The sequence below is a fragment of the Aquarana catesbeiana genome, linkage group LG09, assembly GCF_042186555.1.
Source record: "Aquarana catesbeiana isolate 2022-GZ linkage group LG09, ASM4218655v1, whole genome shotgun sequence".
Lineage (NCBI taxonomy): Eukaryota > Metazoa > Chordata > Amphibia > Anura > Ranidae > Aquarana > Aquarana catesbeiana.
Genome location: NC_133332.1, coordinates 259,335,856 through 259,480,034, shown reverse-complemented (window position 1 = coordinate 259,480,034; position 144,179 = coordinate 259,335,856). Strand labels below are relative to the sequence as shown.

The following is a 144,179-nucleotide window of genomic DNA, read 5'->3' as shown; positions in this document are numbered from 1 at the left end:
ATGTAAGGGGGGGCTCTCTAGGGACCCTGATACAAGGAGGGGCTCTCTGGGGATCCTGATGTAGAGGGGAGGCTCTCTGAGGACCCCGATGTAAGGAGGAGGCTCTCTGCGGACCTTGATGTAAGGGGGAGGCTCTCTTGGGACCCTGATGCAAGACTCAGGCTCCCTGGGGACCTTGGTGTAAGGGGAGGCTCTCTGGGGACCCTGATGCAAGACTGAGGCTCTCTGGGGACTCTGGTGTAAGGGGGGGCTCTCAGGGGACCCTGATGCAAGACTGAGGCTCTCTGAGGACTCTGATGTAAGGGGTGGGCTCTGTGGGGACCCTGATTTAAGGGGGAGGCTCTGTGGGGACCCTGATTTAAGGGGGAGGCTCTCTGGGGACCCTGATGTAAGGGGGAGGCGCCCTGAGGAGCCCGATGTAAGGAGGAGGCTCTCTGGGGACGCTGATGTAAGGGGGAGGCTCTCTGGAGACCCTGATGCAAAACTGAGGCTCTCTGGGTTCTCTGATGTAAGGGGGAGGCTCTCTGGGGACCCTGCTGTAAGGAGGGGGCTCTCTGGGGACCTTGATGTAAGGGGGGCTCTCTGGGGACCTTGTTGCAAGACTGAGGCTCTCTGGGGACTCTGATGTAAGGGGGGACTCTTTGGGGACCCTGAACTGAGGCTCTCTGGGGACTCTGATGTAAGGGGGAGGCTCTCTGGGGACCCTGATGCAAGACTGAGGCTCTCTGGGGATCCTGATGTAAGGAGGGGCTCTCTGGGGACCCCGATGTAAGGGGGATGCTCTCTGGGGACCCTAATGTAAGGGGGAGGCTCTCTGGGGACCCTGATGTAAGGGGTAGGCTCCCTGGGGACTCTGATGTAAGGGGGGCTCTCTAGGGACCCTGATATAAGGAGGGGCTCTCTGGGGACCCTGATTAAAGGGGGAGGCTCTCTGGGGACCCCGATGTAAGGAGGAGGCTCTCTGGGGACCCTGATATAAGGAGGGGCTCTCTGGGGACCCTGATTTAAGGAGGAGGCTCTCTGGGGACCCCGATGTAAGGAGGAGGCTCTCTGGGGACCCTGATGTAAAGGGGAAGATCTCTGGGGACCCTGATGCAAGATTGAGGCTCTCTGGGGACTCTGATGTAAGGGGGAGGCTCTCTGGGGACTCTGATGTAAGGGAGAGCTCTCTGGGGATCCTGATGCAAGGAGGGGCTCTCTGTGGACCCCGATGTAAGGGAGAAGCTCTCTGGGGACCCTGATGTAAGGAGAAGGCTCTCTGGGGACCCTGATGTAAGGGGGAAGCTCTCTGGGGACCCTGATGCAAGACTGAGGCTCTCTGGGGACTGTGATGTAAAGGGGGGTTCTCTGGGGACCCTGATGTAAGGGGGCTCTCTGGGGAACCTGATGTTGGGAGGGGCTCTCTGGGCACCCTAATGTAAGGGGGAGGCTCTCTGGGGGCCCTAATGTAAGGGGGATGCTCTCTGGGGACCCTAATGTAAGGGGGAGGCTCTCTGGGGACCCTGATGTAAGGGGGAGGCTCTCTGGGGACCCTGCTGTAAGGAGGGGGCTCTCTGGGGACCTTGATGTAAGGGGGGCTCTCTGGGGACCTTGTTGCAAGACTGAGGCTCTCTGGGGACTCTGATGTAAGGGGGGACTCTTTGGGGACCCTGAACTGAGGCTCTCTGGGGACTCTGATGTAAGGGGGAGGCTCTCTGGGGACCCTGATGCAAGACTGAGGCTCTCTGGGGATCCTGATGTAAGGAGGGGCTCTCTGGGGACCCCGATGTAAGGGGGATGCTCTCTGGGGACCCTAATGTAAGGGGGAGGCTCTCTGGGGACCCTGATGTAAGGGGTAGGCTCCCTGGGGACTCTGATGTAAGGGGGGCTCTCTAGGGACCCTGATATAAGGAGGGGCTCTCTGGGGACCCTGATTTAAGGGGGAGGCTCTCTGGGGACCCCGATGTAAGGAGGAGGCTCTCTGGGGACCCTGATATAAGGAGGGGCTCTCTGGGGACCCTGATTTAATGAGGAGGCTCTCTGGGGACCCCGATGTAAGGAGGAGGCTCTCTGGAGACCTTGATGTAAGGGGGGCTCTCTGGGGACCTTGTTGCAAGACTGAGGCTCTCTGGGGATCCTGATGTAAGGAGGGGCTCTCTGGGGACCCCGATGTAAGGGGGATGCTCTCTGGGGACCCCGATGTAAGGAGGCGGCTCTCTGGGGACCTTGATGTAAGGGGGGCTCTCTGGGGACCTTGTTGCAAGACTGAGGCTCTCTGGGGACTCTGATGTAAGGGGGGACTCTTTGGGGACCCTGAACTGAGGCTCTCTGGGGACTCTGATGTAAGGGGGAGGCTCTCTGGGGACCCTGATGCAAGACTGAGGCTCTCTGGGGATCCTGATGTAAGGAGGGGCTCTCTGGGGACCCCGATGTAAGGGGGATGCTCTCTGGGGACCCTAATGTAAGGGGGAGGCTCTCTGGGGACCCTGATGTAAGGGGTAGGCTCCCTGGGGACTCTGATGTAAGGGGGGCTCTCTAGGGACCCTGATATAAGGAGGGGCTCTCTGGGGACCCTGATTTAAGGGGGAGGCTCTCTGGGGACCCCGATGTAAGGAGGAGGCTCTCTGGGGACCCTGATATAAGAAGGGGCTCTCTGGGGACCCTGATTTAAGGAGGAGGCTCTCTGGGGACCCCGATGTAAGGAGGAGGCTCTCTGGGGACCCTGATGTAAAGGGGAAGATCTCTGGGGACCCTGATGCAAGATTGAGGCTCTCTGGGGACTCTGATGTAAGGGGGAGGCTCTCTGGGGACTCTGATGTAAAGGGGAGCTCTCTGGGGATCCTGATGCAAGGAGGGGCTCTCTGTGGACCCCGATGTAAGGGAGAAGCTCTCTGGGGACCCTGATGTAAGGAGAAGGCTCTCTGGGGACCCTGATGTAAGGGGGAAGCTCCCTGGGGACCCTGATGCAAGACTGAGGCTCTCTGGGGACTGTGATGTAAAGGGGGTTCTCTGGGGACCCTGATGTAAGGGGGCTCTCTGGGGAACCTGATGTTGGGAGGGGCTCTCTGGGCACCCTAATGTAAAGGGGAGGCTCTCTGGGGACCCTAATGTAAGGGGGATGCTCTCTGGGGACCCTAATGTAAGGGGGAGGCTCTCTGGGGACCCTGATGTAAGGGGGAGGCTCCCTGGGGACTCTGATGTAAGGGGGGGGCTCTCTAGGGACCTTGATATAAGGAGGGGCTCTCTGGGGACCCTGATTTAAGGGGGAGGCTCTCTGGGGACCCCGATGTAAGGAGGAGGCTCTCTGGGGACCCTGATATAAGGAGGGGCTCTCTAGGGACCCTGATTTAAGGAGGAGGCTCTCTGGGGACCCCGATGTAAGGAGGAGGCTCTCTGGGGACCCTGATGTAAAGGGGAAGATCTCTGGGGACCCTGATGCAAGATTGAGGCTCTCTGGGGACTCTGATGTAAGGGGGAGGCTCTCTGGGGACTCTGATGTAAGGGGGAGCTCTCTGGGGATCCTGATGCAAGGAGGGGCTCTCTGTGGACCCCGATGTAAGGGAGAAGCTCTCTGGGGACTCTGATGTAAGGAGAAGGCTCTCTGGGGACCCTGATGTAAGGGGGAAGCTCTCTGGGGACCCTGATACAAGACTGAGGCTCTCTGGGGACTGTGATGTAAAGGGGGGGTTCTCTGGGGACCCTGATGTAAGGGGGCTCTCTGGGGAACCTGATGTTGGGAGGGGCTCTCTGGGGACCCTAAAGTAAGGGGGAGGCTCTCTGGGGACCCTGATGTAAGGGGGAGGCTCTCTGGGGACTCTAATGTAAGGGGGGGCTCTCAAGGGACCCTGATATAAGGAGGGGCTCTCTGGGGACCCTGATTTAAGGGGGAGGCTCTCTGGGGACCCCGATGTAAGGAGGAGGCTCTCTGGGGACCCTGATGTAAGGGGGAAGGTCTCTGAGGACCCTGATGCAAGACTGAGGCTCTCTGGGGACTCTGATGTAAGGGGGAGGCTCTCTGGGAACTCTGATGTAAGGTGGGTCTCTCAATGGACCCTGATATAAGGAGGAGCTCTCTGGGGACCCTGATGTAAAGGGTAAGGTCTCTGGGGACCTGGCAAGACTGAGGCTCTCTGGGGACTCTGATGTAAGGAGGAGGCTCCCTGGGAACTCTGATGTAAGGGGGGCCTCTCAAGGGACCCTGATATAAGTAGGGGCTCTCTGGGGACCCTGATTTAAGGGGGAGGCTCTCTGGGGACCCCGATGTAAGGAGGCGGCTCTCTGGGGACCCTGATGTAAAGGGGAAGGTCTCTGGGGACCCTGATGCAAGACTGAGGCTCTCTGGGGACTCTGATGTAAGGGGGAGGCTCTCTGGGGACTCTGATGTAAGGGAGAGGCTCTCTGGGGACCCTGATGTAAGGGGGGGCTCTGTTGGGATTCTGATGTAATGAGGGGGGCTCTGGGGACCCTGATGTAAGGGGGGGCTTACTTTTTTGTGTGTGTTTGCAAATTAAAAGTGGGCCGGTCTGGATGAAGTCCAGGGCCAAATTTTTGTCCCAGTCCAGCCCTGCTTGTTGACCACTATAGTACTTGAGGTCAGCTGAAGAGTAAATGTAGACTGTAACCAGTTGCATTTTTGAATTGCACTCATATACAACTTAGGTTTTTTGAAAAGCCAGAAGTGGGAGATTTCCTTTAAGGGCCATTCAATATTTAAAGCTGAACTCCAGGCCAAATACAGAGTTGAATTACTTATTATTTAGAGTGTTTTACTATTCAAAGGGTTTGTATTTTTGCAATCTAGTCCTGAGATTTACAGAGCCCCACCAGAATGTACAGCCAGGCTTGGGACTTTTCACTGTTGCAGTTAAGCAATAAGGCTAGGTCACCTCCCTACCCCCAGCCTAGGATAGGACAGAGAAGGAGTAGCAGCAGTTTGCTGAATTACTCACACTAATCTCTCTTTCTGCAAATGCGCGTGCAGCGTGATGATTGGCTGCTAACAATGACCATCCCTCTACCGGTCCAAGGGCTGTTGTACAAGGAATTATACGATACATATAATAAGCCATATTCAGGTAATTACAGTAGCCGCATAAAGCTCTTTATAATTTTTTAATGAGTTCATAACTGCATTAATTTCTGTGTTTTCATCTACCATTAAAGGAGAAACCATTTTTTTCTGGGAAAAAAAAAGTAGAAACCATTTAAAGTAGAAACAATTACATGAAAATTGTGTTTGTTAGAATCAAAAAGGCCACAACATATTTAAAGAACTTCAATATTTTATTGAAATATTAGCACAATATAATTTAAATACTGTACATTTTTCTACAACCACTTAGAAGTATTTACTCTTCGATCTCCTTCTGCAAAAAATAAAGAGAAAAAATGTAAGGTACAACAAGTAATTTTAAGAAAATTAAGTGACATGACATGTAAAAAAATGCTGCTATACCTTTCCTCCAATGTCACGGCTCTTGGCCTTGAGCTTGTTGACCTGGGACTCAGCAATGTCAGCTCTCTCTTCAGCCTCTTCAAGCTCATGTTGGACCTTCCTGAAGCGGCCCAGGTGAGCATTGGCTTGTTCCTCCTGAAGAACAAAGTTAATTGTCAAATTGCATTGAAAATTTGGTCTAAAGTCTAACTTGCTTATAATCAGTCTTGTCTATGAAGAAAAGGCTTCTGGAAAAGTTTTTCTATAATAAATTAGGTTTGCACTTACAGATTCCTCAGCCTGTCTCTTGTAGGCCTTGACCTTCAGCTGCAGTTTGTCTACCAGGTCCTGCAACCTCAGGAGGTTTTTCCTGTCTTCCTCAGTCTGCAAAATAAAATTAATATAGAGCATTCAGAATTTAAAAGTCATGTTTGTAAAAAAAATGGTTTAATCCAAGAAATGCCTAAAAGCAAGAAGTCTTTAGGCATTTTCCATACTGAGTATGTGTACTAAGTTACTGTACCTGGTAGGTGAGTTCCTTAACCCTCCTTTCATATTTGCGAACTCCTTTAATGGACTCAACTCCACGTTTCTGTTCATTGTCCAGTTCACTCTCCAGTTCACGCACCTATGGGGAACATTTTCAGAAAAAAATATTGTTGGAATTTTTATATTTGTTCTCTAATCTTTACCACTTTTGCATTTAAAATACTTACTCTGACTTCCAGTTTCTGGAGCTGCTTCTTGCCACCCTTCATTGCCAGCTGTTCAGCTTCATCCAGACGGTGCTGCAGGTCCTTCACAGACTGTTCAAGGTTCTTCTTCATTCTCTCCAGGTGGGCACTGGTGTCCTGCTCCTTCTTCAGCTCTTCTGCCATTAGAGCAGCCTTAAGTAGTATAGAAAAACAGTCAGTGGGAATGTTGACTTGGTGTAATCTATGCTATGAGTTTGTAGAAGAATGGATACGTACATCAGTGATGGCCTTTTTAGCTTTGTCTTCAGCATTTCTGGATTCCTGAACACTTTCCTCCACTTCATTCGTCAGCTGTGCAATGTCACTTTCTAATTTCTTCTTGCTGTTCAGCAGGCTAGTGTTCTAGAAAAACAAATATGGGGGTCATTAGTTAGCATTTAATGAAAAAAGGTAACATTTATTGCTAAATCTAATGATAATTAGTAGTAGATTCTACCTGTGAGTGCAGGAGCTGCAGACGTTCACTGGCATCCAGAAGTTCCTGTTCTGCCAATTTGCGAGATCTCTCTGTTTGTTCCAGAGCGGACCTAGACTCTTCAATCTCAGCTTGCTGTAGATTGTTTCTGCGTTCAATCACAGCAACCTGTTCCTTCAGATCTTCCTGTCCTCTCAAGGCATCATCTAAATGCAGCTGGGCATCCTAGATGACAAAAAGTGTGTGATCATAAACCAACAATCTGACTACTTTCAATAGAATGAGACTAGAGCTTTGTATTTTATGTGATTATTTGCGCTTTTTTGGGATACCTTCAGCTGTCCTTGTACATTTCTGAGCTGTTTCTGTGCCTCTGAAGCCTGGCGGTTGGCATGGCTAAGTTGGATCTCAAGTTCATTCAAATCTCCTTCCATCTTCTTTTTCAGTCTCAGAGCATCATTTCTGCTTCTGATTTCAGAGTCCAGTGTGCTCTGCATGGTGTCAATGGCTCTCTGGCTATTTCTCTTCAGCTGTTCATTTTCCTCATCCTTCTCTGCAATCTTCCTGTCCACCTCAGATTTGATCTGGTTCAGCTCAAGCTGGACACGGAGGATTTTGGCTTCTTCATGTTCCAATGATCCCTTTAAAAAAGGAACACAATATTTAAAATTAGATTGGTAGTCTGGCACTCAGAAAGGTCATGCCAAAATAAAGCCAATCCATGTTATCATTGTATTTTTCTAGTTGTATACCTCAGCTTCCTCCAGAGCAGCCTGAAGGTCACTCTTCTCCTGTTCAACCTGCTTCCTGGCCTTCTCCAGTTCATTGATGGACTTTCCAGTCTCACCAATCTGTTCAGTCAGATCTGAGATCTCCTCTGGTGAAGAGATGGTCAAACAAATGTTACAAATCTATTCAGTACATGTGCCAGTCTCATCAATGAAAAATTATAGAAATACAGTAAGTAAGCAACATACGTTGCAAGTTCTTGTTCTCGCGTTTCAGGGTTTCAACTTGTTCTAGAGCCTCTTCATAAGCATTCTTCATCTTGAAGATCTCAGTGCTCAGGCTACGAGCCTCTTTCTGAGCAGCCTCCAGTTCAGCCTGACCCTCCTCATACTTCTGCTTCCATTCTGCCAGGACCTGAAATCATGGACATATATAGAATATGTACCTAAATAATTGAAAGTTATTACAGTTGTATTATGCCTGCATATCTACCTTATCAAAGTTTCTCTGTTTCTTGTCAAGAGAAGCTGCTGCACTATTTGCTCTCTCCACATCGACCATGAGGTCTTCAACCTCAGACTGCAACCTCTGCTTGGTCTTTTCCAGAGAGGCACACTTGGAGTTCACAGCCTCAACCTGTTCCTCAGCATCCTGCAAACGCTGAGCCAGCTTCTTCCTGCAAAGCAAATAAAGAACAATATTATGTAATGGTACAATAAGAGTCTGTTAAAAACAAATCTCTTTTTTTTCTATTGTAAAATCAATAAAAAATATTGAAATAAATACTAATGTCCTGAGTTTCAACTTACTTGGCCTCCTCTAGCTCCTCTGTGCGCTGAATGGCATCAGTTTCGTATTTGGTCCTCCACTGGGCAACTTCGCTATTAGCCTTGGACAGAGAACGTTGAAACTCAGCCTTGGCTTCCTGTTCCTCCTCATATTGCTCGCGGAGCAAGTCATTGTCATGGCGAGCAGACTGCAGGGCATGGGCAAGGGCATTCTTTGCCTGGAATATGCAGATAAGAATTATGTGAAATACATGTAATGGCATTGTAGGAAATGTACTGTTTCAATATTGTTTGTTTAACTTAACATCACAATGTTACCTTTGACTCCTCTTCAAGCTGTCTCTTGAGTTCCTCAACCTGCTGAGTGAAGCCCTGTTTGCCTCTGGATAGCTGAGAAATTAGAGACTCCTTCTCTTCAAGCTGGCGAGACAGCTCACCTAGAATCATATGAAAGCAATATCACATAGCATGAAAAACAATGCATTTAGTAGACACATCACAGTGCATGTAGTCAAGTATTTCTTCACTGAATACTCTTGGGATTTCATTGGTTTTGTACAACATTTTAGAGGCTTGTATTTCATCTATTAGACACTTCATTATATTGTTTTTTTGTATTACTTTTATTATATGAGTATTAACCTACCAGTCTCAGTCTGCAGACGAGCCTTCTGGGTAGTGAGGTCATTAAGTAAACGCAGATGTTCATCATCCTTAGACTTAATTTCACTCAGTTGATCCTCAAGCACACGGTTAACTTTCTCAAGGTTGGCCTACAAGAACATTAGGTAAAATCATTGTCTCTATTCCAGAATAAGGATTAAAAAGAAAAAAGAAACATGTATTTTCAAGAAATTTCTTACCTTAGACTTAGAGACACTCTCCAGGTTGCTGGCGAGGTCATCAACCTCCATCTTCAGTTCACTCTTTTCTTTCTCCAGCTTCTGCTTAACACGCTGCAGGTTGTCAATCTGTTCTCCAAGCTCAGCAACACTGTCAGCATGCTTTTTGCGCAGAGCAGAAGCAGTGGCTTCATGTTGAAGAGTAGCTTCTTCTAGGTCGCGTCTCAGTTTCTGGAATTCAGCTTCACGCTTCTTGTTCACCTCAATCTGAGAAGATGTTGCACCTCCAGCTTCCTCAAGTCTTTCACTGATTTCTTCAAGTTCTCTAGAAAGATCAGCTCTCTGTTTCTCAATCTTGGCCCGAGCTGCCCTCTCAGCTTCAATTTCCTCCTCAAGTTCTTCAATACGAGCCTAAATAGAGCAGGTTATTATTATTGTTTTTTTTATATTCATAGTTAAATAATGAGAAATTAATATAAGGATATTAGGATCCTGTAATCCATCCTTTACCTGCAGTTCCTTTATCTTCTTCTGCAGTTGAGATCCAAGGGATTGTTCATCCTCAATCTTTCCTTGGAGTTGGCTGATTTCAAAGTCTTTCCTGTGAATCAAGGTTAATACAAGTTATAAATGCTGCCTTTATTTTTCAGGTTTTTCTTTTAAAAAAAATAGAGAGCACTCCTTACTTTTTTAGCTTTTCGTCAGATTGCTGCTTTTCATTTTCAAGATCCATGACGGTTTCCTGGGACAGTTTCAGGTCACCTTCCAGCTTTCTCTTGGCCCTCTCTAGCTCAAGACGGAGTTTCTTCTCTTGTTCCAGAGAACCTTCCAGCTAAAAGTACATGCATTTATTTGAATAATTTGGCTCTTTTTTAAATAGCCAACAGATTAGAAATCTTATTTTAAGATACTCACATCATCTACTTGCTGTTCCAGCTTTGTTTTTGATTTGGTCAAGGAGCTGACTTTGTCTTCCTCAGCTTGAAGGTCATCAAGAGTTTGCTGATGGGCCTCCTGAAGAGCTTTCTTTTCCTTGGCGAGTTTGGAGACATTTTCATCAAGAGTTGCCAATTCTTCAGTAAGATTTTTAACCTATAAATAAAGGAACAAAGATTAACATACATAATTATACTGTATTAAAAACTAGAATTGCATTTATGTATTTGAATCAGAAAGTGGACTTTACGTTTCTTGTTGCGTATACCTTATTTTCTGTTGCATGTTTTTCTTTTTCTACTTTTGCCAGAGTGAGTTCTAGGTCATCAATGTCTTTCTTCAGCTCTGAGCATTCATCTTCCAGTTTTCTTTTCTTAGCTGTCAGTTCAGCATTGCTTTCTTCCTCATCTTCAAGTCTCTCATTGACCTCCTTGAGTTTTGATTCAAGTTGAATCTTGTTCTTGATGAGACTTTCACATCTCTCCTCGGCATCAGCCAGAGTCTCAGATTCCTTTTGAAAACAATTTTCTTTTAGGCAACTGGGAATTTTTGGATAACAATTTTCTTTTGGGCAACTGCGAATTTTTGGATTGATAATAACTAGATATCACTATAAATTATTTTTTAAACAGTGTTTTGCTATATAATTCTACATACCGACTGGACATGGAGCTGTAACTCATTCTTTTCCTGCAGCAAGGAAATCATTTTCTGCTCTAGTTCTTTCTTCTTGGCCTCTGACTTTGCCAGAGCTTCCTTGGTCTTTTCAAACTCCTCTTTCATATTTGCCATCTCTTTCTCAGATTCTGCACTCTTCAGGAGAGGCTTAATCTTGAAGTACAGTTTCATCCATGGCCAGTGTTTGACATTCATGAATGATCTGATATTGTACTGGATGACAAAGATGGCTTCCCTGTTTAAGAAATGTCACATATCAGGTAAATATGTCTGTTATCAAAAATGTTGTTTTGCCTCTATAGCTATCATTACTAGTATACTTTTGTGAGTAGAAAATCATTTTTACCTTCTTTCCGTCATCTTCTTGAACTCAATTCTCATCAAGAAAGCTCTGCAAAGAGCCTGAGTACGAGTTATAAGTTGTGCCAGCTTTTCATCCCTCATCTCTTCCAGTGTACCCAGGAGACCAGCTTTGAAGAATACCTTAAAAAATAAATTTAAAAAAAATAGTCATTTTAAATTTAAATATTAGAAACTATTAGAGCTATGATTTTCTGGGAGCTGCTGTCTGCCATACCTTGGTGTGGCCAAATTTGTACTGAGTGTGGTCAACATCAATAGAGCCCAATAGTTTTTCTGATGCCTTCTTGCTGTCAATAAACTGCCCATCTGGGATTGCACTGGCATTCAGAACCTTGTAACTTTAGAAAAAAGAAACAGTATGGAATAGTTAATGATCATTCTCAAAGTATATAACAAACCATACATATCTAAATAACTAAAACTTCCAAATCTAATGGCATTGTTCACCCCTAATGATCCATTTGTTTCTATAAGCTATACAAGTATTTTTAAAATGTGCATGAAAATTTACCGTTGCTTAAAGTCCGCATAAATAATTCTGCTGGGGAATCCCTTTCTGCAGATTCTGATACCCTCCAATACACCATTACATCTCAGTTGGTGAATGATCAAGTGGTTATCCATGATACCTGTGAGAAATCATAAATGTCAGTAGTGACCACAAAAACTATAGTGTCTTCCTAATGTTTAGTGTTTTCAGCATGAACAGGAAAATAAAATTGTACCTGGAGTTTTGGTCTCGTTGGGGATCAGACAACGCACAAAGTGAGGGTGAGTGCTTTTCAAGTTGGACATTAGTTTGTTCAAGTTTTCCTATAACACACACAATATAAATAAGGATTTTCTGCTATGGCAGAAATTATGTAAGTCTTTATGCAGATAGAACAGTCATACTAACTCTGAACAGGCAAGACACAGTCTGGAAAGAGGATCCCTTCTTCTTCTTTCCACCTTTGCTACCACCGGCAGCATCTGGTAATAAAACACAATGGAAGAGCCATCATAGATCTTAATCTAAATGTAAAAGTACGAAAAAAGCCTAAAATAAGAAAGGAACAGGAATGTTACTCACCATCAGTAGCATTGTAGCTGGAGTACAGGAAAGACAGCAGTTTCATTGAAGATTTCTGGTACAGCTGGATAACAGATTCATTCAATGGATCCTTATTCTTGTCAAGCCAGCCAGTGATGTTGTAATCCACAGTACCAGCATAGTGCACAAGAGAGAAGTGAGCCTCAGCCTTTCCTTTGCCAGGTTTGGGCTTCTCAAAGTTCTTGCACTTGCCAAGATGCTGCTCATACAGCTTGTTCTTGAAGGATGTGTCAGTGGCCTTGGGGAACATGCACTCCTCTTCAAGGATGGAGAAGATGCCCATAGGCTGATAATAAACGATAAGTGTTACTTTAAGTCTGTAACTACAAATAATTCTACATTTTTGGTTTCATAATATCATTTCCATATGTGAAATTACCTTCTCAATAAGCTCAATGCAGGCAGCCAAGTCCATACCAAAGTCAATGAACTCCCATTCAATACCTTCCTTCTTGTATTCCTCTTGTTCCAGGACGAACATGTGGTGGTTGAAGAACTGCTGCAACTTCTCATTGGTGAAGTTGATACAGAGCTGTTCCAAGCTGTTGTACTGTATGTCAAATAAAGAAATGAGAACAGGTCCTTTGCTTTGAAAGACATACAAACCTAAAACTGTTCAAGAACTTACATCAAAGATTTCAAATCCAGCAATATCCAGCACACCAATATAGAACTGTCTTGGCTGCTTGGTGTCGAGCTGCTGGTTGATACGAGTGACCATCCACAAGAAGAGTTTCTCAAAAACGGATTTGCTGAGGGCACCAACAGAGTTGTTGACCTAAAGAGTAGAGCAAAAATCATGTGTTAATATATTATAGAAAGCATAGTTATCTTTGAGTATGTGGTTATTTTATCTCTTGATTTTATCATACCTGAGATACAGTTTGTCCCTTGGTGACAAACTCATTGCCAACCTTTACTCTAGGGTAGCACAAAGCCTTCAGCATATCAGAAGAGTTGAAACCCATCAGATAAGCAATCTTGTCAGCAACTGGAGATAAGACATATAGTATGAAATAAATCCTAAAATGGCATAGATGGCTAAAAAATCATAAAATAAGTTGAAAAACAAAGGACAAACCCTCAGTGCCATCTGGCTCGGCCTGCTCCTCCCTCTGCTTCTGCTTGAACTTCATGTTGCCATGATGCATGACAGCACCAGTCAACTTGTAGATGCCGACCTTTTCTTCTGGGATGAATCCCAGGATGTCAATGGCAGTCTGTTGGAAAAATAGCTCTGGTTAATTAGTGCCTAGTAACACATTCTGTACATCTGTGGAAATTATACAATCTGTGGAAAACTGAAAAATGTTTTCTTGTTCCAAGATTTCAACAACTTACATCTGTGGCAATGAACTCCTCTGTATCATCAATACTCTTCACAACGATTTCACCCATGCTGATTAAGGGGTAGTCGTATGGGTTGGTGGTAATAAGAAGCATCTCTGAACACAAACGACATTAAAAAAATGATAAGTTCTTCATTCAATAACACATGCTTATGGTTTGCAGGTCTCATTTCTCTGCCTATTATCTGAAAGGAAATATGACCGTACCTACAACCTCTGGTTTATGGTTTGTCATGATCTGGTAGAAGATATGGTAGCTTCTTTCAGCTGACAGCTGGAATGTTACTCTGGACTTCTCCAGCAGATCTACAAAATTGCATAGTAGTAATTGTATGAATTTATGTGAGAAACTACAAAATGAGAAGAAATTGGAGGGTTTCGTTCTTACATGTTTCAATATCAGCTGATGACAGTTTTCCAGTGGTACCAAAGTGGATTCTGATGAATTTACCCTAAACATGACAAGAGAAGATTAGAAAGGAGTTCATGCAATATGAGGTCCTAGAGATGAGTAACCAATGAACATATAGATTTCATATGTACTTACAAAACGAGAGGAGTTGTCATTTCTTACAGTCTTGGCATTACCAAAGGCTTCCAGCAGTGGGTTAGCCTGGATGATTTGATCTTCCAGATTACCCTAAATATAAAGAGGTACAAAGTATCAGCAGACAGGTAAAAGTGATAGAAACAAGCAAAAAGGGAAAAAAGTCTGAAAAATGCAAGTCCTACCAGTGGCTACTACATGTTCTACTTTGGTGTATTGATTATACAAGTACAAGGCCCTTTAAGCTGGCCTGAGCGAGCAGCTTTTTATGTAGTAAACAACATCCCAATTACATTAGCAGTTTCACAGACAGATACCAATACAGTTTTAGCCTGTATATTTCTTGAACACTGCAAAGAATATATGAACTGTGAAGGACAGGACTGTAATCAGAGCATAGCTATATTTCTTGTCGTACTTGGGTTTCACAAATCTCTATGTGTTGACAATCAACACATCTCCCAAATTACATAACTTTGGTAACACATATTTACTATGTAATATAGTCCCTAAGAATGCAAAGAAGCACCTAGAATTTTTAATATGTATACTATGACTTTAGTTTGTTTTCCAACAAGAAGATGTAGCATGCTATTACTTAGGATCATTCAACAAGCTTAAAAAAACCTTTCCTAAACTAATAGAAAAATATTCTTTTGCTGATATGCAGCTTTTATCCCCTTTTTTTCACATTCTTTGTAGAAAATAATAATTTCACAATTTTTTTACACTGACTTTGGATATATGTATATTCATAATTAATCACCTCTAACTTGTTTTTTTTCCAAATGAGACAAGTTCAGTTTTTTTTAAACCTTTCATACAAGAGAGACCTGCAATGCTTTTTACTAAATTACTTGTTTAGACTGCCTTTGTACTCTCTCTAAATCTTTAATGGCCTTCTAATAGTACATTAGCCAAAACTGTATTCCATACTCAAGATGTGACCTTAGTGATTTACGTGGGATAATGCTATACGTATATCATGTGTTTTCATCTCATCTTTATTAATTTTAATTCATTTCTATTAAGAGTTGAAAGTTGAGTACGAACCTGTATGGCGCTGCTGGACTCCTTCTTCTTAGCACTTTCACCAATAGCTGCAATTGTTGCAAAGTACTGGATGACACGCTTGGTGTTGACAGTCTTTCCAGCACCAGATTCACCAGTAATCAGGACAGACTGATTTTCACGATCTACCAAATGCAAATGTAGATTTAAAACATGTATGTGGCTTCTGAACATATCAAACAAACATTCAGAATAAGACAAGCCCAGGTACCTGTGAGCATAAACTGATAAGCGTTATCAGAGATGGAGAAGATGTGTGGTGGGGCTTCCATACGCTTCTTGCCTCTGTAGCCAGCAACCACCTTAGGGTCATACACTGGCAGCCACTTGTAGGGGTTGACAGTGACGCAGAAAAGCCCAGAGTATGTCTGTTGTATATTATAAAGTATATGATGTTAGTTTGTGAAACAACTGTGGTTTCTTAAAACGTCCCACTCCTTAAACTGAAACTCCATATTTTACCCCAAAATATAAAATCTATTGCCAGGCTGCTCTGAAGCATGCTATTTGCAGCATTTAGGACCCTCCACCTAATAGCAACTTACAAAGGAGGTTGTGTTTTAAAGCTAAGTATCAAGATTTTTTTTTTTTTTTTTTTTTTTACATTTAGCAACCAAAGTCGGACTTTCAGGCTAAAGCTGTTATTTTACAGGGTAGGTTTAACTTTATTAAGAAGTTTGGTTGCCAGTCATCAACTAATGCATAAAAAAAATATAGGATGTATTATATGGATTGTTGCAATAGCTCTTATCTACATTTTATTTTGACTCCTGTCATTTTATCTAGATATTGGGACTTACGTAGATCATCCAGGCTGCGTAACGCTCTTTGAGGTTATACAGTACAGAAGCTTCATTCAGGTGAGTCATCATCGCCATGTCTTCAATTTTATCGTACTTGGGAGGATTCTGGGGGTAAACTTGGCTTTCTTTGACTGTTACAGTCTGAAATGGAAAACAATATGTTTAATATATGATTTTTAATCATGTTTAGTACTTGATTTATTCAGAAAAATATGCTATAATAGTTACCCTGTTATCGTCAGTCTGTACAGTGATTTTTCCATCTTCCCGAGCGGTGACCAAACCCTTTACGTAAAGTTCCTTTTGGTCATCTACGTAGCAGGTGTTCTTGGCATCAAAAGGTTTGTTCTGGGCTGCTAGTCTTTCTTTGTCACTCTTACGGAGGAACTGGGCGGCTTCGCCAAAAACCGCCATTTCACCGTCACCCATGGCTGCTGGTTTCTGTATGAAAATGTATTATTTTTAATAATGCTTTAATAAGGTGATTTGTCACCTCCTTACTGCCTGTTTTATCCCCCAAAAGCTTGCACCACCACGACGAAATGCACGCAAATACAATTGAATTGTATCACATTTGATGGGTAGTAATGCCCAATGAACACGACAGCGGGATAATTTTTGATGCAAAGCATCATTTTCGCAGCACGTGTATACTCCGTATAGCTGCCTTTGCAGCTTGGGGGGGGGGGCAGTTGAGAGGTGGTAAAATTGTGCCTCATCTGCCGTTTTTGCTGGCACCCCCCAAACTTCAAGTGTAAACTAAGCCATATTGTCATTGGTTAAGTAAATAGCAAGTGCTTCTTAGGGCTCAGCTGTGATTATTACTCCTGTACTACCGTGAAGCTATACCTTTGCCTTAAGCAAGCCATATATTGTACAATTTTCTTTCCCTCAACCGTTGAGCTGAACTGTTCCCTCTTAGGAGTACATTCCAAATATAAACCTATAAAGGTTCTACTAGAATGCCATTGAAAGTATCACCAACTATCAGCCAAGAGAGAATCCAAAGCTGGAAACACACTGTTCAATTTTCGGCTGCTTTCTAAAGCAGCTGAAATTTGAACAGTGTGTGTCCAGCTTTAGATTCTCTCTTGGCTATTATTGCTTTTTTTCTCAGTTGACTTTGCCTTCCTGGTGACATTAGGGCTTTGCATTACATAGCTACATCGTTAGTCTTGAAAAAAAGACACAAGTCCATCTAGTTCAACCAGCGTTGAGCTGAACTCTTCCCTCTTAGGAGGACATTCCAATTATAAACCTATAAAGGTTCTACTAGGATGCCATTGAAACTATCACCAGCCCTCTAAGCTAAACCTTTGCAAAGAGGGGAAGCAGAAAGTTTAGCTTATGGCAATGTCATCGGTACAGTAAACAAGGGGGATCCTCTTAGGGGAACCAACAGCATTCTTTTTCAGCTAATCTAAAGCAATCTATCTAAAGTTAGTCTAAAGTGTCAGTTAATCTACTATACAGCGTTTGACCACTTACCTGTTAACACCTCCTAGGATGAAAAAAGTACGATGGCCCCCTAAAAAGGGAAAAGAAAGACAATTCAAACAAATTAATATTTACAGCATTTTCATTTGCAGGATCCTATGTTCTACAAAATAACTAATATGTCTTTACATGTGTAATCTAACGCATATTGTGAGCCTCCAAAGTGTGAGCCTCCAGTTTTCATTTACAATGAATAGCTATATTATGATGTATAACTATTACTGATTTTGATGCACAGCCTAATTTCTTTAAACTGCTGGCATACTTTTTTTCTAAGTGTAGGAATGAGCTACAAGATCAGAGATGGTTCTTTAGAATGCACAGCCTGCTTGAAGACTACTCACCAGAACTGAGATGTAATGAGCTTAGGTCTCTGGGACTCGGCTTATATACTGTATGCCAGCCCCTGTGCCTACTCAGTTTGCTCCACATATGGACGTGGGCTTTATGTTGCCTAAGCGTTCGGACCCAGACTCATCACAAGTAAAAATAAACAACACAATTCAGCAGGGCACTCTTCAGTACTCCGTTGTTGAAAGCCACATTAGCAGTCTATAATTTAGGAAAGGGTTGTTTTACACTGAGCTAAGGAAGCTGTGAATGAAGGAAAACTTGCAACTAAAATAGAATCTCTTATCTCTTAATGTAAAGTATATGTTGACTGCTTTTGACTGTCAACAAAAATGGCATTGAAAAAAAAAATAAGATAAAAAAATAAGATAGACTTTATGTATTTTATTAATGATCCTGTAGGTGTGATGATGACTGTTATGAAAGATATAGGGATAAAAAAAATTATTGTATAATTAAAATAAAAGCAATTTTTGTATGTATATAATGGCTTTTGAAACAGACCCTATAAGGTTAAAAAATACTTTCAAGGTTTACGACCTCTTTAATGCTATAAGCTTAAAACCTGAACTTTTAATAATTGAATTTAGAAAATAGATATTTTTGCATAGTAAGACCACTTACTGTTATCTCACATATATATTATTATTCTTATTTTAGCCAAATTTACCACCCTAACTCCTCCCACAGTTTTTACACTACATAGTTCAATGTTCAAAACTAGAGTGGGAGGTGACAAAAGCTGACAACCCCACGATCATACCACCCTAACTCCTCCCACAGCTTTTCAACTACATAGACTACATAGACAGTTCCCGATTGGTGTGCTATTACTTTGTGGAACGTTTTGCCGAATTTTTCACGAAATATCGTAGTTTTTGCTGAAAATTGGTCCCGATTGGTGTGCTATTACTTTGTGGAACGTTTTGCCGAATTTTTCGCGAAATATCGTAGTTTTTGCGGAAAATTGGTCCCATAGGAATGAATGGCGAAATGTTCAATGTCATTTAATTGGTGTGCTATTACCCTGTGGAACTTTGTGAAAAGCTGAAAAATACCAGTGTGAATCCGGAATCAATGTCACTTAATTGGTGTGCTATTACTTTGTGGAACGTTTCGCCGAATGGTTCACGAAATATCGTTGTTTTTGCGGCGAAATTGGTCCCATAGGAATGAATGGCGAAATGTTCAAAACTAGAGTGGGAGGTGACAAAAGCTGACATTATGACCCCCCCCCATGATCAGCCAAAACATCCCATCAAAAAAAAAAATAATAATATTTTTTTTTTTTTTAAATCATTTTTGAAAAAAAAAATCATTTTTGAAAAAATAAAAATCATTTTTGAAAAAAAAATCATTTTTGAAAAAAAAAAATTCAATTTTGAAAAAAAAAATTTTTGAAAAAAAAATCATTTTTGAAAAAAAAAAATTCAATTTTGAAAAAAAAAATTTTTGAAAAAAAAAATCATTTTTGAAAAAAAAAAAAATCATTTTGAAAAAAAAAAAATTTTTTTTAAAAAATGATTTTTGAAAAAAACATTTTTTGAAAAAAAATTCATTTTTGAAAATAAAAATCATTTTTGAAAAAAAAATTGATTTTTGTAAAAAAATTTTTTGGAAAAAAAAATAATTTTTGAAAAAAAAAATTCATAATTTTTGAAAAAAAATTCATAATTTTTGAAAAAAATGTTTAGCTCTTTCAGCTAATGATGGGACTTCTTCAACTTTTTTACTACTATTTATACTTTTTAAAATATTCAGCTTTTTAACACTTTTCACAGTTACTCCAGCCACTCCAACCACACAACAGTTACTCCGCCCACTCCACCCAGTTACTCCGCCCACTCCAGTTGTAGAGGCAAGAACACTTCACACAATATCCCCAGAAATTGTAGCTTTTCTAGTTATTATTCTTATTTTAGCCAAATTTACCACCCTAACTCCTCCCACAGCTTTTACGTTACATAGACAGTAATATACCGAAACGTGCGGATTGTTCCTGATTGCTGTGATATTACTTTGTGGAACGTTTCGTCGAATGGTTCACGAAATATCGTCGTTTTTGCGGTGAAATTGGTCCCATAGGAATGAATGGCGAAATGTTCAAAACTAGAGTGGGAGGTGACAAAAGCTGACAACCCCATGATCAGCCAAAACATTATGACCACCCCATGATCAGCCAAAACATTATGACCGCCCCATGAAAAAAAAAAAATATTTTTGAAAAAAAAAAAAATTTTTGAAAAAAAACAATCATTCTTGAAAAAAAAATCATTTTTGAAAAAAAAAAACATCATTATTGAAAAAAAAATCTTTTTTTGAAAAAAAAAATTATTTTAGTAAAAAAAATCATTTTTGAAAAAAAAAAAAATCATTTTTGAAAAAAAAAAAAATCATTTTTGAAAAAAAAATCATTTTTGAAAAAAAAAAAAAATCTGAAGAAAAAAAATAATTTTTGAAAAATAAAATCATTTTTGAAAAAAATGTTCAGCTCTTTCAGCTAATGATGGGATGTCTTCAACTTTTTACTACTATTTATACTTTTTAAAATATTCAGCTTTTTAACACTTTTCACAGTTACTCCAGCCACTCCAACCACACAACAGTTACTCAAGCCACTCCACCCAGTTACTCCGCCCACTCCAGTTGTAGAGGCAAGAACACTTTTCACAATTTCCCCAGAAATTGTAGCTTTTCTAGTTGTTCGTGTTACCCGTCTGGTTGAGAATTCTGGGTCACATCCTCCTTCTAGACCCTGGCAGGGCCTATATATATACAGTATCTCACAAAAGTGAGTACACCCCTCACATTTTTGTAAATATTTTCCTCTATCTTTTCATGTGACAACACTGAAGAAATGACACTTTTCTACAATGTAAAGTAGTGAGTGTACAGCTTGTATAACAGTGTAAATTTTCTGTCCCCTCAAAATAACTCAACACCCAGCCATTAATGTCTAAACCACTGGCAACAAAAGTGAGTACACCCCTAAGTGAAAATGTCCAAATTGGGCCCAATTAGCCATTTTGCCTCCCCGGTGTCATGTGACTCATTAATGTTACAAGGTCTCTGTGAGGCATCCTCAAAATGGAAAGTGGAGGAGCGCAAGGTCTCTAACACCCACCAACTCTGTGATGTCATCATGGAGGAGTGGAAGAGGACTCCAGTGGCAACCTGTGAAGCTCTGGTGAACTCCATGCCCAAGAGGGTTAAGGCAGTGATGGAAAATAATGGTGGCCACACAAAATATTGACACTTTAGGCCCAATTTGGACATTTTCACTTAGGATACTTTCACACTGAGGCATTTTTCAGGTGCTAAAGGGCTAAAAATAGCGCCTCTAAAGTGCTTGAAAAACTATATATATATATATATATATATAATCTTCTGGAAAAATTTTACCTACTCTGCATTCTTTCAGCAGCTTCCTGGAAAGGGGTAGGTAAGGCTCCATGTACACATAGCCTACTTTGTGGGAAAATGCAAAACGCAGCAAAATCGTTGCCGCGTTTTTGCCACGTTTTACAGCCGGCGATTAAAACGCTCCTTTCCTGAACGCGATTCTTCCGCATTCAGGAGAGCGAGGTTGAAGCTCCCCTAACCGTAGCAGCTCCTAAGCTCTGCTAAGGCCTGGTTCACACCTATGCTGAATGCAGATTGCATATTCCAGGTGCATTTTGCATCTTTTCATACACGTTTTTGATCCATTGAAGTCAATGGAACCAAAAAAAACAGAAAAAAGTCCCTGGCCCTTTCCATAAAATGCACAGATGTGAACGTGACCCATAGGAAACCATGTTAAATGGACTGCAGTGTGTTTCTTCCAAACTGAAAATGCACTAAAAAATGCATAGGTGTGAACCAGGCCTAAAAGCCTGTGTGTACATTGACGTATTGGCTTTTAGGCCTGGTTCACACCTATGTGTTTTTTTGGTGCTTTTTGCAGAAACGTACTGCAGTTCATTTAACCACTTAAAGTTGTGTTCCGGCCGAAATTATAATTTTTAAATAAAGATACCCCTATAATGCACAAGCTTAATGTGTTCTAGTAAAGTTAGTCTGTTAACTAAAGTCTGTTTTGTTAGTTTATAGCAGTAGTTTGTTATTTTATAAACTTACAGCAGGCCGTAGCCATCTTAAGTGTGGGCATCTGAAGCCAAACTGTGTTTCTTCCTGGATCTCATCCTTGCAGATCTCGCACATGCTCAGTGCAGCACAAGCAGTGTAATAGGTTTCAGGTCAGGTTTCCATAGCAACGGCAGTGTCAGAGGAAGTTACCGCCCCTTCCCAGAAGGCACTGCAAACAGGAAATGATGCGATGGGCGGCGGCCAGGGAGGAGGAAGTGAAAAATTAATACAGCAGATATACAGTAGGTGCTGAGGAAAAAAAAAAATATCCAATTTGTCTACAGTGCACAGTTTATTGAGGGATGCTGAAGAGTTGTAAAAGTGGGTGGAACTCCACTTTAAGGACCGGGCCTCTTTTTGACATCTGTTGTTTACAAGTTAAAATCAGGTTTTTTTTTGCTAGAAAATTATTTAGAACCCCCAAACATTACATATTTTATTTCAGACACCCTAGAGAATAAAATGGCAGTCGTTGCAATACTTTATGTCACACCGTATTTGCGCAGCGGTCTTACAAGTGCATTGTTTTTGGAAAAAATACACGTTTTTTTAAGCAAAAAAATAAGACAACAGTAAAGTTAGCCCAATTTTGTTCTATATTGTGAAAGATAATGTTACGCTGAGTAAATTGATACCCAACATGTCACGCTTCAAAATTGCGCCTGCTCGTGGAATGGCGACAAACTTTGGCACTTAAAAATTGGCGACGTTTAAAAATGTCTACAGGTTACCAGTTTTGACTTACAGAGGAGGTCTAGAGGATAGAATTATTCCTCTTGCTCTAACAATCGTGGCAATACCTCACATGTGTGGTTTGAACAGTTTTCATATGCAGGCGCGACTTATGTATGCATTCGCTTCTATGCGAGAGCTCGGCGGGACGGGGCACTTTAAATGTTTTTTTTTTTTTCTTATTTATTTTACTTTTTATTTTTTATTTTTACACTGTCCTTTTAAAAAAAATGTTTTTTTGGGTCACTTTTATTCCTATTACAAGGAATGTAAACATCCCTTGTAAAAATAAAAAAAAATGACCTCTTTAATGTGAGATCTGGGGTCAAAAAGACCTCAGATGTCACATTTACACTTAAATGCAATAATAAAAAACAAAATAAATAAATGTCTTATAAAGAATAAAAAAAAAAAAAATTTCCCCTTTGAGACCATTGGGCGGTAGGGACGTTTGTGGTCGCTTCCGTCATCCAATGCTATGGAGCCGAGTGGGGGAGGTCTTTCTCTCACTTGCCTCCAAGCATCTTAGGGGAACAGATCGGATCATCTCCGCAGCTACCGGTGGCTCTGGCAAGCGGAAGAGACAACCGGAGCGCAGCGGGGGGGGGGGGGGGGGCTGGCCCTCTCCCGTCCCGATAAAGCGAATCTGCCACAGAGACCACTTTTATCCCAAAGAGGACTGCCCGCCGTTGCTGAAACGCTCCTGGCTCTGTGCCAAGATTTGGTGCATGAGCTTTTTTGGAGCGTTTTTGGTCTAAGTCAGGTTCACGCCTAAGCGATTTTCTGCTTGAAGCGTGTAGCTCTAAAACGCTCAAAAAGCCAAATCCCATTCATTTCAATGGCCCCTGTTCACATCTGAGCATTCTGTCACCTGAAGCAAAACACCTGTCGCTGGAAAAACTACATATGTTTCTTTTTGGCAGATTACAGTCGTTTTTGGCCCCATAGACTTCAATAGAAATGCCGGACTTGAGTGTTTTACAAGCGTTTTGTCACATGTTTTCTGCTGAAACAGCAGCTCTCCACCCCTAATTTCCACTCCCTCTCCTCCCCCTAGTGCTTTCTATTCGCTAAAAAAAAATGCCTGAAGCTGTAAAACGCTTGTAATACACTCCTGATACGCTTTAAAAATGCTTGTAAAAAGCTGCAAAAATGCTTTGAAAAAAATGCCCAAAAAACACCAGTAAATCGCTAAGCTGTGAATAGAGCCTAAACGCAAAACTGTGCTTTTTTCGCTATTTTTGGTTTGAATAGACTTCAATTGAGAAGCTGCAGAAAAGCATGTAGGACATTTTTGCTTCGATTTGTGTTTTTTTTAATCTGCCCAGCAACAAATTGGTTAAAAAAAAGCATAAAAAAAAGGCAAAACACAAATTGCGGCACAATTGTGGTGAAATCGCTTGTGCAAAATTGCAAAACACACAGCAAAAAGCACTGCAGAAACGATCAAAAGAAAATTGCATAGGTGTGATCCGGACCTTATGAAGTTGAGTTTAAGAGCTTTGGCAAAAAAACGCCAAAGCTCCTAAACTCAAGTTTAGGGGCTGCAGTCAGTCACACTAACGTGTTTTTTGATGCATTTTGCATTTTGCAGAAATGCATGGGAATTTTTTAACATGGGTTCCTATGGAACATGTTCACATCAATGCATTTTTGTACCTCTGCGTTTTTGGAAAGGGTCAGGGACTTTTTTTCATGCAAAATGCAGCGTTTTGCATGTAATAGAATTCAATGGACCAGCATCAAAAAACGCAAGTACAGCGTTTTTACAGCGTTTTTGTGGCGTTTTTGACGCGTTTTGCGTTTTTGGGGGTTTATTTTTTTTTTTAGACTGTATACAGTCTAAAAAAAAACTGAAAAAAAGGAGCAAAACGCGGCAAAAACACAGTAAAAATGCTGTAAAAACGCTGTTCAAAAACGCGGCAAGCACCACAAAAAACACTGCAGAAACACTCAAAAGCAACATGCATAGATGTAAATCGAGCCTAAAGGTGGTGGGGATCCCTGGGCATGAGTCACTTTCGGGCCCTACCTTCTATACATTACAGTATATATCGGCGTATAACACGCACCCCAAGTTTAGGAGGGAATTTTAAGGAAAAACACTTTTAGGAGGGAAGTTTAAGGAAGAAACTTACATTTAAATGCCCATCAATGCAGCCTTGCACAGCGTCCATCTGCAGCCTTGTCCATCCATCTGCAGTCTTGTCCATCCATCTGCAGCCTTGTCCATCCATCTGCAGCCTTGTCCATCCATCTGCAGCCTTGTCAGTGTAGCCTTGTCATTTGCAGCCTTGTCATTTGCAGCTTTGCCCCAGTGTCATTTGCAGCTTTGCCCCAGTGTCATTTGCAGCTTTGCCCCAGTGTCATTTGCAGCCTTGTCCAAGTGTCATTTGCAGCTTTGTCATTTGCAGCCTTGTCATTTGCAGCCTTGTCCCAGTGTCATTTGCAGCCTTGTCCTAGTGTCATTTGCAGCCTTGTCCCAGTGTAATTTGCAGCCTTGTCATTTGCAGCCTTGTCCCAGTGTCATTTGCAGCCTTGTCATTTGCAGCCTTGCCCCAGTGTCATTTGCAGCCTTGTCATTTGCAGCCTTGTCCCAGTGCCATTTGCAGCCTTGTCATTGCAGTCTTGAAATTTAAAAATGGCGCAGCCGAGATACAGAGTCCTGTATCTCGGCGGCTCTCGGGTCCTCTCTGCGGCTCTCGGGTCCTCTCGTAGTCCCAAGCGAAGCAGAGAGTAGCCGAGTGTTTGGGTACAGCATCACACAACTGCGCAATTGTCAGTTAAATCGATGCAGTGCCGTATCGCAAAAAAAAAAATGATTGAAGTGCAATATTTCTATCATTACATTGTTATATAAAATAAAATAGTTCAACTCACCATAAGCAGAATCAGTCAGAGCCTGAGCGTGTCACTTGCCAACGTTACCTGCCTTCAGATGCGGATTGTCACTTGCCACACATTGCGGATTGTCACTTGCCACGTCACTTGTCAGCGGATGCAGGGTGTCACTTGTCAGCGGATGCAGGGTGTCACTTGTCAGCGGATGCAGGGTGTCATTTGCCATGTCACTTATCAGCGGATGCAGGGTGTCACTTGCCATGTCACTTGTCAGCGGATGCAGGGTGTCACTTGTCATGTCACTTATCAGCGGATGCAGGGTGTCACTTGTCATGTCACTTATCAGCGGATGCAGGGTGTCACTTGTCATGTCACTTATCAGCGGATGCAGGGTGTCACTTGTCAGCAGATGCAGGGTGTCACTTGTCAGCGCATGCAGGGTGTCATTTGTCATGTCACTTATCAGCGGATGCAGGGTGTCACTTGTCAGCGGATGCAGGGTGTCAATTGTCAGCGGATGCAGGGTGTCACTTGCCACATCGGGTCGAAGGAGGCCCCGTCAGGTAGGATGTACGGGGGGGCCCCATGATTTCTAACATTCAGGGGCACATTCAGGGGGGCTGCTAGCAAGCCCGTTTCGCTGGCACCGCTGCTTATTTCATGGGGACTGATCGGGCTTGTGTACTCCCACTTCCTGGTAGTGGTGGAACGCACCATAGGGCGGACGTGATGTAATCAGCCGGAAATGATGCAAGACATGGGAGGCAACGCGGCCATAGTTTCCATATGGTGCATTCCACCCCTATCAGGAAGTGGAAGTAGACACAAGCCTGATCGGACCCCGTGAAATAAGCAGCGGTACCGACGAAACAGGCTGGCTAGCGGGCGGGAGTTTGCCGTGGATCTGGCCCTGCCCGCAGGGCCCCCTATTGGACGGGGCCCATGGGCTTGAACCCAGTCAAGCCCAATTGTAAGTCCGGCCCTGGCTGCAGAGTACAAATAAGTATAGAGGTAACTTCTTTAGGCTGCATTCACACTTGGGCATTTTGAATTGCGGACAGATTTGGCCAAGATTATGCCTGTGATTTCAAAGTGCCGAGGTGTGAATGTCAAATCGCAGATTGCACATTTGAGATGTAATATTTTAGGTGCTATCCAAATGAATGGCATCTTAAATGTGATTTGTCATTCTCACCTTGGCACGCGGGCAGAATCTCGGCAAATCTGCCCGCAATTCAAAATGCAGAGGTGTGCATGCAGGCATACAGCTCTCTGGGGACCCTGATGTAAGGCTGAGGCTCTCTGGGGACCCTGATGTAAGGAGAGGCTCTCTGGGGACCCTGATGTAAGGCTGAGGCTCCCTGGGGACCCTGATGCAAGACTGAGGCTCTCTGGGAACTCTGATGTAAGGGGAGGGGCTCTCTGGAGACCCTGATGCAAGACTGAGGCTCTCTGGGGACTCTGATGTAAGGGGGGGGGCTCTCTGGGGACCCTGATGCAAGACTGAGGCTCTCTGGGGACTCTGATGTAAGGAGTGGGCCCTCTGGGGACCCTGATGTAAGGGGGTCTCTCTGGGGACCCTGATATAAGGAGAGGCTCTCTGGGGGCCCTGATGTAAGGGGGAGCCTCTCTGGGGACCCTGATGTAAGGAGGAGGCTATCTGAGGACCCTGATGTAATTGGGAGGCTCTCTGGGGACCCTGATGCAAAACTGAGGCTCTCTGGGGTCTCTGATGTAAGGAAGGGCTCTCTGGGAAACCTGATGTAAAGGGAAGGCTCTCTGGGGACCCTGATGTAAGGGGGAGGCTCTCTGGGGACTCTGATGTAATGGGGGCTCTCTGGGGACCCTGATGTAAGGAGGGGATCTCTGGGGACCCTGATGTAAAAGGGAGGCTCTCTGGGGACCCTGATGTAAGGAGGAGGCTATCTGAGGACCCTGATGTAATTGGGAGGCTCTCTGGGGACCCTGATGCAAAACTGAGGCTCTCTGGGGTCTCTGATGTAAGGAAGGGCTCTCTGGGAAAACTGATGTAAAGGGAAGGCTCTCTGGGGACCCTGATGTAAGGGGGAGGCTCTCTGGGGACTCTGATGTAATGGGGGCTCTCTGGGGACCCTGATGTAAGGAGGGGATCTCTGGGGACCCTGATGTAAAAGGGAGGCTCTCTGGGGACCCTGATGTAAGGGGGAGGCTCTCTTTATTGTGCGTGTTTGCAAATTTAAAGTGGGCCGGTCTGGATGAAGTCCAGGGCCAAATTTTTGTCCCAGTCCAGCCCTGCTTGTTGACCACAATAGTACATGGCAGGTCAGCTGAATAGTAAATGTAGACTGTAACCAGTTGCATTTTTGAATTGCACTCATATACACCTTAGGTTTTTTGAAAAGCCAGAAGTGGGAGATTTCCTTTAAGGGCCATTCAATATTTAAAGCTGAACTCCAGGCCAAATACAGAGTTGAATTACTTATTATTTAGAGTGTTTCACTATTCAAAGGGTTTGTATTTTTTGTAAATTTAGTCCTGAGATTTACAGAGCCCCACCAGAATGTACAGCCAGGCTTGCAAATTTTCACTGTTGCAGTTAAGCAATAAGGCTAGGTCACCTCCCTACCCCCAGCCTAGGATAGGACAGAGAAAGAGTAGCAGCAGTTTGCTGAATTGCTCACACTAATCTCTCTTTCTGTCTGCATATGCGCGTGCAGCATGATTGGCTGCTAACAATGACCATCCCTCTATCGGTCTAAGGGCTGCTGTACAAGGAATTATATGATACAGATAATAAGCCATATTCAGGTAATTACAGTAGCCACATAAAACTCTTTATTATGTTTTACTGAGTTCATAACTGCATTAATTTCTGTGTTTACATCTACCACTAAAGTAGAAACCATTTAATCAATTACATGAAAATTGTGTTTGTTAGTATGAAAAGGCCACAACATATTTAATGATCTTCAATAATTTATTTAAATATTAAATATTAGCACAATATAATTGAAATACTGTTCATTTTTCTACAACCATTTAGAAGTATTTACTATTCGCTCTCCTTCTGCAAAAAATACAGAGACAAAATGTAAGGTACAAGAAGTAATTTTAAGAGAATGAAGTGACATCACATTTAAAAAAAATGCTGCTATACCTTTCCTCCAATGTCACGGCTCTTGGACCTGAGCTTGTTGACCTGGGACTCAGCAATGTCAGCTCTCTCTTCGGCCTCTTCAAGCTCATGTTGGACCTTCCTGAAGCGGCCCAGGTGAGCATTGGCTTGTTCCTCCTGAAGAACAAAGTTAATCAATTATCAATTGAAAATTGGGTCTAAAGTCTAAATTGCTTATAATCAGTCTTGTCTATGAAGAAAAGGCTTCTGGAAAAGTTTTTCTACAAGAAATGAAGTTTGTACTTACAGATTCCTCAGCCTGTCTCTTGTAGGCCTTGACCTTCAGCTGCAGTTTGTCTACCAGGTCCTGCAACCTCAGGAGGTTTTTCCTGTCTTCCTCAGTCTGCAAAATAAAATTAATATAGAGCATTCAGAATTTAAAAGTCATGTTTGTAACAAAAATGGTTTAATCCAAGAAATACCTAAAAGCAAGAAGTCCTTAGGGATTTTCCATACTGAGTATGTGTACTAAGTTACTGTACCTGGTAGGTGAGTTCTTTAACCCTCCTTTCATATTTGCGAACTCCTTTAATGGACTCAACTCCACGTTTCTGTTCACTGTCCAGCTCATTCTCCAGTTCACGCACCTATGGGGAACATTTTCAGAAAAAAATATTGTTGGAATTGTTATATTTGTCCTCTAATCTTTACCATTTTTGCATTTAAAATACTTACTCTGACTTCCAGTTTCTGGAGTTGCTTCTTGCCACCCTTCATTGCCAGCTGTTCAGCTTCATCCAGACGGTGTTGCAGGTCCTTCACAGTCTGTTCAAGGTTCTTCTTCATTCTCTCCAGGTGGGCACTGGTGTCCTGCTCCTTCTTCAGCTCTTCTGCCATCAGAGCAGCCTTAAGTAGTATAGAAAAACAGTCAGTGGGAATGTTGACTTGGTGTAATCTATGCTATGAGTTTGTAGAAGAATGGATACGTACATCAGTGATGGCCTTTTTAGCTTTGTCTTCAGCATTTCTGGATTCCTGAACACTTTCCTCCACTTCATTCGTCAGCTGTGCAATGTCACTTTCTAATTTCTTCTTGCTGTTCAGCAGGCTAGTGTTCTAGAAAAACAAATATGTGGGTCACTAGTTAGAATTTAATGAAATTCGGTAACATTTATTGCTAAATCTAATGATATTTAGTAGTAGATTTTACCTGTGAGTGCAGGAGCTGCAGGCGTTCACTGGCATCCAGAAGTTCCTGTTCTGCCAACTTGCGAGATCTCTCTGTTTGTTCCAGAGCGGACCTAGACTCTTCAATCTCAGCTTGTTGCAGATTGTTTCTGCGTTCAATCACAGCAACCTGTTCCTTCAGGTCTTCCTGTCCTCTCAAGGCATCATCTAACTGCAGCTGGGCATCCTAGATGACAAAAAGTGTGTGATCATAAACCAACAATCTGACTACTTTCAATAGAATGAGACTAGAGCTTTGTATTTTATATGATTTGCACTTTTTTGGGATACCTTCAGCTGTCCTTGCACATTTCTGAGCTGTTTCTGTGCCTCTGAAGCCTGGCGGTTGGCATGGCTAAGTTGGATCTCAAGTTCATTCAAATCTCCTTCCATCTTCTTTTTCAGTCTGAGAGCATCATTTCTGCTTCTGATTTCAGAGTCCAGTGTGCTCTGCATGGTGTCAATGGCTCTCTGGCTGTTTCTCTTAAGCTGTTCAATTTCCTCATCCTTCTCTGCAATCTTCCTGTCCACCTCAGATTTGATCTGGTTCAGCTCAAGCTGGACACGGAGGATTTTGGCTTCTTCATGTTCCAATGATCCCTTTATAAAAGGAACACAATATTTAAAATTAGGTTGGTAGACTGGCACTCAGGTCATGCCAAAATAAAGCCAATCCATGTTATCAGTGTATTTTTCTAGTTGTATACCTCAGCTTCCTCCAGAGCAGCCTGAAGGTCACTCTTCTCCTGTTCAACCTGCTTCCTAGCCTTCTCCAGTTCATTGATGGACTTTCCAGTCTCACCAATCTGTTCAGTCAGATCTGAGATCTCCTCTGGTGAAGAGATGGTCAAACACATGTTACACATCTATTCAGTGCATATGCCAGTCTCATCAATGAAAAATTATAGAAATACAGTAAGTAAGCAACATACGTTGCAAGTTCTTGTTCTCGCGTTTCAGGGTTTCAACTTGTTCTAGAGCCTCTTCATAAGCATTCTTCATCTTGAAGATCTCAGTGCTCAGGCTACGAGCCTCTTTCTGAGCAGCCTCCAGTTCAGCTTGACCCTCCTCATACTTCTGCTTCCATTCTGCCAGGACCTGAAATCATGGACATATATAGAATATGTATCCAAATAATTGAAAGTTATTACAGTTGCATTATGCCTGCATATTAACCTTATCAAAGTTTCTCTGTTTCTTGTCAAGAGAAGCTGCTGCACTATTTGCTCTCTCCACATCGACCATGAGATCTTCAACCTCAGACTGCAACCTCTGCTTGGTCTTTTCCAGGGAGGCACACTTGGAGTTCACAGCCTCAACCTGTTCCTCAGCATCCTGTAAACGCTGAGCCAGTTTCTTCCTGTAAAGCAAATAAAGAACAATATTATGTAATGGCACAATAAGAGTCTGTTAAAAACAAATCTCTTTTTTTCTATTGTAAAATCAATAAAAAATATTGAAATAAATACAAATGTCCTGAGTTTCAACTTACTTGGCCTCCTCCAGCTCCTCTGTGCGCTGAATGGCATCAGTTTCGTATTTGGTCCTCCACTGGGCAACTTCACCATTAGCCTTGGACAGAGAACGTTGAAGCTCAGCCTTGGCTTCCTGTTCCTCCTCATATTGCTCACGGAGCAAGTCATTGTCATGGCGAGCAGACTGCAGGGCATGGGCAAGGGCATTCTTTGCCTGGAATATGCAGATAAGAATTATGTGAAATACATGTAATGGCATTGTAGGAAATGTACTGTTTCAATATTGTTTGTTTAACTTAACATCACAATGTTACCTTTGACTCCTCTTCAAGCTGTCTCTTGAGTTCCTCAACCTGCTGAGTGAAGCCCTGTTTGCCTCTGGATAGCTGAGAAATTAGAGACTCCTTCTCTTCAAGCTGGCGAGACAGCTCACCTGGAATCATATGAAAGCAATATCACATAGCATGAAAAACAATGCATTTAGTAGATACATCACAGTGCATGTAGTCAAGTATTTCTTCACTCTTCTGAATACTCTTGGCATTTCATTGGTTTTGTACAACATTTTAGAGGCTTGTATTTCATCTATTAAACACTTCATTATATTGTTACATGTATTACTTCTATTATATGAGTACAGTAATAAACCTACCAGTCTCAGTCTGCAGACGAGCCTTCTGGGTAGTGAGGTCATTAAGTAAACGCAGATGTTCATCATCCTTAGACTTAACTTCACTCAGTTGGTCCTCAAGCACACGGTTAACTTTTTCAAGGTTGGCCTATAAGAACATTTGGTAAAATCATTGTCTTCATTCCAGAATAAGGATTAAAAAAAGGATAAAGAAACATCTATTTTCAAGAAATTTCTTACCTTTGACTTAGAGACGCTCTCCAGGTTGCTGGCCAGGTCATCAACCTCCATCTTCAGTTCACTCTTTTCTTTCTCCAGCTTCTGCTTAACACGCTGCAGGTTGTCAATCTGTTCTCCAAGCTCAGCAACACTGTCAGCATGCTTTTTGCGCAGAGCAGAAGCAGTGGCTTCATTTTGAAGAGTAGCTTCTTCTAGGTCACGTCTCAGTTTCTGGAATTCAGCTTCACGCTTCTTGTTCACCTCAATCTGTGCAGATGTTGCACCTCCAGCTTCCTCAAGTCTTTCACTGATTTCTTCAAGTTCTCTAGAAAGATCAGCTCTCTGTTTCTCAATCTTGGCCCGAGCTGCCCTCTCAGCTTCAATTTCCTCCTCAAGTTCTTCAATACGAGCCTAAATAGAGCAGGTTATTATTATTGGGATTTTAATATTCATAGTTAAATAATGGGAAATTAATATAATGATATTAGAATCCTGTAATCCATCCTTTACCTGCAGTTCCTTTATCTTCTTCTGGAGTTGAGATCCAAGGGATTGTTCATCCTCAATCTTTCCTTGGAGTTGGCTGATTTCAAAGTCCTTCCTGTGAATCAAGGTTAATACAAGTTATAAATGCAGTCTTCATTTTCAGGTTTTTCTTTTAAAAAAAACTAGAGAGCGCTCCTTACTTTTTTAGCTTTTCGTCAGATTGCTGCTTATCGTTTTCAAGATCCATGACGGTTTCCTGGGACAGTTTCAGGTCACCTTCCAGCTTTCTCTTGGCCCTCTCTAGATCAAGACGGAGTTTCTTCTCTTGTTCCAGAGAACCTTCCAGCTAGAAGTACATGCATTTATTTGAATAATTTGGCCACTTTTTAAATACCCAATAGATTAGAAATCTTATTTCAAGATACTCACATCATCTACTTGCTGTTCCAGCTTTGTCTTTGCTTTGGTCAAGGAGTTGACTTTGTCTTCCTCAGCCTGAAGGTCATCAAGAGTTTGCTGATGGGCCTCCTGAAGAGCTTTCTTTTCCTTGGCGAGTTTGGAGACATTTTCATCAAGAGTTGCCAATTCTTCAGTAAGATTTTTAACCTATAAATAAGGGAACAAAGATTAACATACATAATTATACTGTATTAGAAAGTAGACTTTGCATTTGTGTATTTGAATCAGAAAGTGAACTTTACGTTTCTTGTTGCTTATACCTTATTTTCTGTTGCATGTTTTTCTTTTTCTACTTTTGCCAGAGTGAGTTCTAGGTCATCAATGTCTTTCTTCAGCTCTGAGCATTCATCTTCCAGTTTCCTTTTCTTAGCTGTCAGTTCAGCATTGCTTTCTTCCTCATCTTCAAGTCTCTCATTGAGCTCCTTGAGTTTTGATTCAAGTTGAATCTTGTTCTTGATGAGACTTTCACATCTCTCCTCAGCATCAGCCAGAGTCTCAGATTCCTTTTGAAAACAATTTTCTTTTAGGCTACTGGGAATTCTTGGATTTATCACAACTAGATATCACTATAACTTATTTTTTAAACAGAGTTTTGCTATAAAACTTTACATACCGCCTGGACATGGAGCTGTAACTCATTCTTTTCCTGCAGCAAGGAAATCATTTTCTGCTCTAGTTCTTTCTTCTTGGCCTCTGACTTTGCCAGAGCTTCCTTGGTCTTTTCAAACTCCTCTTTCATATTTGCCATCTCTTTCTCAGATTCTGCACTCTTCAGGAGAGGCTTAATCTTGAAGTAGAGTTTCATCCATGGCCAGTGTTTGACATTCATGAATGATCTGACATTGTACTGGATGACAAAGATGGCTTCCCTGTTTAAGAAATGTCACATATCAAGTAAATATGTCTGTTATAAAAAATTTTGTTTTGCCTCTATAGCTATCATTACTAGTATACTTTTGTGAGTAGAAAATCATTTTTACCTTCTTTCCATCATCTTCTTGAACTCAATTCTCATCAAGAAACCTCTGCAAAGAGCCTGAGTACGAGTTATAAGTTGTGCCAGCTTTTCATCTCTCATCTCTTCCAGTGTACCCAGGAGACCAGCTTTGAAGAATACCTTAAAAAAAAAAAATAGTCATTTTAACCACTTCCCACCCAAAGTACATCATATGACGTACTGGACTTTGAGTGGGGACATCCTAATGATGCCTACAGGCATCATCCAAATATCATCTATTTTGGCTAGCGATTCCCTGCACCGTAAGAACATTCATAGCGGCAGTTCAGCTGCTTGATTGTCCTTACAGGCGACGGGATGGGACGCCCCCCGCCATCCTCTGATGCTACTACTGGCTCGACCGTGTGATCGACGAGCCGGAGAAAGAATCCACCAGAAGTTGAGCATAGAGATTTCCAAGGGATAGATGGTCCCCGGCAATCTCTATAACCTGCGGAGGACCGGGTGCGACGTTATGACATCACGTCTGGCCTGGCGGAAGTAAACATTGCCGGGGATTTGGCTGGAAAGGCCGAGATTGTTTATTTTTTCTTTTGATCTTGGTCTTTCCTGCCTGGAGGAGAGATACGGGGTCTTATAGAAAATAAAAAGGGACCTGTCATGCACTATTCCTATAACAAGGGATGTTTACATTCCTTGTAATAGGAATAAAAGTGATCAAGAAAAATTTTTTAAAGGGAAAGTTTAAAAAAAAAAATTCTAATAAATTAAACAATAAAAAAAAAAAAAATTCAAGTGCCCCCGTCCCCATTTGCTCGCACACAGAAGCAAACGCATACATACATCGCGCCCACATATTTAAATGGCGTTCAAACCACACATGTGAGGTGTCACCACAAACGTTAGAGCGAGAGTAACAATTCTAGCCCAAGACCTCCTCTGTAACTCTAAACAGGTAACCTGTAAAATATTTTAAAGCATTGTCTATGGAGAGCTTTTAGTAAAAAAAGTTTGGCGCCATTCCACAAGTGTGCGCAATTTTAAAGCATGACATGTTAGGTATCTATTTACTCGGTGTAACATCATCTTTCACATTATACAAAAAAATTGGGCTAACTTTACTGTTTTTTTTTTTAATTGATGAAACAGTTTTTTTCCCAAAAAAAACGCATTTGAAAAATTGCTGCACAAATACCATGGGAAGTAAAAAGCCGCATTGGCCACAATTTTATTCCCTACGGTCTCTGCTAAAAAAACATATATAATATTTGGGGGTTCTGAGTAATTTTCTAGGAAAAAAAATATGATTTTTACATGTAGGAGCAAAGTGACAGAATTGGCCAGGATGGGAAGTGGTTAAATGTAAATATTAGAAACGGTTAGAGTTACCATTTTCTGGGAGCTGCTGTCTGCCATACCTTGGTGTGACCAAATTTGTACTGAGTGTGGTCAACATCAATAGAGCCCAATAGTTTTTCTGATGCCTTCTTGCTGTCAATAAACTGCCCATCTGGGATTGCACTGGCATTCAGGACCTTGTAACTTTAGAAAAAAGAAACAGTATGGAATAAATACTGATCATTCTTGAAGTGTATAACAAACCATACATATCTAAATAACTAAAATGTTCCCAACGCTCCCAAATCTAATGGCATTGTTCACCCCTAATGATCCAATAGTTTCTATAAGCTATACAGGTATGTTTACAATGTGCATGAAAATTTACCGTTGCTTAAAGTCAGCATAAATAATTCTGCTGGGGAATCCCTTTCTGCAGATTCTGATACCCTCCAAGACACCGTTACATCTCAGTTGGTGAATGATCAAGTGGTTATCCATGATACCTGTGAGAAATCATAAATATCAATAGTGACCACAAAAATTATAGGGCCTTCCTAATGTTTAGTGTTTGCAGCATAAACAGGAAAATAAAATTGTACCTGGAGTTTTGGTCTCATTGGGGATCAGACAACGCACAAAGTGAGGGTGAGTGCTTCTCAAGTTGGACATTAGTTTGTTCAAGTTTTCCTATAACACACACAATATAAATTAGGATTTTCTGCTATGGCAGAAATGATGTAAGTCTTTATGCAGATAGAACAGTCATACTAACTCTGAACAGGCAAGACACAGTCTGGAAAGAGGATCCCTTCTTCTTCTTTCCACCTTTGCCACCACCGGCGGCAGCATCTGTTAATAAAACATAATGGAAGAGTCATCATAGATCTTTATCTAAATGTAAAAGTACAAAAAAAGCCTAAAATAAGAAAAGAACAGGAAAGTTACTCACCATCGGCAGCATTGTAGCTGGAGTACAGGAAGGACAGCAGTTTCATTGAAGATTTCTGGTACAGCTGGATAACAGATTCATTCAATGGATCCTTATTCTTGTCAAGCCAGCCAGTGATGTTGTAATCCACAGTACCAGCATAGTGCACAAGAGAGAAGTGAGCCTCAGCCTTTCCTTTGCCAGGTTTGGGCTTCTCAAAGTTCTTGCACTTGCCAAGATGCTGCTCATACAGCTTGTTCTTGAAGGATGTGTCAGTGGCCTTGGGGAACATGCACTCCTCTTCAAGGATGGAGAAGATGCCCATAGGCTGATAATAAACGATAAGTGTTACTTTAAGTCTGTAACTACAAATAATTCTACATTTTTGGTTTCATAATATAATTTCCATATGTGAAATTACCTTCTCAATAAGCTCAATGCAGGCAGCCAAATCCATACCAAAGTCAATGAACTCCCAGTCAATACCTTCCTTCTTGTATTCCTCTTGTTCCAGGACGAACATGTGGTGGTTGAAGAACTGCTGCAACTTCTCATTGGTGAAGTTGATACAGAGCTGTTCCAAGCTGTTGTACTGTATGTCAAATAAAGAAATGAGAACAGGTCCTTTGCTTTGAAAGACATACAAACCTAAAACTGTTCAAGAACTTACATCAAAGATTTCAAATCCAGCAATATCCAGCACACCAATATAGAACTGTCTTGGCTGCTTGGTGTCGAGCTGCTGGTTGATACGAGTGACCATCCACAAGAAGAGTTTCTCAAAAACGGATTTGCTGAGGGCACCAACAGAGTTGTTGACCTAAAGAGTAGAGCAAAAATCATGTGTTAATATATTATAGAAAGCATAGTTATCTTTGAGTATGTGGTTATTTTATTTCTTGATTTTATCATACCTGAGATACAGTTTGTCCCTTGGTGACAAACTCATTGCCGACCTTTACTCTGGGGTAGCACAAAGCCTTCAGCAAATCAGCAGAGTTGAAACCCATCAGATAAGCAATCTTGTCAGCAACTGGAGATAAGACATATAGTATGAAATAAACCCTAAAATGGCATAGATGGAAAAAAAAATCATAAAATAAGTTGAAAAACAAAGGACAAACCCTCAGTGCCATCTGGCTCGGCCTGCTCCTCCCTCTGCTTCTGCTTGAACTTCATGTTGCCATGATGCATAACAGCACCAGTCAACTTGTAGATGCCGACCTTTTCTTCTGGGATGAATCCCAGGATGTCAATGGCAGTCTGTTGGAAAAATAGCTCTGGTTATTTAGTGCCTAGTAACACATTCTGTACATCTGTGGAAATTATACAATCTGTGGAAAACTGAAAAATGTTTTCTTGTTCCAAGATTTCAACAACTTACATCTGTGGCAATGAACTCCTCTGTATCATTAATACTCTTCACAACGATTTCACCCATGCTGATTAAGGGGTAGTCGTATGGGTTGGTGGTAATAAGAAGCATCTCTGAACACAAACGACATTAAAAAAATGATAAGTTCTTCATTCAATAACACATGCTTATGGTTTGCAGGTCTCATTTCTCTGCCTATTATCTGAAAGGAAATATGACCGTACCTACAACCTCTGGTTTATGGTTTGTCATGATCTGGTAGAAGATGTGGTAGCTTCTTTCAGCTGACAGCTGGAATGTTACTCTGGACTTCTCCAGCAGATCTATAAAATTGCATAGTAGTAATTGTATGAATTTATGTGAGAAACTACAAAATGAGAAGAAATTTGAGGGTTTCGTTCTTACATGTTTCAATATCAGCTGAAGCCAGTTTTCCAGTGGTACCAAAGTGGATTCTGATGAATTTACCCTAAACATGACAAGAGAAGATAAGAAAGGAGTCCATAAAATATGAGAACCAAAAAATGAGTAACTAATAAACAGAGAATTCATATATACTTACAAAACGAGAGGAGTTGTCATTTCTTACAGTCTTGGCATTACCAAAGGCTTCCAGCAGTGGGTTAGCCTGGATGATTTGATCTTCCAGATTACCCTAAATATAAAGAGGTACAAAGTATCAGCAGACAGGTAAAAGTGATAGAAACAAGCAAAAAGGGAAGAAAAGCAGAAAAATGCAAGTCCTACCAGTGGCTACTACATGTTGTACTTTGGTGCATTGATTATACAAGTACAAGGCCCTTTAAGCTGGCCTGAGCGAGCAGCTTCTTTATGTAGCAAATAACATCCCAATTATATTAGCAGTTTCACAGACAGATACCAATACAGTTTTAGCCTGTATATTTCTTGAACACTGCAAAGAATACATGAACTGTGAAGGACAGGACTGTAATCAGAGCATAGCTATATTTCTTGTCGTACTTGGCTTTCACAAATCTCTATGCGTTGACACTCAACACATCTCCCAAATTACATAACTTTGTTAACACATATTTACTATGTAATATAGTCCCTAAGAATGCAAAGAAGCACCTAGAATTTTTAATATGTATACTATGACTTTAGTTTGTTTTCCATCAAGAAGATGTAGCATGCTATTACTTAGGATCATTCAACAACCTAACCACTTTGAGCTTAAAAAACCTTTCCTAAACGAATGGAAAAATATTCTTTTGCTGATATGCAGCTTTATCCCCTTTTTTTTACATTCTTTGTAGAAAATAATAATTTCACAATTTTTTTACACTGACTTTGGATATATGTATATTCATAATTAATCACCTCTAACTTGTCTTTTTTCCAAATGAGACAAGTTGAGTTTTTTAAAACCTTTCATACAAGGGAGACCTGCAATGCTTTTTACTAATATACTCGTTTAGACTGCCTTTGTATTCTCTCTAAATCTTTAATGGCCTTATAACAGTACATTAGCCAAAACTGTATTCCATACTCAAGATGTGACCTTAGTGATTTACGTGGGATAATGCTATACATATATTATGTGTTTTCATCTCATCTTTATTAATTTTAATTCATTTTTATTAAAAGTTGCAAGTTGAGTACGAACCTGCATGCCGCTGCTGGACTCCTTCTTCTTACCACTGTCACCAATAGCTGCAATTGTTGCAAAGTACTGGATGACACGCTTGGTGTTGACAGTCTTTCCAGCACCAGATTCACCAGTAATCAGGACAGACTGATTTTCACGATCTGCCAAATGCAAATGTAGATTTAAAACATGTATGTGGCTTCTGAACATATCAAACAAACATTCAGAATAAGACAAGCCCAGGTACCTGTGAGCATAAACTGATAAGCGTTATCAGAGATGGAGAAGATGTGTGGTGGGGCTTCCATACGCTTCTTGCCTCTGTAGCCAGCAACCACCTTAGGGTCATACACTGGCAGCCACTTGTAGGGGTTCACAGTGACGCAGAAAAGCCCAGAGTATGTCTGTTGTATATTATAAAGTATATGATGTTAGTTTGTGAAACAACTGTGGTTTCTTAAAACGTCCCACTCCTTAAACTGAAACTCTATATTTTACCCCAAAATATAAAATCTATTGCCAGGCTGCTCTGGAACATGCTATTTGCAGCATTTAGGACCCTCCACCTAATAGCAACTTACAAAGGAGGTTGGGTTTTAAAGCTAAGTACCAAGATTTTTTTTTTTTTTTTTTTACATTTAGCAACCAAAGTCGGACTTTCAGGCTAAAGCTGTTATTTTACAGGGTAGGTTTAACTTTATTAAGAAGTTTGGTTGCCAGTCATCAACTAATGCATAAAAAAAAATCTAAAGATTTTTTTATAGGATGAATTATTAGGATTGTTGCAATAGCTCTTATCCACATTTTATTTTGACTCCTGTCATTTTATCTAGATATTGGGACTTACGTAGATCATCCAGGCTGCGTAACGCTCTTTGAGGTTATACAGTACAGAAGCTTCATTCAGGTGAGTCATCATCGCCATGTCTTCAATTTTATCGTACTTGGGAGGATTCTGGGGGTAAACTTGGCTTTCTTTGACTGTTACAGTCTGAAATGGAAAACAATATGTTTAATATATGATTTTTAATCATGTTTAGTACTTGATTTATTCTGAAAAATATGCTATAATAGTTACCCTGTTATCGTCAGTCTTTACGGTAATTTTTCCATCTTCCCGAGCGGTGACCAAACCCTTTACGTAAAGTTCCTTTTGGTCATCTACGAAACAGGTGTTCTTGGCATCAAAAGGTTTGTTCTGGGCTTCCAGTCTTTCTTTGTCAGTCTTACGGAGGTACTGGGCGGCATCGCCAAAAACCGCCATTTCACCGTCACCCATGGCTGCTGGTTTCTGTATGAAAATGTATTATTTTTATTAATGCTTTAATAAGCACCTCCTTACTGCCTGTTTTATCCCCTGAAAGCTTGCACCACCACGCCGAAATGCACGCAAATACAATTGAATTGTATCACATTTGATGGGTAATCATGCCCAATGAACACGACAGCGGGATAATTTTTGATGCAAAGCATCATTGTCGCAGCACGTGTATACTCCGTATAGCTGCTTTTGCAGCTTGGGGGGCCAGTTGAGAGGTGGTAAAATTGTGCCTCATCTGCTGTTTTTGCTGGCACCCCCCAAACTGCAAGTGTAAACTAAGCCATATTGTCATTGGTTAAGTAAATAGCAAGTGCTTATTAGGGCTCAGCTGTGATTATTACTCCTATACTCCTGTGAAGCTATACCTTTGCCTTAGGCGAGCCATACATTGTAAAATCTTCTTTCTGAAGGGAAAGAACATTTGCTTGATTTCCTCATCAACACAGTCAGTGTTAATGGGGGAATTCCTTCCGCTGCGCTATTGTAATCTGACAGCAGGAGTTTTCCAAGCTGTCAGAATACAATGATCACTGCTGGCAGCTATAGCCACCACCAGTGATTACAAATAAAAAAAAAAAAACACAACAGGCTGGTTGTACTTTAGTTGCCCATAGACGAAATGAAATTCGGCCAGTTCATCGGGAACCAGACAAATTTTAAACCATCTATGGCCAGGAGCAGGAACAACTAGAAAGATTTACTAGAATTGTTAGGGCATAGCCAGCCAAAGAGAGACACGATTGAATCAATACTTTTTTGTGATTATTGTCCAAACAATACACTATAATTTTGATATTATTGTCCAAACAATACAAGGAACTTAGTTGCTGGACAGGATGTGTGTTAGAACGCAGAGTATAATAGGATTTTTTTGTCGAGGTGGGTACATTTTAGCATACCTCTATGGTCCACCACAGCCAGGAGGCCAGAAGAAACCACAAAACCTAACATCAGTTGGGGTACCAATGTGTTTGCTACTCCTTTCTCATTAAACTGCAGCCTCAGTTGACCATAGAGCTGTGTGTTGTAGGGGGGACATGGCAATTACAATGTTATAGCACCTGGAGAAACTCTACTGCCACTATATTACTGGCTAATGAGCTTAAATAAAATAACTGGAATTCTAACCCATTGTTTTACTTTTAAATAGAGTGGGTCAGTGTTAAAATGGTCATGAACTAGCAGGCTGAATGAAAAAAGATCAGATTCCTCCATTCACTCTATACAAAGTGAATGGACGATTCCCCCGGTCCCTGGTCAGAATACCCAAACAGCCATAAACAGTTCTAAATTCTCTGCCCGACTCTCTTGTTTTTTCAAAGGATGATGAAAGGGACAGTACCACTCACTATGCGAATTTCGTCCAGTTCATCAGGAAGCAGCCGAAATTTGAACAGTGTGTGTGTGTGTGTAATACTGACATATAATCACACACATAGGTTGGACTTGATGGACTTGTGTCTTTTTTCAACCTCACCTACAATGTAACAGTTTTTATCCAGCTTTAGATTCTCTCTTGGCTATTATTTCTTTTTTTCTCAGTTGACTTTGCCTTCCTGGTGACATTAGGACTTTTCATTACATAGCTACATCGTTAGTCTGGTTTAAAAAAAAGACACAAGTCCATCTAGTGGAACCATATCCATCTAGTTCAACCAGCGTTGAGCTGAACTCTTCCCTCTTAGGAGTACATTCCAATTATAAACCTATAAAGGTTCTACTAGGGTGCCATTGAAACTATCACCAGCCCTCTAAGCTAAACCTTTGCAAAGAGGGGAAGCAGAAAGTTTAGCTTATGGCAATGTCATCGGGACAGCAAACAAGGGGGATCCTCTTAGGGGAACCAACAGCATTCTTTTTCAGCTAATTTAAAGCAATCTATCTAAAGTTAGTCTAAAGTGTCAGTTAATCTACTATACAGTGTTTGACCACTTACCTGTTAGCACTGTCTAAGATGAAAAAAATACGATGGCCCCCTAAAAAGAGAAAAGAAAGACAATTCCAACAAATTAATATTTACAGCATTTTCATTTGCAGGATCCTATGTTCTACAAAATAACTAATATGTCTTTACATGTGTAATCTAATGCATATTGTGAGCCTCCAAAGTGTGAGCCTCCAGTTTCCATTTACAATGAATAGCTATATAATGTTGTATAACTATTACTGATTTTGATGCACAGCCTAAGTTCTTTAAACTGCTGGCATACTTTTTTTCTAAGTGTAGGAATGAGCTACAAGATCTGATATGGTTCTTTAGAATGCACAGCCTGCTTGAAGACTACTCACCAGAACTGAGAGGTAAGGAGCTTAGGTTCAATGGGGAGGCTTATATACTGTAGGCCAGCCCCTGTGCATACTTAGCTTGCTCCACATATGGACGTGGGCTTTATGTTGCCTTAACTGAGTGTTTGAACCCATAGTTGTCTGTTTAACCCGAGTTAAAAATAGCCAACATAATTTAGCAGGGGACACTTGAGTACTCCGTTGTTGAAAGCCACATTTGCAGTCTATAATTTAGGAAGGGATTGTTTTACATTGAGCTAAGGAAGCTGTGAATGAAGGAAAACTTGCAACTAAAATAGAATCTCTTATCTCTTAATGTAACATACATGTTTGAGTCTGATTTTGGCATTAAAAAAAAAAAAAAATAAGATAGACCTTATGTATTTTATTAATGATCCTATAGGTGTGATGATGACTGATATGACTGATTTGTTGTTTCATGTACACATAACCTACTTTGACCGCCGGCAGCAGGAAAATGCAAAATGCAGCAAAAACATGCTGCCAGTGATTAATGCATTACTATCCTGAATGTGGTTCTTCTGCATTTAGGCTGGATTCACACCTGTGCATTTTTAGTGCTTTTTGCATTTTGCAGATTTGCACTGCAGTCCATTTACCATGGTTTCCTATGGAACACGTTCTGTAGTGCAAATCTGCAAAATGCAAAAAGCAGTAAAAATGCAGAGGTGTGAATCCAGCCTAAGGCTCTATTCACACTAACGCGATTTTTGATGCATTTTGCAGAAATGCATGGGAATTCCTATGGAACATGTTCACATCAATGCATTTTTGTGCCTCTGCGTTTTTGGAAAGGGTCGGGGACTTTTTTTCATGCAAAATGCAGCGTTTTGCATGTAATAGAATTCAATGGACCCGCATCCAAAACGCAAGTACCGCGTTTCTACAGCGTTTTTGACGCGTTTTGCGTTTATTTTTTCTTTCTTTTTCTTTTACACTGTATACAGTATAAAAAAAAAAACACTGTAAAAATAAATAAATAAAATGCAAAATGCGGCAAAAACGCATGTCCAATAACGCGGCAAGCAACGCAAAAAGCACTGTAGAAACGCTCAAAGGCAACATGCATAGGTGTGAATCGAGCCTTAGGCTCGATTCACACCTATGCATGTTGCTTTTGAGCGTTTCTGCAGTGCTTTTTGCGTTGCTTGCTTCGTTTTTGAACATGCGTTTTTACAGCGTTTTTGTGGCGTTTTTGCCACGTTTTGCATTTTTTTTTATACTGTATACAGTGTAAAAAAAAGAAAGAAAAAAACGCAAAACACGGCAAAAACGCAGCAAAAACGCTACAAAAACGCTGTACTTGCGTTTTTTGATGCTGGTCCGTTGAATTCTATTACTTGCAAAATGCTGCATTTTGCTTGAAAAAAAGTCCCTGACCCTTTCCAAAAACGCAGAGGTACAAAAATGCATTGATGTGAACATGTTCCATAGGAACCCATGTTAAAACATTACCATGCATTTCTGCAAAATGCAAAATGCATCAAAAAACGCATTAGTGTGAATAGAGCCTAAGGCTGGATTCACATCTATGCATTTTTAGTGCTTTTTGCATTTTGCAGATTTGCACTACAGTCCATTTAGGCTGGATTCACATGTATGCATTTTTAGTGCTTTTTGCATTTTGCAGATTTGCACTACAGAACGTGTTCCATAGGAAACCATGTTAAATGGACTGCAGTGCAAATCTGCAAAATGGAAAAAGCACTAAAAATGCATAGGTGTGAATCAGGCCTTAGCATGGTTTCCTATGGAACATGTTCTGTAGTGCAAATCTGCAAAATGCAAAAAGCACTAAAAATGCATAGGTGTGAATCCAGCTTTAGGCTCCATTCACACTAGCGCGTTTTTTGATGCATTTTTCATTTTGCAGAAATGCATGGGAGTTTTTTAACATGGGTTCCTATGGAACATGTTCACATCAATGCATTTTTGTGCCTCTGCGTTTTTGGAAAGGGTCAGGGACTTTTTTTCATGCAAAATGCAGCATTTTGCATGTAATAGAATTCAACGGACCAGCATCAAAAACGCAAGTGCAGCGTTTTTGCAGCTTTTTTACAGCGTTTTTGCAGCATTTATGATGCATTTTGTTTTTGTTTTTTAGACTGCATACAGTCTAAAAAAAATGCAAAACATGGCAAAAACACCGCAAAAACGCTGCTCAAAAACGTGGCAAACATCACAAAAAAAACTCCAGAGACGCTCAAAAGCAACATGCATAGATGTGAATCGAGCCTAAGGCTGGATTCACACCTATGCATTTTTGGTGCTTTTTGCATTTTGCATATTTGCACTACAGAACGTGTTCCATAGGAAACCATGTTAAATGGACTGTAGTGCAAATCTGCAAAATGCAAAAAGCACTAAAACTGCATAGGTGTGAATCCAGCCTTAGGCTGGATTCACACTAAGGCTCCATTCACACTAGCGCGTTTTTTGATGCATTTTGCATTTTGCAGAAATGCACGGGAATTTTTTAACATGGGTTCCTATGGAACATGTTCACATCAATGCCTTTTTGTTTCTCTGCATTTTTGGAAAGGGTCAGGGACTTTTTTTCATGCAAAATGCAGCGTTTTGCATGTAATAGAATTCAATGGACAAGCATCAAAAACGCAAGTGCACCGTTTTTGCAGCGTTTTTGGTGCGTTTTTGGTGTGTTTCTGATGCGTTTTTGCCGTTTTTTTTTTTTTTTAAGACTGTAAAAAAAAAAAAAACCGCAAACCGCAAATCGCGGCAAAAACGTCACACCCAGAACTTCCAGCTTGGAACGCAGTTGGTACGCACGCCACGGACTGGCTTTCCTGTACATTGTCCCTGTGTTTTCTCGCTCAGCCTAATATTGCCATTAGCGATTGTGCTTTTTATTCACTTAATTTTTAAATAAATCCTTTTTACTACACTATATGAGCCCCTTGTTTTTTCCCATGAGGATCGTGCTGCTTGCTGCCAAGGTGGAGCCCTAATTGGAGTATATTCCGGAAACCCCATTGATTAAGTGAACAGGTTGCCGGAGGTACAGATGATGTAATACAGCTACCCAAGGAGGAGATCCGGATACAGCTGCCCACTCTATGCCTATTACCCCTGTAGGGGTAACTACATTTGGTGAGTGGGGACGCATTGGGGGAGCATCAAGTCACCATACCTGCTGTGCACTGAAGTCACCTGATCCTGTGGAATCTTGGATCATTTTTTCTGTTTGCTTTTTATGGTTTCACGTTTGTTCAAGGATCTGGACTACACATTGGACAATCACTTATATTATGTAATCATTGCGGACATTTTTTGCACATTAAATTAGGGTGTGCACATATTAATTAGTGTTTATATCAAGGTTAGAGAGTCCTGTACTTCAGAATATTCACGTTTTTTTATCTATAGTTTTTCGTTATTGGATTGGTTTATATTATTTACATTTGGGTGGATGGATGAGGGTTGGTGTGCATCCCATTACTAATTTAGTGGAGCTGCACCCTAACCCCTCTCATTACTACCCTTCTATCACTTTAACATTTCCTAACTCACACACTTAGTGAGTATTTATAAGGTGTTACCTTTCTTACACGATTATTTTTGAGACCCACACTCCGACATTATATAAATTAGGCTTGGGAGCTGAGCCGAAACATCTTAGAATTTTCTTTAATTTAGTTAGGGCCATATAGGGTAGCGCCATTTCCCCAATTGCTCTAATCTACTCTTGTAAGTTCTCTTGGGAACCTATTAGGGGAGGCTGCAACCTATTTTCCTAAGCGCGGATTTTTATACATAATTAGTTTCTCTAGTGAGTCTGCCTCTCCCTCAGCCCTAACCAGGTCAGCCCTCAGCTGTCTATGCATGCCCCCTATGAGCTTCTGCCACGCGGCCTCGGAATGTGTCCAGATCCCGGCGGATCAGTCCCAGCTCTGTGTGGACATAGTCGATCTTGTCGGTCAGGGTAGTGCGGCATGCAGTAATTGCCTGCATTAGCTCCGCAAACTCCATGGAGGACTTAGAGGGTTCTGAGGCGGGGAGAGATTCAGCCATCCTCCACGTCTCCTCCTCTGTCTGCGTGGCCAGGGTATTGCTGATGGCGGCCACTGCAGCTCTGCTCTTGTGTTCCTGACGGGTCTTTGGTCGGTTATTTTGCCGATTATTTCCCCGTTCAGGCATGTAGGGTCACAGGGGGACAGTAACCCGCTACTTTCTCACTGTCGGCACTCAAGTGATGTAGGATTTAGACGGCGGAGCAGCTCTAAAGCACGTCTGCTCGCTGCGCCATCTTGGACAAAAATTTAATTTTTTAACGTGCCTTTTCATCGAATGTTTTCCTGAATTATATGATCACAAGAAGTTGTGAGAAGAGCCTTTCATATTACAAATGTAGTATGGCCAAAAGGACATGGTCTGTTCCCTGGGGCTGACCACAGTATCCATGCATTTCCAGCTCATCGAAACACATGCATAATAAGTATTCATGCGATCCAATGGACTTCTACGACACACAACGATCGATGAAAAAAAAAAAAAAAAAAACATGTGAACTATTTTCCATGACAAGCCACTGCACAACGCAAGCAGTATATGTTAACCAGATCAATTTAAAAAAATGGGATACCAAGTAACACACATTTTGATGCATCATAACATGTGCATTACTGCGCAAAGGCGTAAAGAGAGCTTTAAAGTCTATTTCCTGGCTTTATGTGGATTGAACGATGTTCCACAAGGTCTGAGCAGTTCTGCAGTAAAATTATATACAAAGGTGTAACCCCTTTTTTTTTTTTGCATCCTTACATCGTGATTACATGGAGCTGTTGTACACCCCGTCATGGTGGGGTCCCATGACACCCTGCACTCACAGTATATCCTCAGCCTACCGAACTGAGTGACCCTGGGTATCATTCAACCCGGAAAACTGAGGACATCTAGTGGCGGAAACAGTTAACTGCAGGGGACAGCTCTGAAGTGGAGGGGGAGTATTGCAGTTAGTAAAATGACAAAAACAGTCTGGCGCCAGAAAAATGGGACATATGTTGCACTGGGAACCTTGTGAATGTCCAGCAAGAGCCTAAAAAGCAGCTGTGTGGGTGAGCACACCAGGAGGGGTGTGAATACAAGTAAAAACAAGTATTGCAGTTAGAGCTGCTTTTTAACAGCTGCTTGGGAGATCATAAAGAAACAAAAAATGCCCAGAGTTGGGCTTTAAGCTATTCACAAGATACGTCATACTATTGATACGCCATGCGATGATATGATACGTCATACGATCATGTTATTACAGTTGCCACCAGTTAAAAACAAGTGTTATGTCCCGTACACACGATCGGACTTTCCGACAACAAAACCGTGGAATTTTGTTCGAAGGTTGTTGGCTCCAACTTGTGTTGCATACACACGATCACACAAATGTTGGCCAACAATTACGAACGTAGTGACGTATTAGACATACTACGTGGTTTTTCAGCTCTTTAGCGCCACCCTTTGGGCTCCTTCTGCTAATTTCATGTTAGTAGAAGTTTGGTGAGTGTTGATTCGCACTTTCCTTTTTGTGTTTTTTATTTTGCGCTATTATTATTATTCTTGATATCACTTGAAAAAAAAGCCTTTGAAAATTTGTTCGCAATAACTCCATCAGTATCACCAGCAAAGCAGCTTCATTGTTATCCCATTAAAGAAGAAGAGAATTGTGTGCTGCATTTGGAGATTCCCTAATTTGCCACGTCATGAATGTTAGTTCTCCATTATGATCGCTAGTTTACAAGACTAGCCGCTTCTGCTTCTGAGCATGCGACGGACTTGTGTACACACGATCAGAAAGTCCAACAACAAAAAGTTTGCTGGCGGAAAATTTGAGAACCTGCTAGTCAACATTTGTTGGCGAAAAGTCTGACAACAAATGATCGATGGAACATACACACGGTCGGACTTTTTGCCAACAAGATCACATCCAATATTTGTTGTCGGAAAATCCTATCGTGTGTACGGGGCATTAGGGTCTGCGGGAAGGTGGGTTTTAGTTCAGAGATTAAGGTTTCATTATTTTGGGATTGCAAGCTTAGCATAATAGTGTAGTGGGGCAAAATGATTTTAATAAACCATTCCCCTATACATGTACAGGTGGCAAACCTAGTTCTGTTGGCAGTGTGTGGAGATTAGGCTGTAGGGGCAATAAAAGTAATCAGCAGTGATGTTTTGAGAAACTGGAGGATGAGAAGGAGCTCCTTAGTATCTTCAATGCACATCCCTGTCTTTTCACACCAGCTACTCCGTGAGAGACTAACACTTGTCACAGATAAATCTACCATAGCCTACCCTATTAACATTCTTATGCCAGCAATCAATCAAGGCAAGAACTTAAATACACCGAGTTGATGACTGCAAATGTCAGTGTATGTGATGATCATCATAGCTCTGCTTTGTCTTACATTTTGGACTATGTAGAAAAACATCCCCTACGAATTTCAAGAGACTTTCATACTTGAGGTGATTGTAGCCGTATTCAGTATTGCTTGGACCTTGAAAAAAGGGGACATACCCCGAAGGCTTGTCCTGAAAAATTGTATGTTAGTGCAAATAAAAAAAGTATCACGGACAGTACGCAATTTTCTCAAGAGACTTTCAGAATAGAAGGTTTGAGGAAACTAGTCATAACTTACGATCTACGTCATTGTTTCCCAACCCCAGAGGAACCACTACAATCATTTTCAGGTCTCAGTCAACCCTTACTGAAACAAATTAATTGAGGGTCAATGGGAAAAATGCCTTTTACATTGGTAGTCAGTTGGAAGAATGCAACCCCTAATGTGGTGATGAAAATGCCATCCTTACACACAACTAAAAACTTAATTGGCATAATCGTGCTGGCTTTGACAAGTGGTATTGGTATACAGGCACCATAATACGGGAGGTCAACCACAGCCCCTAAAAACCTCTAGAGCAGGGATGTCCACCCTTTTGACCTTCCTGGGTCACAAAAAAAAAAGAAAAAGAGGACCTGTCTTGGTCACACATAAAATACACTAACAATAAGGAGAACTACTGATGAGCAGAAAAAATCAGGCAGGTCACAAGTTAATGATCACCGATATAGATAATGTACCTAGCTCTGTGATAAAACTTCATTTTTTTTTTGCAATATTTTTTAGGTTGAATATTTTTTTATTGAATTGTTTGTTCAAATAAAGCAGTAGGGGGGTACGGAAGAAAAAGAAGGGGGGGGGTGATAGTGATAATCAAATACCACAGGTTAACAAGTGCATAACTAAATAACATACACTGAGAATGGTGAATCACAGAATCACAAACAGTAAATTAAATTGGGTAGGGTTTGCACAAGTGTGCACAGAAGCAGGTAAAGGTAAGAAAAGAAAATTAAGAGGTTACAAAGAAGGAGAGAGGGGTGGGAAGGGAAGGAAAATAGATACAGTATTCGGTATGAAGTTTGCTTATACTATTCTACATGCGTTTCTAAGCACGTTTCCTTTCTTGCAATTTTGCTGTTCCACTAGCTTTAATACATTCCAAGGTAAAGTATACAGGCAAGAAAGATCAGAGAAAAATTGTTATCTGCATACTTGTTTGAGATCAGTGGCTTAAAGATTTAATCCAAAGGCTCAGTATGATGGTCAAATAGTTAGCAAAGTAAGGAGGAGAGCTTCACAATGCAGCCTCCATATTTATGACAGGTTTCTTTTTTAGAATATTCTATTGTCACACAGGGACCGTGATGAAATCTTTGTTTGCGCTTCCAGGACCAAACCCCTTTAGAAAATATGTACTGTACTTATTTTAAATTAAGGAGAACACAACAGCATGAGAAGGGACATCCCAAGGTGGGTGGGAGTCTCCAAAACTCATGGGCAGGAACCAAACCAACAACGTTGGCAGGGAAATTGTTTTCTCTGGATCACCAACGAGATAGCGGCCAACACCCCCTTCAACTTCAATCGCAATTTAAGGGGCTAACATTTAACATTTTGCCACACAGGTAATGTAATTGCATTAAACTGAAGGTGGTTTGGAAGAGAGAAATTTTTTAAGACACACTTTGTCAGAAGCAGTACGGTGCAAAGCAAAGTTACATAAACATCAGTCTCTGTAATGATTTATTCATATTTCATCCACACGTGTGAATGTTTTAGTAGCTCGTTTACATCACATAATTTAGAGCTATTAAAGGTTACAACTGTTAATGACCATGAGGGCTTGAGAATTTCCCAGAAAGACATTTCCAGGGAATGGATATTATTACAGTGACCTATACCCCTGCTGACCTCTGGAGTGTCTCAGAATATGCATCGTTGCTGTCCTATATCTCCTATTTTGTGCTTGATAAGGTGTTATGACATACGATGCCATGACTTTTTTTGGTGGAGCTAAACCTGACTATGATCAATACACATTACAGCTTCAAGTATACATGGACAGCTATACAAATCACCACGGTCATTTGAGAGATAGTTGTTCACAGCTTCTTAGCCAAGAAACTAATTGCACCTTCCGCAGCCACCTGGCTCATTACTATCCCATTCCTAGTGTGGGTCATTTGACCACCACCCTTTTCACTTTGGTTGACAGATGGTTGACATTGCGTGGCCTGGAAGCCTAGTTTAGACCTAGAAAGAAAGAGAGAAAGAAAGAAAGAAAGAAAGAAAGAAAGAAAGAAAGAAAGAAAGAAAGAAAGAAAGAAAGAAAGAAAGAAAGAAAGAAAGAAAGAAAGAAAGAAAGAGAAATGTGAAGAGTTGTATTACCCAAATTTACCTGCGTTCAGTTTGCAGGACGTTTGCCAAACAGCTCACAAGTTCAAATGTACATCCAAACCCTAGTGAACTGCCCTTGGGGACATGTGCTAATGCATCTTTTTTTTTAACATAATACCATTTGGCGGGGAGCAGCAACATTAAAAATGCAATTTTCCTTTAAATAACATGTTTGAAGGATGTCCGTAACCTGTCTGCGAAGTGGCTTACAAGTCTGATGTATACAATGTACCACAGCACTGACTACAAAGAAAAACAAACAAACTATTTAAATTGCTGGTAAATTATATTTCCCTGGCAGCTTGGTTTTCACTGTAAAAAAATGTAATGGGTAACCCCCCCCCCCCCCCAAAATACATACCAGATCCTTTGGGGGATTTGGTATGTCAGAGAAAGATGTTGGAGAAATGTAAATTACCCACAAATGTTTTTTTCCAAGATGTCACTTTTGCTATAGTACATTCTACAGCAAAAATGAACAGGCCACATGCTCTCAATAGGGAGGACCCTCCTGGCAAGGCACCTTGACCCCATGCTGCTGAAGACAAGGGCCACTTCCCCACATCCCTGGCCTGATGATGTAGGGGTATGCAACAGGGAATCTAGAAGCCCCCTTTAAAATAAGGGATTCCCAGATATCCATTCCCCCACATAAATGTAGTACCCCTTATCTTGCACATAAAAAGTATATAAACTCACCAAACACTTTGGCAAATTCTTTATTTAAAAAAAAAATCCTAAAAATGTCCCACGATATAAATACATTGTCAATCATGTCATCCAGAGAAGCAGATTTCTCATCAAACATGATGAACAACAAAACCATAAACCTGCCAACATGTCTGCTCCCATTTCTACTCCTTGCCGAATGTCATATTCTTTGCTCACTGGCTTGTAAACAAAGGGACTGAAATGCTGGCCGAATTCCACTTCCAACCTCAGCCCTAATGCTCCTACCAGCAAAGAGGTACATCCATAATGTAAAAATCACCAGCTAATTTAACTATCTCCACATTCAGATTGTTATATTAGCTTTGAGTGTGATAAAATTGCACTTTGAGGATCCCCAGATCTTATCCCAAGGGTTGACAATCGTAGGGTCCATTTACCCATGGGTAAAGAACTAAGGGATCCTCAGTGCCCTACTTTATCACAACCAAAGTGAGTATAAAAATCTGGATACAGAACTAGTTAAAGCTAAACTCCATGAAATTTTTGAAGAAAAGTATGGCCAAAGCTTTTTTTGGCCATACTTCTCTTCTGGGTCACAGGAGTGCACTTACTTGTGCTCTCCTGTGACCAAGGATCAGCCGACAGTGGGCTGAAGTCTGCTGTCAGCTGACGTCACAGAGCCTCTCCAGGCTTTGGAAGGATCCCAGCAATAATGTCAGGATCCACCCAGATGTCTGACTGGCAGTTGACTCTCAGGGCGCTGTTGAGAGCCTAAGCCAGCTGCCGTGCTCTGGAAGGGATCATTAATGTTTCCCAAAGTTGGTATTTATTAAATCACCTGGTGATTTTTATCTTATGGATGTAACTGTTTGCCAGGAGGAGTAATATATATTTGTTATATATTTGCTGTTGGCAAGAACGCTTTATCATCTTGTAGCAAAACTTTTTAGGCAGATGTATAATGATCTAATAAGGCTGATTTACTAAAGGGGTAGAGTATGTTTGCTTTGCCAAGTGACCTTTCATTTAGCCTAGTGAATGAGGTAAAGTTAAGCTGACTTCAATCATCTAATCACTTGCAAGCAAAAATCTTGGTTCTGTTTAATTTTTCTTCGGCCTGATTGGACATTCTTTGAAAATTGATTTTCACGAGTCAATATACTGTATTACACCATCCATAGTGTGTGAAAGCATTATCTATTAGGCAAGGGTGATTGATAGATGGTATGTGTAGCTGAATTTTAAGTACAGTATAGAATCTTTCACACAGGCAACAGGCTCTGGAAAGCAGTCTGCGTTGGATCGTTTTTCAGACTGCGATTTAGAGCTGGTTTATAGGCACTCAGCAGATGACACTGTAGCTGCCTGAATGCCTGTTTTTAAATCCGAGGAGGTATTGTACATCGAAGTACCTGCAAAGTCACATTTGGCATGCTGTTGTGGCATTGTCCTATTGAGGCACATTTGGCAGCCATAATGCCTGCTGATCCCGATATGCTGAGTTAAAGCCACAGTGCCACAAAGCAATGGAAACATGCTAGTCTGAGTTGCTCTATTCAGCAGTAAAATAAAAAACAGACATGGTTGTACCTACTGTGATGTAAATGCCTGCCCATGTTAATGAGGCCTATGTGTTTTAATGTCTGCGATGAGGGGTTTATGTTTTATAAATTTGCAGACACCTGGGCAGAAAGCATCTCAGATGAGTGGGTTAAAAAGTAGGGTCCAGTGATGACATGCTTTGCACTTGCAAAGCATTGCACCCGCCACCAGCAGATCACAGGTTCAATGTTAAGCTTCTGCACAGTCTTCCTCTAGCTTTCCCCGTATGGGCTTGCAGTTACAAAACTAGGAGTAAAAATGAATGAACCATGAGCATGCTGAGCAGCGTGCTCACAGTCTGATTACATGTAAATCTACAGTGGTGGAAGACGGTACTTGTAGTTTTTTCATTTGCAGAGCTCTGTAAATGAAAGACTCGGCTGTGTGGTTGTCAAGGTTTTGAAAAAGTGACAGCGAGTGAGGGGAGAAGATCCCCATCCACTGTCACATTGCAGGGAGCGCTGGTGACAAGTGCAATTGAGCATGTTGCCCCCTAAATATGGGTGGGTCATACAAACATAACATGTTTCCAAAGGTGAACTTATCCTTTTTGAAACAATTCAGTTTCTTTTATTTAGTAAATACACTGCTATATAATTTTTTTTTAAATCTCCTGGGAGGTCAGCTTTAAAGATCTGGATGCCAGAACTGGAATGAACGTTTATTTCTCATATATGAGTATGTTATTACTGTACTAACCAGTCTGTTTTTTGTTTTCTGACATGCCACAACTGAATGCAGTGTTTCTTTATGGTAACCTCGGGTCAGGGGCGGATTGACCATTCGGGCACTCGGGCACGGACCGAGGGCCCCATGTCACTAGGGGGCCCCATCAGAGTGGCCGGCCTCAGTAAAAGCAGGGACAGTATGTAAAAATCTGAGTTTTTTTACATCTGCATGGCTTTTATTCACACGCCCCACTGCTAGATCTGAGGCCAACCACAGCAGTTCACTATGTCGCTGGCTCTAAGACTCACTTGCGCAGTTCAGAGCCTGCAACAAGTGGATTTTTTTTTTCTAATTTAAAGGCCTTTTCCTTCCAGCTACCTACCACACCAAGCACTAAGGGCAAAGGTGTGTGTAAGGGGACACTGATAGAAGGTGACACACTGGGGGGGGGCTCTGCCATAAGGTAGGACTCTGCGGACTGTGATGTATAGGGAGAATGTTGGGACTTTGGTGTAAGGGAGGACTCATGTGAGCGTGGCACTCATCCTGACTGCTGTACTCTATATGCTGTTTTGTTTGTTACTTACTCCTGGCATGGCGGCCACCTGTAAGCCTGGGGGCCCCATAATCTTCTATTGCCAGGGGGCCCCATGAGTTGTCAGTCCGCCCCCTGCCTCGGGTCCAATACATTTTGCACTGGACTGCACTAAATATTCTACCACACTGCGCTGTCTGCCACATAAATGCTGTACTATATAACTCCAAGCAATACAAAATGCTTTAAAAAAATGATACCACTATATGTATGTTTTGCTTGGCTGAAGTAGAGAGGCGAGCGGATGACATCTCAATCTCTGACTCAGTCAATCAGAAGAAGCCTTGCATTCAATAATAGAATACAAAGCTTCCCGTGGATGGCTGAGCGGCACTCAGTGTGATCCGATTTTGTGGAAGTTCCCATCCCCCTGCCGGAACACAGCGCTGTATACTGTATGTAGCTGAGGCTACATACAGTTAATACAGTGCACTAAACAAGCGTATCTGGTATTGCAATAAATAGTTTGGGCCAGCTTTGTCCAAATGAACTATTTTAAAGGACATTAAAGATGGAGATCAGCTTTAACATTATTACTCATGCACAACTTATTTGTATTGTTACCTGCAGTCTTCATGCTCAACTCTTCAGCTGCATGTGTTAAGTAGTTCTTATGGAATTAAAGTCACTCCTGACCAATGCAATGTCATATCACTGGTGTTCAAGAGATAACAGAAAGGCGTTTTGGGTGCTAAACTCCTGGGAATGGACAGACAAGAGGCTTCTTGGCTTTTTCAACAAAGGTAAATAACAGATCTTTTGAGAAGGGCTCAGTTAAAGTGACAGCATGAAAATATGAATCCTGCAAGACTTGGCACCTTTATCTTTTAATAAAGGGCTTGTGCAGATGAGTGGGGAACTGCATGTCAGAGATGAAGCTCAGCAGCTAGACGGGCTTTGCTGCACCAGACACAGCCTCATTTATCACTATGGATGGCTGAAGCTGCACATAGCCTTTGTGCATGACATTGGCAGTCAAAAAATAAATGGGCATGCTTCCCTATAAACCAGCAATTTTCAACCAGGGTGCCTTGGTAAAATATCTAAAAATTGCCAATAATGTATACAAGCCAGCAGGTGGATCAAGGCTGCCTTATATGCTGCGTACACACAAGCGGACTTTCCGCTGTGTGGGGTCCCCCCTAAAATCCATACCAGACCCCGATCCGAGCACGCAGCCCGGCCGGTCAGGAAAGGGGGTGGGGACGAGCGAGCGTACCGTTTTTTCGGCGTAGGGGGTTCCCCTTAAAATCCATACCAGACCTAAGGGCCTGGTATGCCCCGCGACCTGGCTCGCAAGGTGTCAATCTCGCCGAGATTCACTCCCTTTTCTAGTCCCGTCGTACCCAAATCACGTTCAAAATGAACGGACTTGTTCGTTTGTAGGCAAGTCCGTCCATTCAGAAAGTCCGGCGGTAGTCCGCTGGAAAGTCCGGCGGAAAGAATGTCGGACCAAGTCTGCCAGAAAGTCCACTCGTGTGTACGCGGCATTAGTTACACAAAAAGCCACAGTTTTTTTTTTTGTGAACCATTTCAACCTTCCAGCCACCGGTGTCTAAACCAGTGATGACATCAGTGTTGATCGCTTGCACGGCATCCTTGTTTGACCCTCTCCATCATTAACACTGGGGTCAGCTGACTGATAGAGAAAAATTGAGGGAAAGGAAAAACACTGGAATACTAGTCAGCACCAGTGTGCAAAAGTGTATTTGCTTTGGAAGAATAAAAATAACTCTAATGTTGGGTCTCCTACGTGTGTCAATGCTGCCGCATTATGTAAAACTATTATGTTTTTTTTACATTTTAGAATAGGGTGCCCGTAATTTTAAAGGGTGCCTTGACGGAAAAAAGGTTGAGAAACAATGATACCCATTCTGTGCTCAAACTTTGAATGAAAGTTCTGCTCTTTCATAGAGATGAAGCCTGTAAGATAGGGAAGATAAGGGTGCCAAGCTGTGTCTGCAGGGTGATCATCATTTATCTGACCACCTCTAACGAGCGCCAGTGACCTGAGCGGCACATCCAGGGGTACCTAGTCGGTACAGGTCCCTTAGGCACATGGAGGCTGAACAGTTCTTGTTCGCTATGGGTTACAGAACACCATACCTGTTTGCACAATGTCATTAAATCATGCCTCTAAAGTCCCCAGCAGTGGCGTCGCTAGGGGGTGGCTTTTGGGGCTATAGCCCCGAATCTGGGGCCCATAGCCCCGAGTCTCTGCAGGGGTCTCCAAGGGGAGGGGAGGCTCTCTGGGGACCCTGATGCAAGGGGGAGGCTCTCTGGGGACCCTGATTTAAGGGGGAGCCTCTCCGGGGACTCTAATGTAAGTGGGGGGCTCTGTGGGGACCCTGATGCAAAGGGGAAGCTCTCTGGGGACCCTGGTGCAAGGGGGAGGCTCTCTGGGGACTCTGATGTAAGGAGGGGCTCTCTGGGGACCCTGATGTAAGGGGGGCTCTCTGGGGACCCTAATGTAAGTGGGGGGCGCTTGGGGATATATATACACACACACACATGTATATTACTGTATATACATGTGTATGCCTGCCCAAGCATATGACTTTCTTTACTACGCTGCTATGGGCTCTAGCCCCAGATCTTTTGTAGACCTAGCAACAACCCTGGTCCCCAGTACACAAATATCTCCACTTTGTTTGCTTGTCAATTTCTCCAGATTTGGCATATTAACAAGGACTTCCACTGCCTGTGACCGGATACCTAACACATAATAAAAATAACGGTGCCTAAACTGCATTTTTGGACAAACCGACAAATAAAACACAATAGCAGATACAATCAATCAATTCACACCAATTTAAAGTATGGTTTAAGCACTTTGGTAAAAGAAAAAAAAAAAAGTTAAATTCGCAAGTCAAATATAATAACAGCATGTAATTGCAAAAAAAGTCAGTCAGATTTTATCACCCGGTGGGTGTCTGAAAAGCCCTCAGAGCATTTTGGTGAAACAGCTGAGGGCAGCACTGGCACCGGATAGGTTAGGGACAGGGATACAAGCCTAAAGGTTCAGTGACAAGGGGGTAATGACTATGTAAATACACATAAATATTAACATCAATCTGTATTAAATGATGTAAACATATACATCTTCTGAGGTCAGTAAAAGAATCCTCTTCAAGGGCAGGACTTTACTGAAGCATCGCCCGGACCTGTTTAGAAGTTGATTCATCGTTCAGGTGCTTTGTGGTAAACCTGAGTGCATTTAAAAGTCCTTCCACGGAATCTGGGGGTTGTTCTTTCAATACTTTCATACATCCTTTCATATCAATCTTTGACGTCTTGCAAAAAGCATCAACTGGATGAAGGTGGTCATAAAGGATTATTACACCAACCATTACCCTCATACAAAACATGAGAGTGTCTTCACTGGTGAACCGACTCCTGTACTCCGGTGTTTCAAGCATTACTTTACACACACTGGCCATTGTACTCAAACAGTCTGTGGTGTTTTCAATGGGTAATGTTTTATTGTCGGATACAAAGCTGGTAGTGACATTGCTAAGTGTTTACAGCATTGGCGTGGCTTCAGCATAGAATAGGGACATCCTGTTTGCCATTTCATTGTTAACTTCATTTTCGATGTCTAGATGCATGTTATTTATCCTGTTTCGACTTATCGTCCGCCTGTAATAACTGAAGTCATTCTGGATTGCAGGATTCCACATCTTCAGTTCATCAAAGCGGAGAGTAAAGTGCAGAATTTCAGCAAACTCTTCAGCCAAAGCTTGCTCTCGCTCCAAGTGTTGTGTTGGGGTGTAGGGGGGGGGAGCAAGTCAGAGACTCTAATAAACTCTTCAGAGCCTTTTCAAGTCTTATCGAAAACTCATAAAATGGCTTCAGCCAGACAACCAGGGGGCACACTGAATTCCAAGCCTTCTCCTGCAGCTGGATGTCATTTGGATTTTGAATAGCATCTCGTATTTCTTGTCCCGCTCCTTTGTATGCTTGCAGATCTGTAAGTATACTCTCGGAGTCCTGCAGAACAGCGTTGACCTGGTTCCACACTTCCCGCTCACAATCCGTTGGCTGTGCATTTTCAAAATCCAGGAGAAAATGGGGATAATTTTCAATTTCCCTGGTAAGAACCTTAAGAAGATTACCCATCCCAGCAAACCTTTTCCACCAACTCTCTGGATGAACGTCTCCCAACAAGCTACTCTCTTAACATGAGTTCTGTCGACAGCTCAGGGCTCAGCACTGCTCCGTTCCCGGGTACCGCTCTGCTCGCTGTTAAAAGCTAGGAAGTCTACCTTTCCCAAGGACTAGCATTGCACATGGGGGGCATATTTCGTCTGGCTTAAAGACAGAAAGTTTCATCCCAGGAAATACTCGGAAGAATCCTGACCTGGACAAGCATTTGGCCCTGGGTACCATCAAGAACCAGATCTCAGTGACTACGATCTTGTTTCAAAGACTGTTCGCTTCCTATTCCTTGGTAAAGACCTTTGTACAGGGTGTCTCCCATATAGCTCCTCTTGTACAAACACCTGTGACACTATGGGATTTAAACTTGGTTTGGTTAGCACTTTGAACCCATCAGGGACATTTTCTTTTCTACTCTTACTCACAAGGTTTAGTTCGTTGTTGCAAACATCTTCATGAAGCATGTGTCTGTGCTGACAGATTTGTCCTGTAAAGAACATTTTTGGTCTTGCACAAGAATAAGGTGGTTTTGAGGCCTAGTGCCTTCTTTTATTTATAAGTTGGTTTCATCTTTTCACCTCATGCAGGAAAATGTTGATCCATTCCTCTGTCTAGCTATAGCTCATCAGAAGGAAATTTCCCTAGATTGCCTGGACACGGTCTGAGCTGTGAAAATCTATCTCTCAGCCACTGCTTCCATCAGAATGATTTATTCACCAGCTGGATTAGGACATCTGTTCCCTTCAGCCCTCTGCAAGTTATCCCTGCCCCTGGACAAAATTTTCTCTCAATGCTGTTCTGTCTAAGCCCTCTTTTCTCCTTTCTAATCATTGTACCCATGGATGGTCTGTGCCCTCAGTGGCATTGCTAGGGGGTGGCTTTTGGGGCTATAGCCCCGAATCTGGAGCCCATAGCCCCGAGTCTCTGCAGGGGTCCCCAAGGGGAGGCTCTCTGGGGACCCTGATGCAGGGGGAGGCTCTCTGGGGACCCTGATTTAAGGTGGAGGCTCTCTGGGGACCCTGCTTTAAGGGGGAGGCTCTCTGGGGACCCTGATTTAAGGGGGAGGCTCTCTGAGGACCCTGATGCAAGGGGGGGGCTCTCTGGGGACCCTAATTTAAGGGGGAGGCTCTCTGGGGACCCTGATTTAAGAGGGAGGCTCTTGGGGACCCTGATTTAAGGGGGAGGCTCTCTAGGGACCCTGATTAAAGGGGGAGGCTCTCTGGGGACCCTGATTTAAGAGAGAGGCTCTCTGGGGACCCTGATTTAAGGGGGAGGCTCTCTGGGGACCCTGATGCAGGGGGAGGCTCTCTGGGGACCCTGATTTAAGGGGGAGGTTCTCTGGGGACCCTGATTTAAGGGGGAGGCTCTCTGGGCACCCTGATTTAAGGGGGAGGCTCTCTGAGGACCCTGATGCAAGGGGGAGGCTCTCTGGGGACCCTGATGCAAGGGGGAGGCTCTCTGGGGACCCTGATTTAAGGGGGAGGCTCTCTGGGGACCCTGATTTAAGGGGGAGGCTCTCTGGGGACCCTGATTTAAGGGGAAGGCTCTCTGGGGACCCTGATTTAAGGGGGAGGCTCTCTGGGGACCCTGATTTAAGGGGGAGGCTCTCTGGGGACCCTGATGCAAGGGGGAGGCTTTCTGGGGACCCTGATTTAAGGGGGGCTCTCTGGGTACCCTGATGCAAGGGGGGGCTCTCTGGGGACCCTGATTTAAGGAGGAGGCTCTCTGGGGACCCTGATTTAAGGGAGAGGCTTTCTGGGGACCCTGATGCAAGGGGGAGGCTCTCTAGGGATCCTAATGTAAGGGGGGCCCTATGGAGATATACACACACGTATATTAGATAAATATGTATGCCCACCCAAGTGTATGACTTTCTTTACTACGTTTCTATGGGCTCTAGCCCCAGATCTTTTGTAGACCTAGCAACGCCCCTGTGTGCCCTCGTCATTTACTCACCCCTCATTGCTTCGCAATATGCTCCAGCTGCTGAAATATCACTGCATCTTACTCCCTGACAAAAAGTCCCTTTCCTCTATGGTTTTGGTGCTATCTTTCACATCTTGCAAAAAAAGAATACTTACACTTGATCAAGATCATCCTCCTGCAGCTGGTCAGTGATCATGTAATTCTGTTGACTCATTACCAATTTGAGGGACTATGGCCGGATTAGCATAAGAGAAGAAGGAGGAAGGAGTGGGTTCATTAGCAACAGTTGAAGACAAATGGCTGATTGGCATCTGGAAGAAGGAAGAAGGAGATGGCTTTGCAGCCACCCAACTGCCTCCTGCATGTCCTGTGGCTATAAAGCTTATCCACTTTTAAATAAAAAAGACAGACATGCCTTGCCTCTAGTTCAGCCCAGCCACCGATTTGTCCACATAGAACCTGCTCACTCCCTACTACCTCTGCGTGCATAACCTCTGCCTTTCACTTTGGGCTTGTCTGACTTTGACTCTGACTCTGGCTATTGCTGCTCATGGTTGACACGGATTGTGCACTGCACATGCATGGCCAATTGCTTACTTTCTAGTAGCTAGAAGGTAGTTGTGCATGCATGGTGTAATTTGTTTTGTATCAGCATTGGGTAGATGTGGGGTGAAGAGTGGGCATGTTAAAGTGTGGTGTGACAACAGTAGCTGTCAGAGCAGACTTGAAACTGTGGCCCACTACTTGCCAGCCACTGATCGTGAGTATACATGCAAGCTATCCCCCCCAATGATACACTTGGGCCAGCTGCACCTTCTGGCCACCTCTTGTCCCAGCCCTTGCTATAGCAATAGGGGTTGTTAATATATGGTGCTCTGGTGCATATTACTTTACTGATGTGATGTACTACACTCAAAGGGCAGCTTGGCCTGTGCCAGCAACAAGTGTATACTGCAAAATAGGTTATAGCAAAATAAAATATAATCCACCCCAATAGAACACTAAACCTCAACCCATTTTTTAACCTAGCAGAACATTAAAAAAAAAAGGATAAACATAAAATAATAGCAAATAAAAACTAGAAAAGCTACAATTTCTGGGGAAATTGTGTGAAGTGTTCTTGCCTCCACCTACAGTAGTCTATAACTGGAGTGGGCGGAGTAACTGGGTGGAGTGGCTTGAGTAACTGTTGTGTGGTTGGAGTGGCTGGAGTAACTGTGGAAAGTGTTAAAAAGCTTAATATTTTAAAAAGTATAAATAGTAGTAAAAAAGTTGAAGAAGTCCCATCATTAGCTGAAATTTTTTTTTTTTTCAAAAATTTTTTTTTTTTCAAAAATTATTTTTTTTTTCAAAAATTATTTTTGAAAAAAAAAATGTTTGAAAAAAAAATCTTTTGAAAAAAAAAATTTTTTTGAAAAAAATGTTTGGTCTTGCACAAGAATAAGGTGGTTTTGAGGCCTAGTGCCTTCTTTTATTCATAAGTTAGTTTCATCTTTTCACCTCATGCAGGAAAATGTTGATCCATTCCTCTGTCTAGCTATAGCTCATCAGAAGGAAATTTCCCTAGATTGCCTGGACATGGTCTGAGCTGTGAGAATCTATCTCTCAGCCACTGCTTCCATCAGAATGATTTATTCACCAGCTGGATTAGGACATCTGTTCCCTTCAGCCCTCTGCAAGTTATCCCTGCCCCTGGACAAAATTTTCTCTCAATGCTCTTCTGTCTAAGCCCTCTTTTCTCCTTTCTAATCATTGTACCCATGGATGGTCTGTGCCCTCAGTGTCGTTGCTAGGAGGTGGCTTTTGGGGCTATAGCCCCGAATCTGGAGCCCATAGCCCCAAGTCTCTGCAGGGGTCCCCAAGGGTAGGCTCTCTGGGGACCCTGATGTAAGCAATGGCGACCCTAGGGGGGGGCCAGAGGGGGCCCTGACCCCCCCAACATTATGCTGTGCCCCACCATGTGCCCCCCCCCCCAAAAAATTTTTTTTTTTTTTTTTTTTTACAAAAAAGGCAATGTCTAAGAGGGAGAGCGTCCCCAGTCAGCTCCTGCGGGTGATTCCTCCCCCCTTCCTCTGCTCGCTGACACTGCATAATGCGAGCGCTCACACAACCACGGCTGCCCGATCTGCTCCTTCCCCTGCATCCTTATTGGCAGGGAGAAGAGCGAGTTGCGGGAAGGACTCCACCAGGACTCTCAGTTACTGAAAAAACAGACTGATTTCTCCCGCCCTTAGGACAGGAGAACCAGCCTGTAAATTCCAAGAGATGCCAGACCAGCGCTGTCAATAGCAGGGGCAGGACAGCAAGAGGAGGCTGGGGAACCCCACAATGGCAGAACACCAGGGCCCGGTGGCAAGACAACCTTTGCAACCCTGATAGTTCTCCCACTGCTTTGGACCCTTATATTTTCTTGGTATGCTGGTGACATATATATCTTGTTTTCTGCCACCCTGGGGGCCCCAATACATTAGGAATGGAGCTCACTGCAGAACATGTGAAAGGGCCGTTGTGGGATCGTAGTAAAGGATATATATAATTGCATTTTATAGTTGCCCCCCTACTTTTGTCCCTGTCCCCCCATGTGCCCCCCCTAAATATGAAAGCTGGAGACGCCACTGGATGTAAGTGGGGGGCTCTCTGGGGACCCTGATGCAGGGGGAGGCTCTCTGGGGACCCTGATTTAAGGGGGAGGCTCTCTGGGGACCCTGATTTAAGGGGGAGGTTCTCTGGGGACCCTGATTTAAGGGGGAGGCTCTCTGGGCACCCTGATTTAAGGGGGGGCTCTCTGAGGACCCTGATGCAAGGGGGAGGCTCTCTGGGGACCCTGATGCAAGGGGGAGGCTCTCTGGGGACCCTGATTTAAGGGGGAGGCTCTCTGGGGACCCTGATTTAAGGGGGAGGCTCTCTGGGGACCCTGATTTAAGGGGAAGGCTCTCTGGGGACCCTGATTTAAGGGGGAGGCTCTCTGGGGACCCTGATTTAAGGGGGAGGCTCTCTGGGGACCCTGATGCAAGGGGGAGGCTTTCTGGGGACCCTGATTTAAGGGGGGCTCTCTGGGTACCCTGATGCAAGGGGGGGCTCTCTGGGGACCCTGATTTAAGGAGGAGGCTCTCTGGGGACCCTGATTTAAGGGAGAGGCTTTCTGGGGACCCTGATGCAAGGGGGAGGCTCTCTAGGGATCCTAATGTAAGGGGGGCCCTATGGAGATATACACACACGTATATTAGATAAATATGTATGCCCACCCAAGTATATGACTTTCTTTACTACGTTTCTATGGGCTCTAGCCCCAGATCTTTTGTAGACCTAGCAACGCCCCTGTGTGCCCTCGTCATTTACTCACCCCTCATTGCTTCGCAATATGCTCCAGCTGCTGAAATATCACTGCATCTTACTCCCTGACAAAAAGTCCCTTTCCTCTATGGTTTTGGTGCTATCTTTCACATCTTGCAAAAAAAGAATACTTACACTTGATCAAGATCATCCTCCTGCAGCTGGTCAGTGATCATGTAATTCTGTTGACTCATTACCAATTTGAGGGACTATGGCCGGATTAGCATAAGAGAAGAAGGAGGAAGGAGTGGGTTCATTAGCAACAGTTGAAGACAAATGGCTGATTGGCATCTGGAAGAAGGAAGAAGGAGATGGCTTTGCGGCCACCCAACTGCCTCCTGCATGTCCTGTGGCTATAAAGCTTATCCACTTTTAAATAAAAAAGACAGACATGCCTTGCCTCTAGTTCAGCCCAGCCACCGATTTGTCCACATAGAACCTGCTCACTCCCTACTACCTCTGCGTGCATAACCTCTGCCTTTCACTTTGGGCTTGTCTGACTTTGACTCTGACTCTGGCTATTGCTGCTCATGGTTGACACGGATTGTGCACTGCACATGCATGGCCAATTGCTTACTTTCTAGTAGCTAGAAGGTAGTTGTGCATGCATGGTGTAATTTGTTTTGTATCAGCATTGGGTAGATGTGGGGTGAAGAGTGGGCATGTTAAAGTGTGGTGTGACAACAGTAGCTGTCAGAGCAGACTTGAAACTGTGGCCCACTACTTGCCAGCCACTGATCGTGAGTATACATGCAAGCTATCCCCCCCAATGCTACACTTGGGCCAGCTGCACCTTCTGGCCACCTCTTGTCCCAGCCCTTGCTATAGCAATAGGGGTTGTTAATATATGGTGCTCTGGTGCATATTACTTTACTGATGTGATGTACTACACTCAAAGGGCAGCTTGGCCTGTGCCAGCAACAAGTGTATACTGCAAAATAGGTTATAGCAAAATAAAATATAATCCACCCCAATAGAACACTAAACCTCAACCCATTTTTTAACCTAGCAGAACATTTAAAAAAAAAAAGGATAAACATAAAATAAAAGCAAATAAAAACTAGAAAAGCTACAATTTCTGGGGAAATTGTGTGAAGTGTTCTTGCCTCCACCTACAGTAGTCTATAACTGGAGTGGGCGGAGTAACTGGGTGGAGTGGCTTGAGTAACTGTTGTGTGGTTGGAGTGGCTGGAGTAACTGTAGAAAGTGTTACTCCAGCCACTCCAACCACACAACAGTTACTCAAGCCACTCCACCCAGTTACTCCGCCCTCTCCAGTTATAGACTACTGTAGGTGGAGGCAAGAACACTTCACAGAGAAGATTAGCATGGCCCCTGTGCAAGGATGACATGCAAATTCGTGAAGCGTTCCATTTAAAAAAAAAAAAGAAAGTGTTTAAAAGCTTAATATTTTAAAAAGTATAAATAGTAGTAAAAAAAAGTTGAAGAAGTCCCATCATTAGCTGAAAGAGCTGAACATTTTTTTTCAAAAATTATTTTTTTTTTTCAAAAATTATTTTTTTTTTTCCAAAATTATTATTTTTTTTCAAAAATATTTTTTTTTTGAAAAAAAAACATTTTTTGAAAAAAAAATCTTTTGAAAAAAAATAAATAATTTTTGAAAAAAAAAAATTTTTTTTTGAAAAAAAAAAAAATTTTTGAAAAAAAAATCATTTCTGAAAAAAACAAAAACTTTTTTTTCAATTTTTTTTTTTCAAAAATGAAAAAAAATTGTTTTAAAAAATGATTGTTTTCAAAAATATTTTTTTTTTCCAAAAAATATATATATTTTTTTTTTTAAATGATTTTTTTTTTCAAAAATCATTTTTGTTTTTTTGTTTTTCAAAAATGATTTTTTTTTTTTACTTTTTTTTTTTTTTTTCATGGGGTGGTCATAATGTTTTGGCTGATCATGAGGTAGTCATAATGTTTTGGCTGATCAGCTTTTGTCACCTCCCACTCTAGTTTTGAACATTTCTCCTTTCATTCCTATGGAACCAATTTTGCCGCAAAAACGACGATATTTCGCGAACCATTCGGCGTTCCACAAAGTAATAGCACACCAATTGGAGAACAATCCGCACGTTCCGGTATATTACTGTCTATGTAGTGTAAAAGCTGTGGGAGGAGTTAGGGTGGTACATTTGGCTATAATAAGAATAATATATATGTGAGATAACAGTAAGTGGTCTTGCTATGCAAGAACACTTAATAACTACAGTTGTTACTGACATACACAAAAGATAATCCAAAAAAGGGGCTGTTGGTTCACTGAACTGTGAACTGAGGGGGCCACGAATTTCAAACCCTCTGGATCCTTTTGGATCCGTCACAAACCCATGGGAGTGGCAAACCTGAACCTCATCTCTAACTGTATGTGATGTATACTAGCACATTATGCCTTTACTTTGGTGACAAAAAAAAAAAAGAAGGAGGATGTGTTTTATGCAGGATGGAACATTTGACTGCATTAATAGATGGTTCGCTGCCAAAAGTTTTCTAAAATATGGCAGGTATGCGACGATTCTGCATATTGCTCTGAGACAAACCAGCTCAATACAGTACAATGAATAGCTTTTATGCAAACCTTATTTAGTTTAAATGATAGTGATGGGTGTGTAGTTTACATCTCATGGTGCAGATCCTGTTCCTTTTCATTTTCCTTTTTTTGATTTCTTTTTTGTTTTCAATATCTTTGAATGTCATTTCTCTTTTTCAAATGACTGTATGGTATGATATACTTGCATAACTGAAATCAAAACATCCTACATATCAATGTTTGCCTATGCCATGCCTTTGATACTTATCATTTCTATGTTTATATGATAGTATATATTTGAAATATTTGAAATGTTTTATTTTTTTTATTTAATTTTGGAAGCTTAACAAAAATTCGATAAAGAAACAATAAAAAAATAAAAAAATAAAAAAGAGAGGATGTATTTACTTCCTTTAAGTGCTGTGGCAATTTTTCCAATAATTTCTTTATTACCGAAACAAATTTCTGCAACATTGACATACAGCTGAAATACTTTTGTATACACATGAATGACATGGACAGGTGGCACCAAATACAGACAAGAACAGAGGAATGGGAAATCATGAACATGACAAAATGTATTTATTATGCAAATAAGGACTCTATAAACTAATTTAGTTGAGAATAGTATTTTTATATACAGTTGATTATTTGAACTTTAACTAGTTAGCTCACAAATTATAACACATTTGGTTGTTTTCAATATATTTCTGTCTCCATAGGACATGAATTTTCTATTTCAGCAATTTTTTATTTTTTTTATTTTTTACCAACAGATGATGCTTTATTTTGAGTGTTAACAGACTTTTGAAAATGTGTTGCAACCATGAATTATTTTTTATTTTTTATGTACGGTCTCCACGTAGTTGTATGGCTTTTCCATTTAATGAAGCTTGTCAGGACCAGTTAGTAGTAACATAGCACCTAGGCAGATGGTAGAACTAGTGGCACCTACAAATAGCCGGGGTGAGCTCCACACAGCAAATGTTTGACCTTGTCCTCTTATTTCTCAAAGAATTAGTCTTCATACATGACATGAACACTGCTGACTGCAGCTAGCCATCCGTCATTTGTAAAGGAATTGCTTGTCTTGATTTCTCGTACCTGATGAGCCTGCAGATATGTAAAAATACTCTCTGTTGACACGTTTCCAACAGCAAATCATGCTCTACATCTCAAGATCGGCAATGTGGTTGGTGGCAATGGCTTTAACATAGTCACCATCCTGTACTGGGGAACCCTAATGTATGTCTTGCTCTTGTGCTTAAGGGGTTCCAAATTTCTGGCCTGCTGAAAAATCTGATTGTAGCAAGTAAAGTTTTTTTACCACAATTGCCAATTTTTGCTGTCAAAAGCACTCACCCACCCCATATAAAGAGAAACAGCATGACTCACTGATGTGCTTGGGGACCAGTTTAGGAGAAATGGAGCTGGAGTGATAGGTCTTCATAATTTTCATTCTTATATATGTAAGGAGCTGAAAATGAAATAGACCCATCTATTACCTACAATTATAATGGCTATGCTGCCACCGATGTAATTATTGGAACACATTGGAGGACATCAGAACAGGCCAAAAGGGGCACAGAACCTGTCATGGCCGCGCACAGTTGATTGTATTAGGGTCATAACGTTGTGACTTATTCTGCGCATCTCCACAGTTGTAATTTGCAATTATACAAGGTTAAAAGATAGTGAGTCCCTTGGGTGGGACATGACAGCACCTCTTCTTCCCATAGGAGTGGCAGAAGAACCAGGTGCTACTCCAAATATGTTGCACGAGAGTGTAGAAAAACACAATGTGGGTGGGCCTGCATGCAGGGGTACTTTTCGTGCAGAGCATGCTCATCAATGCCCAGGAACAGGCGGGGACAGCGTTCATTTGAAGAACCTTATGCCACGTACACACGATCGGACATTCCGACAACAAAACCGTGGATTTATTTCCGACGGATGTTGGCTCAAACCTGTCTTGCATACACACGGTCACACAAATGTTGTTGGAAATTCCGAACGTCAAGAACGCAGTGACGTACAACCTGTACGACGAGCTGAGAAAAATGAAGTTCAATAGCCAGTGCGGCTCTTCTGCTTGATTCAGAGCATAAGCGGAAGTTTGTGCGTCGGAATTGTGTACACACGATCGGAATTTCCGACAACGGATTTTGTTGTCAGAAAATTTGAGATCCAGCTCTCGAATTTTTATTGTCAGATATTCCGACAGCAAATGTCCGATGGAGCCTACACACGGTCGGAATTTCCGACAACAAGCTCACATCGAACATTTGTTGTTGGAAATTCCGACCGTGTGTACGTGGCATAACAATAAGGCAGTTCCCTGACTTCAAGATGAGCTTTTACACTGTGTGCAGTAAAATAGAGAGTTCCTCTGAAAAGTGTTGTTTCGTGCCACTCCACCAGTCCAGCGTACCTCTGTTACCTCACTCCCAGTAGCAGAATGGGCTGGGGTCCCACCATGCACCTAGTTTGGACCTCATGCATGCTCATTATTGACTCCTTCACTTCCCATACCTATGTGACCAGGCCATGGATCTCCGTAACGCGGGTTCCATTCCAGTTGCTATTGAAAACTGACTGCTAGGGAGGGAGCCAGATAATAACCGCCTCACTACCTGACAACCTGTCACCTTACCCGTATGATGCCTAACGACTAGTTGCTTTGTGTCTTGAACTTGTGCTTGGTTACTCTCAGCAGCTCTTAGCAATGGCATTTCTCTTCCTTGTCTTGCCAAGTTAATCCTTTTGTAGTAACTGAGCTTCATACCCCTTTGTGCTTTACAGACGATAGTTTTTTAGATACGCCAGAACTTCAGACCAGTCTTGGAACGGTTAATGTACCTTTGCTGAAGAGACTTCAATATTTTCAATCCACTTCAAATAAGTCCAGTCCCTAACCCTAACTACAGTTGTGTGGCTGCTCAGGCATGCCATATGGTGGTAGTCCATGCTGGTATTCTCCATGGTTTGGAAGTCCTCCAGAACTTTTGGTGTCTTCAGCAGACAGCAAGGCACAGCAGCCCTGGAATCACAAGTCGAGAGCAGGAATTGGCTACCAAAAAAAGGGCGTACGGGACCTCTGCCTTCCCCCTTTTTATATCACAGGTGGGCTGACTGGGAACGAAGCACACATAACTTAACCCTTTCCCCCGGCCTGGGCCAGCCGCTAACTTTCTAAGGCAAACATATTACAACCTGCCTACAACTAGATTACCCAAAATAAAACTAGGCTTTAAAAGCAGAACTGAAGGTAGTGAATGGAAAAAAGTTCAGGAGTGGATCAGGGGTGGGGGGTGGAGGGAACGGAGGGGCCAGTAAAAGGGAGTTTCAACTATTTATCTTTCACAGCATCTAAAAGATTTTGTTTCCAGGGATCCCAGACATCCCTGAAGGCCTCCATCCTATCGTTCGGTACAGCCAATAGATTTTCATTATTCAAGTTTGGCCTTAACCAGTTTAAAAGATGTGAGGGAAGCCTTACAAGATCTGGCAATTCTAGGTGCTATGAATATAAAAGCCATACATTTCCTGGAGTGTCCAGGTAATTCCCTAACCAAAATCAGTTCAATAGTGCGTGCGATGTTGTTTCTGTTTTAATGTCTGGGCTTTCTCTGCACTCAAGCATTTTGTCTGCACGTCCCTCTGCATGACATCACATGACAGCATAAACAACTGAGAATGGCAACACTGTCTTCTACCAGACTTACTAGAACTGAATGGAAGGATACAGAAATCTGCTCACAGGTTCTCTCAATTAATAAACTATTGTGGTCCTGGAAATATGGGACACTCACAGTGCTGATAGTTGTAATTCTTTTTTTTAGAAAGGTTACAAATATAAATTTGACAGAACAGGCTCAGCTAATGGCCATACACCTTGAGAAAAGCATGTTGTACATGTAAAATGGCAGTTGGCCAGTCCAGTTCTGTCAGCTTTGTATTTATAGCCTTTCCACAATGAAGACTGAAGAGGAGATGACTGAGAAAGCCCTACATTTCCTGGATTTCAGAAGCAAGATTGTTGCAAAGTGGATCAGAAGTGTGAAATTGTCTGGATTGCGATCCAAGAGCTGTCATGTTCACCCTTCAGGGTCATAAGGCTTGTCTTGGCTACGCACACTAAAATGCGCTGGCTACCTGCCACAGACAACCAACTGAGCAAGTATCACAAACCTTCTGCTTGTTAAATGTCTAGCCTTTGTTCATAAAGCAAGCGATCAAAAACAGAAGTCCCAGAAGAAGCCTCTTCTGCACACTGGACCAGTTGCATGAACTGGTCCATCCTACTGGTTCATTAGGATGGACCAGTAGGATGGTCCACCTGCCAACATCTGTTGTAGAGTGGGCCATCCTCTAACATCTGTTCAGACATAATACTTTGAATGGCATATGGCATTATCACAGTGCCACAGAATTGAGAAATGTTTGGCATAATCGTTTTGTTGAGTAATGTATTAGAAAACTGTGCATAGATTGTAATTATATTTGTATTTAGGGGAAGCCATATTATCTCATTACATGGACAACTTCTGCATAGTAGATGCTGCTCAGTGACAATAGACTTCCCAGAAGGCTGCCCACACATGGCCAAATATCTCCATGAGCATAATGGGTTGGGAGAAACCTGCCTGTTTTGATTGAGTTGTCCAGCAATGTGACCTGCTGCAATAGGCATTCACATACAGACCGATGGGAGTGCCAACGAAACACCCAAGAGTCCAACATTTCAAACACATTCCAAAAAGACTGGTCACAGAAACACAATGGATTTTTTTCTTGCTATGAGCCAATTTTATCATTAAAAACATTGGACTCTTAGATATTTGTCGTTCTCATTGTATTGCATATATCTGGATCCTCAACTCTGGCTTCATCCCCCATTTCCAGGGGGTGTCTGCTTTTTGTGGAGTGCTGCTGAACCAGACCCAGGGTCATCATGATAATATCGGTGACCCATTAAAAATCTGTATCCATTGCCCTGTTTTGTCTGTCTACAGACTACTGCAATATCTGGCAGGTAGATCATGTAGTACACATCTTTTCCATCCTCCTCACTGCTCCATAGAATGTGAAAAGGTTCAATATCCTCCTGTAGGAAGATACACATTTATTGCAATCTATGCATGAAATCAAGAGCATTTCTTGTTATTATCAGGACACTGGAATATTTATTGTACCAGTTTTAACAACCTGAGTTGTTATTAAGATACACTGCATGATTTTTATACTGATTTCAATATTTACTGTATTTTTAGCCATGATGAAGAGGGCTTGTGAAGGCTCCCGAAAAGTGTTTGCTTAAATTACAGGAGGAAATAAATATTATGCTTTTGGACCCATAGGATGGGGAGCTCCATTTGTCTTCCATGTGGATTTGATTTCAAAGCACCCCCTCGTAGCCCTGTCATGAATGTGGAGCTGCCTCGCCATGGATATTATACTCCCCCCATAGATTTTCTTTACAAAAAGAGACCCAACACTGTGTTTGAGATCCAGCATCTCTCATCTAAAGGTTACACGCATCAAGCCCGTTCTGTCTCAACAATGACATGACAAGACATTAATTTAAAGCCCAACTCTACCCAAACTTTTTTTTGTTTCAGAGTGGAAGGGTTGGAACCTTTTGATTTTGAAAGAAGGGAAGCCATCTCCAATGGGACCAGAGGCAACAGTAAGATTACTAGTTCTTGTAGAGTGATGGAAGTTTAGAACTCTTGCAGGACTTTTTGCTGTCTGTTTTCACATGGGGGAGATTTCTCTTTACTGCCTGTCCAGGTGACAGTTGTTAGAGAAGAACAGGAAGATAAGAGACTTTTTTTTATTTATGGAGAGAGCAGTTAGGATCTGACAAGATAATCTCTTCAACAGGGATACTGACAGCTATGGATTTCTCTGTAGTGGTGCCAGACCTTGGCTTGCACTAGCATAGCAGTTAAACACTGTGAGAAAGCTAAAGTTGACAAGTGGTTTTTGGCACTGTCATGGTCCAGCTTGAGGCAGGGGGGTTGGACATCATACTCTCCTTCTATCCATTAGTTGGCTGATTTGTGGGCAAGTATGTGGTTAGCCCCTCAATTGAGCTGCTTAGAAAAGAGAGAGCTTGTGGTAGAAGGGGCTATGTATTGCCAAAATTGCCAATGTTTTGGCACAACTGCCTATGCAATGCCCATATTTCAAAAATATGTTACCCCAACATTTCATATTCCTGATAAGTGCCTGTTGTACCATCTACTTGTCTTAAAAAAAAATATTCTGTTCTCTTTGTATTGCTTCCTTTGTGTGAAATACCTGGTGATCCTGGCAATCCCCCTGCTTGCCTATTTCAAACTGACTACGCTAGGCATGAAAGCACATCCTTCCCAACGTGGTCAGCTTTCTGGTTGTGCTGAGAGAACAGCCTACTTCTCCTCAATGGTCAGACTTGTACGTTAACACCCCCCTGCACACTGGGAAAATCAGTGTGCTAGCAATAGGAAAAGAAAATGCCGCTCCAGGTGAGTGATGGAACCAGATAAGCTGGGGAATGGACTCCTCCCAGGGGTGCTAGCCTCAGCTCGCTGGCCGTGCAATTTGGATAAAAAAGAATGGATGGCTGCACACCTGTCAGGGCTGGGCCAAGCCCTTCCTTCTCTGAGCTGGCCGCTAAGCTGTCGGCTAATTGCCAGCTCCTATCTCTCCACAGTGATTCACCTGTTGATAATATCCTACTCGTCAGTCCTGCCTACTTAAGCCGTCCATCCCAGATGATCTCTGCCTTCGCCTTGGTCAACATCACAGAGACTATCTCCTGCTTCCCTGTTAAAGACTTTCTTGGCTGACATTCCTTCTGGCTCCAGATCCTGCTTGCTGTTCCACTACGCTGATCCCTGACTTTCTGGCTAGTCCGACTATCCGTTACCGAACTTTGGCTATGTTTTGACTACGTTTGTTCTATTTACTTTTATTATTAAACAAGTGTGATTTAACTGTACTTCTGTCCAGGTCTGATTCATGGTTTCTGACAACACCGAGGTAGTGATGAATCTCTTTATTTTTAAAATCTGTAACATGAATAACACCACAGGACAGGCAAACAGGTACAGGTAGGCACGTTTCACAGAGCGATGATGCGCTTATTCATTACCAAATGTAATGAATAAGTGCAGTGTTGCTGTGTGAAACGCGTCTACATGTACCTGTTTGCCTGTCCTGTGGTGTTAGTCATGTTACGGATTTTACAATAAAGAGATTCATCACTACCTCGGTATGCAGCCATGCATTCTTTTTTATCCAAAATCAGTGTGCTGCTGGTTCTCCACCCCCACCTCTGCTAGTCCTTATGCAACTGAGAACAGATATTATGTGTTTCCTTATAAAAAAAAAAAAAACAAAAAAAGATATTTAGAATTTTTTATATGCCTTTTATTCCTATTTTAAACTGAATGGGTTGTTTTACAAAGTAAGGGTTCACATATACTCTAACCGCTTCTGGACCCCCCCACCCCACGTACATGTGCTGCGGCGGGGCGGCCCTTCAGCGCGAAATCACATACCTGTACAACATTTTAATTTCTGGGTCTGGGGTGGCGACTCACTCCCGCTGTGATTGGACACAGCGGGAGCCAATCAGCCAGTTCACCAGCACCCAGCGATCGTTCCTGAGAGAGGCAGAGTGGAGGTCTGCTATGTAAACAAGGCAGATCGCTGTTCTGTCAGAGGGGAAGATGGAGATTCTGTGTTTCTGCTAAGCAGGAACACGGATCACTGTCTTCCTCCAGTCAAAGCATCCCCCACACAATTTGCAAGCATTCCCAGGGAACACATTTAACCATTTAATTGCCCCAGATGTTAACCCCCTTCCCTGCCAGTGTCAAAAGTACAGTGACAGTGCATTTTCTTTAGCACTGATCACTGTATTAGTGTCACTGGTTCCCAAAAAGAGTCACTTAGTGTCAGAATTGTCCGCCGCAATGTCGCAGGCCCGCTAAAAGTCGCTGATCACTGCCATTACTAATAAAAAAAAATGTAAAAAAATAAAAATTCCATAAATATATTCCATAGATAGTAGATGCTATAACAGAATACATATTGGCCTAAATTGATGAAGAAATTTGATTTTTTTCTTTTACCTTTTTTTTATTGGATGTGTTTTATAGCAGAAAGTGAAATTTTTTTTTTTTTTTTTTTTTTTTTAAATTGTCGGCCATTTTTTTGTTTATAGCACAAAAAATAAAAACCAAAGAGGTGATCAAATGCCACCAAAAGAAAGCTCTATTTGTGGGAAAAAAGGACATCAATTTTATTTGTGTACTGTGTTGAATGACCGCACAATTGTCAGTTAAAGACCATTTTAAAGCAATGATATAAAATCACAATCACTCCCTATTCCCAAAAAATTATTATTATAAGAGAGAGGGGAACTAGGATAGGATGCAACAGGTTAGGTACCTAGAAAACAAAAACAACAGCAGACACACACACATTCCCACCCTGAACGTACACTAGCCTCGGCCCACCTCAGTCTTAATTTTCAGAAATACTGGAAGTAATATTATATCCATTTCAACTATTTAATTTCCTCTTGGGGTGTTAAGATACCATTCATTGTGGATCAATCTTAATTAGGTCGTTTGAGACGACAGGACTGTAGCCCAGAATGAGTTAGAGACATTCAACCACGGTTGCCATACTTTGGTGAATTTTTTTGTACATGCTCTACTTTTGTATATTAGTTTGAATTTGGGGAGATCCCCGTTAATAATATGGTAAATGATTTGACTTGTTGGAGAATTGTTGGAGAATTGACATACCTCCAGTGCCCTAGTTTAACTTTTCCTGCAGTGGCGGCTGGTGCTCAAAAAATTTTTTTTGGGGAGGGGGGCGCAAATTTTTTTTTAAAAAAATCATCAATTGCAGCCACTGTGCCCATCAAATGCAGCCACTGTGCCCTCAAATGCTGCCACTGTTCAATCAATTGCAGCCAGTGTGCCCATCAAATGCTGCCACTGTGCCCAAACGCTGCCACGGTGCCATCAAATGCTGCCACTGTGCCCATTAAAAGCTGCCACAGTGCCATCAAACTCAGCCACTGTGCCCATCAAACGCTGCCACTGTACCCTCAAATGCTGCCACTGTGCCCTTAAATGCTGCCATTGTGCCATCAATTGCAGCCACTGTGCCCATCAAACGCTGCCACTGTGCCCATCAAACGCTGCCACTGTGCCATCAAACGATGCCAGTGTGACATCAAATGCTGCCAGTGTGCCCATCATATGCTGCCAGTGTATCCATAATATGCTGCCAGTGTGTCCATCAAATGCTGCCAGTGTGCCCATCAAATGCTGCCAGTGTGCCCATCACATGCTGCCAGTGTGTCCATCAAATGCTGCCAGTGTGCCCATCACATGCTGCCAGTATGCCCATCACATGCTGCCAGTGTGACCATCATATGCTTCCACTGTGCCCATCAAATGCTGCCAGTGTGCCTATCATAGGCTGCCAGTGTGTCCATCAAATGCTGGGTCACCGTACTTTCTGGTCATATCAGTCAGGGGCTTGACCAGAGAAGAGAAGTTACGAATAAAACTTCCGATAATAGTTGGCAAAGCCAAGAAAACGCTGAAGAGGACGTGAACCCATGAGTCGGAGCCACTGTAGGACTGCTGAAAGTTTCTCTGGGTCCATCGAAAAACCAGCAGTGGAAATGACATAATCCAGGAATTTAACCTGTTTACGATGGAATTCACACTTCTCCAATTTACAATAGAGATTGTTCTCTCTTGGCTTCTGAAGCACACAACAGACATCTGTCTGGTGGCTCTCCAGAGACTTGGAAAATATGAGGATATCGTCGAGATAAACCACCACACATAACTGTAACAAATCTCGGAGGACATTCTTAATAAATTCCTGGAAAACTGCCAAGGCGTTACAAAGGCCAAAAGGCATTACAAGGTACTATAATGGCCTGTTTGCATATTAAATGCAGTTTTCCACTCGTCGCCCTTCTTAATCCTCGCAATATTGTATGCCCCTCTCAAATCAAGCTTCGTGAAAACCGTTGCTCCCTTGAGGCAGTCAAATAACTCTGTAATCAACGGAATCAGATAGGCATTCTTAATCGTGAAACGATTGAGACCCCTATAATCAATACAAAGTCTCAGTTCACCACTCCTCTTCTTCATAAAGAAGAATCCAGCACCAGCAGGAGACGAGGATTTGCGGATGAAACCTCGAGAAAATGCGTCTGCAATATACTCCTCCATGGCCTTATCCTCCAATACCGACAAAAGGTAATCCCGGCCATGAGAGGGTATGGCACCAGGTTGAAGGTCAATTGCGCAATCATACGACCAGTGTGGAGGCAAACTACGGGCTTGACCTTTGTCAAAGACATCGCTAAGATCGTGGTACTCCTCCGGCAGGGAGGAGAGTGAAGAGGTGCACATGACCTTGGCTACCTTCTGGAAGCATGTCTTACTGCATTGTGGCGACCAGGAGAGAACCTCAGCATGGAGCCAATCAAAAGAGGGGTTGTGCCTCTGTAACCAAGGATAACCAATAACCAGCAGAAACTTAGGTGAGGAAACAACTTGGAATTGGATTATCTCATGGTGAAGAGCCCCTACGGCCATGGACAATGGAACAGTCTCATGAGTCACATGGGCAGGCTGTAGAGTTCTTCCGTCAAGAACCTCAATGGCAAGTGGAGTGTCATGCAGCTGCAGCGGAATCAAGTGCTATGATACAAAGGCAGGTCAAAAACCAAAGAATTTTCAAGCTCAACTTACCAACGAGCCTGTGACCAACCAAATTAACCTGTCTAACAGTATGTGTTAAAAACAGGGGTTTAGTTGCACACATTTGCAAAACATGCGTAAGCTGCAGGCCGCGGCAAGGCACCCCGTATCCTGCAGAGCCTAGCTCTAACTTTGAAGAGTCTTCACAGCATCAATGAACAGACCTGCAGCCCCAGAGTCGATTAGAGCCTGTATCTTGACGGACAACTCAGCCCAAGAAAGGGTAACCAAAGCCAGGGGCTTATCCTTCTGGATAACTAGGGGCAAAACAACGCCACCTAAGGTCTGTCTGTGAGAGGACCTCAAGGTTCGGATGTTCCCTGGATGGGTAGGACAAGACGTCAAAAAGTGACCTGCCTGGCCACAATAAAGGCACAATCTCTCCCTCCTCCTAAGGGTTCTCTCATCTGCAGAAAGACGCGTAAAGCCCAAGTGCATGGGTTCATCTTCACAGACTGACTCGGTACCAGGAGGCATGGGAGGTGAGGGAGGCAAGGGTGGGACTGCAAAGTTCGGAAACAAATGTACAGGAGGCTTCCGCAAGTGCTCCTTAAAAGGGAGTCTTTCTTTGAGTCTGGAGTCAATGAGGATGGCAAACGTGATCAACCTCTCCAGCTCAGTGGGTATATCTGAGGCTGCTATATCAGCCTTGATGGTATCCGAGAGACCATGAGAAAATCAACCTCGAGGGCCTCATTGTTCCAAGCAACCTCTGCTGCCAGAGTACGGAATACAATAGCGCAATCAGAAACAGTTCTCGTACTCTGTTTGATGGACATGAGGCACTTGACAGCAGAAGCGGAGCGTGTGGGAACGTCAAATACCCTTTTAAAAGAAGTCACAAACTCAGGGTAACTCAAGACAACAGGTTTTTGTGTCTCCCATAGAGGGTTTGCCCAGGCCAACTCTCTCTCAGAAAGCAAGGATATCACGTTGGAGAAATAAATCCATCTAGTTCAGCCAATAAAATGTTGGTATAGTAATTCTTCCTGTATCCTGTGGATAGGATAGTCTAAATCAGGGCTCTCCAAACTTTCTAAACAAAAGGCCAGTTTACTGTCCTTTAGACATTAGGAGGGCCAGACTGTGGCCATCGGGAGTAAAAATTGTCCTAGTGTCAGTTGTAGTAAACAATGCATCCCAGCCGTCAGTGTCAGGGAAGGATTACAGTGCCTTGAAAAAGTATTCATACCCCTTGAAATTTTCCACATTTTGTCATGTTACAACCAAAAACGTAAATGTATTTAATTGGGAGTTTATTTGACAGACCAACACAAAGTGACACATAATTGTGAAGTGGAAGAAAAAAGATAAATGGTTTTCAAAATGTTTTACAAATAAATGTGAAAAGTGTGGTGTGCAGTTGTATTCAGCCCCCTTTACTCTGATACCCTAACTAAAATCTAGTGGAACCAATTGCCTAATTAGTAAATAGAGTTCACCTCTGTGTAATTTAATCTTAGTATAAATACAGCTGTTCTGTGAAGCCCTCAGAGGTTTGTTAGATAACCTTAGTGGACAAACAGCATCATGAGGGCCAAGGAACACACCAGACAGGTCAGGGATAAAGTTGTGGAGAAGTTTAAAGCAGGGTTAGGTATAAAAAATATCCCAAGCTTTGAACATCTCATGGAGCATTGCTCAATCCATCATCCGAAAATGTGTTTTTTTTAATGCATGACAGCTGAATGTTAAAAAAAAAAAAATGCCAACTAAAACATTTGTGAAAAAAAAGGCGGTCCCTGGTATGGATTTAGATTTGGATTGGATTTTTTTAAATGGCGTGGGGTCCCCCCAAAATCCATATCAGACACTTATGGTACCAGCAAGCGCCCACCCCCCCCCCCAAAAAAAAAAACACCTTGTCCTCATGTTGACGGGCCTTGTCCCCACAACCCTGGGCTGGGGTTGTGGGGTCTGCGGTCAGGGGGCTTCTCAGAGTCTGGAAGCCCCCTCTCCCCCCTATGTGAATAAGTATGGGGTACATAGTACCCCTACCCATTCACCAAAATTTATTTAAAAGTGAATAAAGACAGTACAAGTGTTTTTGACAATTCCTTTATTAAAAAATTACAAAAATGCCCCCCAATGTAGATACATCGTCAATCACAACTTCGCCGCCACCCCTGGACCCAAAAAATGAAGAAAAAGCTCCGCTTGCCACAAATGCTCCTGCGGTCTGCCTGCCCCGCTGTGGTCTTAAAGTGTAAGTAAACCCTCCTATTGTTTTCAGCCAAGGAAGCTGCCATCTTGGCCTCTGTTTAATCTACAAATGCTATGATGCTGCACATGTGATCAGTTATGACACCAGCCATTGAATGGTTTGACAGTTTGGTTGAGTGCATGTTAGGTACCTGCCGGATGAGCCTGACGTGCAATGGGAAGGCTTTCTTGTACAACCCCGGCTCAAGGGCCACCGGTGTTGCAACAGTGGCCACAATAGCCTGGCGGTGTATGGGTGCCTGGTTCATCTTTGGTCTGGTCAGTTCAGCTGGTGTAGCAGGAAACAGGAAGCAGGCTGGTGGGTGCAGGGCTGGGGAGACACTGAATAAGTAGTCAGACAAGCCGGGTTTGGTAACAGACGATCAGATGTAGATATAGACGACAGGCAGAGAATGGTCAGGATACAGGCAAAGTTCGGCAACAGGATATCAAGCACTGTACAGCGGAGCGTGGTTAGATGGCAGGCCGGGGTCAGAATAACAGAGATCAATCGTAGCCAGTGGCATCTTCAGCTTTTATATTTAGGGGGGGCACATGGGGGGACAGGGACAAAAGTAGGGGGGCAACTATAAAATGCAATTATATATATATATATATATATATATATATATATATCCTGGGGCCCTTTACTACGATCCCACAATGGCCCTTTCACATGTTCTGCAGTGAGCTCCCTTCCTACTGTATTGGCCCCCCCCCCCCAGGGTGGCAGAAAACAAGATATATATGTCACCAGCATACCAAGAAAATATAAGGGTCTAAAGCAGTGGGAGAACTATCAGGGTTGCAAAGGTTGTCTTGCCACCGGGCCCTGGTGTTCTGCCACTGTGGGGTTCCCCAGCCTCCTCTTGCTGTCCTGCCCCTGCTATTAACAGCGCTGGTCTGGCATCTCTTGGAATTTACAGGATGGTTTTCCTGTCCTAAGGACGGGAGAAGTCAGTCTGTTTTTATCAGTAATTGAGAGTCCTGGGGGAGTCCTTCCTGCAACTTGCTCTTCTCCCTGCCAATGAGGATGCAGGGGAAGGAGCAGTTAAGGCGGCCGTGGTTGTGTGAGCGCTCGCATTATGCAGTGTCAGCGAGCAGAGGGTGGGGGGAAGAATCACCCACAGGAGCTGACTGGGGACGCTCTCCCTCATAGACATTGCCTTTTTGTAAACCTTTTGGTGGGGCACATGGTGGGGCACAGCATAATGTTGGGGGGGTCAGGGCCCCCTCTGCCCCCCCCTAGGGACGCCATTGAATTCGTAGTCAAACAAGCCGGGTCAAACAAAGGAAACAGATCGGATCACAGGAACAGGAAGTCACGGGAACAGGTATGAGCTGCAGATCAGACAGCAATGACACAGTGCTGCTGAGGTGTTTAAATATGGCAGCCTGAAATCAGTCTACATTATTTTAACCCCTAGGTGGCAGATCCATGACAGTGCACAACCAATGGGAGTGTTACATTTCCGCTTTAGATAGCTATGGGGCGGGGCCAGCCGGTGATGTCACATGGTAGCCACGCCCCCCTATGATGTCGGTAAGCCCAGCATGCATCGATGAATTATGTCACAAGGGGGCGGTGCTACCAGGTGATGTCACCTGGTGGCCCCGCCCCATACCTATTTAAGAAATGTTACACGACGGGGCAGGCAGACCCTGGGAGTGTTTGTGGTGAGCGGAGCTTTTTTTGTTTTCGATTTTTGGGTCCGGTGGTGTGATTGACGTGTGGATCTACATCGGGGGACATTTATTTTTTATTTTAAATTTTTAAGGCGGGCAGGATCTTGGGCCCCCCTTGTTAAAAGTGGCGTCCAGATTCCAATAAGCCCCCACCTTTGGGGGCGCTCGCTCATTCACCCCCTTTCCTGAACTGCTGGGCTGCATGCTCGGATAAGGGTCTGGTACGGATTTTGGGGGGACCCCACAACGTTTTTTCCTGATTTTTTTTTTTTTTACGTTCAGCTGTCACACCACTTCATGAGGTCTCTGTGTGACATCTCAATAAAGTTTATATAAAAAAAAAAAGAAAACAGTGCCATCCGCCAAGCTCAGCGCATTATCACTGCACCGTTCTCTTCCGGATCGCAATGTGCTGTAATGCAGGGGCTGGTGTGAACAAGCCCTTAAAACGCGCAGGACTACATCTGGTGTGAACCAGCCCTAACGAAAGTTAAACAATAACTTATTGGTTGGATCACTAGGTGAAAATAAAGGAAAAAACACATAAAAAGGAAAATTAACACCACCATATCTAAGATTTGGCAAGCTTCAATATATTACAATTTTTGTATTTTGGTTTAGATACCTTTTTAATGCTAGTGAAAGATTGCAAGAATATACAGTATGTCGTTTTTGATTCTACATTATGTTTTTTTTTTTTTTTTTTTTTTTTACGTTTTTTTCTTTTTTTTCTCTGTCACTCGTCCATTACAAGGAACAGGGAAAGCTGCTGTATTAAAATGCTTCAATGTATTAAAATTTTTGTTTTTAGGTATAGATACATTTATAATGCTAATGAAAGACTGCAATTATATACAGTATGTCGTTTTTTGATTCTACGTTATGTTTTTTTTTTTTTTTTTTATGTTTTTTTATTAAAAATGTATTAAAATGTTTGTTTTTGGGTTTAGATACATTTTAATGATAGTAACAGGCCGCATTTTATACAGTATGTAGTTTTTAAATCTACATTATATTTTTTTGCATTTTTTTTTCTGTCACTTGTCCATTACAAGGAACAGGGAAAGCTGCTGTATTAAAATGCTTCAGTGTATTTAAATGTTTGTTTTTGGCTTTAAATACATTTTAATGATAGTGACAGACCGCATTATATACAGTATGTAGTTTTTGATTCTACATTATGTTTTTTTTTTTTTTATGTTTTTTTTTTTCTCCGTCACTCATTCATTACAAGTAACAAGAGAAGCTGCTGTATTAAAATGCTTCAGTGTATTAAAATGTTTGTTTTTGGGTTTAGATATACTTTAATGCTTGTGAAAGACCGCAATTATATACAGTATGTAGTTTTTGATTCTACATTATGGTTTTTTTTGTATGTTTTTTTTTCTTTTTCTGTCACTCCTTTATTACAAGTAACAGGGAAAGCTGCTGTATTAAAATGCTTCGATGTATTAAAATGCTAGTTTTTGGGTTTAGATACAATTTAATGATTGTAACAGACCGCATTATATAGTATGTAGTTTTTGATTCTACATTATGTTTTTTTACATTTCTTTTTTTTTTTTCTCTGTCACTCGTCTATTACAAGTAACAAGGAACGCTGCTGATGCCAGCAGCTAAGTAAAAGTGGATTGTGCACATTTTTTCGGACATAAGAGATTTTGCAGATGGTAGTAAGGCACACTTGTTGACCCTGGGGTGCCATGGGCTATATGCGGATGTATCCACAAAGAGAACACTGTGCTCCCAGGATGAGAACATTCTTATCATATATAATTTCTGGAAAACATGTCAACTTTTTTAAATGAGATTGATGTATGGTGGTCTTCTGCTGAAACAATTTGGAGCTGTGGCCGTTCCTAATATGGAATGTGTGACCAAAGATCCCATCGGGGGTAAAGGATGCAGAAAAAAAACGATCCAATCTCAGAGAAGGATTGAGGGAGTTTTGACAGTGAACTTTAGTTTCTTGACCACGGCAGTCTATGGAAGGGGAAGCAGAGAGGGCTCATCCTGGAGGAACATAGAACATTGCCATTGTAAGTAAACCAAAGGCTGTACTGCACTTTACATACATAACACAAATGATATGTGGGACATGTAAGTTTTAGGCTATATGGATTTTACCTTTTTTTTATTATTATTATTATTATTATTATTACACAGGATTTATATAGTGCCAAATAAAAGGAGCCATCTACAAAAAATTTACACAGTTTAACAAACTGGGTTTATATTATTATAAATTATTTTATTATATTAAATTATTATTATTAATTATACATTTGTTTTAAATAAAGGACATTAATTAGGGGTAGGCACCACTGGACTTTTTATAGTAACTTTCAGTGTTTTTTTTTTTGTTTTGTTTTTTTCCATAAAAATATGAAATATTTTGTTTGAAATGCCAAATGGATTATATAAATCATATTATATATAAATTATATATATAGTTTTTGGGTTTATATATATATAAGCTCTAACAAGCAGGATTCCTCTTCTACCAAATTGTATTGTAACTGTAATGTCTGCATTCATATTGTAAATATTGTAAAGCGCTGAGCAAGCTGTTGGCGCTACATAAATCCTGTATAATAATAATCACCTTTTTTATTATTATTTTTAATATTATGAATTATTATTATTATTTATTATTATCTGTTGAAATCAACGCATCAAAACACATCTCAGATGCATCCATTAAGAGTGTCAACAGACGTCAATGTTGGCATCCTGATCAACGCATGATAAACGCATCATCATCTGCATCAATGTGTGTCGATGTGCATGTTGACAATCGACATTTTTATGAATGTGCTTGTGTTAATGATTGATGACTAATTATTATTTTATTACACTAGCAAGTCTATGGGAACACCTCTAATCATGAGCTCACACCTTTTTCTTTTTTTTTTTTTCTTGATGCATTTTCTATTGAAATGAATGTAAACGTATCAAAACACATCTCAGACGCATGCATTAAGACAGGTGTCAATTCCACGACACGATGCACGTCGAGGCGCCATGACACATGTAAACACATTATGATCCGCGTCAATGTGCTTTGTGTTCACATTCAATACAAAGTAAAAAATGAAAATGCAGGACATGTGATTTGATGCAGTTCCATTTAATACAAGCCCTAGCATGCAGGGCTCTATGATTCCTCCTGTACAAAACTGAATTGTAACTTTGTTATAAATCTTTTTATTTATTTCCTTAACAAGCAAACAAACTGTATTGTACCTTTTTATATATATACCGTATTTATCGGCGTATAACACGCACTTTTTTCCCCTTAAAATCAGGGGAAAATCGTGGGTGCGTGTTATACGCCGATCCCCGCTAATTGTGATCTATCAGCGGCGATTGCCACCGACATTCACATAGCGTGTAGTTTTAAATATGGCGCCGCGGAGTTCGGAGGGACTCGGCGGAGCTGAACGAGCGCTGCCGAAATCACAGTGACTGGGCGGAGCCGAGATACACATAGTCGAGTGTTCTCGGCTCTTTCCGGCGCCGCTCACAGTCACGCCCAGTCCTGCCATTGGACCTGTGTTATGTCCATCATAGGGCGGGACTGGGCGGGACTGTGAGCGGCGCTGGAAAGAGCCGAGTACACTCGACTATGTGTATCTCGGCAGCGTTCGTTCAGCTCCGCCGAGACTCTCCGAACTCTGCGGTGCCATATTTAAAACTACATGCTATGTGTATGTCGGCGGCGATCTGTCCAAGCATGGACACTGGGGGTAAGGCTGCACTGACCACTGGGCAAGGCTGCACTGACCACTGGGGCAAAGCTGCACTGACATGGCTGCACTGACAAGGCTGCACTGGGGCAAAGCTGCACTGACAAGGCTGCACTGACAAGGCTGCACTGACCACTGGGGCAAAGCTGCACTGACATGGCTGCACTGACAAGGCTGCACTGGGGTAAAGCTGCACTGACAAGACTGCACTGGGGCAAAGCTGCACTGACAAGACTGCACTGGGGCAAAGCTGCACTGACAAGGCTGCAATGGACACTGGGGCAAGGCTGCACTGACACTGAAAAGGCTGCAATGACACTGACAAGGCTGCAGATGGACACGATAAGGCTGCATTGATGGGCATTTTAATGTAAGTTTTTTTTTCCTTAAACTTCCCTCCTAAAAGTTTTTTTCCTTAAAATTCTCTCCTAAACTTGTGGTGCGTGTTATACGCCGGCGCGTGTTATACGCTGATAAATATGGTATATAAATCTTTTTATTTATTTCCTTAACAAGCAAACAAACAAACTGTATTGTAGCATTAATTTCTTCCCTCATTTTGTAAAGGACTGCGCTATATAAATCCTGTATTATAATAATAATAATAATAATTTCAAGGGCAAGAAAAATACATAGGTGTGACTTCAGGAGCATTCTAGTCTTTATCCTTTAACCTTTTTGGGAGGTTAATTCTCCTTTAAGGGGATGTGGCAGGAGGCGTGTCCTATGCCTACATACGTTTGGTAGTAGCTGTCCCTCATTCCCATCTCACTACTTTTGCCGATTTCAGGTGCGCCTTGCATAGACATCTATGCATTAAGTCGCAGAGATGTCAGCCAAGTCGCACCTGAAGTCGCACTGACATGCGGCTTTGAAATAGTGCAATTTCAAGGGAAGGTGCACAATTTCAAAGCCGCGTTCAACGTGAACGAGGGCTGAGGCGTGTTGAGGGATCTCAGGAGCCACATATTGTTACTCATGTGAAGAAAGAAATACAAAATGTTAAGGCCTCATGCTCACTATGCTCTTCTGAGCGCTTTTCTTCTAACAGGAGAAAAGCAGTATTAAAAAGGCACCTATGAAAGTTAGAAGCTAATTGGTTGCCATGCACAGCTTCCCGCTGTTGTCCCATGCATGGACCCAGATTTCAGCTCTCCCGTTGTCCCTCTGTTTGGGACTGAATAGTCTTGCACCACCTCCCCGACCATCAGGAGTTAAGCAAGCTCCTCCAGGATTCCCAGCCTCCATCCAGGAGCTCTGCGATTCCCCTACAGCCTCCTTCCATCTGGCACTGCCTGAGACTCCGGAATGTAGCCTGCATTTCTCCAGGTGTACCATCTCTCCCCCACAGCAAAAGGGTGTAAAGCCACAATTTTCAAATGCGTTTAGGCACGTTTAGATGCATTTAGGTGCGTCAAACGTTTGGGCGTTCATTTATTTCATTGGCCAGAATAGTAATTTATTCTGCCCATTGAAATCAATGAACGCTCAAGTGCTCAACGCTCCTAGCATTTAGACGCAGTTAGACGCGTTTACATGTATTTACTTAGACGCATCAGGTGTTTTTTCTGCCCAAATCTTGCTCTCCTGAAAGCAAATTCGGTGCGCTCAGATTTCTGCCCCTAAATACGACTGTAAATGCCTGTAAACAGCTATGTGTGCATGGACTCATAGGCTAACATAGAGAGGTGTTTAGGGGCAGAAAAAAAAAGTCAAAGAGTCAACAGAAAGGGGTACTTTAAAAGCAATATCTGATAAGATTATCATATGTCCACCTAATGCATGTACAGTATGGGTTTTAATTCTAGGCAGGGGCGTTGCTAGGGGGTGGCTTTTGGGGCTATAGCCCCGAATCTGGGGCCAATAGCCCCGAATCCCTGCAGGGGTCCCCAAAGGGGAGGGGAGGCTCTCTAAGGACCCAGATTTAAGGGGGAGGCTCTCTGGGGACCCTAATGTAAGAGGGGCTCTCTGGGAACCCTGATGTAAATGGGGGCCCTCTGGGTACCCTGATGAAAGGGGGAGGCTCTCTGATGACTCTGATGTAAGGAGGAGGCTCTCTGGGGACCCTGATGTAAGGGGGGCTCTCTGGGGACCCTGATGTAAGGGGGGACTCTCTGGGGACCCTGATGTAAGGGGGGACTCTCTGGGGACCCTGATGTAAGGGGGGACTCTCTGGGGACCCTGATGTAAGGGGGCTTTCTGTGGACCCTGATGAAAGTGGGGGGCTCTCTGGGGATATATATACACACACACGTATATTACTGCATATACATGTGTATGCCCGCCCAAGCGTATGACTTTCTTTACTACGCTGCTATGGGCTCTAGCCCCAGATCTTTTGTAGACCTAGCAATGCCCCTGATTCTAGGTCTACTTAAAGGGACTTTACAAAAAATGTAATATGCCCCTGCAAAGAAAGTAAACATGACTTCCCTCCAGCTGCCTGTGCTTGTAGGTCTAAGCTTACTGAAAGACCTTTAGAATGCTTCACGCTTCTGTGTGTCTTGGGTGCATGGTCCCCTGTTGCTCTCTATGGTTCCTTCCACTGCCCCTGTGTCCTGCAGTGACATATGGGCTGGTGGAGGAAACCACAGAGTGCAGTGGGGGATGCCAACAACTGACACTTCCAGAAGTGTTGAATGCTGAAAAATTTTCGATAATGTTTGGATCATTATAGAAGAAGAGTTCTCCAGTGCAGCCAGTTGGAAAAGTAAGCAATCGTTGCTTTCATTTGAAGGAGCTTCTCACCTCATTGCTTTTTTAAGTGACAAAATCACTTTAAAGTGGTTAAAGTGCTCCTATAATTTAGCAGTTACCAAGATGCCGTAAAGGGTAGAACAGATAGATAATGTTCTTGGTTCTTCCAAGAACTTCCAAGAATTTTTTTAGAAGTCTAATCTTTATGGTCTCGATCTGCTTGTCTGTTATGTCACCAGTGCTACATTAAGTAGGGGATATGATATCTATTATCCCTCAGATCCACAGAATATTATTATAAGACACTGATAATTTCCGCAGCCCAGAGAGAAACATGTTCTCCAGTGATCTGGGGGCAGCCATTGCTGACTTTTCCTCCTGAAAATGGTGCTTGGCAGCCATGGTTATCCAAAAGTTTTAGTAGTTTCTGATCCAAAGTAAGTATTCAGATCAGAAATCCTGGCTTGGCTCTGACTTTCCTGATTTGCAAAGGTGTATTGAGTCAATGTGCATGATTTATTAAAGGCAAATAGGCTGTTTACTTTGCAAGGGAAGTTGCACTTTGTAAGAGAATTTCTCCCAGAGTTTAAGCTGACCATAGATAGTCTCTGCCCACCAATCCAAGATTCGATCCATGTATATGCAGGCTGATTCTACCCAAGCCGATCCATTGATAGACTTGGGTACAGCCAGTATGTCGAATTTCTAGTATGTGAATATTGGCACAGGCTACAGACTCTAGCAATTTTAACTTTATTCCCCTGGCAGGGAGGGCTCCTCACGCCCCCTGTGGTTGCAGGAAAGAAAATCACATTATCTATAGCCTGCATTAGTGAATGAGGTGAAGCTCTCCTTACTTTCATCATCCAAGCATGTGAAAGCAAAAATGCTGTTTTTTAATTTTCCGTAAATGTGATTGGATATTCCATGCAAAGGGCAGTTCACCACATTCACTAGGATCTGGGGCAAACGTTCTTTTAAAGTGCATCTTCCCTTAGAAACTGAACAGCCAATGTGACTAATAAATCAACCACAGTGAAAGTAGTGAAGCCAAAGACAGCCAGGAAACTAGCAATTTTCAAAAACAAAGAAGGGTAAGACCCCATATTTTCTTTAGTAGTGTTTTTCATAATCCAGATTCAGCTACCATAACAGTATACAGTGGGGGAAATAAGTATTTGATCCCCTGCAGGTTTTGTAACTTTGCCCACTTACAAAGAAATTAAGGGTCTATCATTTTTATCATAGGTGTATTTTAAATGATAGAGACAGAGTACCAAGTACTAAGTCATGTTTTGCTTGGGGATGAAATACTTATTTTACTCACTGAACTGCAACTTAATTTATAGCATTTGTTTGATGTGTTTTTTTCTGGATTTTTGGTTGATATTCTGTCTCTATCATTTAAAATACACCTATGATAAAAAAAACTATAGACCCTTCATTTCTTTGTAAGTGGGCAAACTTACAAAATCTGCAGGGGATCAAATACCTCTTTCCCCCACTGTGCAAGGTTGGCAAATCTTGAACAAGAGGTGTGACTTAATTGCATTAGAGGTGGGGCATAGGCACATTCCTCCAGAATAACTAAATCCTAATTCCTTCTTACTAGGGTGTTGGAACCTCCTGGAGAATTTTGACACCATGTAAAGCTACACCCTGTTTCCTGCGACTGCCTAGTGCATGAAGAAGAGCCTGCATCGAAGTGATGAGTCCTGAGCGGCCTCTCACAGCACAGGTAAGTCTCAATCAATAACCGTGCATGGTTTAGATATTGTAATGTCTGCTATTACTGTCATTACTGAGGATTCTGTCATTATGATTGACTTCATCAGGAAAGTGCATGCACCACCTCTCAGATCTAACCCCTTCTGGAATTCCTAATGCAAATCAGGTAGATCCTTAGCACACACACATTATGCCTTCAACAGTCTGGTCATGTGCGGACCCATTCACTCCATTCTCTACCCCAAACTTTCTCTGAAATACTTCATGGTAAATACGTACAGTCTGATAATAGCGCCAAACGTCTAAGACTCCAGAGTTTTTAATGATGAAACAAGTGCAGCTTGTTAACACTGGCTTAACCTGACCTTTGAAACTGTTGCAAGTAGATCTATATGATATCTGCTCATCTGAGATCATTTAAGCACAGTCAAAATTCCTGAGCCCTGCTGTTTCTGGCCCTGAAGCACGGTGGCTTTTTTTCTCTATGAAAACCTTATCATTAAAAACTCTGAACTCTTGGATATACAGTATGTTTAGCATTCTCATTGGAATGTATATGAGTAGATTCTCTGGGATTTCCCTTCACTTTTAAGGGTATTCCCCAGTTTGTGGAGTGCTGTCAAACCAGAGGTAGTGTCCTCTATGATAATATGATTTACCTTTTGAAAATCCGTTGTGTTTGCTTGTGTTTGAACTGAATTCAGTTTGGCATACTGTCTTTATGGTACCTCAACTTGGAGCCACTTGGCTTTAGTGTCACAAACGTGCTTTACTTTCTCTGGCATTCTTTGCTCTCCTCACTTGATCCTAAGGTCAATGACCAGCTTCTGTCCTCCAACTTATCCAAGTGAAGGATCATCTGCCACTGACCTCTTCATTCTACTACTTGGCAGTAACTAGCTCCTGTTTTGTCTTCCCGACCACCATGAATGTCTTCTCCTCCTCCCTACAATGCTTAGTTCCCACTGTTTTCTCAGTGGCCCACATATAGATCATGCTGAATTTTATCTCCCTCAACAAATAGATACCTTCTCTGTCTCCCTCAACAAATATAGATCCCACTCTTTCTCTTGTGCTTCCACCTGTCCTTGATCAACTTATGTTACAAGCCTGGTACACACTATGAGTTTCTTTTGTTCGACCCAGCGGGTCCAGTCGGGGGCCACTGTACTAACTATGTGAAGTTAGTACAATGATCTCCCCCACTGAGCTGTTGTGTTCTGACAGGGGGAAGACCCCCCCCCCCGCCAGAACACGCCGATAAGCGCTCTCTGCTATTGGCTGAGGGTGCTGATCGGGAGTCGGCCGGCTGCTGGTTTTCCAGCATGCACATCCAACAGAAGCCAGCCAAACACATGGGCTGAATGTTGGCATTTTTTTGTTGTTGTTGAACCGACCGATGTTTCCTGACATTCGGCCCGTGTGTACCAGGCTATACCTTTGCTTTTTTCCTACTCAGGCCTGTAGCCAGTTTTTTAATTCAATTGGAGCGCACCTGGGTAAACTGCGCATACAATTCTGCTGCGGCCAAACCATAGCGCACCAGTGTGAACCCACTCTAATGGTGGCCATATGCATAGTTAGAGAGTTACTCAAATAGTTGGTAAGGTTGAATGAAGACACCAGTCTATCCAGTTCAACTTGTGGTGTGTTTATGTCAATAGTAATTCCCATATGTATTTGAAATGTAACTGCGCTGATCCAAAAAGTGCTAGTGCAATATTACCACTAAAACTGTGTCTGTACCATGTATACAAACCTTAAACTAAAAAAAACTATAAAGTGCAATGTATCAATAGATCAATATATAGTACAAATTATTAAGTGCAAAATATCAAAACTCCAGAACATGTTTTTTTTTAATAATGATCCCCAAAGTCCACTTCAAATTGTCATATAAATTCCATCCGTGCTCTAAAAAAGGCCTTTTCACCACTTTATGTGCCACCACCACCTTCTGAAATGGGCACCTCACCAGAACCTAGAAAAACTTGTGCCTTTGGTTTATATTGGGATAACCACTCCACTTTCCTGGCGTTCCTTCAATGCTGCCACTAGTTACTCCTCATGTCTCCATGCCAATCTTGGTATCTCATAAGAAGTAAACATCCATCACTGCGCAACATGCTTGTATAAAATGTATTTTAACCAATAAGATAACATCCAAAATGTATAAAATGTGCACTCACAAATAAAGTGCCGTTAGACTGGCACTGAATCTTTCCAGCAGTGTGTTTTAGGGTATAGCTCCGCCGCTTCATTTCCCGGGATCGACGTGCGTTCCAAGCCTCAATCTGGTACGGGTTAGGGACAGGAAGTGATAGCTGTTACCCAGAAGCTTCTACGCGTTTCGCATACATACATGCGTCATCAGGAAGCCATTTTTGATCAATTAGTAGTTCCCATATCCCTGTATGTTGCAATCATTAAGATGCCCATCGTAAACATCAATGGGGTGTAAAGCTGATGCATTTTGGGGGCTCACTCCTTCCTCAGAGTTAAACTCTGAGGAAGGGGGTGCTCTCCTGAAACACGTCAGCTTTGATGTTTACCCCTTTCATGTTGATGACATTGGTCTGTCCCCACTGCGTGGCATTGTGTGGTTTTATGGCTATTTCTAGTTGCCACTTTGTGCATATCCACTTTTATCTATTTTTATATTGAATAAATGCGTTTGGTAATGCACTAGGTACGTGCTTTGATGGAGGGGGGGGACTGTGTAAAAGAGGGCTCTGTGATGTTCAAACTCTGATGAGAAGACTCTATAATAGTGTACTCTGTGATAATGGGGAGACACTAATGTGATGAAGGGGACTCTGTCATGGGAGTACTCTGATGTTGGGGCTTTCATGTATAGGGGGGCCTCTGGAGGGGTACTTGGATTAGATGGGGATGAATGATGTGAATTTGGGCTCTACCATGAAAAAGAGACTCTGATGTGGTGGGGGGACATCTGACATGATGGGGGGACTTCTGATGTGAAGGGGGGCTTCTGATGTGAAGTTTGTTTCATCAAGGCTGTTGTGTGCATTGTCCCAGGCTGAGGTTTCTCATTGATAGGTAACATTTGCGTTCTTTACATTTTAAACCTGGGGTGCCTCCAGATTTTGCATACTTTTAAAATGAAAATAGGTTGATAAACACTGATCTAAATAATCGATTAAAAAACTTTCCTTTAATTGATCTGTGTTACAATCAGTTTTCATGCAGGTATTTGTTAAAAAAAAAGTAGCCAGTTGAAACTAAGAAAGAACTGACTGAATAGATCAAACAGAACATCAGTTTTTGATCTGCAATTTATTTTCATTTTGATCACATGAGTACATTAGAAGTATTATAATCAGTAATGGATGTGTCTAGCAAAATAGTTAGACGTAAATCAGGCTGCCTGTCAGTTAGCAAATGTAACTTTTTTATGTGTATTTGGGACCCCTGTGCCTGCAGGCAACCAACTGCAATAATTTTGCACAAATCTGCGACAGAATTATTATTGGAGATTAAACCATTTTTTTTTACTTAAAACAGATGCACAATAAAACTGCCCTTTAGTCAGCAACTTAGTATGTAGAACCCCCCCCGCCTCTTCCTCCCCTCCTTCTCCCCAGCACAGCAGAGGTTAATGGCTTGTTTAGTATAGGGATTTGGTTCCCTACCTGCCTCCTGGGGACCACATATGGCCCTCTGGCACTTTTGTGCAGCCCCTACAGACACTAATCTGTGTTTTCCTATTGACCTACTATAGCAGTGATCTCTTGTGTCTCCAGTCTATGACTGTCTCTTAGAGGAAGTTACCAGTGTCCAGCAACTCTTATGTAACATTCACAGTCTCTTAACAGTCTCCTGCAGCAGCATGTACATAGTTTCTAACCATCTCTTGTATCATGCCTACAGTCTCTGATCATCTCTTATATCATGTCCTCAGTCCTTGATCATCTCGATCATCTCTTGTATCATGTCCTCAGTCTCTGATCATCTCTTGTATCATGTCCTCAGGCTCTGATTATCTCTTGTATCATGTCCTCAGTCTCTGATCATCTCTTGTATCATGTCCTCAATCTCTGATCATCTCTTGTATCATGTCCTCAGTCTCTGATCATCTCTTGTATCATGTCCTCAGTCTCTGATCATCTCTTGTATCATGTCCTCAGTCTCTGATCATCTCTTGTATCATGTCCTCAGTCTCTGATCATCTCTTGTATCATGTCCTCAGTCTCTGATCATCTCTTGTATCATGTCCTCAATCTCTGATCATCTCCTGTATCATGTCCTCAGTCTCTGATCATCTCCTGTATCATGTCCTCAGTCTCTGATCATCTCTTGTATCATGTCCTCAATCTCTGATCATCTCTTGTATCATGTCCTCAGTCTCTAATCAACTCTTGTATCATGTCCTCAGTCTATGATCATCTCTTGTATCATGTCCTCAGTCTATGATCATCTCTTGTATCATGTCCTCAGTCTCTGATCATCTTTTGTATCATGTCCTCAGTCTCTGATCATCTCTTGTATCATGTCCTCAGTCTCTGATCATCTCTTGTATCATGTCCTCAGTCTCTGATCATCTCTTGTATCATGTCCTCAATCTCTGATCATCTCTTGTATCATGTCCTCAGTCTCTGATCATTTCTTGTATCATGCCCGCAGTTTATGATACATGAGCTGGTCAGAGACTGTGGACATCATACAAGAGATGATCATAAACTGCGGGCATGATATAAGAGTTGGCCAGAGACTGCGGGCATGATATAAGAGTTGGCCAGAGACTGCGGGCATAATACAAGAGATGGTCAGAGACTGTGGACATGATACAAGAGATGATCATAAACTGCGGGCATGATACAAGAGATGGTCAGAGACTGCTGCCATGATACAAGAGATGGCCAAATACTGCGGGCATGACTTAAGAGATCGTTATAGACTGTGGGCATGATACAAGAGATGGTCAGAGACTGCAGACATGGCACAAGAGATTTTATGATCATCTCTTGTATCATGCCCAAAGTCTCTGACCATCTCTTGTATGAGGCCCATGATCTTTGACTATATTCTATTATGTGTCTGAGACCGAATATCCACTGAATTGTATCCAACATCACTAAAGAGTCGCACTTGAGGCCCCTCATATCAAAAAAGTTGAACATCACTGGTCTAAGGGGAAGGAATCAATTAAAATACCTTATTACTCGCTCCAGCAGGCTTCCTTCCCACAAGTGGTCCCTCCTCCCTGGCTGTGCGGTGTCTTCTTCAAAGACACAAGACCAGCAGTGCTGCATTGTCCATCAGGATGTCAAGGGAACACCCTCATATTAAAACTGAAGTACATTATAGGGGAGCGCCAACTGCTGGGGGAGTGAGGAATAAGGTAAGAATTTTTGGTTACCCCTTTCTCCCTAGACTAAACAACTACTTAAACCTGAATCCCAGAAATATTACTATTGCATACTTACATGGAACCAGGTTGGCACCATGTAAATATGCATATCTCAGACCTGATGGTTTACTGGAGAAGCTAAAAGTCACTGTAGTAGGTGGCGCTACTATAGTGATAGCGATCTTCTGGGTCCTGCTGGGTTTCTGTGTGAGTGACCTCCTGCACATTAACCACAGGGGGTCACTCATGCACTGTCGCCGTTCATAGTACGCCTTGCATTTTTTTAATGAACGCAAGATGTTCTCTGATTGGATGAGGTGGAAATCATGCCCCGCCTCTCCAGCTTGCCCAAACAGCAAATGCCTGTATTTATTGGCAAAAATACAAGGGCACAGCGGCCGCATTTGACAGGCACCGTGAGTGCATTTGATGGGTACAGTGGATGCATTTGATGGGCAAAGTGGCGGAATTTGATGGGCACAGTGGCAACAATTGATGGGCACATTGGCTGCATTTGATAGGCACAGTGGCTGCAATTAATGGGCACAGTGGCTGCATTTGACGGGCACAGTGACTGCATTTGACAGGCACAGTGGCCGCATTTGACAAGCACCGTGGCTGCATTTGATGGGCACAGTGGATGCATTTGATGGGCAAAGTGACGGAATTTGATGGGCACAGTGGCAGCAATTGATGGGCACATTAGCTGCATTTGATGGGCACAGTGGCTGCAATTAATGGGGACAGTGACTGCATTTGATGGGCACAGTGGCTGCAATCGATGGCACAATGGCTGCATTTGATTGTTTTTTTCAGTATTTTTCAGAATTTTTTAGTTTGCCCCCCCAGAAAATTTTGAGCACCAGCTGCCACTGAGTACCACCATATATGTAAGAGGGCTCCAGTATCCAAGCAACCTCTAAAGAATTTATCAGAGACTGTTGGATTAAATTTGGCTAAGCTTTGGGGAACCAAATATTATCTCATGAGTAATTTATAATTGGATTCTATTGCTGCTGTATTAATAGAACAGTGAGAAGTAGTGTACCAAATTTGTTTACAATCTCTGTTATAGGTTCACCAAGATCATCTTCCCATTTAGACATGCATAAATGAGATAGAGGTGTTTTTCTTTCAAGTATGGATGAATGTCCTAGAATAAAGCAAACAGTTTTTTTATTACTGACTTGACTTCTTGAGGTCTTTAAAGTGATATTAAAGTAATTTTTTAATCTTATTAGATAAAACTAAGAGAACTCATATGTATATTTGATTTTTTTTTTTTTTATTATTTCCCTTATTGAAACTTGTTTTTTAATAAAAAAATAATAATTTAAATAATTAATATAATAATGAATATAATAATATAATAATAATAATTTGACGTGTGAGTTTTTTTTATTTTTATCTGAGTTAGGAACAAATTGACTTTTAATACCACTTTAAAGTGATGGGCTTAGTTCCAGTTTAACTGAAATATTAACACAACACATCTTACTAGCTATGAATGAACTGAGGCCGTCAGCTGTCACTCGTACCAGAACTGTGACCACACTGGAGCATAGCGAACTCTAGTGGTTGTGTTTGGAAAAGACAGAGCTGGAAGAATGCAAAAATGATTGTGTGCGTCTAAATGGCCTATTAACTACTTCAGCCCCGGAAGGTTTTACCCCCTTAATGACCAGGCCATTTTTTGCGATACGGCACTGCACCCAAATAAAATTGATGTCCTTTTTTCCCCACAAATAGAGCTTTCTATTGGTGGTATTTAATTACCTCTGCGGTTTTTATTTTTTGCACTATAAACAAAAAAACAGCAACAATTTTGAAAAAAAAAAAACAATATTTTTTACTTTCTGCTATAAAACATATCCAATAAAAAATGTAATCGTCGATGCATTTCACTCACATCATGTGAGGACACTGTGGAAGTCCATTTCAGGAGTTTCTATCAGGTGAGCTAGGTACCTCCCCTTTCGGAGTAGCTCCGTTACTTACCACAGTCCTAAAGAACCACGGCAAGAAAAAATTCTAAATAAAACATGAGAATAGTAACTAGTGTACCAAGAGGCCTACGAATAAATTGTTCAACCAGTCTCAAAATACAGATGTATTATATTATATTATTTTACTTTTCCACATACACACAGGAAAAGAAAATATGTATATGATAGGGAAATTAAGAAGACCTCTTACTCAAGCATCCAAACAAGTTGGCATTATAGGCTTTGATATCCACAGCAAAACCATCAACAAGGTGATAGGCATACAGGGGAAGGCCCCCCCCCCCTTTTAAAAAAAAAACAAATCAAATTGCAATTTAATATATATTAGGAAGATGGAGGATATTAACAAGAGCCCAATCATAAAGGGGTTTCCTTGGGTCACAGGTATCACTGGTGTAGTATGGTTCCAGAAATACCTGTAAGCTCAATTCAGTGTTAAGGCTTGTTCCGGGGGCCCCGCTCCCGATTTCTAAGTTCAAGCCCACTGCTGAAACCACCACCGTGTGGAAGTCTCATCATCCGTGAATGTTAGGTTGTAGTGAATTAACCATCTCTCCCTCCACCCTCCTGTTAGCTCCCATTGCAAAGCGGCTGCAATATACCACCTACCTTCAAGCTGTGCTTGGAAGCACCCAAAAATACATCTCCAGTCAGATTCATATTGCCAGTTTGGGCTGTCCCATATGGACTATTTTTGATGTGCCTCCAAACTTTTGTTAGCATTTTTTTATTTTCGGCTATTGCTGTTTGTCATCGAGTGCTTCATTCTAATCTTGGCTCCATTAGCTAGCTGGAAGTTTGTGAGTGGGTAATGAATGAGAGCCCGGGTCCATTTCTTTTTAATTGATTTTTGACAACGTTGTCATGAATAGTTGTATGATGGTGTGGTGAAGGTTGCTTATTTGTGAATTTTTCATAATTGTATCAATAAACATTTTTTTTTATTTTTGATAATTACACCGCTGTGTAATCATGAGTAAGACCTCATCTGGAATATGCTGTTCAGTTTTGGGCACCAGTTCTCAAAAAGGATATCGGGGAATTGGAGAAAGTGCAGAGAAGGGCAACCAAACTGATAAGAGGCATGGAGGAGCTCAGCTATGAGGGAAGATCAGAGGAACTGAATGTATTCACTCTTGAGAAGAGGAGAATAAGGGTGGATATGATCAACATGTACAAATATATAAGGGACCCACATAGTGAACTTGGTGTTGAGTTATTCACTTTATGGTCAACACAGAGGGCAAGGGGGCACTCTTTACATCTAGAGGAAAAGAGATTTCATCTCCACATGCAGAAAGGTTTTTTCACAGTAGGAGCTGTGAAAATGTGGAATAGACTCCCTCCAGAGGTGGTTCTGGCCAGATCAGTAGATTGCTTTAAGAAAGGCCTGGATTCTTTCCTAAATGTACATGATATAACTGGGTACTAACATTTATAGGTAAAGTTGATCCAGGGAAAATCCGATTGCCTCTCCGGGATCAGGAAGGAATTTTTCCCCCTGCTGTAGCAAATTGGATCCTGCTTTGCTGGGGTTTTTCTGCCTTCCTCTGGATCGACTGTGGGTATAGGATTGGGTATATGGGATTGTATGATATTTTTTATTTTATTTATTATGTTTATTATTATTTTTTGTTATGGTTGAACTAGATGGACTTGTGTCTTTTTTCAACCTGACTAACTATGTAGCTATGTGTGTTTCCCTTTGGAGTCATCTTGTACTTTGATATCTCATTATCTTAGTTTGATCCTACCAGATTGTTACCTGACTCCGGGATTCCCCACCCCTTAACAGGAGTGAGTCGGTGAATCATCCTATTATTCCAAGTGTTGATCTTCCCCTTTTTTAACGTAGGTTTTCATTAAATAGGGAGGCATTATTTTGTAGTTTACAGAAGATAGCTAGGAAGACTGATAAAATTGTTTCATACATCAGTTCAGTGCACAGGAAGTTACCCTGGAATTCGGTCACAGTTATAATTCAGCATCTGTTTATCCATGAGCAGCTGTATGCTAGTGTTTAGGTGGGCGGTCGGGAGCTCAACCGCCTGGTTTTACTGCCCCTCAGCTGCACATGTGAAGGAAGCCTAAAAGAGTAGGTGAGGTGGGTCTCTGCACGAGACATTACTTTTATGTAATTGCTATCGTATAAGAAGAAGAATGGTGGCAGAAAAAGACCAAGTGGTCTATTGATTCTGCCCCCTTTCCTTTTTTCTAATAATTTTTTATTATCAATTTTTTTTTACATATCTATTTATTAAACTTTTGTCTGAGTATAGACCTACAAATGTTTATCCCAAGCAAGTTTAAATGAACTTACCGTTTATTGACTCGCTACCTCTGCTGGAAGTCTGTTTCAAGCATCTACTAGCGTGTTTACACCCACCCATGCACTAAAACAGATGAAAAGCATATATACTACTTATATATACTACAGGGGCATTGAATACAGTATATAACACACATGCATTATATATGTAAGAACATTTTGCATTTTGATTTCTGCATTTGTGCCTATAGAATGAAATGTATGTATTTTCTTTTTTTTTTCTTTGCACATTTTCCCATTATCAATCTACATGCTGTGCATTTAGAACATCTTATGAGCACTTATATAGTTACATAGTTAGTCAGGTTGAAAAAAGACACAGGTCTATCTAGTTCAACCATAAAAATAAATAAATAGTTAAAAAATAATATCAAATGGTCCCATATACCCAATCCTATACCCACAGTTGATCCAGAGGAAGGCAAGAATTGCTCCCAAATGAAAAATGGAGGTTACTGAATTATTAGGGCCTCCTTATACAGTAGGGTATATTTGAGTGCCTTACCTAGGTACATGGTTAGTAAGGTTGAAAAAAAAAAGACGACTAGTCCATCTAAGATCAACCTATAAAAAAAAAAGATAGAAAACCTTCATATACACTATCTTATACCCATAGGTGATCCAGAGGACGGCAAAAATCGAAATATATCGTGTGCATTTAGAAATGCATCCAGCTCTTTTTTTTAACCCCTTCAGCCCCGGAAAGGATTTGCCCCCTTCCTGACCAGGCCATTTTTTGCGATTCCGCACTGCGTCGCTTTACCTGACAATTGCGCGGTCGTGCGACATTGTACCCAAACAAAATTGATGTCCTTTTTTCTCACAAATAGAGCTTTCTTTTGGTGGTATTTGATCACCTCTACGTTTTTTTTTTTTGCGCTATAAACAAAAGAAGAGCGCCAATTTTGAAAAAAGACAATATTTTTTTTTCTTCTTGCTATAATAAATATCCCCCCTCCTCCCCCCCAAAAAAACAAAATTCTTCATCAGTGTAGGCCAATAGGTATTCTTCTACATGTTTTTGGTAAAAAATATCGCAATAAGCGTACATTGATTGGTTTGCACAAAATGTATAGCGTCTACAAAATGATGATTCGATTTAAGGGCCAGTTCACACCATAGAAATGCAGTCCGGATGCGTTCCAGGTCCTTTTCTGCATGCGTGTTTCTGATGCTTTCCAGTGCGTTTTTGGTGCGTGTTTGATGCGTTTTTGATGCAGTCCAGTACTTCCCCCCCCCCTTCTTTTTTCTTAACCTTAAATAGGGACAAGTGTGTTGCAGTGCGTTTTTGGTGCATTTAAGTACGTTACTATGTTTTTCCAGTGCATTTTTGATGCGTTTTACATCGTTCCAGTACAGTCCGGTGCAGAAAAAATGCAGCATGTTCTACTTTTTTTTCTGGAACTGGAACGCACTGGAATTTACTGCACTGGAGTGAACTATGCCATTGAAAACCATATAACCTACTTTCCATGCATTTTTGATGCAGAAAAAAACGCACTGGACTGCATGTGGTGTGAACTGGTCCTAAACGTTATTCAATCAGATTGCACAGTGTATGGGGAAATGAATTGCTCTGATAGATGATTAGATTTAACCACTTCCCGCCCGGCCTATAGCGGATTGACGTCCGGGAAGTGGTTCCGTTCTCCTGACTGGGCGTCATATGACGTCCAGCAGGATAACATGCCGCCGCGCGCCCGCAGGGGCGCACATCACGGCGATCGGTGGAGCGGTGTGTCAGCCTGACACACCGCTCCACCGATCTTGGTAAAGAGCCTCCGGCAGAGGCTCTTTACCACGTGATCAGCCGTGTCCAATCACGGCTGATCACGATGTAAATAGGAAGAGCCGTTGATCGGCTTTCCTCACTCGCGTCTGACAGACGCGAGTAGAGGAGAGCCGATCGGCGGTTCTCCTGACAGGGGGCGTCTGTGCTGATTGTTTATCAGCGCAGACCCCCCTCGGATCCCACCCAGGACCACCAGGGATCGCCACTAGGACCACCAGGGAGAGGGGCAACATGTGGATGGCCAGGTATGTACCCCATGGCCATCCACATGTGCCCAATGTGCCCAATCTGTGCCAATCAGTGCCCACAAATGGGCACTGATTGGCACCATTATGTATCAGTTATGCACAGCAGTGCCACCAATAAATTTTATCAGTGCCACCAATCAGTGTCATCAGTGCCACATGTCATTGCCCATCTGTGCCCATCAGTGCCCACCTATCAGTGCCCATCAGTGCCACCCATAAGTACCCATTAATGCCACCCATATGTACCAATCAATGCCACCTACAAGTGCCCATCAGTGCCGCCTATGAGTGCCCATCAGTGCCGCATACCAGTGCCACCTATCAGTGCCCATCAGTGCCACCTATCAGTGCCCATAAGTGTCGCCTATCAGTGCCCATCATCAGTGCCCATCAGTGCCACCTCATCAGTGCCACCTCATTGGTGCCCATCAGTGCCGCCGTATCAGTGCCCATCATTGAAGGAGAAAACGTACTTATTTACAAAAAATTTTAACAGAAACAAAGAAAAACTTGTTTTTTTTCAAAATTTTCGGTCTTTTTTTATTTGTTACGCAAAAAATAAAAACCGCAGAGGTGATCAAATACCACCAAAGAATGCTCTATTTGTGGGGAAAAAAAAATGATAAAAAATGTGTTTGGGTACAGTGTAGCATGACCGCGCAATTGTCATTCAAATTGCGACAGCGCTGAAAGCTGAAAATTGGCCTGGGCAGGAAGGTGTCTAAGTGCCTGGTATTGAAGTGGTTAAACATCATCCAATCAGATTGGAATAAAAGTGGAAGCGATATTCTCCATGTGATAAGGAAAAGCTCATTAACATGATTAGAACTACAATGAGCACGTGCCCGATGTATAAGCCGTTGTGCACGCTGGAGAACGCAGAAACGCCTGTGTGCAACACACATATTTAACAAGCTAAAGCGTGTGCGCCCTGTCAGGCGACCATAAAACGTGTGCGCCCTGTCAGGCGAGAATGAAATGGTGAGCTTTGAAAATGCGCATGTGCGGTTGAGTGAGCTGAAAGAAGGGTGTAAAAAGGCTTGATTAGTTGTAAGACAGATTTACATGTTCTGGACAGAATTTGTGCATTTAAACAATATTATATACATACTTTTTAGCCTGGTAACAGAAGATGGTAAACTGTAGTAAAGTTATCCACAGTATTCAGACAAAAATGTAGAGGGTTACATTGGCTGCGCTTGCTAATGGTAGGCGCGAAAGATTGCGCAAGTGCGCAACAGCGCTTCCTATGTAAATATGGTTTGGTGCATATAAGTGCACCATAATTTTCCATAAATGTTTTGAGGCCCGTTTTTTGTGCAATTGCTCCAATTTCTCTACTGCACCACAGGCGCAGGTCTTTAGTAAATCAACCACCACAAGTTTAGGGGGTATTCACTATACCTCCAAATACGCGTTATTATAGGCTTACTTGTTGGTACAAGTTCAAAAGCTGGGTTTGCTACAGTTTAAGACTGAATAAAAGAAAACCGTATTGACCAGGTGCAAAGGGCACCATCCTGTGGTAGGCAGTGCACAATATTTTTTTTTTCAACTCTTAAAACAATTCGTAAAATTTCTTAGGACACAGTTTTTTAAGGTTTAAATAAATACTGCCAACCACAATATGTTGCAACCTGCAACCTGCTCAACTTGCACAGTAAGGTTAGCTAAAATCCAGTCTTGGGTCTCATTCATACATCCTACATGACCATGGTACAGCAAGTATACTGCAAATACCTGCACCCGGGATCTCAGATGTTCCAATATCTGCTCAGCCTGTACACCTGAGTGATGGGCTGAAAAGAGCCAAGGCTGTCTGCTGCTGTAAACATGTATCCAAAGGTATCTGCACATCCAGTGGTGACTTGCAGGTAGGGGTACATTTTTGCCCTTGGATGAAATCTCTCTGCATCCGGGGTCAGACATTTGTCCCTAACAGCAGGTAACCACTGTGACCCACGGTTTGTTAGTGTGTCTCACAGGCTCAATCGATGTGCTGAGTAATGTAGATGATACCGAATGTGCTGCAGGAGTGTCGGCGAGGGATGGAGCTCATCCCAGCTCCTGTAGTCACTGAAGGGAAAAGAGAAAAAAAAAATCCCTGGTGCCGCACATCCACGGAGTCCTATGGTAATGTAGTAGTGATGGGAGAGACTACCTCAGCCCGGGTTCCCACCAGGCCACACCCCAACGTGTTTTGCTTTGTCCCCCGAAGCTTAAACATGGGGACCACTGGATGTGCAGATACATATTAACAGCAGTGGCTCTTTTCAGCCCATCACTCAGGTGAACAGGCTGAGCAGCTGACAAAAATTGGAACATCTGAGATCCTGGTTGTAGGTATCCATGGTATATTCACCATTCCATGGCCATTTAGAACATATGAATGAGATCTAAAGCCTGGTTCACACGGTAAGTTTTATTTAGTTCAACGTAGCGGGCTGAACGAAAAAAAAACTAGGAAGCTTAGGAGGAGCTCGCTGTACTAATGAGTACACTACCGCACCACAACTGCGTGCATTGCGTTCTATTCAGTTGAATGGGGATAATTTTTGCAAAGCCTCCTGGCCCCACTCTGCTGTCACATGATTTAACCGTACCTCCCCCAACATAAAAGTGTATATGATGCCTTTAACTTTGAAAGATCCGAACCCCCCCCCCAGTAAAAAAAAATGATGTACGGCCCTGGACTACTTAACTGCATATTCCAAATGAGGTCTTGCTAATGATTTGTACAGTACAGGGGCACAATAATATCTCTCTCTCTTCTGTCCATACCTCTTTTAATACAAGAAAGTATTTTTGCTAGCTTTAGAAACTTCAGCTTGGCATTGCATGTTATTATTAGGGCTATGATCTACAAGAGCACCCAAATCCTTCTCCACCATTAATTCCCCCAGTTGTACTCCCCCTAGTATGTATGATGCATGCATATTCTTAGCCCTCAAGTGCATAACTTTACATTTATCAACATTAAAACTCATTTGCCACATAGTTGCCCAATTAAATAGTGCCTTCTGAAAATAAAATATATATATTTTTTATTTATTTATAAGGATTTAACCCATCTCTTTATCCTCCTTATATAGTGGGGAATGTTCCATAATACTCATTTGAATAAATGTGTCATGGAATCACACCAAAAGGTGACTTGCTAACCAGGGCGAGAACCTTGTTTGGGGAAGGAGAGAACTAGAACAAGGCTGTGAAATGGTTAACACACCCTGCAATACCACCAGCCACCACTAGAGGGAGACTAACTCAAATCATCTCACTTTCTGTGTTAAATGTTACAAAATACGACCAGCAAATGAGACATCCTTGTTCTTTATACCATGACCAGATCTCTCAACAATCTATCTAGGCTTCCCACTTGCCCTGTACTCCAGTGGTAGTTGATCCAGGGAATATCTGATTGCCTCCTGGGGGATCAGAAGGGTTGTTTTCCTCCATTGGTTCATGCTTTAGGTAGCAAAGAAAGTCTGGTCGGCGGCTCGTCTGGTTAAAGTCACCTTTATTGTAGAATGTTCATGAAAGTAACTCCAAAATACAAATGTGGGGGAACACCATTACCAGCTCAGCTAGTGCATGCTTTATTGGGAGTTTTTGCCTTCTTCTGGATGGACTGTGGGTAAAGGATTGTGTGTATGGAGGTTTTATTTTTATTTATTTTTTTCTATTGGTTGAACTGAATGGACTTGTGTCTTTTTTCAACCTATCTAAATATATAATTATTATACCCTTCTCAAAAAAATTGTTTGGTAAGAAGTTAAGCTTTCTTTATAAGGCTACATGTGCCAGTAGAGGGGTGTCGTCAAAAGAGGCTGGGTGAATGATGCATCTACTGCATCAGAGTGAGAGCTGTCTCTCTTTGAATGTGCGGTTCGGTTGTTTATTAATACCCAGGGATTTTTTTTTTCAGCTGGACCTCGGTGGAACTCAGTTCCACCACCTTTGGCTCAGGCCCTCTGCTTCCTGCTCAACACAATCACTTGTAAACACAGAAATTTGGCTTCTATGTTTACAAGTGACAGCTTGTCTCCCAACAGCCCCCACAGATCTGATCTCCTGAGTGGCTCCCACTGAGTGTATGATGGAGACAAGAGAGATGCAGGTGCTGACACCCCCACTAGATGACCTCCCTGCAAGTGAGAGAGGCAGAGCCTCCTACAGTGTGTGGGTAGGTACTAGAGCCCCCTAGGTGCTTCAGCTTAATACAGCAACACAATTAAGACAAGTGGAAGATGGTGGAGCTTTTAATGAGGAAGAAGATAGGGGCAGTGGAAGGGGGGTTGCATGCAGAGGTCAGAGCTGAAGAGGGTAGGCAACTGTTGAAGAAGGCTAAGTCATGCACTCTGTGTAGTGCAGAACACCCCTGAACTCTGCACTCTGTGTGTAACAACCCCCGAATTCTGAGAAAAAAAGGCCTGTTAATACCATTAAACTGCGGGTAGTGCTTCAGGTTTATAATTTGATTGGGAATAGGTATCAGTTAGCATTACATGTGGGACTTATCTGTGAAGAATTGATTGTTTATCTGGATGCCATAGTTAGCTGCATATAATACTATTATGAAAAGAAAATAATTCTTTATGTGTAAATGTAGTTGGCTTTTCTCCTGAGATTGTGTTAGTCAGGGCCATGCTGGCCACTTGTGCTGTTGTACGACTCTTTTATGGTTTTTCTTACTTTTTTTTAAATTTCTTTTTGTGTTAACGCTTTACAAGTGTTATTTTTTGTACCATGTTTAAAACTTCAATATAAAGAATTTTCAAAAAAATAAAAAGGACCTCAGCTTTACTATTTAAGTCTTTAAAGTGCACTTTCTCTGCCATCTAATATATTGGCTTTTCAGTACATTTTTAAAAATACTGTTTCGTATGGCGGCTGTCTGAATGTATAAAGCTGTTGGTGTTGTCCACTGCCTTCCAATAAGTGTTGGTGCATATGGGCCTTTTTCAACTTGCCAAGTGTAGGAAATGAATACACTCAGTGCTTAAAGCTGTAGATGTTGGTATTGATGTCCTTGCAACAGTATCCAATATTTATATTTTGTCAGCTGCTTAATGCATATAAGAAAACCTATGTCTATTACCAGATATAATTTATTTGTTGAATTGGTTTGTCACTGGGAGAACTGGAACATCTGAGAGATGATTGATTCAATAAGGAAAATTGCAACTTATTTTATTGTAAGTTCCTTAATGTGACTGAATGTAGACTGAAGGCATTGGTTCTAAAATGGTTTGCTGTAGAACACAGTCTGTTGCTTGTGTTATTTTGATATCATGATGACATATGAGTCTGCTGTAGGTACAATAGTGGTTAGGAACTTGATGACTGATGCATACCAGGTGACTCCAGACATTATACAAGGTAGGTAGATTCATTTTTTGTGAATGATTGTTTCCAATACAGACGACACAACATTTTATAAGCATTAAGTATGAAATGTATTTATTAGATAAAAAGGGGAGCGGGTAGGTCTCAGATTAAGAAAGTCCCATTGTGAGAGTTCCTCAGTCTGCTGTTATTCACACTCTTCACTCTTCGCTTTCTTTCTGTAGTAAAGATTAAAAAAAAACCATGAATACGTATATTATTCATTTCTACCACAAGCTTAATATGAGGAAAATGTATTATGAAGTTTATTTTACAGTAACTTTTAAAATTATGATGATTCATGATTAATTGAGATAACTTCTTGTGATAATGATAGATAGATAGATAGATAGATAGATAGATAGATAGATAGATAGATAGATAGATAGATATACTGATTGGTAGATAGATAGACTGATGGGTAGAATCATGAATAGATGACTATGAAGAGAAGAAACATGTTGAAATTCTTACCTTTCCACCAACATCGCGGCTCTTAGCCCTGAGTTTGTTCACTTGGGATTCAGCAATGTCTGCTCTCTCTTCAGCTTCTTCAAGCTCATGTTGGACCTTTCTGAAGCGGCCTAGGTGAGCATTGGCTTGTTCCTCCTAAACAACAATTAAAAGGCATCATTAGCCAAATCTAATTTCTAATTAGAAAGCCAACCAAGAACCTAATAACCAAATGAAAAAATTCTCCTGAAAGGCAGAAATATTTGCTAAACAAATGACTTACAGATTCCTCAGCCTGTCTCTTGTAGGCCTTGACCTTCAGCTGCAGTTTGTCAACCAAGTCCTGGAGTCTCAGGGCGTTCTTCCTGTCTTCCTCAGTCTGTATAAGAAAATGAATGTTATTCTTTTAATATCAACGATATATTTTGTTTAATAAAAACAGCTTACACTTATTTATTAAATTTTAGAAGGGCCAATAGTATATTAATCAAATGTTCTATTATAATAAGGGAAATGACTGCAAATGTTATGCTCCTGGGTTAAATTAATGTAAATGAAAAGCTAACTTTCTTTAAACCCTGTTTACCTGGTAGGTCAGTTCCTTCACTCTCCTTTCATATTTGCGAACACCTTTGATTGCCTCAACACCACGTTTCTGTTCATTTTCCAGCTCATTCTCCAGTTCACGTACCTGTGGGGAACATTTCAGTTATTAGCTATTTTTTGCTATGACTTTAAAAACTTATAGAACATTTTCCAAAACAACCATTTTAAATGTACTTACTCTGGACTCCAGTTTCTGGAGTTGCTTCTTGCCACCCTTCAGTGCGAGTTGTTCAGCTTCATCCAGGCGGTGCTGCAGGTCCTTCACAGTCTGTTCAAGGTTCTTCTTCATCCTCTCTAAGTGGGCACTGGTATCCTGCTCCTTTTTCAGCTCTTCTGCCATCAGTGCAGCCTGGAATAAATCAGACACTCGGTAAGTTGGTATATTTGTTGATTTCAAATATGAGCTTTTAGTTTGCAGGACAGGTTACATACATCAGTGATGGCCTTCTTGGCTTTCTCTTCAGCATTTCTGGCTTCCTGGACAGCTTCCTCTACTTCATTCTGAAGTTGGGAAATGTCACCTTCCTGCTTCTTCTTGTTGTTGATGAGGCTGGTGTTCTGGGACACAAAAAATAATCAGTATATATTGTGTTTTAGCTATAATTAAGTATATATCCAGTGATGGTAAGGAACAGATCCTACCTGTGAGTGCAGGAGCTGCAGACGTTCACTGGCATCCAGAAGTTCCTGTTCTGCTAATTTGCGAGATCTCTCTGTCTGTTCCAGAGCAGCCCTTATCTCTTCAATCTCAGCTTGTTGCAGATTGTTTCTGCGTTCAGTTACAGCAACCTGTTCCTTCAGGTCCTCCTGTCCCCTCACAGCATCATCCAAGTGAAGCTGGGTATCCTAGATGACAAAAGGCATATATTTGTATCTAATTAAAAAAAAAACAGAGCTCCAGTACACTGATGCTGTTTCATTGGTAAAAATACCTTCAGCTGTCCTTGCACATTTCTGAGCTGTTTCTGTGCCTCTGAAGCCTGGCGGTTGGCATGGCTAAGTTGGATCTCAAGTTCATTCAAATCTCCTTCCATCTTCTTCTTCAGTCTCAGAGCATCATTTCTGCTTCTGATTTCAGAGTCCAGTGTGCTCTGCATGGTGTCAATGGCTCTCTGGCTGTTTCTCTTCAGCTGTTCAATTTCCTCATCCTTCTCTGCAATCTTCCTGTCCACCTCAGATTTGATCTGGTTCAGCTCAAGCTGGACACGGAGGATCTTGGCTTCTTCATGTTCCAATGATCCCTTTAATAAAGGAGCATATTTAATATTTGGGGCTACTTACTGTACACACAGAATACTCATTCCAAATTAGGGCCAAACCATCATTTACTGTATGAGTACTTTAGATGTTTTAGTTATACCTCAGCTTCCTCCAGAGCAGCCTGAAGGTCACTCTTCTCCTGTTCAACCTGCTTCCTGGCCTTCTCCAGTTCATTAATGGACTTTCCATTCTCACCAATCTGTTCAGTCAGATCTGAGATCTCCTCTGAAAAAGGTAATACCAAAGAACTTATGCAAAGCTGACCTCAGAACTGGTTTACGTTTTATGCTTTCAGCTCTACATTTATGCCAAACATGGCAAATATCTGTTAAAGCCAAAGCCGGTTACTGGAAAGCATTTTAATCCATAAAATAGTTATTTATGATCTTTCATTAAAAAATACAGTCAGAAACCTTGAATGTAATAAATAACCTACGTTGCAAGTTTTTGTTTTCGCGTTTTAGGGTTTCAACTTGCTCCAAAGCCTCTTCATATGAGTTCTTCAACTTGAAGATTTCAGTGCTCAGGCTACGTGCCTCTTTCTGTGAAGCTTCTAGTTCAGCCTGACCCTCCTCATACTTCTGCTTCCACTCTACCAGGACCTGTTAAATCATAAGATTTAAAGATTCTGGATAGCTCAATAGCAAGCTATATTATCACAACCATATGCTTACACTTTTACCTTATCAAAGTTCCTTTGCTTCTTGTCAAGAGCAGCTGCTGCACCATTTGCTCTCTCAACATCAACCATAAGGTCCTCCACCTCAGATTGCAACCTCTGCTTGGTCTTTTCCAAGGAGCCACACTTGGAGTTCACAGCCTCCACTTGTTCTTCAGCATCCTGCAAACGCTGAGCCAGCTTCTTCCTTTAATGCAAGGAAAGGTATGAAACAGAGGACAATGTTGTTATAATTTTTCAGGATTTACATACTGATTGGATTTCATTGGTATATAAACATACTTGGCATCTTCCAGCTCCTCTGTGCGCTGAATGGCATCAGTTTCATATTTGGTCCTCCACTGGGCAACTTCACCATTAGCTTTGGACAGAGAACGCTGCAATTCAGCTTTGGCTTCTTGTTCCTCCTCATATTGCTCACGGAGCAAGTCATTATCATGACGGGAAGATTGCAGGGCATGAGCAAGGGCATTCTTGGCCTGAAATATACAAATAGGTATTTGTTGAAATCATGAACACGCTATATTTTATTCTATACTACTGTTATAAAGTTATAAAGGCAACATTAATGCACCTTTGATTCTTCTTCAAGTTGTCTCTTGAGTTCCTCAACCTGCTGTGTGAAGCCCAGCTTTCCTCTGGAGAGCTGAGAGATCAGAGATTCTTTCTCTTCAAGCTGACGAGACAGCTCACCTAAAAGTACATATAATGTGATTGTGATATTGCATGGCTTTTCAATTATGCAACTTTAATGCAGAATGAGAGATTTTTAAAAACTACGTAGAACTTTGAAATAAAAAACAGTATTCTGTGCAAAAGCATTTTCTACTTCTTTTTTTCCCAGACTATGTTCAGTGCAATAAACGAAGATCCATATTATTTGGGTTCAAGAACAGGAAAAAATTACTAACTGGGTCCTTAAAAAGATACATGGACACTTAAGGCTAAAAGGGCTTAGGGTATAGACACAAATTGTGCTAAATAGGACTGGTTGAACTGTTTTGTATTTTATATTGATATAGCCTGTAATAATCAGATATAGAGTGTTAAATCATTTGAAAATGTATTTTACTGGTAAGCTGTTCATTTAAAAATGTACCTATGTCAGGTTTATTTACTTTTTTTGCTACAATGGATTCAGGTCACTTATTGGAATTAGCATATATTGATTACCGTTTTCTGTCTGCAAACGGGCTCTCTGGGTAGTGAAATCATTAAGTTGACGCAGGTGTTCATCATCCTTAGTCTTAATTTCACTAAGTTGGTCCTCAAGAACACGGTTGACTTTCTCAAGGTTGGCCTGTGAGAATAGATAGTAATATTTAATTGAATTCTTAAGGAAAATAGCATAGCTAATATATCTTAGAGATTAGCTTACCTTGGATTTAGAGATGTTTTCCAGGTTGCTGGCGAGGTCATCAACCTCCATCTTCAGTTCACTCTTCTCTTTCTCCAGCTTTTGTTTAACGCGCTGCAGGTTGTCAATCTGTTCCCCAAGCTCAGCAACACTGTCAGCATGCTTCTTGCGCAGGGCAGAAGCAGTGGCTTCATTCTGAAGAGTAGCTTCTTCCAAGTCACGTCTCAGTTTTTGGAATTCAGCTTCACGCTTCTTGTTCAGCTCAATCTGGGCAGATGTTGCACCACCAGCTTCTTCAAGTCTTTCACTGATTTCTTCAAGTTCTCTAGAGAGATCAGCTCTCTGTTTCTCAGTCTTTGCCCGAGCTGCCCTCTCAGCTTCAATTTCCTCCTCAAGTTCTTCAATACGAGCCTAAAAACCCAAGCAAATTATTTTGATTTACTAGATAATGTGTTTTAAAATACAGACTATGGGTGACTATGGGTGACCCAAATGATCTAGTTAAATTTTTCTAAAAACCTTATTGACAAAATAATAATACCTATAACAATAAAAATTAGCCCTATTTTTTTTTTTTACTTTATTAATAAAAAAAAAAATGTCAAAAGCAGCACTATACCTGAAGTTCCTTGATCTTCTTCTGCAGCTGAGATCCCAGGGACTGTTCATCCTCGATCTTTCCTTGCAGCTGGTTGAGTTCAAATTCTTTCCTATGATTGTATAACAAATAATAAAGGTTATATGATACTATACTAGCATACTCAAATTAATGTTTTTTAAATTAAAAAAATACATACTTCTTTAATTTTTCATCAGCTTGCTGTTTGTCATTTTCAAGGTCTAGTACTGTTTCCTGGGTTAGTTTCAGGTCACCTTCCAGCTTTCGCTTTGTCCTTTCCAAGTCAAGACGAAGCTTCTTTTCTTGTTCCAGGGAGCCTTCAAGCTATGTTAGTAAAACATTTTTTATTTAAGCTATATAGAAAAGTTTAAAATGTGTAGAAAGAATAATAGTGTTTGTATGAATCTTACATCATCGACTTGCTGTTCCAGCTTTGTCTTGGCTTTGGTTAAAGTGCTAACTTTGTCTTCCTCAGCCTGCAGATCATCAAGGGTTTGCTGATGAGCCTCCTGAAGAGCTTTCTTCTCTTTGGTGAGTTTGGAGACATTTTCATCGAGTGATGCCAATTCTTCAGTAAGGTTTTTCACCTTAAAATAAAGTACAAAATATCAGTTTGAAAGTTTTTGTGGTGAATTACAATTTGGACACTTGACCTCCAACTGGATTTACCTTGTTTTCTGTGGCATGCTTTTCCTTCTCTACTTTAGCCAAGGTAAGCTCCAAATCATCAATGTCTTTTTTCAGCTCTGAGCATTCATCTTCCAATTTCCTTTTCTTGGCTGTCAGCTCAGCATTGCTTTCTTCTTCATCTTCAAGTCTCTCGTTGAGTTCCTTGAGCTTTGATTCCAGTTGAATCTTGTTCTTGATGAGACCTTCACATCTTTCCTCAGAATCGGCCAAAGTCTCAGATTCCTGGTGAAAATCATTGAATGTTAGGGAACTTCAACATTTTTGGGTAATGGGTAACTTTTTATTGTAATATTACATTTACTTTATTTTTTTATATATCACAGTTTAATTCTACCTACCGACTGGACTTGGAGCAACAGGTCATTCTTCTCCTGCACCAGGGAAATCATTTTCTGCTCTAGTTCTTTCTTCTTGGCCTCTGACTTTGCCAGAGCTTCCTTGGTCTTTTCAAACTCCTCTTTCATATTTGCCATCTCTTTCTCAGTTTCTGCACTCTTCAGGAGAGGCTTAATCTTGAAGTAGAGTTTCATCCATGGCCAGTGTTTGACATTCATGAATGATCTGACATTGTACTGGATGACAAAGATGGCTTCCCTGTTTAAGAAATGTCACATATCAAGTAAATATGTCTGTTATCAAAAGTTTTGTTTTGCCTATATAGCTATCATTACTAGTATACTTTTGTGAGTAGAAAATCATTTTTACCTTCTTTCCATCATCTTCTTGAACTCAACTCTCATCAAGAAACCTCTGCAAAGAGCCTGAGTACGAGTGATAAGTTGTGCCAACTTTTCATCTCGCATCTCTTCCAGTGTACCCAGGAGACCAGCTTTGAAGAATACCTTAAAAAAAAATATTAATTTTAAATTTAAATATTAGAAATTCTTAGATTTACCGTTCTCTGGGAGTTGCTGCTTCCATACCTTCGTGTGGCCAAATTTGTACTGAGTGTGGTCAACATCAATAGAACCCAAGAGTTTTTCTGAGGCTTTCTTGCTGTCAATAAACTGACCATCTGGGATCGCACTGGCGTTCAGCACCTTGTAACTTTAGTAAAAAAAATTAAAAATGTTAGCAAGAAGAAATTGTCAGACTCAAAATGTATAAGCAAATTATGAGTGATTTTCAAGCATTTGAATAAATAGTTTACTCAAACCATAACTCTAATGCTGTCATCTACCTTTTTATGCTTCAATAGTTTTCATGATTTTTTTAACATTTGCAATATGTTTTGGAATTTACCGTTGCTTAAAGTCAGCATAGACTATTCTGCTGGGGAATCCCTTTCTGCAGATTCTGATACCCTCCAGTACACCGTTACATCTCAGCTGGTGAATGATCAGTTGGTTTTCCATAATACCTGGGAATCAATAACATTAGAAGTCTTAAATTTCAGAAGTTACGAAAACAACTATAGACTATAGTGCCTTCTTAATGCTTGGTGTTTGCAGAATGGAAAGAATTATATAATTGTACCTGGAGTTTTGGTCTCATTGGGGATCAGACAACGCACAAAATGAGGGTGAGTGCTTCTCAAGTTGGTCATTAGCTTGCCCAAGTTTTCCTATAACGCACACAATATAAATTAAGATTTGCTGCATGTTAGAAAGCTATCTGACTGGCCATATATGGCAAGCTGCTAAAACCTTTACTTTCTATTAAAAAATAGAGTTTTCTTATAGCTATGGCAGAAATGATGTAAGTCTTTTTGCACATTAAAAGGTCATACTAACTCTGAACAGAGCAGACACAGTCTGGAAGGAGGATCCCTTTTTCTTCTTTCCACCTTTGCCACCACCGGCAGCATCTGTTAATAAACAACAATGTAGAAGTCATCACAGATCTTAATCTAAATGTAAACGTAAAAAAAAAAAGAAGCTTAAAATAAGAAAGGAACAGGCAAGCTACTCACCATCAGCAGCATTGTAGCTGGAGTACAGGAAGGACAGCAGTTTCATTGAAGATTTCTGGTACAGCTGGATAACAGATTCATTCAATGGATCCTTATTTTTGTCAAGCCAGCCAGTGATGTTGTAATCCACAGTACCAGCATAGTGCACAAGAGAGAAGTGAGCCTCAGCCTTTCCTTTGCCAGGTTTGGGCTTCTCAAAGTTCTTGCACTTGCCAAGATGCTGCTCATACAGCTTGTTCTTGAAGGATGTGTCAGTGGCCTTGGGGAACATGCACTCCTCTTCAAGGATGGAGAAGATGCCCATAGGCTAATAATAAACAATAAATGTTACTTTAAGTCTGTAAGAACACATAATTCTAAATGTTTAGATTCATATTAACATTTCCATATGTGAAATTACCTTCTCAATAAGCTCAATGCAGGCAGCCAAATCCATACCAAAGTCAATGAACTCCCAGTCAATACCTTCCTTCTTGTATTCCTCTTGTTCCAGGACGAACATGTGGTGGTTGAAGAACTGCTGCAACTTCTCATTGGTGAAGTTGATACAGAGCTGTTCCAAGCTGTTGTACTGTATGTCAAATAAAGAAATGAGAACAGGTCCTTTGCTTTGAAAGACATGCAAACCTAAAACTGTTCAAGAACTTACATCAAAGATTTCAAATCCAGCAATATCCAGCACACCAATATAGAACTGTCTTGGCTGCTTAGTGTCGAGCTGCTGGTTGATTCGAGTGACCATCCACAAGAAGAGTTTCTCAAAAACGGATTTGCTGAGGGCACCAACAGAGTTGTTGACCTAAAGAGTAGAGCAAAAATCATGTGTTAATATATAATGGAAAGCATAGTTATCTTTGAGTATGTGGTTATTTTATTTCTTGATTTTATCATACCTGATTTACAGTTTGTCCCTTGGTGACAAACTCATTGCCGACCTTTACTCTGGGGTAGCACAAAGCCTTCAGCAAATCAGCAGAGTTGAAACCCATCAGATAAGCAATCTTGTCAGCAACTGGAGATAAGACATATAGTATGAAATAAATCCTAAAATGGCATAGGTGGAAAAAAATCATAAATTGAAAAACAAAGGACAAACCCTCAGTGCCATCTGGCTCGGCTTGCTCCTCCCTCTGCTTCTGCTTGAACTTCAAGTTGCCGTGATGCATGACAGCACCAGTCAACTTGTAGATGCCGACCTTTTCTTCTGGGATGAATCCCAGGATGTCAATGGCAGTCTGTTGGAAAAATAGCTCTGGTTATTTAATGCCTAGTAAACCTGTGGAAATTATACAGTCCGTTGAAAACTGAAAAATGTTTTCTTGTTCCAAGATTTCAACAACTTACATCTGTGGCAATGAACTCCTCTGTATCATCAATGCTCTTCACAACAATTTCACCCTGGCTGATTGAGGGATAGTCGTATGGGTTGGTGGTCACAAGAAGCATCTCTGAAGACAAACGACAATAAATAAAATGATACATTCTACATTCGATAAAAAATGCTTATGGTTTGCAGGTCTAATTTCTCTGCCTATTATTTTAAAGGAAATATGACCGTACCTACAACCTCTGGTTTCTTGTTTGTCAGAATCTGGTAGAAGATGTGGTAACTTCTTTCAGCTGACAGCTGGAATGTTACTCTGGACTTCTCCAGCAGATCTATAAAATTGCATAGTAGTAATTGTATGAATTTATGTGAGAAACTACAAAATGAGAAGAACTTAGAGGGTTTAGTGCTTACATGTTTCAATATCAGCTGAAGCCAGTTTTCCAGTGGTACCAAAGTGGATTCTGATGAATTTACCCTAAACATGACAAGAGAAGATAAGAAAGGAGTCCATAAAATATGAGAACCAAAAAATGAGTAACTAATGAACATAGAGAATTCATATATACTTACAAAACGAGAGGAGTTGTCATTTCTTACAGTCTTAGCATTACCAAAGGCTTCCAGCAGAGGGTTAGCCTGGATGATTTGATCTTCCAGATTACCCTAAAAAGGTAAGCATAGATTGATTTTATTTATATACCATTAACCCAACATTCTGTACAGATGTTTTTCTATCAAAAAGGGCAGGACAGAGTTTGACTACAACATAAATGTTGAAAGATACCCGCAAAGTTGATTTAATATTATTAAAATATGGTTAGATAATTATTCTAGTAGTTTGTTATGGGCAGTATGAATTAGGATATCTAATTAAACGTATCAACAGGGACTTTTAGAAATGTATGCACTTCAGTTATAATTTACCTGCATGCTGTTGCTTAGCTCCTTCTTCTTACCACTGTCACCAAGAGCGGCAATTGTTGCAAAGTACTGGATGACACGCTTGGTGTTAACAGTCTTTCCAGCACCAGATTCTCCAGTAATCAGGACAGACTGATTTTCACGATCTGTCAAATGCAAATTTTTATTTCAACAAAATAAAACCACAAATGTAAAAAAGTGACCCATAAATGTGAAAGTATCAAAGAAAAATTTCAAAGACCCGTACCTGTAAGCATAAACTGATAAGCATTATCAGAGATGGAGAAAATGTGTGGTGGGGCTTCCATACGCTTCTTGCCTCTGTAGCCCTCAACAACCTCAGGGTTGTACACTGGCAGCCACTTGTAGGGGTTGACAGTGACGCAGAAAAGCCCAGAGTATGTCTGTAATGTATTATGAAATATACGTGAACAAAGTTCTCACAGAAGCAACGGTGTGCTATAGGTTAAGATAGCTTTCCTACATTCATTTCTGGACTTATCAGCTTCTCAGTAAGGTCAAATTGAAAAATAGACTGCTAGAACTGCCAAATAAAGATGTATTTTGCTTTAAAATAGCTTTAAATTGTCGTCTGCAAGTTTTGAGGTTTACTCCACTGTGAGAACTATTAGGTAAGCGTAGGTATAAATTTATGCCCAGTCTCTTTTTATTGGAAAATGCAATTCTCAAGTAAGCATTGAGTGTTTATGGTTTCTTTATGGGGACTGATCATGAATTTGCGTTGTTTTAAATATAAACTAAACTTTCTTATATTGTACCTGAGCATTTCTCTTACAGTTATTTAGTAAAACTTACGTAGATCATCCAGGCTGCGTAACGTTCTTTGAGGTTATACAGCACAGAGGCCTCATTCAAGTGAGTCATCATCGCCATGTCTTCAATTTTGTCGTACTTGGGAGGATTCTGGGGGTAAACTTGGCTTTCTTTGACTGTTAAAGTCTGGAATTTAAATAAACATGATTTAGTGCATATGTTATTACCCTTCCAGTCTGTGCTTAATATACAATTAAGCTATGCTCATTACCCTCCCATCGTCTGTCTTGACTGTGAGCTTTCCATCTTCACGAGCTGTGACTAAACCTTTTACGTAGAGTTCCTTTGGGTCATCTACGTAGCAGGTGTTCTTGGCATCAAACGGTTTGTTCTGGGCCTCCAGTCTTTCCTTCTCGCCTTTCCGGAGGAAGGGTGCAGCCGCACCAAAAACCGCCATCTCACTGTCACCCATGGTGTTGGCTTTCTATAGGAGTAAGATTTGAAGCAACAGTATGTTTTAAATGACCAAAACACACATCACACATACGTAATCTCAAACAAGCGGACTGTCATTGTCCAAAAACAGCATGCAGCATTTGGGCCAATGTGAGGCACACATGGAAGTATGTACAGACAGAGTACATACCCTCATACACCCACTATTTAAGGGAACTGGAAATGCATTCCAAGCACCCCCCCTTAAAACACTTCACATAAATGAAGCCTTACCTATTACCCGGGCACAGGTTTTACATCAAAGCACCAATCCATGCTTCTACAGTCTATAATTTATCAATATTTTCTTTATGTTCTAAACTGAGTAGTATGATAAATTTAAGTATGGGAAGCTGCTACTATTGTGTTCAGACAGGTAAGAGTACCATGTCCAGTTGCTACTGTTGTCCTATGGTAACCCAACAACGGGTTGCACCGTCCAAGTTACATAGTTAGTCAGGTTGAAAAAAGGCACAAGTCCATCCAGTTCAACCAATAAAAAAAATTAAAAAGTATCTATAGCACCAGCATTGCTGGGCTGTTACATAAACAGGGCCTCTAGGCTCTGCCAATGGTTTTCTTTTTTTTTTTTATTGAAAGGAACAGAAGAGGTGCTCACTGACACCCCCGAAGGCCAGATTATCAGGTACCTACATGTCCGACTGCCAATTATTTTCTATGAACACCTTAAGGACCAGTAGGAAATAGTAGGTATTTTAAACTAAAAAAGAAATTAATGGATTTTAAGCACCTTCTCAATAGTTGCTAGTTTTTAGTTCTTTTTTTTCAATAAATGATTCTTTACAAATTGCTGCTTCATTTAATTGGATTTCGCACCATCTTGCACATAACTGACTACCTGAACCCGCACAAAGCAACATACAGCCAACTGTCCAACAAACCTCTTTTAAAGCCAAAACATAGAATTGGCAATGGTTAGAACCCCTGCAAGATTTTAATTGCTATCTCTCCTTTTGTTAGGAAGACTCCAGTTGGCCATGCACATACAGATCTTTTTTGTTCAGTCTGCAGGCGGCTAAACAGAAACAAAAAAACAGGATTCCTCTATCCATGCTAACAGCATTGATGAACGAATCTCCCACTGTGGCTATTGCGTTATGAGAGCCAGCCCCACTGGCTGCCAAAAAACTCAAACAGCGGCTGAATCTCACTGGATGCAGCCACTGTTCAGCCAAAAGCTTTTTGCCTGGCACCCTCGATTTGTAGTCGAGGGATGTCGGGCCAGAGATGACAGGGCCACCCACTGAGCAAATTTGGGCCAGATCAGCAGAAACCAGCTGTATAGACATTGTCACTGGCCCTAGAACTGAGGCAAAATATAAAAATTCTAAATGTCAATGGGTCCGATGTAGAGAGGGAATCTTCCAATAGAAACACTTGTTTTGTTGACAGCTTAAAGCTGGCTATACACATCAAAATTTCTCTCTTTCAACCCCATAGGCTGAATGAGAGAAATTGCTTGATTCCCCATCCATGCTAAACAGCACGGGTGGACAGATCTGCAGTGCCTGTTATTGAATTCGGACAGCCAGCACCAATGGCTGCCTGAATACCCAAACAAAGGCTGCATCTGATTGGCTGCAGTCACTGTTCCGACCGCAATTTTCTGCCTGGTTCCTCCAGCAAACGTCTATTGAAAACTTCTCTTTTGCTGACAGGGCCACCCACGGAATGAATTTGGACTAATTCAACAGAAATCAGCTGAAGTTCAGTACATGTGTGGCCAGGTTAACAGGCAAGTTCCCCCACTTTGGAATGATCTCCTTTCACTCCCTGATATGTCATGGGCCCCAAAGGGACACCGACAACAACAATATAAAAGTTTTAACCACTCTATACTCCACCCAAAATGAAAAAGTGGCTTTACCTGGAAAAAGCCAATACTATGGAATACTTCCCGCACTGCATAGCTAAATATCCTGTCTGAGTATATATTCTGTAATGAATTCTGCCTATATAATCTAACAAAGTACATTTGAAGTCCGAGCAAAGGAAAGTTGTTTTTATTGCATCAGAAATTCCTTTTCTCTCTGATATTATTTCTAAATCTATGAATACTTACCTTTTATCTTAGACAATGACGGAAAAATATGATGATCAGCCCCCTGAAAACGAAATAATGGAAAAAAGACTGAGTACCTTTCGGATCATTTAAAAAACAGATCACTATAAAACTATTTTGTCAACAGTAATCAGTCCAAAAGTACAAATCTCTTCCATTTTCATTTTCTAAATTCTAGAACGGCACTTAAAATGTCGTTTTAATATATATAAAAAATATTTTTTACTGTACATTAACCAGTGTGGTAAATGAAGTCGTTTGAGATAAATTAAATTAAAAAGAAATTAAATGAAAAAAAAAAGTAGTTGTTCTGTAAGTAAAGTATATAATAAATAAATAAATATTTTTGCTTGTCAAGCTTTAAATTAAAAAATATTGGTTGGGGAATACGGTGTATTTAGACAAATTGGTCTAAAAAAAGTCAAGTTTTATCGTAGTAATATACAAAAAATATTTTTACTGTACATTAATGTGGTAAATTAAGTCAGTTAAATTTAAAGAATAAATTAAATTAAAAAAGAAGTAGTTCTTCTAAGAGTAAACCATACAGTATGATAAAAAAGTAAATGTTTTTGCTTGCCAAGCTTTAAATCAAAAGGTTTGTTGGGAAAAAAAACTCCCCATATTTAGGCAAATTGGTCTAAAAAAAAGGAAAGTCAGTCTGTGTTAGAAGCTCCCCATCACTAGCTCTGGTCAAGGATGTCCAATACTCACCACCAGCAGATGTAAATAACTGAGGCCCCCCGGCAGGCTTATATACCGTTGCTCCTTGCCTACTCAGCTTTCTCCAGATAAGGAAGGCTCTTCGTATTTCCTTAACTGAGCAACAAGACCAAATTGTGTCTTCATCCTGGGTAAAAATAACCGGCATATTTGAGCAGGGGGCCTGTGCAACTGTCCCTGTCTAAAATGTGTAACTGGACTCTCCTATACATTAAACCCGTCCACTATAGACCTTGAGAAGAATGTGACCATAGATCATTTTACCCTTGAGAACAGAAATATTTACTAGTATACAGATTTTTAATTAATTTCAAGAGAGATTTAATCATTAATTAAATGGTTTATTTAAATCTACTTAACACATGTGAACATAAATATCTACATGCATGAATAGATCTTATAAAAGAAAGAAAGAAATCCAAAAATTTCAGAAATTAAAGATTAAAAATGGCTGCTTTTCAGCAGAATTGTTATACATTTATTAATTTATGTTACATATCTTGAAGATTAAAGTATAACTAAAGTCAAAGCTTTTCTTTTTAGTTTTGGATATAGGGAAAAGGGATTAGAACACCTGTCAGTTTTTTTTTTTTTTTTTTTGCTGTCTGTGTCCCAGTTAGGGAGATTCACCCTCTCTATTTGCCCTGTTTACCATTATCATCGAAAGTGAAAGCAAAAGAAAATCTCAACTCTTGGGTTGTCCCCAGAAAAATAATAGAGGGGAAATCTTCCAATGGGGATAGTTCTATGGGGAGAGGAGGGGATTGCCTGCCATTTCCTGTTTAGCAATGGGACAGGAAGTGAAGAGAAATCTCACAGGGGTTATAATCCTCCCTTGCTCTATCCAAAATGAAAAAAGTTCTGTCTATAATATACTTAAAAGTAGATATAACCAGATTGTTCCTGTTGTTCCTGTTGTGCTAAATATTTTGGAGGGGGGCGGAAAACTAATGCCACCTAACCCCCCCCCAGGAGACGGATAAGAAGGCTGCGATCTTCTCAAGTACCCAAACCCCCTTCCCCCCTGTGGGAGATGGGCGGCGGACGGCACCCCCTCCGGCGTTAGCTGTACGAGAACGCGGCAGCACTCCACTGCCACCCCCCCCTGGTGAAAGACTGATCTTACCTTAGGAGGCAGGGGGAAGGAAGAGCCGGGCCGTTGCTTCTCCTCCAGGCTGAACAGGAAGTGTGTCCTGAGACCTGATTGGCCAGGGAGTCCTAAGAACCGCGTCCGGCCCCGCAGCCATATTTTTTTCAGGCGCCGCTGCCCTCCCAGTGGCCCCAGGGGCAGCCAGGCTGCTGGCCCACCGGGAATTTTCCCGATATCCCAGTAGGCTAGTCCTGCCCGGCCTCAGCCTCCATGTTCGGTCCGTGCCAGCTCCAGCCCTCCCCAGCCACAGGCCTGCACCAGAAACAGGAAGTGTGTCCTGACTGAGTCACGATTGGCCAGGAAGTGCTAAGACTCCCTGGCCTGCGCCCCGAGCCCACCCTTTTTTTAAGCCAATTAGAGCCTCAGGCTCTATTAATAATAACGTGTAGAAATAACATTCAATAAATCCAATAAACCTCATAAAGTGTATAAAAGTGAAAAAAAAAATAAAAAAAAAAATTGCAAAGTGAAAAAAAGTCGCATGAATAAAAAAATCGCATAAATAAGTCCAAAAATGTAGAAATACAGTCAGTGAATCTAATAAAACTCACGAGGCACAAAAAAATGAAGAAAATCCCATATTATGAAAACACATAAAGTGACAAAAGTCGCATATAATGGAAAAACAATTGCATAAAGTGCAAAAAAGTGCAAGAAAAACACTAATTTAATAAATAAAGGTGCATAGTCCAACAAGTGCAATCTTCATATAACAGTTCATGCAAAAAAAACAAAAGTGCATGCACAGAGAATGATCGGTTTCAAATTCCTCCAATCACTGACAATCCATGGTGCGCCACACGATTCCCCCAGCCTCTCACCTCTATTAAAGACCCCTGTGGGTCAAGTCAAGCCTGCAGTCTGGAAGCAGATGTGATCCAATAATCGATCGATCTCCTCCAATCGTCCCAGTACTGGCAGGTCTCTGATGGAAGGCTTCAGGCTTGGCAAGTAAAGTGAGGGCATGCAATATAAAGGAATAACCCCATCGTGTAGTAATCCAACACAGTTTTATTAAAACACAACGTAGTAGCTTACATTAAAAAAACTGGATAAACAGCACAGGACAGAGTACTTCCGGTCTCGGCCGCGACCCGGAAGTGACAACACCTGACTCCTCCCTGACGCGTTGCGCCATTGCTCATGTGACTTCATCCTCAGGATGAGTAGTGACGCAACGCGTCAGAGAGGAGTCAGGTGTTGTCAGGTGTTGTCACTTGAAGTCACATGAGCAGTGATGCAACGCGTTAGGGAGGAGTCAGGTGTTGTCACTTCCGGGTCGCGGCCGAGACCGGAAGTACTCTGTCCTGTGCTGTTTATCCAGTTTTTTTAATGTAAGCTACTACGTTGTGTTTTAATAAAACTGTGTTGGATTACTACACGATGGGGTTATTCCTTTATATTGCATGCCCTCACTATACTTGCCAAGCCTGAAGCCTTCCATCAGAGACCTGCTAGTACTGGGACGATTGGAGGAGATCGATCGATTATTGGATCACATCTGCTTCCAGACTGCAGGCTTGACTTGACCCACAGGGGTCTTTAATAGAGGTGAGAGGTGAGAGGCTCCAATCACCGAATTTTGAAACGATCATTCTCTGCACATGCACTTTTGTTTTTTTGCATGAACTGTTATATGAAGATTGTACTTGTTAGACTATGCACCTTTATTTATTGAATTAGCGGTTTTCTAGCACTTTTTTGCACTTTATGTGATTTTTTTCCATTATATGCGACTTTTGTCACTTTATGCGATTTTTTTCATAATATGTGATTTTCTTCATTTTTATGTGCCTCATGAGTTTTATTGGATTTACTGACTGTATTTCTACATTTTTGGACTTATATATGCAATTTTTTTATTCATGCGACTTCTTTTCACTTTATGCGATTTTTTTAATTTTTTTTTTTTTCACTTTTATGCACTTTATGAGGTTTATTGGATTTATTGAATGTTATTTCTACACGTTATTATCCTGTTAGCCACTTGATGTCACATTGAGGAATTAGCTACACAATTTAGTCAATTCTAGATAGTGCCACATATTTCTTTTATTCTATTGTTTTTTTTGTGTGGGAACACTTTTTATATGTTTGGCGGCTTCTCTCATCCTTAATTTATTCCTTTTTTTTACTTTGGTTTCGCGCACTTGTTCCCCCCTCCTTTTCAGGCTCTAATAATGTGCTTCAAAAAATTAAAATCCCCATTGGAATCCCTGCGTCCGGCACCCTGCATGTAGATTAGGGGGCGGTCGTATGGATCAAGGGGGCGGCGCCCCTGCGCCCCTAATGGACAGGCCGCCACTGCAGCCAAGACTCTCGTGCAACATCGCTGGATTGAGAGGGGGCTCAGGTAAGTATTAGGGGGGCTGCTGCACACAGGTTTTTTTGAATCTTAATGCATAGCATGCATTAAAGTGGTTGTAAAGTCAGAACATATTTTATCTTAATGCATTCTATTCATTAAGATAAAAAGCCTTCTATGAGCAGCAGCCCCCCTAATACTTACCTGAGCCCCCTCTCGATCCAGCGATGTCCACGAGTGCCTCAGCCACCCGGATTGGCTTCCTCCTGATTGGCTAAGACACAGCAGGGGCGCCATTGGCTCCCACTCCCATCAATCAAAGTTAATTGGCCAATGAGGAGAAAGAAGGGGCGGGGCCGTACTGCGTGTCAAAAATGACAAGAGCCCCCCATTCACACCTGTGCGCTTTGTCGCACGTTTTAACAGTTCCAAATCGCATGACAAGTTGCACCCCATTGTCGACAAGGGAACTATTCAAAGAGCTGCTACTCATGTAGCAGTTACTTTGAAACGATTTAATTGCGACTTGCATAGACTGCTGTTGTATGAATTCGCAAGCCGCAATAAAATCAGCGGTGGAGTAGCGCGATTTCAAAGCCACACCAGTGTTAACGGGGCTAAAGAATAAAATCTTTTGCTGCAATATTCACCTTCAATCCAGGGATTTCCCCTGTAGTCCTTTTTTCTGCCGCTAGATGTCCTCAGTCTGATGACCAGCATCATTCAGCCCACTTCTTCTGAGCCCAAGTCATCCTTTCTCCTCCTATTAGCATGCTTCTTGTCATATCATCATTATTATTATTATTAGTATTATTAATGGATTCGATTATTGAACCCTAAAGCTGGGTATACATTAGCAAATTATCAAACAAGCGTTCATAAGACATTCGTACGAAAATTCTCAGTACATTCGACGACTTGAAGAATATTGTCCCAGAGTGGTTCAAAGTTTTGTTTGCTATTTACCATTCAATTCTGGAACGAATGGACTTAACCAAACAAAAACCACATTCAAATTTGTTCAAGGAATGTTTTCCATCCCAATCTCTTGAATTTTATATAACTGCGGTTGTAAACGAACATCAATTTAACCCGACTAACAATTAGAAAATCAAACGAATGCTTGCTTAACAATTTACCCCTGGTTCACACCTATGCGTTTTTTAGTGCGTTTTGCAGTTTGCAGAAATGCACTACAGTCCATTTCACATGGTTTCCTATGGTGTACGTTCACATCATTTTTTCATCTTTCCATCTATTCAATCTTCTGCCCTTGTTGTTATTTTAACTATGGATAGTAAAACATTTTTTTTTCTGCCAGTAAATACCTTATACAGCCCACTTCTTGTTTCTTAGCCTAGGTAGCCTAGGCTTATAACATCATGCACAGCTCTCTCTCTCACTCTTGCGAGAGTTTGCCAGGAAGGGAGGGGGGTGAGTCAAAAGAGGGCCAATGAGAGATGCAGAGCTAGATGTGTGCCTCTGTGTGTCTGTGTAAATCCAGGAAGTGAACAGGCAGCAGTTTCAGTTGCTCCCATTTAAAATGGATGCAGCCAGACTCAGTGGAAAGAGATTTCTGCAGCATATTTGGCAAGTACAGAATCACAGTATATATAAAATAATATGCAAAGTGGTTGGAGGGAAGCTTCAGAATGGCAAAGATGTTTTTTTATTACAAATTATGTGAGCAGACTGCAGTTCCTCTTTAACAACAACCAATGAGTCATCAGCTGAATGTAAAAAAACAAGAATTGCCGGCAATTAAAAATTGGGAAAAAAACTGGCAAAATAGAAAGAAAATAGGTAAGGGGCAGGGCCAACCGGCGATGTCACCTGGTGGCACGACCCCCTGTGACGTCATCGACCGCTGCATGCCCTCTGTGACGTCATTGACCGGTGCATGCTGGTCCGCTAACGTCAAGGGGGGGGGCAGTGCCACCAGGTGACATTGCCGGGTGGCCCCACCCCTTAACTGTTTCAGAACTGTCAGACAGAGGAGCAGGCAGACAGCGGGAGCTTCTTTTTTTTTTTTTTTTCTTAGGTCCGGCGGTCTGGTGATTGACGATGGATCTACATCGGGGACATTTTTCTTTTTTAATAAAGGAATTTTTTAATAAAGGAATTCAAGTCAAAAACTCTTGTAGAGTCTTCATTCACTTTTTACACTTTTTGGGTGAATGGGTTGGGGTACCATACTCACATGGGGGGGGGCAGGATCTGGGGGCCCTCTTGTTCCAGATTCCGATAAGCCTCCTGCCCGCAGCCCCCGACAACCTCCTGCCACGGTTGTAGGGAAGAGGCCCTTGTCCCCTGCCCCAAAGCACCCCCCCATGTTGACGGCATGTGGCCTGATATGGTTCAAGAGGGGGGGCTGCTTGCTCATCGCCTCCCTTTCCTGACCTGCCGGGCTGCATGCTCGGATAAGAGTCTGGCATGGATTTTGGGGGGTACCCCCCATGCCTTTTTTTTTTTTTTACATTTTGGCATGGGGTTTCCCTCAAAATCCATACCAGACCTAAAGGGCCTGGTATGGATTGTGGGGGGGACCCCACAATGTTTTTTCCCTGTTTTCTTTACTGCCGGCAGTTCTTGTTTTTACATTCAACTGTCAGCGGGTAAGCCCGGTGACAGCTGATGACTCATCAGTTGTTAAGGACATGACAGTCGCCTTCCTGGCCCCATTTCTTAACAAACAGCTATTTACATTTTTTTAAAGAGAGAAAAAAAACACAAAATGCATGAAAACTGCATGCAAAAAATGGGTTTAAAAACGCAAAAAGCGCCACAAAACGCTCAACTGCATAGGTGTGAACGTAGGGTTAATGAAGGTAGGAGTGGTTAGAATACCTTATATATGAAACATTGGGGTTAATTTACTAAAGGCAAATAGACGGTGCACTATGCAAGGGCTCCATGCAACAGGACACTATGCAAGCTCCAGAGCTTAGAGATAAAGCTTCAATTTGCAAAGAATACCCAATCACACGCAAGAACAAAAAAAAAATGCATTTTTGCTTACACATGAGTGGATGATGGAAGTCAACAGAGCTTCACATCATTTACTAAGCTGTGGAGCAAATGCACATACCTTTAGTAAATCAACCCCAGTATGTATTGAGGCGCAAAGTCCCAAATGTTATTTTCAAAACTTTCAATTCCCTTAAACATTTTTAATGTTTAAAACTCAACACATATTCTGAAACAACAGCTTTCATTTTCTATTTGTATTATCTTTTTTTTTTTTTTTTTGTCGTTGTTGTTAATCCTGTATCTATATTATTTACCTGTAAAGCAAAATACTATGGATTTATAAAAAGTCCTATCAGACCGCCACCTTAATACTTAACACGGATGTGGTTTCTGAGATGATAGCCCCCTTCCACGGTGATTAAGTGGCTGTGTGAACAGCTGACACCTCTTTACAGTTTAATTATGGATTAGAACCTCGTAATCTGAAGTTATCAAATGTCCCTTAAACATTTCAGTGACAGATCTCCTGTTGGAGCATTTCTGGAATTAATTTAATTATTATTATTATTTTTTTTTACAAAACCAGGACCTCAAGAAGTTCACAGCATTCAAAGCTCTTATTTTTCTGCTGCGAGGCCATCAAGGGTTAAGGGAAAAGCGTCTCTGTTTTACTCATTGGCATGTCAAAGAAAAAGCTCTGAGTAAGGGATATGCTAGCTGGTATAAGTGACCATCAATCAAGTGACCTGTCTCCCAAGATGGGAAAGACCACATGGTAAGCACAAGTGTGTTATGTACCAAGAGGCGGGGCTGGGTGATAGCTATAGGCTTGATGCTCACTAATGATAAATATCTCATTCACTCAAAATAGTTCACAAAACTTTTTCAAATTTAGTCTTCTCCATTTGAAGCCAGAATTATGGACTATTATCCCTACTCTGTAGATTGATGGTTGTCAAACATAGATCGGACAAAAGTTATCTATAGGTACCTACAGTAAAAGCATTAGATTCTGGCCATTTATGGTCAGATCAGGTAATGTTTTTATGTCTGTAGGCCTGCCCTGTCCCCTCTTGGCCATGCCTTCTTGGGCGGGGAGTTAATTGGGCAGAATAGATATCTCCTTGCTGGTCGCTATTGGTTTTCCCTGAGATAGTCGGCATTGGGGTTGTCAACAGGGTGCTGCCCTTCCCTTTCTCTAGAGAAAAAAGCAAAACATGCATGAGGGAACATTAATGATCCTACTGCTGTTTCGTGCACAATATGCCAACTGGTTCTTTGAGGTAGGTAGGTATCGTACGGGGATGCATAAACCTAAAATATTCCCAGCCTGGCTCAATTGATAATAGCTTAACCAGTGTAGACACCTTTAGAATGTCCCCAATATCCTTGGCTGGCCCATCTTGGGTGAACTAGTGTTCACCCATGTTTAGTATATGTTCAATTGATATATGTTTTCTCTGAAACTAGTGCTGGGGGGTGTCCAGATACACATTTCCCACCTGTATTGATGTAAACCTGTAACCTATATCGTGCCTACAGGTGGAAAGATCGCGCCTACAGGTGGAAAGATCGCGCCTATAGGTGGAAAGATCACGCCTATAGGTGGAAGGATCTGTCTACAGGTGGAAAGATCAAACTTCAGGTGGGAAGATCTAACTTCAAGTGGAAAGATCTGACTACAGGTGGGAAGATCTAACTTCAAGTGGAAAGATCTGACTACAGGTGGAAAGATCTACCTACAGGTGGAAAGATCTGACTACAGGTGGAAAGATCTGACTACAGGGGGGAAGATCTAACTTCAAGTGGAAAGATCTGACTACAGGTGGGAAGATCTACCTACAGGTGGAAAGATCTGACTGTCCTTCATGTCTATGGCCTGGTTCATACATTTTATACACACTTTGATCAAATAAGATCAAGCTACCTGTAGAGTTCCTGCACCATCTGTAGGTTGAAAGATCTACCTACAGGTGCAAAGATATGACTACAGGTGGAAAGCTCATGCCTACAGTTGGAAAGATCTGACTACAGGTGGAAAGATCTGACTGCCCTTCATGTCTATGGCCTGGTTCAAATTTTTATATACACACTTTGATTTGAGGATGATCAGGCTACCTGTAGAGTTCCTGAACCATTGGTAGATATGTTTGGGGAAGCTCTTCTTGGAAAAAGGCGACCCAATGGGTTAAATATTATGCCAGCATTGCAATCCCTAATGAGAGAGGAACAGCTGGTGGTAGCTATTCATGTACAGATACTTCCCCCTAAGATTCAAGTGTGCCTGTTGGTGTGAGTATGGGGGGAAGGGAAGATCTTTAGTATGTACTGTTTCTCTAGCCAAACATTTTTTTTTCTTTCAGGTTTAGAGAGCAAAGAGAAGGGGTTAGAACCCCTGTCAGTTTTTATTGCTATCTGTGTCTCAGCTAGGGAATTTCCCCCTCCCGGTTTCTTGGAGATCATTGTCACATGAACTGAAAATGTGGGAAAGTCCTACATTTTATGTTGTCAGCAGTGCAGGAAAAGTGGGGAAATCTTCAAATGGTGACATTTGCTCCGATGACAACTGTCTAAGAGGGTATTTCCCCTCACTTTGGAGAGATTTCCTCACACTTGTTATTTCTACAAGATAAAGCTGGCCATACACTGTAAGATTTTCTCTCGCTCATCCCCTATCCACTGCTGCCTGTTGTATTGTGACATTTGGCACCTGCAGCTGTAATAATACCCAATCCAATCGGATGAAGCCACTGTTCAGCTGGTCAATTTTCTACCCAGCTCTGTGTTTTTATTTCTTTTTGCCACTTTTTGGTGAATGGGTACTATGTACCACATACTCACTCACATAGTGGGGGGGGCCGGGATCTGGGGCCCCCTTAATAAGGGGGCTTCCAGATTCCGATAAGCCCCCTGCCTGCATACCTCCATACCCACCGGCCAGGGTTGTGGGGAAGAGACCATTTGTCCCCATAAACATGAGGACAAGGTGCTTTGGGGTGGGGGGGGCTGCTAAGCAGGATTTTGGGGGGACCCCACGCCGTTTTTTTTTTTTTCATTGGCAAATTTTTTATGTTAGTAATGGGCTCCGACTGGCGCTGACGTTTTTTTTTTTTTTTGTTCAGCCCGCTGGGTTGAATGGAAAAAACTCATAGTGTGTACCAGGCTTAAGCAATCTGATTGCTGCAGAGTGCTCTATTGAGTGAGCTCAGGCTATCAGGGGGCACAATAACATTTAAGGAAGGTTTTCTAACCAGCTTAATTAATTGTTACCTCTGGCAGCGATAGCTCAACATATTTAGGGGCACACAAACACACATGGCATTGTCATTCAGATCAAGAAGTCCCTTGTTTAGACTGTCTGAGACATCTGCCCATCCTACATACTTTTCCATGGTGATGGAGCTCAAAGCCTTTTTCTCCATGATGCGGCCAATGTGTAGATGTGGTATATGTGCCATTGCAAGGCTTGCTCTTTCTTTTCCTTAAAAAAAAAAGCGAGAAATGGATACCTGGGTACACAAAGTCAACATGCTGGGAAAACTGTGTTTACCATATCAAACAATTTTGATGGCCAAAAGTCTGAAGACCATTTTATTTAATATTAAACCCTTAAGCCATACCATTAAGATGCCAGAATTTATATATTTTTTAAAAACAGTTTTTTAAAGGATAACTAAACCCAAGAACAAAGCAGCTTTCCTTAGATGTTTATTTTTCAAGGCTAAGAACATTTTCAGCAAGTCCATCTTGATCTTGTTGTTGATGTTGATCTTGTCAGAAATGCAATTTCTTTGTCAATTTCTGTAACCTAACCTAAAAAATTTTTTATCATTCTTATCTAAACTATTCATTTTATAGTTGCCCATGCAATGGAAATAAACAAGGGCCAAAGCAGACATATTTGAAGTCCAATCTGGGTGGCTGCCATGGCTTCTTCTATACATACAATGGAGGTGTAAGGCCTTGTTCACACATCATAAGCCTGTACGAGTGTCTACCCATACAGGGATACACAAATGTTCAGTGCATCCCCACGTAGGCAGTCCTATTGATGTCTATGGACATAGCCGCTGCTCCCTATTTGACATCTGTGTCAGTATAGGGCCCCGAACGCACACTGTGTGCATTGGGGTTCTGCACCAACAACCGCACGGATGTCAAATTGAGGGCAGCAGCTGTATCCCGACAGGACTGCTTGTATAGGGATGCACAGAACACCTGTGGATCCTCTTGTGTGTATATATATGGCCCTCGCACAGGCATACACTTTTTCAGGATTATCAGGTGAAAATAAAGGAAAAAAATGCCTAAACAAGAAAATGAATGCAGCCACCCTGTCTAAGGGCTGGTAAGCTGCAATATACCTGTATTACATTGTTGGTTTATATACACTTTTATTAATATAATCAGTCATTCTCAACCAGGGTTCCTTCAGAAGTTGCTAGAGGTTTCTTGAGCTGTGGCTGATTGATCTGATGATGCCTGCATAGTTCCAGGGTCAACACCGCTTGGTAGAGCCAGTGGCATGACACCAATCATCTTTTTTATCTATCTGTAAGGGTGGCATTCTGACCACCACTGTATAGGGGTGTGGGCAGAGTCTACTCGCCCTGCATGCGGGGGTACCTTTCATGCAGAGCATGCTCAACAATGCCCAGGACCAGGCGGGGGCTGCAGTCATGTGAAGAATCTAACATTAAGGCAGTTTCCCAATTAATAGTAAAATACAGAGTTCCTCTGAAAAGGGCTGTCCCATGTTTCTATACACAGTAACTTGATGTAGTTGCATTAGGAGGACTGTCCCATGTTACTACACACAGTAACTTGATGTATGTTGCATTAGGAGGGACGCTGCTAAGCCTGCTCCCTCTCCACCAGCCAAGCATACCTCTGTTACCTTACTCCCAGTAACAGAATGGGGTCCCACCAGTGCCGCAACAAGGTCATCCAGCTCCCAGGGCAAAGATGCCAGACTGCACCCCCCCCCATTCCCTTAGGTTTAGCAGTGATGTTGCTGTCACTATTCCTGTCAGCCTTGTAAAAGTAGCAACTGGCACAAGGGGGCCCCTATCCCTGCAATATACCATTGCGCTCATGGCAGTCGTCCTTCCTGCCCACCCTTTTTCCCGGCCCTGGGCCCTGCCGTGCACTTGTTAACTCCTTCCTTTCCATACCTTGTGACCAGGCAATGGATCTCCGTAATGAGGGTTTGGTTATGGTTGCTATCGCTAGGGAGGGAGCCAGAGTATCAACCCCCCCCCCGCGCGCTAACGGAGGACCTGTCACAATTACCAGTTACCACGCCTAACGACCTGTTGCTTGTGTCTTGAACTAGTGCATGGTTACTCATAGCAAATACATTCCTCCTCCTTGTCTTGCTGAGTTAAACCTTGAGCTTTATTCAATGTGCATTACCTACCCTGGTTGTTTTGATACTCCAGAACCAACATGAACCCCTTTGAATAACTTCAGACCAGGCTCAGAGTCAGAATGGTTGATGTAACTTTACTTAAAAGTCCTTCAGCAGTACAGTTCAATGTGACCAAAGTCCATTACCTAACCCTAACTGAATGGCTGCCCAGGCATACCTCTGCAACGTAGTAGCCCATGTTGGCGTTCTCCAGGTGCTGGCTGATCTCCAGTTCCCCTACAGACTGCAAGGCAAGACTCCCCCTTCACAGCACAAACACATCACAAACAAGCAACAAACAGGCCCTGGACCACAGCCTTCCCCCTTTTTATATTACAGGTGGGCAGGCCGGATCCCAAAGGCCCAGGAACTTTAGCACACACATTCATTTTTTCCTCCCTTAGCCTGGGCCAGCCACTAACTAACTTGTGCAGAAAAAAACAACCTGCCTACAGGAGGACAATCTTCCCATTAACTACCAATGTAAGGGGCATTTTTTTTTTGCATTGACTTCCAATGAATTGGTTTTATCAGGGGTACCCCAAGATCTCAAGGATTCCTCTAGGGTAAAAACATTGAGAAAAGCAGCTGTTAACAATGACACACATTGATAAAGCCATTTACTTGGAGCTGATTTACATTCCAAACACACAAAAACCTTTAAAACTCAATCCAGGAATTAGAAAGAATTTACCCCTTCAGGGGGCCCTCAGACCTGCAAAGGTTAAATTATTTTTTTTGTATGGGGAGTAGAAGAACAGGCAGGATTGCTTTCCCTATCCTCTGGGTGGCTCCTACGTTGTCCTCTTCTCCCTGAAGCTCTGGTCTGTGGGCGGTCCCTGAATGTCATCACATACAATGCAGGGCTACTATCCCTCCCTGCATTGTATGTGGTGGGGCGAGTGTTGAGGCAAGTGCCTTGAGCAGGTTGGAGAGGAGGCTGCTGAGAAACGCTCTGGAGGGACCCTGCTGGAACGCAGAATAAGGGAAGTAAATCTTATTCTGGTAATGCCAGACATAGCAATCATTTAATCCTTGCCCACATCTTGAAGTTGGGCTTTAACCTTTTTACTGCCACTGACGTACTGCCATATGTGTAAATCTGACCAGCAGACTGTTGGCTGTCAGATGGAAGAGATCTGGCAGCGCTGCATCACCTTCACACACCCCTGTAACAGCTGCCCCCCCAGCATGCCATGTTTCCCAGGCTCTGCATGCCCATTGGGGAATCCAGACCAGCATGGCAGGTGCCGCCCAGGTAGCAGGGAGGGAGACTAGCAAACGTCCGTTCGCAGGTTTCCTCTTTCTGTTACTGACAAGGAAGTGACATGTAAAACGTCATTTCTGGGTCCCCACGTCACTAACCCCAGCCAGCAGAGGGGGCGTTGCCAGTATCCCCCACCCTATCCCCACCCTATTAGATTGTAAGCTCTTCTGAGCAGGGCCCTCTTAATCCTATTGTATTGTATTATAACTGTATTGTCTCCCTTTTATATTGTAAAGCGCTGCGTAAACTGTTGGCGCTATATAAATCCTGAATAATAATAATAATAATAATATCTGCATTGCATTATTTTCATTGGAAGACAAGTGAGACATCTGGGCTTTTTTAGAACTTGCTGAAAATACTGACGCTGAATAAACGCACCTATAGTGTTAATGCGTGTTGTTTGTTATGTTTGATGTGTGTTTAAAACACTCCCCAAATGTTCTATGCAGGTTTGATGTCCATTAACCACTTCAATACAGGGCACATTCGCACCTTCCTGCCCAGGCCAATTTTCAGCTTTCAGTGCTGTCACTTTTTAAATGACAATTGCGCCGTCATGCTACACTGCACCCAAACAAAATTTTTATTATTTTGTTCCCACAAATAAAGCTTTCTTTTGGTGGTATTTGATCACCTCTGCGGTTTTTATTTTTTTGCTAAACGAATAAAAAAAGAACATTTTTTTTTTTTGTTTTTGTTAAAAAAAAAAAAAAAAAAAAAAAAAAGTTTTCTCCTTCACTGATGGGCACTGATAAGCTGCACTGATGGGCACTGATAGGTGGCAACTTTAAGTTGCGCATATATGAATGGCTATCATTGGAAAACATTGGGAATAACTTGTCATGCAACTTTGATGTCCAAAGTTGCATGACAAGTCGCACAAGTTTGAATAGAGCTTAAGACCCCTTTCACAATGGAGCGTCTTTCAGACGCTTTAAATGTAAAGTGCCTGAAAAATGCCTCATCTGCAGTCCCAATGTGAAAGCCCGAGTGCTTTCAAACTGGGGCGGTGCGCTTGCAGGACGTTAGAAAAAGTCTAACGGTGTATACATCGCTCGCAAGCCGCCCCTGCCCTTTGGAATGCATGGGCAGCGCTGCCGAATCGCCTGCAAAGAGCTTCAGCAGCTGCACTACACGGGCGATTTTAACCCCTTTTTAACCCATTCTAGGGGGTTAAAAGCGTCCTGTCTTCGCCCGAAGTGGCGCTTTGGCGCCGCTATATCAGCGGGAAAGCGCCACTAAAACTAGCAGCGCTTTACCTCTACCACCGCAGTATGAAAGGGCTCTAAAGGTAAATTTAGGGAAATTGTGTATATTTTTACAGAAATTCTGCATTTCATAAACCGTTGCGCTAATATTGAGTGACCAAAAATTGGAACTCCCGCTATTTTATTCTCTACGGCATCTGCTGTCAGAAAAACGTGTGCAAAAAAATGCAAAAATGTCTCTGGCAGTAAAAGGGTAATATATCAGATCGGTTGTGGATATGAACAGAATCCAACCAGTGAATGGGCCTGGGGCTCATTCCTGTCCCTCCAGCATTACAGGATCAGTCTGTATAATCAGCTAGGATTTTCTATTCTAATACAAAAGAGATTTATGGGGCTCCAGTTGCTAAATTTGCTGCCGCACTCAGGAGGGCTGAATAGGGAGAGTGGCTGTGGTCCAATGGGAAGCGTGCAATCACCCGGCTGAGTTTGTTCAGCTGTACTTGTCTCTCCAGAGCAGGCAAGAGCAAGGAAGATTTTGGCATTCCTAGATGTCGGATTCATTTGGTTGGAATGCCTTGTAAAGTTCAGAACCAATCGGCCTAAGAAAGGGGAAATCATAGCACAGATTGTTAACATTGTGTGAAGCCGTTGTTTAATTTGAGTGGATTGACAGCATGTAACAAAAATGACCAGATAAAACAAACATATTATGCTTTTTTTAATTTGTTTATTTTTATTTATTTTTTAATTATTATTTTTTATTTATTTTTTATTATTCATTTATTGGATAGAATGAGAAAGGTCTAGAAACCTCATTTCTAAAAAAAAAAAAAAAAATGTTAAATTGCTTAAACATTTACCACCCAAACACCTAACTGCAATGAATCCGTAACGAAACAACACAACACAACCTCCCAGACTAAGGCTGGCCATACATTATACAATTTTCTTGTACAACTTTCCTTTAGATTTACCAAAACCATATAATATGAGGTCAAACCTAAACACTTTCAATTTGTATGCAATCAGCCAGGCCCTTGCACTACATAGTTGAAGGTAAATCTAAAGAAAATTGAATAAGAAAATTGTATGGTGTATGGCCAGCTTGATACATCTAGATGTGTTATCCCATCATACTGGAGCAGTATAAATACCCCACAGATCACACCTTTATGACAGGTCTATATATTAAAATAGGGGGTCCCCAAACTTATGAGAGTTACATTGTATATTTTACCAATATTTTTGGGCCGATTAATAAAATCAGTTTTATAAATGAACAAATCAAATTTTAAAAAATTAATATATTTTAGTTGTTTTTTTTTTGTTTTTTTTTTTAATCCAGCATGTGTAATCAGAAAAAAAAAACCTTCAGTAAAACAAAGCAAAGAAATTCCAAATAAAGTTGAGCCGCCTCATACATCGGAGTCCCCATCAGTGTCCCCTATTACATTGGAGTCCCCATCAGAGTTCCCATCAGAGTCCCCATCAGTGTCCCCTAAAACATTGGAGTCCCCATCAGGGTCCTCTATTACATTGGAGTCCCTATCAGTGTCCCCTAATACATTGGAGTCCCCATCAGGGTCCTCTATTACATTGGAGTCCCCATCAATGTCCCCAATTACATTGGAGTCCCCATCAGTGTCCCCTAAAACATTGGAGTCCCCATCAGTGTCCCCTAAAACATTGGAGTCCCCATCAGTGTCCCCTAATACATTGGAGTCCCCATCAGAGTTCCCATCAGAGTCCCCATCAGTGTTCCCTAAAACATTGGAGTCCCCATCAGGGTCCTCTATTACATTGGAGTCCCCATCAGTGTCCCCTAAAACATTGGAGTCCCCATCAGTGTCCCCTATTACATTGGAGTCCCCATCAATGTCCCCAATTACATTGGAGTCCCCATCAGTGTCCCCAATTACATTGGAGTCCCCATCAGTGTCCCCAATTACATTGGAGTCCCCATCAGTGTCCCCTATTACATTGGAGTCCCCATCAGTGTCCCCATCAGAGTCCCCATCAGTGTCCCCTAAAACATTGGCGTCCCCATCAGGGTCCTCTATTACATTGGTGTCCCCATCAGTGTCCCCAATTACATTGGAGTCCCCATCAGTGTCCCCTATTACATTGGAGTCCCCATCAGTGTCCCCATCAGAGTCCCCATCAGTGTCCCCTAAAACATTGGAGTCCCCATCAGTGTTCCCTATTACATTGGAGTCCCCATCAGAGTTCCCATCAGAGCCCCCATCAGTGTCCCCTAAAACATTGGAGTCCCCATCAGGGTCCTCTATTACATTGGAGTCCCCATCAGTGTCCCCTATTACATTGGAGTCCCCATCAGTGTCCCCTATTACATTGGAGTCCCTATCAGTGTCCCCTAATACATTGGAGTCCCCATCAGGGTCCTCTATTACATTGGAGTCCCCATCAATGTCCCCAATTACATTGGAGTCCCCATCAGTGTCCCCTAAAACATTGGCGTCTCCATCAGTGTCCCCTATTACATTGGAGTCTCCATCAGTGTCCCCTATTACACTGGAGTCCCCATCAGTGTCCCCAATTACATTGGAGTCCCCATCAATGTCCCCAATTACATTGGAGTCCCCATCAGTGTCCCCAATTACACTGGAGTCCCCATCAGTGTCCCCAATTACATTGGAGTCCCCATCAATGTCCCCAATTACATTGGAGTCCCCATCAGTGTCCCCAATTACATTGGAGTCCCCATCAGTGTCCCCAATTACATTGGAGTCCCCATCAGTGTCCCCATCAGAGTCCCCATCAGTGTCCCCTAAAACATTGGCGTCCCCATCAGTGTCCCCTATTACATTGGAGTCCCCATCAGGGTCCTCTATTACATTGGCATCCCCATCAGTGTCCCCTATTACATTGGAGTCCCCATCAGGGTCCCCTATTACATTGGAGTCCCCATCAATGCCCCCAATTACATTGGAGTCCCCATCAGTGTCCCCTAATACATTGGAGTCCCCATCAGTGTCCCCATCAAGGTCTCTCCTACATCAGAATTCCCTCTTAGATCAGAGTCCTCCCTTACATTAGAGTCCTCATCAAAGTCTCCCTTTTGCCTGCGTTCACACTGAGGGCCGGTTTGAACTTATGCGATTTCAAACCGGAATTTCATTGCGAGTTCGGGGGTGATTTGACAGACATCTGTGTGGGTTCATGCACAGATGTCTATGAAATCGCCTCCCCCCTTCCCCCCCAAAGTCACCAAAAGTGGTACAGGAACTACTTTTGGGGATCAGTGCGGCGTCGCTCCAATTCGGACGGTGCCATTGCTGGCAATAGCCGTCAATTTGGCATGCGATTTAACATGTGAAATTGCATGTGAAATCGGCCCAATGTGAATGGGGGCTTCATCCGAGTTCCCTCCTATATTAGAGTCCCCCCATATACTAGAATCCCCACCAGAGACTCCCTTACATCTGAGTTCCCTCTTACATCAGACCCCCCCCCCCTTTGCACCAGAGTCTCCTTCAAAGTCTCCTTTATATCTGAGCTTCTTCTTACATACGAATCCCCCCTACTACAGAGTTCATCCCTATCAAAGTCTCCCTTATATCTGAGTTTCCTCTTACATCAGAGTCCCCCCCTTGCACCGAAGTCTCCTTCAAAGTCTCCCTTATATCTGAGCTTCCTCTTACATCAGAATCCTCCCTTACATCAGAGTGCCCATCAGAGTCTCCCTTACATCCGAGTTCCCTCTTACACCAGAGTCCCCATTAAAGTCTCCCTTACATCAGAGTCCCCCCTTGCATCAGAGTCTCCATCAAAGTCTCTCTTACATCTAAGCTCCCTCTTACATACGAATCGTCCCTTTCATCTGAGTTTCCTCTTACACCAGAGTCCCCCCTTACATCGGAGTCCCCATCAAAGTCTCCCTTACATCTGAGTTCCCCCTTACATCAGGGTTTCCATTAGACATCAGAGAGCCACATAAAACCACGCAACTGGCTAAATTTGGTCGCTGAGCTGCAATTTATATTATATTATATTAAAGTGGGCTGAATGAAATAAAAAAAAATGAATAGATTGCTCCAGCCACACAAACGGGGTGGAAGGAGGAATCCCTCATCCCCGCCAGGACGTTGAGGGTTATTTACTGAAACTGGAGAGTGCAAAATCTGGTGCAGCTCTGCATAGAAAACTTCAGGGTTCATTCCTGGCTTCCTCTGCATTCGACTAGAGTCCAGATTGGTGGGGCTCAATAAAGGAATTTTTATATTGCATTAGATGTTGCAGTTCGCCTTCACTTCCATTGCTTCCACCTAGCAAATGGAGCAGAGGAGCTGGATGTGTCCTATATACAGTGCCTGTGTGTACTCCGCCTTAAGCCTCATACACATGATCAGATTTTCGGAAGATCGTTTGTCCGTTTTTTGTTGCATGCTAGTCTAGTGAAGAGGTTACTCACCATATGAAAATTCTCCTACAACCATATTCAACTTCAGAAGTGACGGCATGTGTTAAATTGAATAGTATTGTATTTATTCTTTCGTTTCTGAGCATGCGTAGTTTCGCATTTTACGATTTTTTTCATCCGAAAACCGTACTAATTGTACAAAAATCTGACGTAGAGTTAGGGTTGCCACCTCAACCCTCTAAAACCGAACACATATTAACCGCATGCCGACCAGCCGCCGAAGTTGCACTGCGGCAACATGGCTCAGGTGCGAATATCCGTCATGTTACGTCGGTAACATAGACGGCCACTAGGGGGTGCGTGCGCGCATGCCCCCTGCTCGCCCATGGAGCCGATGCGAGTGCCCAGCGGTTGCGATCGCTCGGGGCACACGGAGAACCGGGATCTGTGTGTGTAAACACACAGTTTCTGGTTCTCTGAGGGGAGAACAGACAGATCATTTGTACATACAGAGTATGAACAGCGATCTGTCATCTCCCCTACACAGTCCCCTACCCCCTTCAGTTAGAACACACACTAGGTTTAGGGTTGCCACATCATCCCTTTAATCCAGGACACACAATAATTACGCGGGTTCTGTGGTTGATTAGATGGTAATTAAACTCACTTGGTGCCTTATCTGCATTAAATCAGCCTCAGAACCCGTGTAATTAATATGTGTGCTGGATTAAAGGGATGATGTGGCAACCCTAACTAGGATACACTTAACCCCTTCACTGCCAGAGACATTTTTACAGTAATCAGTGCAATTTTATAGCATTGATCGCTGTAAAAATGCCAATGGTCCCAAAAATGTGTCAGAATTGTCCGACGTGTCCGCCATAATGTCACAGTCCCCATAAAAATCGCAGATCGCTGCCATTACTAGTAAGAAAAAAAAAATAATAATAAAAAAGCCATAAATCTATCCCCTATTTTGTAGACGCTATAACTTTTGCGCAAACCAATGAATATACGCTTATTGCGATTTTTGATGTGGAATGAGGAAAAAAAATGTATATATTTTTGAGGGATATTTATTATAGCAAAAAGTAAAAAAAATGTATAAATTTTTAGGGATATTTATTATAGCAAAAAGTAAAAAATATTGCTTTTTTTCAAAATTCTCGCTCTTTTTTTGTTTATAGCGCAAAAAATAAAAATCGCAGAGGTGATCAAATACCACCAAAAGAAAGCTCTATTTGTGGGGAAAAAAGGACGTCAATTTTGTTTGGGAGCCACGTCGCACAACCGCGCAATTGTCAGTTAAAGCGACGCAGTGTCGAATCGCAAAACGTGCTCTGGTCTTTGGCCAGCCAAATGGTCCGGGGCTGAAGTGGTTAATTACACAGGTTCTGTGGCTGATTAATGTGGTAATTAAACTCACTTGGTGCCTTATATTCATTAAATTAGCCTCAGAACCTGTGTAATTCATATGTGTTCGGGTTTAAAGGGATGAGGTGCAACTCTACGTAGAGTCCATGTACCACAAAAATGTTATAGTCTGCACATCCAGCTTTGGTCGGACGAAAAACCGGAATCAGCTGTCGAAAGCACCGTACTAACCATCTGAAGATCCGCAGATCGTTCGTCGGACAAAATTTTACTTCCGATCCTGTGTACGGCCTTTAGGATCCCTGAGAAATGCTGGTTTTAACATGAATTTTATAATTTAGTGGGGTTTTTTTTTGTGTTTTTGCTCTGAATTCTATTTTTGTAACTACTCTTATTTACATCCATTTTGGTCCAACCTCCTGTTGTTTCAGCCTCGTGTAGCAAACATATATTACGCTGCCAGAATTGGCATTGCACAGGTGAACGATGTCCTGGAAGGAGGTCTAATTTTGGACTCCAAGTCTCAACTAACGTCATAATTCTTGACCTTCAAAGTCTCAGTAAATGTTAACCCCTTCCCTGCACTTTTACACACACACGTAAAACTTTCCGATTATAAAAGGGTGGGTTCTCCCTCTAATCCAGCCTCTCTCAAACTTTATACCCCAGGAGAACCCCTAAAATAATTTTCAGGTCTTGAGCCCTTACATTGGTGGTGAGAGGGAAGAAGGTCCAAAAAAAAAAAAAGTCACTGCTGTCATGCTGTTGGCTTTGCTCAAGCAGTGTTGGCCCCTGGAACTATACCAGGCACCATCCAATGGGAGGACATTTAGCCACAGCTCAAGGAACCCCTAGCAACTTCTGGGGGTTTGTGTAACCCTGGTTAAAAATGGCTGCTAAATTATTATTATACAGGATTTATTTATATAGTTTGCTCAGCACCAGTGGCGGCTGGTGGAGATTTTTTTTGGGTGGGGGCGTAGAGTTGCCACCTCATCCGAACACATATGAATGAAACAGGTTCTGAGGCTAATTAACCACTTAAGGACCGAGCCTCTTTCTGGGATTTGTTGTTTACGAGTTAAAACTATTTTTTTTTTTGCTCCCCAAACATTATACATTTTTTTTCTAACACCCTAGAGAATAAAATGGCGGTTGTTGCAATACTTACTGTCACACCGTATTTGAGCAGCGGTCCTACAAGCGCACTTTTTTTTTTTTAAAATACACTTTTTTGTATTAAAAAATAAGACAACAGTAAAGTTATCCCAATTTTTTTTTACATTGTGAAAGATAATGTTACGCCAAGTAAATTGATACCCAACATGTCACGCTTCAAAATTACGCCCGCTCATGGAATGGCGACAAACTTTTACCCTTATAAATCTCTATAGGCGACGTTTTAAAAATTCTACAGGTTGCATGTTTTGAGTTACAGAGGAGGGCTAGAATTATTGCTCTCACTCTACTGATCGCGGCGATACCTCACATGTGTGGTTTGAACACCATTTTTCATGTGCGGGCGCTACTCACTTATGCGTTCGCTTCTGCACACGACCTCGGCGGGACGGGGCGCGATAAAAAACAAAAACATTTTCTTTTTTATTTTACCATTTATTTTTATTTTTACACTTTTAAAAAAAATTTTTGTCACTTTTATTCCTATTACAAGGAATGTAAACATCCCTTGTAATAGAAAAAAAGCATGACAGGACCTCTTAAATATGAGATCTGGGGTCAAAAAGACCTCAAATCTCATATTTACACTAAAATGCAATTAAAAGAAAAAAAATGTTGTCATTTAAAAAAAAAATAAATGTAAAAAAATGGCCCTTTAAGAGCTGTGGGTGGAAGTGGCGTTTTGATGTCGCTTCCGCCCTGCATTGTTATGGAGACGGTGCCATCTTCCCCTCACTCGTCTCCATGCACAGCAAGGGTGAGGATCCGATCCCCTCCGCCACTGCCGATTGCTCCGGTAAGCGGTGGAGGGCGCCGGGGGGGCCCCTCTCCCGCCGCCGATAAAAGTGATCTTGCGGCGAATCCGCTGCAGAGACCACTTTTATCCTAAACTGGAACGCTCACTGAAGAAGAGGATACCGGGGTTATGGCAGCTGGCTGCTGCCATAACGATTTTCCTCTTCAGTCGACATAAAACGACGGTGGGCGGTCCGGAAGTGGTTAAATGCAGATAATGCACTAAGTGAGCTTAATTACCAGCTTAATCAGCCACAGAACCAGTGTAATTACGGTAATATGTGTTCGGGTTTAAAGGGATGAGGTGGCTACTCTAGGGGGGCGGCAAACAACCCCCCCCCCCCCCCCCCGGCAGAGCGGCACTAGCACAACTGCCCCTACACCCCCCCCCCACACGCAGCGCGGCACTAACACCCGCAGCAAACCCACCCACTGTCTGCCGGTCAGTCCTTACCCTGGATGTGGGCGGTGAGAGCAGCGGTCAGAGCTGATGCCACCATCTTCCAGGGCGGTAGACCCTGTCCATAAGCGTGGCAGGCTCAGGGAAAGCTGCTTCCCTGGTGCATCTCCTCTCTGCTCCTCCTGGCGCTAAGTCATCCAATAGGATTGGCCAGTCGGGAAACGGGTTTCATACCTGCTTTCCGATTGGCCGGGTGGAGGATCAATATCCATTCGCTGTTGCAACACACCTGTGTGGGACTGGAGCGCATCCTCTGCGACCCGAGCCCACCCTATTTTGAAGCCTATGTTTCTAATCAGATGCGTAAAAAAATAAAAACCCTGGCCGCTGTAATTCATGTGTCCGCTGCCCTGAAAGAGGCCGGACGCATGAATAGGGGGCGACGGTGGCGGCCGTGGATAGAATCATGCTATTGCATATAGGGGGGTGGTGTGGAGAGAGGGGGCGGAGCCCGGGCACCCCTAATGGACGGTCCGCCACTGCGCAGCACTTTACAAAATGATGGCAGACATTACAGTTACAATACAATTTAGTACAGAGGAATCAGAGGGTCCTGCTCATTAGAGCTTACAATCTAAGAGGGAGGGTCAAGTAATACAAAAGGTAATAATAACTGTGAGGGATGAGCTGATGGATAAAGTAAAAAAAACAGTGTGTAAGTTAGAAGCAGGATAGGCTTCTTCAACTACTTGCCGCCCGCCCACTGTCAAATGACGGCTGGGCGGTGCGTCTCGTCTTGTTCTGCGTGGACGTCATATGACGGCCTCCCAGAACGACCGCTCTC

At 42.0% G+C, this 144,179-nt stretch overlaps 2 protein-coding genes and 2 pseudogenes across 2 annotated transcripts; 1 reads left to right on the top strand and 3 right to left on the bottom strand.

Moving 5' to 3' along the window:
* Nucleotides 1-5,243: 5,243 nt before the first annotated feature.
* LOC141108563 (myosin-4-like) lies at nt 5,244-17,726 on the bottom strand. The gene is made up of 40 exons (XM_073600278.1): nt 17,624-17,726; nt 17,271-17,310; nt 16,011-16,223; nt 15,780-15,923; nt 15,191-15,347; nt 14,962-15,104; nt 13,909-14,001; nt 13,750-13,813; nt 13,569-13,667; nt 13,354-13,457; nt 13,094-13,232; nt 12,885-13,003; nt 12,641-12,790; nt 12,392-12,562; nt 11,992-12,298; nt 11,818-11,891; nt 11,645-11,732; nt 11,431-11,548; nt 11,134-11,257; nt 10,903-11,039; nt 10,536-10,791; nt 10,147-10,389; nt 9,858-10,034; nt 9,629-9,774; nt 9,453-9,543; nt 8,964-9,353; nt 8,747-8,873; nt 8,419-8,537; nt 8,122-8,318; nt 7,805-7,988; nt 7,561-7,726; nt 7,336-7,460; nt 6,916-7,224; nt 6,605-6,808; nt 6,385-6,510; nt 6,130-6,300; nt 5,937-6,041; nt 5,702-5,797; nt 5,435-5,569; nt 5,244-5,345 (listed from the first exon to the last, which is right to left on the bottom strand). Exons 3-40 carry the CDS (start codon nt 16,209-16,211, stop codon nt 5,328-5,330), a joined length of 5,817 nt encoding a protein of 1,938 aa, XP_073456379.1. The 5' UTR covers nt 16,212-16,223; nt 17,271-17,310; nt 17,624-17,726; the 3' UTR covers nt 5,244-5,327.
* A 10,542-nt stretch (nt 17,727-28,268) lies between these two features.
* LOC141109019 (uncharacterized) lies at nt 28,269-120,211 on the bottom strand. Its single transcript, XM_073600975.1, has 76 exons — nt 120,168-120,211; nt 117,861-118,073; nt 117,632-117,775; nt 117,063-117,219; nt 116,819-116,961; nt 116,465-116,557; nt 116,306-116,369; nt 116,125-116,223; nt 115,909-116,012; nt 115,661-115,799; nt 115,458-115,576; nt 115,214-115,363; nt 114,965-115,135; nt 114,565-114,871; nt 114,386-114,459; nt 114,129-114,216; nt 113,895-114,012; nt 113,576-113,699; nt 113,358-113,494; nt 112,991-113,246; nt 112,632-112,874; nt 112,373-112,549; nt 112,141-112,286; nt 111,963-112,053; nt 111,365-111,754; nt 111,160-111,286; nt 110,561-110,679; nt 110,269-110,465; nt 109,990-110,173; nt 109,744-109,909; nt 109,408-109,532; nt 108,980-109,288; nt 108,690-108,893; nt 108,480-108,605; nt 108,226-108,396; nt 108,028-108,132; nt 107,725-107,820; nt 107,463-107,597; nt 40,212-40,424; nt 39,981-40,124; nt 39,381-39,537; nt 39,152-39,294; nt 38,087-38,179; nt 37,930-37,993; nt 37,749-37,847; nt 37,534-37,637; nt 37,274-37,412; nt 37,064-37,182; nt 36,820-36,969; nt 36,571-36,741; nt 36,171-36,477; nt 35,994-36,070; nt 35,821-35,908; nt 35,607-35,724; nt 35,299-35,422; nt 33,903-34,039; nt 33,536-33,791; nt 33,183-33,425; nt 32,893-33,069; nt 32,664-32,809; nt 32,488-32,578; nt 31,999-32,388; nt 31,780-31,906; nt 31,442-31,560; nt 31,145-31,341; nt 30,829-31,012; nt 30,585-30,750; nt 30,360-30,484; nt 29,944-30,252; nt 29,636-29,839; nt 29,416-29,541; nt 29,161-29,331; nt 28,968-29,072; nt 28,733-28,828; nt 28,468-28,602; nt 28,269-28,377 (listed from the first exon to the last, which is right to left on the bottom strand). The coding sequence occupies exons 2-76, from the start codon at nt 118,059-118,061 to the stop codon at nt 28,363-28,365; spliced, it is 11,628 nt and encodes a 3,875-aa protein (XP_073457076.1). The 5' UTR covers nt 118,062-118,073; nt 120,168-120,211; the 3' UTR covers nt 28,269-28,362.
* LOC141108562 (CYFIP-related Rac1 interactor A pseudogene) lies at nt 58,010-59,284 on the bottom strand (annotated as a pseudogene).
* On the top strand, nt 65,766-65,840 carry LOC141109127 (U6 spliceosomal RNA; annotated as a pseudogene).
* Nucleotides 120,212-144,179: the final 23,968 nt, after the last annotated feature.

Coding starts and splice junctions, on each gene's coding strand:
- LOC141109019 (XM_073600975.1), bottom strand. CDS start 118,061: ATGGGTGACAGTGAGATGGCGGTTTTTGGTGCGGCTGCACCCTTCCTC. Junction 115,577..115,660: donor CGAGCCAGATGGCACTGAGG/GTTTGTCCTTTG, acceptor TCTTATCTCCAG/TTGCTGACAAGATTGCTTAT. Junction 112,550..112,631: donor AGCATGCCACAGAAAACAAG/GTAAATCCAGTT, acceptor CTTTATTTTAAG/GTGAAAAACCTTACTGAAGA.
- LOC141108563 (XM_073600278.1), bottom strand. CDS start 16,211: ATGGGTGACGGTGAAATGGCGGTTTTTGGCGAAGCCGCCCAGTTCCTC. Junction 9,354..9,452: donor AGAAGATAAAGGAACTGCAG/GTAAAGGATGGA, acceptor TGCTCTATTTAG/GCTCGTATTGAAGAACTTGA. Junction 6,809..6,915: donor ATGTACAAGGACAGCTGAAG/GTATCCCAAAAA, acceptor TTTGTCATCTAG/GATGCCCAGCTGCATTTAGA.